General features: G+C 41.8%; 8 protein-coding genes across 24 annotated transcripts in view; 5 read left to right on the forward strand and 3 right to left on the reverse strand.

Moving 5' to 3' along the window:
• The window catches only part of LOC101487273 (ELKS/Rab6-interacting/CAST family member 1), a 21,001-nt gene extending 19,435 nt beyond the window's left edge, over positions 1-1,566 (forward strand). For all 8 annotated transcript variants that reach the window (XM_076885703.1, XM_076885702.1, XM_076885704.1 and 5 more), the window contains one exon: positions 1-1,566. This exon is cut by the window's left edge and continues 1,073 nt beyond it. The gene's annotated coding sequence lies outside the window, so the exon portion shown is untranslated.
• Positions 1,567-2,316: 750 nt separating this feature from the next.
• LOC101486990 (F-box/LRR-repeat protein 14) lies at positions 2,317-5,485 on the reverse strand. The gene has a single exon (XM_004553359.5). It carries the CDS (start codon positions 4,824-4,826, stop codon positions 3,615-3,617), a length of 1,212 nt encoding a protein of 403 aa, XP_004553416.1. The 5' UTR covers positions 4,827-5,485; the 3' UTR covers positions 2,317-3,614.
• Positions 5,486-31,450: 25,965 nt separating this feature from the next.
• LOC101486128 (genetic suppressor element 1) lies at positions 31,451-71,282 on the forward strand. Of its 7 annotated transcripts, none has more exons than XM_004553355.3 (16): positions 31,451-32,162; positions 52,968-53,147; positions 54,504-54,703; positions 57,975-58,141; positions 58,233-58,433; positions 59,150-59,305; positions 60,172-60,461; positions 61,266-61,569; positions 61,684-62,291; positions 62,413-62,525; positions 62,627-62,915; positions 64,722-64,835; positions 64,932-65,318; positions 65,532-65,831; positions 67,450-67,553; positions 67,690-71,282. In XM_004553355.3, exons 1-16 carry the CDS (start codon positions 32,126-32,128, stop codon positions 67,825-67,827), a joined length of 3,588 nt encoding a protein of 1,195 aa, XP_004553412.2. In that variant the 5' UTR covers positions 31,451-32,125; the 3' UTR covers positions 67,828-71,282. The 7 variants fall into 7 exon arrangements, with proteins under 7 accessions (XP_004553412.2, XP_023008225.2, XP_023008228.2 ...); XM_023152457.3 differs by having other exon boundaries at positions 31,452-32,162; positions 61,687-62,291; XM_023152460.3 differs by lacking the exon at positions 31,451-32,162 and adding an exon at positions 45,214-45,331.
• Positions 71,283-77,789: 6,507 nt separating this feature from the next.
• Positions 77,790-82,319, reverse strand: LOC105940937 (dynein light chain roadblock-type 2). 2 transcript variants are annotated; one of them, XM_076885707.1, is made up of 5 exons: positions 82,210-82,319; positions 81,368-81,446; positions 79,358-79,525; positions 79,168-79,232; positions 77,790-78,301 (listed from the first exon to the last, which is right to left on the reverse strand). In XM_076885707.1, exons 1-5 carry the CDS (start codon positions 82,210-82,212, stop codon positions 78,284-78,286), a joined length of 333 nt encoding a protein of 110 aa, XP_076741822.1. In that variant the 5' UTR covers positions 82,213-82,319; the 3' UTR covers positions 77,790-78,283. The 2 variants fall into 2 exon arrangements, with proteins under 2 accessions (XP_076741822.1, XP_076741821.1); XM_076885706.1 differs by having other exon boundaries at positions 77,790-78,305.
• Positions 82,293-86,951, forward strand: psmd7 (proteasome 26S subunit, non-ATPase 7). Its single transcript, XM_004553353.4, has 8 exons — positions 82,293-82,432; positions 82,830-82,921; positions 84,228-84,320; positions 84,403-84,500; positions 84,607-84,687; positions 84,800-84,891; positions 85,616-85,814; positions 86,314-86,951. The coding sequence occupies exons 1-8, from the start codon at positions 82,359-82,361 to the stop codon at positions 86,575-86,577; spliced, it is 993 nt and encodes a 330-aa protein (XP_004553410.1). The 5' UTR covers positions 82,293-82,358; the 3' UTR covers positions 86,578-86,951.
• A 753-nt stretch (positions 86,952-87,704) lies between these two features.
• On the forward strand, positions 87,705-93,903 carry hprt1l (hypoxanthine phosphoribosyltransferase 1, like). The gene is made up of 9 exons (XM_004553354.6): positions 87,705-88,152; positions 88,467-88,573; positions 88,943-89,126; positions 89,327-89,392; positions 89,480-89,497; positions 89,736-89,818; positions 90,624-90,670; positions 92,212-92,288; positions 93,334-93,903. Exons 1-9 carry the CDS (start codon positions 88,135-88,137, stop codon positions 93,379-93,381), a joined length of 648 nt encoding a protein of 215 aa, XP_004553411.1. The 5' UTR covers positions 87,705-88,134; the 3' UTR covers positions 93,382-93,903.
• A 110-nt stretch (positions 93,904-94,013) lies between these two features.
• Positions 94,014-96,473, forward strand: nudt7 (nudix (nucleoside diphosphate linked moiety X)-type motif 7). 2 transcript variants are annotated; one of them, XM_012919597.3, is made up of 4 exons: positions 94,014-94,345; positions 94,965-95,037; positions 95,726-95,884; positions 95,983-96,473. In XM_012919597.3, exons 1-4 carry the CDS (start codon positions 94,170-94,172, stop codon positions 96,334-96,336), a joined length of 762 nt encoding a protein of 253 aa, XP_012775051.2. In that variant the 5' UTR covers positions 94,014-94,169; the 3' UTR covers positions 96,337-96,473. The 2 variants fall into 2 exon arrangements, with proteins under 2 accessions (XP_012775051.2, XP_004553406.1); XM_004553349.5 differs by lacking the exon at positions 94,014-94,345 and having other exon boundaries at positions 94,501-95,037.
• A 2,771-nt stretch (positions 96,474-99,244) lies between these two features.
• nfat5a (nuclear factor of activated T cells 5a) lies at positions 99,245-121,695 on the reverse strand. Of its 2 annotated transcripts, XM_004553351.5 has the most exons (13): positions 121,613-121,690; positions 121,339-121,474; positions 111,452-111,580; positions 108,200-108,821; positions 107,862-108,045; positions 107,072-107,262; positions 106,772-106,944; positions 106,524-106,658; positions 106,370-106,422; positions 106,118-106,250; positions 104,415-104,599; positions 102,334-104,329; positions 99,245-101,055 (listed from the first exon to the last, which is right to left on the reverse strand). In XM_004553351.5, the coding sequence occupies exons 2-13, from the start codon at positions 121,409-121,411 to the stop codon at positions 100,673-100,675; spliced, it is 4,257 nt and encodes a 1,418-aa protein (XP_004553408.1). In that variant the 5' UTR covers positions 121,412-121,474; positions 121,613-121,690; the 3' UTR covers positions 99,245-100,672. The 2 variants fall into 2 exon arrangements, with proteins under 2 accessions (XP_004553408.1, XP_004553407.1); XM_004553350.4 differs by having other exon boundaries at positions 121,339-121,695.
• Between the last annotated feature and the right edge of the window lie 201 nt (positions 121,696-121,896).

A 121,896-nucleotide genomic window follows, 5' to 3' on the forward strand; every position in this document is an offset into this window, starting at 1 on the left:
GCTTTTTTTATTATTGGTGACGATTAATAAGTTTTAGATGGTTTTGCACACTTGTCCACTTGTTTATAGGGTATGCAATGTTTGTTTTGCGAACGTTTTAGTGGCCTTGGAGCATGCACAGAGATAAGTACTGGACCTAACGCAGGGATATTTATTCCTCTGTAATACTGGTGCTAAGGCATGATGTAAGAAATTACGATCTGAACATTCAGTCTTCATCCAAAGTTCCTTTAGATGGTACTCAAAGCCCACCTGATCCTAAGTTTGTCGACTGAATCGCTGACAAAAACGAGCGATGCCTCTGCTGTTGTGTTTTTTGAACTCTTCAGGGCTGTGGTTTTTAATTACTAAGTGCATCTACATTTCCAGAAAGGTCACTTTTCAGCAGATTTTGACTTTTTAGATAAGTTTGTAAATAACGTGATATTTAACATGTGCAGTGACTGAATAAAGGTACCTAGGTGGAAGGTGTTGTGCATTCTCTTAAAAAAAAAAAAAAATATATATATATATATATATATATATATATATATATATTGGAAAAGTTAAAGCAGTGCAGTTGTCATTGTGTCTTATTTTGTCTGCAGGACAAAATGTGCGTGTGTGTGTGTGCGCGCGCGTGTGACACAGTACTGCCACAATTTGCGGAAAGTCGCGTTCAATAGAGATATATAAATATAACACATATATAAATATATAAAATGTTTACTGTATCGATATGCATTGAATGTTTGCACAGAATCTTGAAGGGCAAGCTGCTCTGAACAACATGACTGTCGAGTTAACGTCCTCAGCAGAAATGGAGGAAAGAAGTGTCAAAAAAAAAAACTTGTGTCAAAATAATGTGTGAACTACAAATGTTTCAAACCGTGACTGTGTGATGGGAGAGTACTTTTCTTACTTTTATTTCTAATCGTTCACCAGAGGGTGATGTAAATGTATTATCTGAGATTCCAGTGTTGTCTTTTCTTATGTCAATGGTTTTGGCTGTTTGATGTCAAAGGCAGACCGAGCCTGACGGATAAAAATACGCCTGGCTCTTCTGCTGTCATAAGAGAAACACAATGTTACACAACAGTGTGAAACTGCGCCAGTATACGTCTGAAAATGGGTGATTTTTTTTATTTTTATTTCTATGTATGTTGTAAATTTACTGGTATATTTGAGAGGGAGGGTGTACTTCAAAAAAACAAAAACACCCCCCTGTGTTGGAAGATGTTATTTGGATGCTTGTTTTTTTTGCTCAGTAAATTCTCCTTAATATCTGTAACCTGTCATCACTACAGAAAAAGCATTTTTCAGAATCCCCCCCCCCCTTGCTTTGGCCTGTGTGTCCCTGCCCTTGCCTTAATGATTTCTTTTTCTCAATTCCTGTTTGTGGAACACAGAGCTGCTTAAGGGGCTTCTGTCAAAGTTCATGGTGTTAGTTTTTATTTTGCATTTGTATAACAGATGTACTGCCTTCTGTTTATTCATGTCAAGAATCAAACTGTGTAAAAAGAAAGCAACATGTTAGTGAGTTATTTGGATTTTGTATGTATGTAAATAAATAAATTATAAGCCTTGTTTTCTTGTTATGAGGGCTTTTTTTTTCTTTTTTCCCCTTTAATTTTAAATTCCTACTTTGATTCCTTTCCAATCGCTTCCTACCTTTGAAACAGAGGAGGGAAGTTGACTAACAGAAGAAAATAAAGACTTATAATGGACATGTAGTGTAGCTGTCACATCTGTCCTTTGTTTGACCTTAGCTGTAACTAGTGCGTATTATCCTGTTGCCATCCTATAATCTGTGACCTCTGACATAAACAAGGCATTTTCACCCATAGGGTATTTTGTTTTTTGGACCTTTCTGATTTTGTGGGGAGAATACCAGTATATCAGCAGTGCCTGAAAGACTCAGACCATCCCGTCTGGCACTAACAACCATCCCACATTCAAAGACACTTCTGATACTCAGGCTGAACTTCAGCAGGTCATCTTGACCATGTCTGAAGGCTGTGGTAGGTTTACTTCACCTTTGGTCCACAATAAAGTTAGGTTGCTTCAAAAAGGAATAAAATAAATATATTTTGTTGAAATACATCAAATGCATGTTCTGTGGTTCAGATTTTGACCATAGCAGTTAACAAATTTGACTATGCAGCATTTGTATTATGCCAACTTCAGATATAACTCAGCATTATACTATAGAAATATACCAAAAACTGATCGAACATACTGCACAGCCAATAGAAGCTGTACAAACCACAGAAATAAAAGCTTATAATCATACACCTAATCAAAGTTGGTACAGCTGTTACAAATAAGAGACAAGAATCAAACATATTTGTCCTCTTTATTCATAAATATCACTCCTGTATGAATATAAAACAATCTTAAATTACTGCTTTTTTTTCTTTTTTTTTTAAAGAAATACTCTGGTGTTATCATTGGAAGCGCCAGTTGAAAGTATTGCATATAGTCTTGGTAGTTGCTAATGACTACACCTCACTGTATATGTGATGATAAACCTTAGACGTGATACATAACTTACTTCCTCAGTAATATGAAAGGGAGGCCACTAAACATAGGTAAACAAAGACAGGAGTGATTCACCCACTTCAATTTGAAGTACAAATTTTAGTCATTCAATTACAAAAAAAAAATGTTACAGGTAAATAAAAAAAACAAGGAAAAAAAACAAACAAAATCTATTACGAAAACTTCAAGCACTCGAGCACTTCTGTTTAAAGTTAAATGCCTAGCTGTTACTCAGAAAACCAAAAAAAAAAAAGGATGAAAAAGAGAAATCAAAATCTCCATTGGTATGTGAGTCACAAAAATATAAACTCTAATCTAGTATTTAGCAACAGCAGGCACTCCTGTGTTCAATGAATGAGGTAGCTAGACAGTAGGAACTGTACACAGGCTGAGATTTAAAGTGCCCCTATTATGCTTTGGGTGGTTTCCCTCATCCTTTTTTTGTGTTGTCTATAACAAATACAGTTTCTCTTTTCCCACAGAAAACATTGCTGCTGGACCGAAATACCTCATTCTGGATTTTGTTGCCTCTGAAATTTACATCACATTTTAAAAATACTCATATCCTTACTCTGTGCACATATACACCATATTTTAATACAAATTCACAACCAAGCTTCTTTTGTTTCCAAATTTTTCTGGTTTTGATGTTAGCCAGCAGACTGAGCATAAAATAGTGGAGACTATTTAGACTAATCTAAAGCGGCTGTCACTCTAACAAAACAATCACTTAGAAAGTTGAAAAGCATGCGTTTCTACTGTGGCTAAAGCCTTTTCTTTCTTTTCTTTTTTTTAAAACAGGCAACAGATTGTGGAGGGCTAGGTCAATGCAACCTGAGCAGCAATGACAGCATGAAATAAATTCTGGTAGATCCCTAAAATAAAAAATTCAGACCCTCTAAATGAGCATAATTGGGGCACTTTAAGGAAGGAGAGGACAAGACTGAAATAAAGTCAGAGTATTGCAGCAGAGGTGAACAATATTCCAGTGATGAATGCCGAGTCCGGCTCCTCGTTTTTAGTCGCAGCATAGAAGGTAAATTTAAGAATGGAAGCAGAGTCTCCTCTGAAATGTGGACTGAACAGGAGAGCTTTCACCTCACCCTCTCACTCTCAGTCATCTGCCACAGTCCCAGGTTTAACACTTTAAGGCACGGGAGCTGTGTTATCCTCTCCAAGCCCCTCTTGGTGATCTTAGTACAACCATACAGATCGATCCCTGTCAGCTGGCTCAAGTGGTCAGCTATCAATTCCAAGCCTTTGTCTGTGATTCGCACACACTGTCCAATGTTTAGAGTCTTGAGTTCGTGCATCTGGCGTACCATCCTGTTAATGCCATCGTCACTGATGTGACAAGAGCACAGAGACAGAGACTTCAGTTGATATAGCCCCTGGGCAATGTAAGCCAGGCTCTGGTCAGCAATCTTATCACAGAAGGAGACGTCAAGCCCGGTGAGCCGGAGGGAGCCCGTGGCCAGATGCATTATCCCGGTGTCACTGATGTTATCACACGACCGCAGGTTCAGGCTGCACAGGTGGGTCATGTGTGACAGGTGGATCATCCCCGCATCAGATATCCCCCCACAGAAGCTGAGGTTGAGCACTTTGAGCTTGTTTAGGCCCTTTGAGATATGTTTGAGGGAGAGGTCGGTGAGCTTCTGGCAGTCCTGCAAAGTTAACTTCTCCAGGGTGAGGCAACCCTCCGCTGCACTGCGGGTCATACCAGACAGGTGGCCGATGCCCACGTCAGACACATGCCTGCAGCTACGCAGGTTAAGGCTCTTGAGTCTGTGCAAGCCCCAGGCAATGAGCAGCAGGCCCGTGTTGGTGATATTGCTGCATCCCCCGAGTTCAAGCACCTCCAGGTTTTTGAGGTACTGAGCGATCCTTCCCAGGCTGGAGTCAGTGATCTGTTTACAAAGGCTGAGGTTCAGCACTCGCAGGGATGAGATGTCCTGCACAAAGGCATGTCCGAGACCGTTGTCTGTGAGGTTGAAACACCCACACAGGTTAAGGCTTTCAATGTGCGGCATCCCCTGAATCACGTAACTCAGACTTCGCCTCAGGCTGAGAATCTGAACCTTCTTGATGCCCCGAGTCTGCAGGCTGGGGAACAGAGACGGGTTGGCTCGCCGCAGATGGAGCTTGGCTTCCACCCCCCTCCACACCGACTTGTGGTAGGACGCGTCTCTCCAGGCCGTGCACACTTGGGCTACTCTCCCTTTGTCCTTAACGTCCAGGTAACTGAAAATAATGGCCAAAATTTCCGGGAAAAGGCACGAGATATGCGTCTCCATTTCAAACATGTCTGCAGGCGGACTCCTTTTGGCAGCACAGGCTGCTTGTGAGCGACAATACTCCCCCGAAACTCTGCTGCCGAAGTTGCTGTCTGGCCCGGCAAACGTTAGCTAACGTCAGCTAGCATACAGACGAGCTACCGGACAGCTTCAAGTGTAGAATGACAAAAAGAAACATGCTCTATTAGAGTCAATAAAAAACAAGAGCACGCAAAATGACCACTAGCTGCACGGTACTGCTGACAAGGTGGAGACAGAGGCAGGAGACTCAGAGATGGAGACGTAGTAGTTACCTAGCAAAGCTAGGCTAACAGCAGCGGCGCAGCGTCAGCTAGCTGTCCAAACTTGAGAGCTTCAAAGTCGGACAGCCCGTTCGTCCAAGACGCCCGGAACAGCTTATTCTTTACTCCAGCTCATGGCGACGCTTAAACTCTCTTGTGTAGGAACTTTTATCTCTCGCGCTGTTTTCTCGTACAACGACAGCTGCCCGGCTCCTTTATCTTCTTTGGCATTTCCATCCCGGATCTCCCCCATGAATAAACCAACTGTTAGCGCACGGCGACTAGCGACTCCTACTGGATCCATGAACATTTTTTTCTTTTTAAAATAAGATTGTATGGTTAAAAAACAAACAAACAAACAAAAAAACCCCAACAAACTCAATAGTGCTTTGCGATACTACAAATTTAGGTAGATCCGATACCAAGTAACCACAGGGCCAGCATTGCCGATACCAATGCCGATACTTTTAACTTACAAAAGCAGCTTATGTAGGGGAGAGCAGTGTGTCATGATCGAAGTGATTAATCATAATCGATTTGCAAGTTCTGGTCACATTTCAATCACCATTAAAGAATTTGCTACTTTCCAAAAATACCATGTTGACACAACAAAACATTCCTTTCAGTTTTTCATGTATTCTGAAATGCATGGACTGTAAATGTGCCTGTCTCTAAAAGGACCAGGTCACCTTCTGTTGTTTTTATGTGCTATGGGCTGCAAATAAAATAGATGTGTCAGTCAGCAAAAAAACAGGGGTCAGAAATTATTCATAAACTATGTTTGAGTTAAATTTGTCCATTTCCAATTCAGTAATTAATTTATCACAATGAAGTGATAAAAACACTGAAAACATATCAAATGTTTAAACTGAGAAAATGCAACATTTAAAGAAAAAATAAGGTTATTTTGAAATTGATGGCAGCACCATGTCTCAAAACAGTTGGGATAGACATACAAGACCACTGATAATCTCCCTCGATCTGGGGCTCCACGCAAGATCTCATCCCGTGGGGTCAAAATGATCATGAGAACGGTGAGCAAAGATCCCAGAACCACACGGGGGGACCTGGTGAATGACCTGCAGAGAGCTGCGACCAAAGTAACAAAGGTCACCATCAGTAACACACTACAACGGCAGGGAATCAAATCCCGCAGTGCCAGACGTGTTCCGCTGCTGAAGCCAGTGCATGTCCAGGCCCGTCTGAAGTTTGCCAGAGAGCACATGGATGATACAGCAGAGGATTGGGAGAATGTCATGTGGTCAGATGAAACCAAAGTAGAACTTTTTGGTATAAACTCAACTCGTCGTGTTTGGAGGAAGAGGAATACTGAGTTGCATCCCAAGAACACCATACCTACTGTGAAGCATGGGGGTGGAAACATCATGCTATGGGGCTGTTTTTCTGCCAAGGGGACAGGACGACTGATCCGTGTTAAGGACAGAATGAATGGGGCCATGTATCGTGGGATTTTGAGCCAAAACCTCCTTCCATCAGTGAGAACTTTGAAGATGAAACGAGGCTGGGTCTTCCAACATGACAATGATCCAAAACACACCGCCCGGGCAACAAAGGAGTGGCTCCGTAAGAAGCATTTGAAAGTCCTGGAGTGGCCTAGCCAGTCTCCAGACCTCAACCCCATAGAAAATCTGTGGCGGGAGTTGAAAGTCCATGTTGCTCGGCAACAGCCCCAAAACATCACTGCTCTCGAGAAGATCTGCATGGAGGAATGGGCCAAAATACCAGCTACTGTGTGTGCAAACCTGGTAAAGACCTATAGTAAACGTTTGACCTCTGTTATTGCCAACAAAGGTTATGTTACAAAGTATTGAGTTGTATTTTTGTTATTGACCAAATACTTATTTTCCACCCTGATTTACGAATAAATTCTTTACAAATCCTACCATGTGGATTCATGGATTTTTTTTTTCACATTCTGTCTCTCACAGTTGAAGTGTACCTCTGGTGCAAATTACTGACCTCTGTCATCATTTTAGGTGGGGGAACTTGCACAATCGGTGGCTATTTAGTATACACATCCAGAAATGCATACACTATTATATATTGTACATATATTTATTAGTTTCAGGTTGGCCATTCTTGTATTTTGCTCGTTTGTGTTGTTGTGTTTGCACATCTCTGTTGCTTGTGGGGCTCGCACACAAGAATTTCACTCGCATGTGCTGTGCCAGTGTGCCTGCACATGTGATGTGACAATAAAAAGTGATTTGATTTGATTTGATTTGACTAAATACTTTTTTGCCCCACTGTATACTCGTTTTATACCCAGTCATGCCAATTAACCTAATTAACTACAACATGTTACTCCAGTTGTTGTTGTTGATTTTGTTGTTGTTTTGTCTTTTTTGTTTTTTAATATTTTTCCTCATAAATTAAAATATCTCAGTTTAAACCCTGGATGTTGAGTTTTCAGATTTGCAGATCACTGCATTGTGTTTTTATTCACAATTTAAACAGAATGGCAACTTTTTTGGAATTGGGATTGTACAATTAGGTAAAGTTAAATTACCTTATTGTTAAATAAAACACACCTAAATTGCCTTTCTACAGTTATAACTGTTAAAACTGGTATTCGTGATTCATCGACAGATCGGCTCATTTCCTATCAGGTTTCCAAGTGAGGCCTTTTAAAGACTGATATCTTCTGGTCTCAATACGTGAGGTGGAGAGGACAACGGATAAAAACCCTCTTCCATCTTAGTCATCATAATTTAACCACTTAATCTTACAGCAAGCCTTTGTACATATACGAACAAGCCTTTATACACCTCAGAATTTATCATACATGTGTAAATAAATAAAGACAAATCTAGACAAAACAGGGCTTTGTGTCTGAAGTTCTGTCATGCATATAATGACCACATGCACACAGACATGTGCAAAGTATACAAGTGTATGCTTTGTGAGTTGTATTTGAAGCGCTACCAAAACAACAGTAGGACTGTTAGTTGAAAATGCAACAAGTAGTTGTTGTTGTTTTTTACATGTATAATTAATAATGCTGACTCTGATGGCTCAATATTTGAATGGCAAGTTTACTGGGCAGACAAACTGACTCATAACTTTTATACACAGAAGAATAAGCATAAGCATACAGCTAAACAAAGATAGCAGGGCAAAGCCAAACATGAATAAACATATCTATACGGCTTCCGTGTACAGAGAAAGTTGATGCACAAATATAAATTTAACCTAGATACACAAACATTCTTGTTCTTTGGCAGCTACATTAAACATCACACAGGAGCAAAGCACTAAAGAGCAACAGCAATAACCTCGGCACAGTGGCCAATATGATTTCCTAATTATCTTAGTTCATTATTTAAACACCCTTAATCAGTTTAGAAAACAAAAAAGCTCTTCTGCAATACATTATCGACACATTCTACATCCATGTGGAAGGCAAATGCAAAGCTGGAAGTTCTGGTAGCCTATCACCACCACACAAAGACGACAGAAAGATGTAACCTGCTCCCATCTGTGACTCATGAAGGGATGCTCCAAGCTGCTGCTCAGTGAAAATAGTAAATATATATATATGTATATCTTATGACAACTTAGACTGAAACGAGTCAGTTTAAAAAATGTGTGTGTATCCAAATGCTTTGTGTTTTACCTCAAGTAATTATAGTATTATTATATTATAGTTAAGTAAAAGTAGTTGCCATGAATCATTGGTGTGTTACATACGCCATCTTCCTGAAATAGTCACACGTCCATCATCCTGTGTGGACTTGTTACTTTGCCTTAATGCCCTCAAACTGGCAGGAAGCCCAGAGTTACTGCAATGAGGCGTTCACTGACCTGGTCACCTCTGGCTGCCTGGAGGACACACAGCGGGTGCATTACACTGATTGCTCAGTGAGGAAAGGACGAGAGAGGGAAATCATTTTACTGATTTACACACTGACAGTGACCCAGTACAGCAGGATTAAAAAAAAATCTTTTAGCCTCCTGTCAGTTTCATGCTGTCTCACTTCCACTTGGCTCATGGAGCAATAGCAAAACAGCTGCTGCTAAAGGTCTACAGCTTTGTGTGAGAACTAGCAGAGCTTATAATATTCTCTTTTGATATGAGAGTTTCAGATGCTGTGATGAGCCTCATGTCTCTGTAAAGGCTTTCCTGCTTTGGAATGACTTTTCTGTTCTGTAGAATATTCTAATTATTCTTAGATGTTCATGCATGTGCTGTCCATGCAAATATATTTGTTGTTAATGATTCATTAAACTGACAATATCTCTTTTTTCTTTCTGCTGAAAAAGCTGAAAAAGGTCGATTGAAATCCAACACACACAAACTTCTGTGTATTTCTAATGAACTGGGTTTTGTGGTTTGTCAGACAAATGGAAGATCCTTTTTTGTATTTATTTATCTAAACAAATGTGGACAACAAGATTCCCAACTATCTCAGTATTAGGTTTGTACCGAAAGTCTCAAAGTGTAAGATTTCATGTCATGTGCTTGTGCAGCGGTGAGAATGTAGCGTCCCACCTTTGACCTTTACTGCTAGAAATGCAGGGTCCACTGACTGCAGTTCTCCCAAGACCCTGAAACAATAAATATCTGTAATTCCTGGCATATTTCTGGGCTCCTGACTGTCTCTGGGCCTCTAAGTCGCTCACAAGGCTACCCCTTCCCCAGCTTAACCTCCACAATGCACACAACATAGACTCTTACAGGTTATTTCAGAGCATTTCAAGGGACTGAAATACAGAAACTGCTCTTATACAAAGAAGGCTATAGTAGGTTTTAATGGGAAAAGCGTTGCAAGCCCGGTAATCAGGTACAAATGCAAAATGTTCTTCTGTAGTCGAACAGATAAGGTTACTCCTGTATGTGTGCAAAACGGTTTGGTACTGCTTTACATAGTTTATGTCATGATGTCAAGTATTGTTTACTTCCTTTCTGGTGGTGAAGAAAATGAACTGTTTATTTGAGTGATTAACTTTTTAAACTCCCCTCCGCAGTTTAAGGAAGTTTAACTGCACATTTAATCCCTGAGATATTTTAATATAAGAAAAAAAGAAGTGCAATTTGTATACAATAAAGAAATGTTGCTCTGTCAGCCGGACTCATAAATGTGTTACTTCGGTGTTGTATGAGTGGCCATTGGGGTCGTCTTTTTCAGCAGGAAAAGCTGTAAAACGTATGAAAACACAATTGGTTAAAAGACCAAAATTTATGCTCTTCTTCACATTTCTCAAAGTCTTCCACTGGGGCCGGTTTAGAGTCTTTGCTGGGTCGATTTCTCCCCCCCCCCCCCCCCCAACCCGGCCTCATGTTTGACACCCCCGCCTTAGAGCAAAGCTATAAACCCCCAAAATCACAGTACAAGCTATACATGCGTGCTCTGCACTGTTAGACTGATTTATGTATGTGTATATTCCTTAGGTTGTGGGCTACAGAGCAGCAGCCTGTGGTGAAAAGTCGGTAAATCAAAGAGGAGTGTCAGCATGAGTCATGACTGTATTCATAAACCTCCACACTGCATTTCTGTTTTCAAGTGGACAGATGAAAGACCCCTTTGAACATTTAAAATTATATATATATTTACATAAGAATGTATCACAACTTTAAAATGAAAAAGACGTGTACACCGACCTGTTTTGTTTTGGGAGATTATGATATGAAAAGGAAGAGAAGCTGACACTGCCTTTGAGTAAGAATACTCAACAGTCCTCTACACTGTCAAGCCAGCAACTATCCCTCTTACCTCCACACTCACTCATCTTCTTCTCCTTCCTCATCATTAATTAATCAAGACCATTTTTAAGATCATGTATGTTTCTATTTTTAATTCTATAAAACACACCAGTCATGTTCTCAGAGGGGTTTTTTTCTTTCCTCCCACAAAGCAGATAACGTTCTGAAGTGTATAGAAATAACTCTGTAAAGCCTGAACCATTAAACAATAGCCAGAAAATTAAATATGTTTTGAAACTGGAGTGTTATTTGAGTTTTAATTTGCAAAAATTTTGCTACAGCTGGCATTTTTTTGGTGCAAGTTATTTGAGTTTTCTTGGGAAAAAACATCACACTGATAATGTAGTGACATACACTTGCCTTTACAGGGTTAGGTACTCTATGAATACATGTATGAAAAGCTTATTGTGGGTTGCAGTGTAAAGTACTTTGAGGGGTCAGGGTACATAAAGAGGGACATAAAATCAACCAACCGAATCTGAACTACAGAGAACTGTTTAGCCACACAAATGAATAGACATCACTCAAAAAATGTAACTTAATTTTGTCTTACTGTATAATGTTGCACAGGCTGTCTGCATAATGTGAGTTGTAGCATCAACATTTAAAGTGCACTGTGTGGCATCTTCTTTAGCTGAAGGATATTTGTGTATTTATTTATTTTTCTTCTGTCTGAAGTCTCTGTGCTCAGCTGGGACAACCTCAGCCCAGCAGAGGGCAGTGCTGGACCGGGGAAACAAAAAAAAAGTGGCACCGTACCATCACGGTACACCAAATTAGATCATAAACATTTCAAAACAGAATCGGTAAGTCAAACAAACAATTCAGATGATTTTACTTTTCATCTTATTCTTTACAGAGGGACGAATGTTTTCACCAGGAGTGTACAGACGGTCCAGTCGTAACATAACAAGATAACAGTCATAAGTGCAGAGTGACATAACAAGACAGGAAGGAAAGGAGCACTAAAGGCAGCAGGAGAGCAAGTGAGGGATGGTGATTCCCCTCTCGGCCTCCCCTGTGGCTGGACTTGTCTCTGCTAATGACCCTGTGTGCTGGCTCACACAGACAGATGGTGAATTAACTCCAATTAGCCCACTCTCACCAGATCTTCTCTGACAGCTCTCCACGCACCCACTCATACACACGCTTTGTCTTTTTTCTATTATAGTCATTTCATGGAAACACTAGCACAAACCACAACTGATACCGAAGTCTAGTGCACCATAACCAAAAACCAAGGCTGATACACACTATGTGGACTTCTGCTTTTTGCTCAGAAGTCCTCATGAACAACATTATGATACCACAGCATAAGCAATGCAGCACAATTCTTTGCATTTATTTGTGTCACATGTTGTCCGAAAGAAACAGGCCAACATCTGATTTCTCAAAATAATATTTGCAATTCTGCATCTTAACTCACTCTATAGCAGTTGAAAGCATCGACAAGAATTATTAATCAAAAATATAAACCAAATCACTGGGTGCAGATAAAACAATTCAACAAACAGTAGAAACTGATGTGTTACACACTGTCACTGTGGTTAACATATGCACTGTTTCTCACACTATTTTAGCCACACACAGAAAACCAAGCAGACTCACCAACCGGTACTGTGTGACCACCAGTCATTGTGTTGAGACCCAGCAAGCATGCCTATGCAGGCCCACAGTGGGTAAAGTTTAAGGCTCTGTGGTTTTTCAATGAAAACCCATCTGGGACGGTTTGCAGTTTTGCCATTTTGGGTCCCAGGGAGCGTTTTCTGTGGGCAACAGACAGTGGGCTTGTCCGTGGAGTCCCAAAGCATGAAACTGCTATCGACCCTGTGTGGGTACACCAACTCGGGGCCCAAGTATAGGTTTGTCCAGCCCACGAAGCCCCAAAGTTCACCCACAGATACCCACTGTGGACCTTCCCAGTCACGTTTGCTGGCAAGGAAAACATCATACAGGGAAATTACATACATGCATTAATCTTTTGGGAGGTTGTATCAGGAAGGACATGTAGTATAAATACCTGCCAAATCAAATAAACTTAGCATAAAAAGTAACTAAATTTATGTTTGCTTGATTATTGCTTTGCTGTAGCATTGCTTCTTGGCAACAAATCTTATACCATTAAAAAGCCTTTTTATTTCCCTTTAAAAGGTCCCACGTTTGTAAGGAAAATGCATTTGTGGCTTGAGCAGCAGATTGTTACGCCAATAAAAACTTGCCAAATCTGGTCTAGGACAGAGTGGGGTTTATCAGAAACTTCCTCCAGAATTTAGAAGTGGAGAAGATGGAATGGCCTCAACCCCTCTGAACACTTGCGGGATTAGCTTGGGCGTGCCAGAGTGACCCACACAACCAGTCTGGCTGACTTGCAACAAATGCTGGTTGGAGAATGTGATGCCATCCCACAACAATGTGTGACCAATCAGGTGACCAGCATAAGGAAGAGGTACCAGGCTGTTGTGGGCTTGTATAGTTCTTCCAAATGCTTCTGAGACCCATGTTTGCTGAACAAATATATTGTTAAATTGACAATATGTCTTGTTTCTTCAGACTTCTGTTACGTCCCTCTGCAGCTTTTAATCGTCTCAGTGTTTTCAGCTGGTGCTAATTGGCCACACCTAGTCAGGTGTGGATACAAGCATACCTGAGGCAAGCTTTCCGGCAGTGCACTAGTCTTTGCCTTGGTGGCACCAGCCATTTTAGCCAACCTGGTTTTCCATTTTAGGATGAAACCTCTTCTCACCCACACTCTGTTATTCATCTCCTTTTTTTTATGTTGCGGCTTTTGAGCCGGGTCGTAACATAAGTGGGGGCTCGTCCGGGATCCCTCATAGGGGGTCTTTGTTCCTGGGAGTGGGGGTTAAACAAAAAACAAAAAAAAAAAAATCACTAGAGATTAAGCACTATGTCGGCTGCGTTTTGTTTACAGCACTTTATAGCTGCCCCATCTCTTGAGATTATTAATAGCTGTCGCAAAAATGATTTGCTGCAAATTGTGGATCACTTTCAGCTGCAGGTTTCAAAAACCCTCCGTAAGTGTGATATAAAAGCCTTAGTGGTGGACAAGTTGGTGGGAGCTGGTGTGCTTCAAGTGCCTGTTTCACCTGTGGTCTCTGGTGTGCCAAGCCAAGCTGCCGTAGTTGAAGAGGGCCAAAATGGTTCTAGTGGGGATGGTGAGGGGGATGAGCGGGGAAAAACGCCGCGCACGCTTCCTCGCTATGACCCACTCTCTTCTGGGAGTTCAGAAGGCAGAGAAGGAGCTCGGCTGAAGGTGCGGCTGGCACGTCTCCAATTGGAGGCTGAGGAGAAGGCTCAGAACAGGCGGGTTCAGCTCGAAATAAGAAGGCTGGAAATAGAGGCAGACAAAGCCGTTAGGCTCCGAAAGCTTGAGCTGGAGTCTCAGTCTCAAGCCTCATCTGTCTCTGCTGACAATTCCGGTCCCACCTCCTCGTCCGCTTCTGCTTTTAAAATTAATAAGTGCATTTCTTTAGTGCCCACTTTTAGAGAAACTGAGGTTGATACATACTTTGCAGCATTTGAACGTATCGCTGGCGCGCTGCAGTGGCCTAGTGAGATTTGGCCTCTTTTGCTACAGTGCAAACTGTCCGGCAAAGCCCAAGAGGTGGTGGCTGCACTTTCTTTAAAGGACAGTTTAGATTACGCGTGCGTTAAAACAGCTGTCTTGCAGGCATATGAGCTAGTTCCCGAGGCCTATAGGCAGAGGTTTCGCCAGCAAAAGAAATTGCCAACTCAAACTTATGTGGAGTTTGCAAGAGAAAAGGGGGTTCTCTTTGATAAGTGGTGTGTTGCTTCAAAAGTGAGTGACTATGACGCTCTGCGCGAATTAGTTTTGTTAGAGGATTTTAAGAAGTGCATTCCTGAGCGTATTGTGCTATATTTGAATGAACAGAAAGTGACGTCACTCGCATCTGCTGCTGTTCTTGCTGATGAGTTTGTACTCACTCATAAAGCCTCGTTTACTGACAGTGAGAAGCCACGGGTTAGCCCTGTGCAACAGCGCCACACAGCTAAAGTGTCTGGGTCTAGGGAAAACCGTGAATGTTTTTACTGTCATAAAACTGGACGTGATTGCTGACTGTTTAGCCTTAAAACGCAAAACATCAAATGCTCAGCAACCCAAAGGGGTGGGTTTTGTAAAAGCTGAGGCCCGTCATGAGGTCCATGGTTGTGGTGGTAGGGTGCCAGACCCCTGTTTCGAACCATTCATTTTTGATGGCTCAGTATCGCTAACAGACAATCCATCTGAGTTAAAACCTGTGCGTATTTTAAGGGACACTGGAGGTTCTCAAACTGTCATCCTCTCAAGTGTATTACCATTTTCTGCTGAAAGTGAATGTGGTTTTAATTCTGTTCTACGGGGGATAGAGATGGGTTACGCTCCCAGACCAGTTCACAGAATATTTATTAAATCAAACCTTGCTACAGGATTTTTCCCTGTTGCTGTTTGCCCGGCCTTGCCAATAGAGGGTGTGGCCATGCTGTTGGGCAATGATATCGCAGGAGGGGTAGTGCTCCCTCGTCTGGAGGTTTTAGACAACCCCCTGAATCAGAAAGCCTCTGATGTTTCTATGCACCCTGGGCTGTATCCAGCCTGTGCAATTACTCGAGCACAAGCTCGTAAAGATACTGATATTGCCCTCTCTGATTCTGTGTTGATGTCCTCATTTTCCGGGGAGAATGATGTGCCCACTAACAGAAACAATGTTCTGTCACCCCCAGACTCTGTGAAACCTGAGGAGCCTGATCCATTTCCTAAGGTCTCTTTGCTGCCCTTGACTAGAGACCAGCTATCAGCAGCTCAATTAGCTGATGAAACACTACAGAGCTGGTTCAAACGTACGGTAAGTGCTGAGCAAGTCGAGAAAGAGCAACAAGCCTATTTTGTAGAACATGATGTTCTAATGCGTCAGTGGTCTCCACCTGGTGCAGAAGGTGCAGATTGGAGTAAGGTCAAGCAGATTGTAGTTCCCTCTGTGTACCGGCAAAAGATCCTGGCCCTTGCCCATGAAAGCCAGTGGTCGGGACACTTGGGCATCACGAAAACATACCAGCTACTATTAAAACATTTCTTTTGGCCTGGTATGAAGCGTGATGTTTCTAAATTTTGCAACAGTTGCCATGTATGTCAGGTTGCAGGTAAACCTAATCAGGTCATACCCCTGGCTCCATTGTGTCCCATTCCTGTAGTGGATCAGCCATTTGACCATGTCATAGTAGACTGTGTGGGTCCACTACCTAGAACAAAATCAGGAAAGCAATACCTTCTCACAATCATGTGTGCAGCTACCCGTTTCCCCGAGGCTGTCCCTTTACATAAGGTTACAGCAAAAGCAGTCGTTAAGGCGTTGACAACATTCTTTTCAGTGTTTGGCTTGCCAAAGGTCATACAGACCGACCAGGGCTCAAACTTTCAGTCTAAGTTGTTCAACCAAGTGGCTAGCACTCTAGGTGTCAAGCATGTCGTGTCCTCTGCGTATCATCCTGAATCGCAGGGTGCATTAGAGCGGTGGCACCAGACCTTAAAGACGATGCTACGCAAATACTGCCTGGAGAGTGAAAAGAGCTGGGATGAGGGTGTTCCATTTGTGTTATTTGCTGCCCGTGACGCCGTTCAGGAGTCACTTGGTTTTAGTCCTTCTGAGCTGGTATTTGGCCATAGGCCACGGGGACCCCTCAAAGCTCTGAAAGAGGCGTTTTTAAGCCCACATGGGGTCTTCAAAGTGAATGTCAGCAGTTATGTAAAGCACTTCCGTGAGCGTTTGAATCAAGCCAACGCTCTGGCTAAACAGCACCTTGCCGCTTCACAGGGAAAGATGAAACGCCATTATGATAAGGCTTCTGTTAAAAGAACCTTTCAGGTGGGGGACCAGGTTCTTGTGTTCTTGCCTGTTCCAGGCTCAGCCTTGTCTGCGAGGTATAGTGGCCCCTTTAAAGTTTGTGAAAAGAGAGGGGAGACAGATTATGTAATTTGCACTCCCGACCGCAGACGCAAAACACGCGTCTGTCACATAAACATGTTGAAACTGTACCATCCTCGGTCAACGCCAGAGCCTGCTGGGTTCTGTGCTCCTATTGTAGCCTCAAGCCACCTAGAGGAAGGAGGGGTGGACGAGGTTGATGGGTTAAAACTACGTTATCCCACCTGTTCTAGACCCCGTCTGCCTAACTCTGAAATGCTAAAGGCATTGCCGAGTTTGCTTGAGCATCTGTTTTCAGAGCAGCAAGAAGACATAATTGCCTTGATTAGGGAACACCCCTGTTTATTCGGGGATGTGCCAACTTCCACTACGGTGCTGGAGCATGACATCGATGTCCAGGGAGCTAAACCTATTAAGCAGCATCCTTATCGAGCCAGCCCCCATAAGCGCTTGCTCATGAAACAGGAGGCTGACTATCTGCTGCAACATGGCTTAGCGAAGCCCAGTCAAAGCCCCTGGAGCTCGCCTTGTATAGTGGAATCTAAGCCAGATGGCTCGCCCCGTTTTATTACAGACTTCCGGAAGGTGAACTCTGTGACTGTGGCTGACTCACATCCTCTCCCAAGAGTTGAGGATTGTGTGGACAGTATTGGGACTGCTCAGTATGTCTCAAAGTTAGATCTTCTTAAAGGTTACTGGCAGGTCCCTTTAACTGAACGTGCCTCTAACATCTCTGCCTTTGTTACACCTGATGATTTTCTACAATACACAGTCATGGCGTTCGGCATGTGTAACGCTCCTGCCACCTTCCAGAGGCTAGTAAATAAAGTCCTCCGTGGCCTGTCCAACTGCAGTGCCTACCTAGATGATCTAGTAGTTTACACTGAAACATGGCAAGATCATTTGGAAACGTTACAGCAGGTATTTCACCGTTTGGCTCAAGCTACTCTAACTCTCAACTTAGCTAAGTGTGAGTTTGCCAAAGCTACAGTGACGTACTTAGGCCGGGAGGTGGGACGTGGACAGGTCCGGCCCATAGATGCCAAAGTGGCAGTGATTAAAGAGTTTCCCACACCTACCACCAGGCGTGAGTTGCGTAGGTTTCTAGGGATGGTGGGCTACTACAGAAACTTTTGTAAGAATTTCTCCTCTGTAGTCAAGCCATTGACTGACCTACTCAGCCCGAAGGTTGAGTTTGGCTGGTCAAGTGAGTGTCAGGATGCTTTTGAGAGTGCAAAAGCCCTCCTCTGCCATACTCCTGTGTTAGCTGCACCTGATTTGACGCGACCATTCAGACTTGAGGTTGATGCCAGTGCTGTCGGGGCTGGGGCAGTGCTGTTGCAAGAAGACTTGCAGGGTTTGAACCACCCCGTTTGTTACTTTTCCCGCAAGTTCAATAAAAATCAGCTAAACTACTCCACCATTGAAAAGGAGACCCTGGCTTTGTTGTTGGCTCTTCAGCACTTTCACGTGTACCTGGGGTCCAGCATGTTGCCTCTTGTTGTGTACACCGACCACAACCCACTTGTGTTCCTTGCTCGTATGTTTAATCATAACCAGCGCCTTATGCGCTGGGCTTTGTTGTTGCAGGAATACAACTTAAGTATTCGCCATAAAAGGGGGTCTGAAAATGTTTTAGCTGATGGTCTGTCCCGCTTGTAAACATGTTTTACTGTGTTTGTTCTTTGTTGTTGTTCACACTCTGCAACGTCCGCTTCTGCCCGACCTAGTTGGTGTTTTAAGGGGAGGGGTGTTACGGCCTCCGGCCTCAGGTGGCCCCGCCTTCCTCTAGGTAAATCAATGTGTTCCAGGACTCGTGTGTGATTGGTTACTGGGAGACCCGTGCCAACCCTCACTTATGCAGAATGAAGTGTGCCAGACCACACGGACGATTGGCTGCCCCGGGATCCCATGATGCTCCAAGAGGCAATCAGTGGCTGATCGTACCCACCTGTGGCTACAAAAGGCTGGAGGTCCTTCACTCAGTGGCGGCTGCTTAGGACTGAACATGCAGTTTGCCCTTCATGCCTCCCTCGTCGATCTTTGTTGAACTTATTCATATTGCTGACCTTTGTCGAACCTTGGTGCATGCTTTAAACCTAGCCTGATTAGAGTTTTGAGCTGCTAGCTGGCTGTGAGTAGGATTGCGTGAAGCTGGCTTGCCTTAGTTAAAACCCTAGCTTTTATTTTGTGTGCGGCCAGCCTGCCTTAGTTACCCTTTAACTTTTACTCGTGACTGTTCTTTCTTTATGTAATAATTGTCTGCCCAGTGGTCTGTTGCACAGCCCTGTCGGTTTTCTGTTTAAAGTTTGGAATTAAAACCACCCAATCCAATAAACAACAACAATAACACAGAGTCAGTAGCAGAATAAACGGTTTGGCCCTGGCCGAGAAGATTTGGCAAGTTTCTCAACCTAACTCTGGTGCTCAACCAACAAATGCCCTCGTAGGACAGCCCACCTAGATGACAAGCATACTGTGGGTACACTGCAACCATACAATAGCCCCCACTGTGGACTCTGTTCTGCTTAGTGTGGGCAACCCACAGTCTGCCCACATGGGCATTAAAGTAAGCATTCTTGCTATAGAGTATGTGCGGTCTGAATGGCCATCATTAATTCATTAATAAGTGACTGAAGTTGCATGTGTTTGCCAGTATTATTAACAAGGCTGCTCAGTTTATCACACTGATGAGAATATATCTCCAGTGTGTGTGTTTAACAGGTGTTGTCCCTGCCATAAAAAGAGCTCCATCAGGGGGTTTGACTGGGCAAGTCCTCTTTGACCTCTGAACCTTCCTGTAAACAGGGTCGACAGGTGCTGAGCGCAGGGCAGAGGTCGGGAGGCTAGCTAGTCTGTGGCCTGACACTATCGAACTCAAAGCAAACATTATGAAAAAATGCAGCAAAATTGCCGCCCATAACCTTTTATCTCTGTGCAGTGTGAGTATTGTGTACGGGCTGTATATGCTACTGCAGTAAAACTGTGTTAAAATATGTGTGTGAGAGAGAGAGAGTGAAGTAATCCCTTAATTCTCTTTAGCTGTTCTGATGCATACTTCAGAGCATGGAGGCAGTATGGACAGCAGCTGTCTGTGAGGGCTGTGTGACCCCGCCAGAACAGAGGGTACAAAAGAAATCGAAACACCACCTGACCCCTGACCTCAGCTCAGAGCGTGTCACACACACTGTTTGTTGTTGAGGATGGACTGGAGTAGACTTATCATTACTCTCCAAATCTCTCCCAACTCTCTCCTGTGTTTACGAGTGTGTAAGTGTGTGTGCTCCTCCTGTTGGCATAACACTGAAGCGAAAAGACAAGTGTCACTGAATCATTATGTCGAGAGAGTGAAAATATGAGGGAGGGAGGTAGCTGGGAAGAGAAAAATGAAACAAATGAGAAGCGATGAGTGAGATGTGGGTTGTAGTGTAGAGGTGTTGATGTGTGCATCTATGAGTGGCGGAGGCAAACCACAAGAAAAGCAGGGAGACGAGATACAAATGAGGAAAAATGGATAGGAAGATAGAACAGGGATAAATTAAGATGAAAGTTCAGGAATGCAAGCATTCATGCTCATTTCCAGAGCTACTTTATTAGAGTAGCTTTGCATGATTAACATGCCACAATGATCCATGTCTATCTTATATCTGGTCTTCAGCGTCTGTCTTAAACGTGCTGTTTAAACAACCTTAAGGAAGCTTATTGTGATTTGCTGCCCCTTGTTTACAGATGGTTTAAACTGTAGGTGGGAGGACAGCTGTTGAGTTGACCATATTAGGAATATCCCCTTTTTTATATCATACAGTTCCACAAATTGTCTAAAACTGAGGCCTTGTTGCAGAGTAATGTCTGAATTTATTCTGATGGATGTGTCTCTTTTAAAGGATAATTCTGTTTATTTTCTTTTAAGCTTATTGTATTATCCATTACCCACAATATGTCCAAATTGTCCATTACCCACAATATGATTGTAGTGCTTTGGCTCATGGTAACTTTACCACCTCTTTTAGACATTCAGGGAAATAAAGAGTAACATATATCACGGCAATTGCAACAGTCTGCAAGGATTCTGATCATTTTGTCTTGTTTTTATTTTTGAAATTACTCACCAGGGGATGCACTATGAAGCAAGATTAATCAGTTTGCGAGCCTCCTTTTCAAGCTTGAAGTCAGAGTTTTCTGTTTTACCCAAGTGACTCTTTGTTTTTTTGTTAGCTAGCTAAATTACCATGGTAACTTATGCAAAAAAAATTGACGTGGTTGGGAGCAGGTTATGTTCAGGGTTTCAGTTTAAAATTCCCCGGAAGTGCCATGTTTTCAATTATTCTTTTTTATTTCCAAGTGCAATCATGATCATCACCTGATGATGTCTCTGACTGGAGTAATGGGGGACACTCATAGGGATCGTTTTTTCACATGCACTATAAAATACCACTTGTTATGTGAGCATGCACAGAGCCTGAAGCAAAAAGCTCTGGTTAACAGAGGAAGTTCATAACTATTATCTCCAGCTGTGTTTTCAGGTTTTGTCAAGTCAGTTAACACAAAGGAAGCCACGATGTGTTGAGCTTCCCTCATAGTATCGTCCTCTAGCTCTAGTTCTACTTCCTCCCTTTGTTCTGTTTCCCACCAGTTTTCAGCTACACCTGTTTCCCACCAGCTAATTACCCATCCAGTATTTATACAGGTTCCTTCTGCTCTCTGTCCGATTGTCTCAGCATTTTGCTAAGCTTGCGACATTCTCTTGTGACCATGTGAATCTCTTGGTATTTTTTAACCACTGTTTTTGCCTTATCCTCACAAATTTAGCTTTTTGGAGTTTGGGGGTTTTTTGACTGCTTTTGGACCTTGACCTTTTAGTCAGTTTGCTTCCTGGCCCACCTACCCATCATATGAGCCAAGCTTTGAACTTTAAAGATGAGTTACAGACTTATACCTTGCTTGCGAGTCTGCTTTTGGTTCAGCCATTACAGCAACAAGCTTGAACACAATTTAACATAACTAGTGTAATGGGAGCAGAAGTGTGCTAAAAGATTGGAACCAAGGCAAAATATTTGTACGCTCAAAATCTAAAATGAAAATTACACACTATGAAGGGTGTAGCGTATGTCATATAATATATAACAATATAATAACAGAAAATTATGCACAGTTCTCCGCAGCTTTATTGTAAGTGGCTATTTTCAGTGTAAACCTGCTCAGTACGACCAGAAAAAGCTGGGAAATAGCTGGTGAGCAGCTAATTTAGCAGCTAATCAGCCTGACCTGGTGGAGATCCAAAATGGAGCTAAAAGAAGACTGAATGTTAGATTTATTTTTATAGGGTAAATATGCTGCATGTGCCATTAAATAATAATTTCCACCCAAGGGCAAAGTTGTTTAAACAGTTGAAACACAACCTATTTCCCCTAAATAGACTAAAAAGTAATTAATTAATTAATTCAAATTGTTATTGTAGGCTTATTGGTTCTTCACGCAGGCATTTCTCCATTTTAAAGCAGAAAGAACAAGAAGAGATTGAAAACAGAAATAACAGGTGAGGAGTAAAAGAGACTTTAACAACAACATGAACATGCAGACATAGTGTCTGGGAGAGAGAGCACAGGGGAGATATTTCATAGTGATATATGTGAGAATATGAGCAATATGAATATATTATATCTTTATGAAGAATATGGTACCATAGACATGAATGAAGAAAATAATGTTTTCGAAAGCTGTGGGGGAGAATAATCTCCTCTTTAGTCAACATTTCACAGTTCACAACCAAAAACTCGTTCAAAAAAATTATTTCAAAGCATTAACTGTGTCCTGCTCTTGCTTGGTCTTTCCTTGGTCCTTTCTTCCAGGAGAGAGCTGCGCATCATTGTGTACACCATGGTTACCAGCACACATGTAGGTTTTAAACGCTCTCATCAGTGATGCTTTTAATGCCTGCCCGGCAAATGTCTTTTAATGAGTTTTTGCAGATCACAGCAGTCACAAATAGATAATCGCTCGCTGCACGAGGAAACCCTGCAGTCGCCCAACCTAAATGTTTTTCACCTCTCTGAAATCACCAGCTCATTGCAGTCTGCTCTTTGTGAACATTTTCTATTGTTAGCAGTGTGACTTTAGTTTGAGTTAATCAGGTCCTTTCAAAAAAACATTGTGACCAATTGACTGATATGAGGATTATGGGGCCTATGGCTGAGGGTTTGGTGTATATAAATAGAAATTGTTTTCTTTTGAAAGTTGAACCAGGAATTTTTGGTGTAAACAATGATGGCATTTAAAGTGTTTTTATTTTACAATTTGAGGAAGCTAAGTTTAGAGAGTAATTTCCTAGTAATTTCCATTTCCTTTTTTTCTTTTGTAAAGGTGATAATAAAAGGCCAAAGGACAACCTTGAACTTTACTGTATAATCCATCTGACACTCTAACTGGGTGTGTTTCTTCTTCTTCTTAAATGATGTAGCTTGGTTAACCACTAGGTCTAAAATACAAGTCAAATAAACCTGATTTTGTGCCGCCGTTTGCTCAATTCAGGTGAGGTCTGTTTTTCCCAGTGTGCTCTGGATCATGTTGAGTTTTTCATGTTGTATACTTCAGCACTGTAATGTGCTGCTTTTTTATAAAGACAGAGAAAATGAGTCTGAAGACACGTATAGACACATATGCTCTTCTCTCCTCTGCTTGTGTGTTCCTCAGTGTGGGAACTCTCACTTAAAACACCAAGGATTATTTCTAAGCTGCATGAATTGATATGTTTTTGTAATTTTGCGTGTATTTTACCCATACGGCACTGTTGTAGTTGTTGTTGTTGTTGTTGTAAGAGGTAAGCTTCCCCCCCTCTCTTCCTCCTCCTCCTCGGTCTTCATTTGCTTCCCCTCGGGGCTGATGTGATTTAAGGCTGTGCTTGAAGACTGAGGACTCGGCTGTTATCTGCCTGTTATTGATGCGAGCTGTAAGTCTCACTGTCCACACTCCACAGGCAGGCAGAAAGAAAGAGGACTGCCGCCGCTGAAGGATGGGCGAATGGAGGAAAAAGAAACAGATAATGCTGGCAGACTGATGGCTATTCCCTGTAATACTGAGACCTCAAACAACATGGCATTCTTCATGGATGCGCGTTATTAAAAAAAAGTCCCTTGCAGCTCCCTCCTCTCCTTTCCTTTCCCCCTTTCCTTCCACTTCCCCCTGCTTTCACCCCACCCCCCTATGCCATCTGTACATTATGTAAATGTCAATAATTTAGCACAAGATTCAAGAATTCACTGCCTAACAACAGGTTATGATCTTTGCTATAAAAGCTATAAAATATGCGTTTGTGAATAAAATATGATTCAGTCTCTTTCAAAGCAGCTGAAACCTGTCAAGATTGCCATTTGTTTTCTGACAGTATCGCAGTGAAGTGACAGTTCAAAGGCGGGGGTTTGTCTTTATCTTGGCAGGTTTTCAATCTTTGCTCTATTTCTGCACACCGCTGAGCATTATTTTGTATCCATTGTTTTGTAGACTGTCTTTCATCTCCAGGGCTTTGTTGTTTTCTCACTCTCTTGCCGTCTCTAACTCTCCCCCTCTTGCATCGTGACTTCTTCTTCTTTTTCCCCCCCCCACACTTTTACAGTTTCATCTTGTATTGTACAGTTACAGTATCACTGGGCTTCGGGCACATAAACAGCTAACACTTCCCACTCTAATGGCCCCGACAACCTTCAATCACCTGCCTCAAATGCACCACCTAGATCTAAATGCACCGTGGCTTCTTTCTCCTGTTTTCTTTTTCTCCTGCTATCCCTCCTCCTTCTCCTTATCTTCCCCTTTTCCTCCCTTCCTCCTCCCTGCTTTACCCCACAGGGCTGGAGATCGTTCCTTTGTTCTTGACATCTGTTTTGTTTGGTGATTAATTGAGATGAGCATGTGGGGTGAAGGCCCATAGAGGGGGAGCTCAGACCCCCCAGGTAATGTGTCTGTCTGTGGACATGCGTGTGAAGGTGTAGAAGCGTGTGGGTGTTTGTGTTTGCCTTGATGTGGTTAGTTAGTGCAGACTGCCAGGATTTCCCTCAAGAGCCTTGGAATATGAGACATTTGAATAACTATTATTTTGATAAAAATGTTTAAAGAGCTGCTCTCCGTCAGCAGCAAATCTCACCAGTCTTTCCTCTGTGTTTTAATTCAGCAAGATGTTAAGTGACAGCTGACCGACAAGTGACAAGAACTGCACACACCAGCATGCCAGATATCCTGGAAGGCGCGGTGGTGACTTGCAGAAAATTTGGAAACAGTCTGCAGTTGAGTCCATAAGTATTTGATACAATTTTTCAAGCTATCTACAGTGGATTTGAAATTAAACAATTAAAAGTAGGCTCAAAACTAAATCAATAATTGACTGACAATCAGTTTCATGGCTACGTGAGCCCAGTTCCCTTATTATTTCATGACAGATAAAGAATAAAGAACATGGAGTATTTAATAAAAGTTCAGCTTTAAGTTTATTAGCTTTTCCCTGGAACTGTCTGTAAGAAATTCATAGAGATGTTCATACAAGCACAGGAGGTCATCATTAGACTGAAAATAAATAGGAGTAAATAGGAGAAAATGTTTAGAAAAGAAGCCATAGGTGTGCAAAAACCTGCTTTTTTATTCCCAGTATTGTCACATTTACTTATTGTCATGAAATTAGACATGCGACCCTCGGTACAGCTGACTAAACAACAACAACAGCTGGTTATAAACGTGAAAGCTAATTTTAGGCATGAGTATTCTGAAAAATCACACTTTGCCTCTGATACATTCTCACATTGTATGAGAGTTTATTCACCAAGCGTAAGAATTCTGCAAGCTCCGGTGCACTTCAAAGAAAGTTTCGTTAACATCAACGAACAGCAGCTAACACACATAAATAACAGCTAAAACACACTAACAGCAGCTAACAGGGGCTAACAGCGGCAAAAAAGGCGGACTTTAAATGTTCCACATATCCTCTAGCACTCACCTCAGCATAGCTGTCATTGGTCAGAAATGAGCTTCTGACTCTTCTGACTCACTGACCCATATCTGACTTGTTTAACAAAGTTTCACAGCCTCCTTCAAAGTAAATACAGATAGAATCTTCTAACCCGGGACTGACAGCTGAGGTAAACAGCAGACTGACAGCCTGCACAGAAAAGGAAAAGCTCTGGGGTGGATCCAGATCTAATCCACACAGTAGTAGAAACACGCTGGCCGACAGTTATGGGGTACAGCCTAAATTTAAGGTTTTGATCTTTCTTGGCTTGGAGGGTAGGAAAACAGAACTCACTCGACTGCAATCTGCAATTTACTGACATCTATCTTACCACTGTAACTTTAAAACACCTAACCTGCCAAGAACACTCTTCAGGAGATAAGTGTAACATTGTCAAAATCTACAATAAAAAGTGTAAAAATTTTGAGTATAAGGTTTTACAACAAGGTGTAATACGCTGGTTACACTCAAGACAAGAAATCCAGAGGAGACTTTGCCAGAAAGCATCTAAACGAGCCTGCAAAGTTATGGAAAAAAAAAATCTTTGGACAGATGAACCCAAGATTAACTTTTACCACAGTGATCGGAAGAGAAGAACATGGAACAGGGGAGAAACAGCTCATGATGTGAAGCAAACCACATCATCTGTCAAATATGGCGGAGACAGTGTTATGATGTGGGCATGCAGAGCTGCCAGTGGAAGCGGTTCACTCTGTGTTTATTTATGGTGTAAGTGCTGATAGCGGGATGAATTCTGGACTGCACAACAGTACAAAGTATAAAAATATTTTTCATTAGTGTTAGCACAGATTTAAAAAAAAACAAAAAAAAACTATTTAATTGATTAAAAAAACTTTCACCAGCACAGTGTCTAAAATATCAATCTTCACAACAACCTTCAGTAAAAAAAACAACAAAAAAACTACTGACAGTAACAGTCCTTTTCTAAGGACTTCAGGCAAAGGTGTGTACTCCCATCACAGAACAGTGGCTTTACAGAAAAAGGGGAAGAGGGACGATCTATGTAAGCATCCATCCCCTCAGCTGACAGCTTCATTAAATAACAACATAAACAGTGAAACGGTTTATGTTGGCCATCTGGGCAGCTTTTATCATTCTTGAAGAGAGTATTACATGCTAGTGTATAAAAATGAATGGATTTTGGCCATCCTTAAATGTTCAGCACTTGCAAAGTTTTAAAAATAAATGTCAAGTTGGATGGTTAAAATGGTCTTGGTAAAAAAGAGGGTAGGGAACCTTGAATATTGTATCACACCTTATGTGCAATGCTCCAAATATTCATCTATTATATTTTCAGCCAGTGGGACATGCTGTAATATTTATAGTATATTTCCCCCTTTGAGCTATGATTCATAACCTTTCATCCATACACTGTATGCGGCTTTAAAGTATGTTAAATTCATTCAAGTAAATAATGCATGCCACATAGACATCCCCATCACCACTTTTCGCCGCCTTCATACGCCACTTTGTTCCCTATCTTCCTTGTGAGGGATTAGAGTGGAAGATGTATCACTGAAGTAATTTAGAGGAATATATCAAGAGATCACATCTGATTTTCACAAAGGAAATTTTTCACAATTTGAGTGCAAGACGTCAGAGAGAACGGCTCCAGAGTCAGTATGCGCCTGAGGTGATGATTTACAATCCTCCGAGGTCAGAAGACATCAGCAGGGACAGACGCAGGTTTGGAGTTCACACGGCCAGGTCAGAGATCGCTTCAGTGGTTAGATCAGAGCAGGGAAATATGCTGAGAGGAGTTTAAATTCTCCTAGGGGAGCTGTGTGTGTCTGTCTGAGTTTCCTGGAGGAGCAAAATCGATGTAGTGCTGTGGTTGGTGGGACCTGACCGACCCAGAAGGGCTGCAGGATGGAGGAGGAGATACATACAGAGATAATCACCAGATATCACCATCTGTGTAAGCAGAGCCAGGCCAAACAGAGGCACGCACAGCAATACATGTATCTTACACACACACACACACAGAAGGGCAGTTTCTCACTGTGTGTGTGTGTCAGTGTGCTTCTACACTTGCAGATAGATAGATAGATAGATGCCCCAGTGTCGCAGCAGCAGGCTAATTTCACACTTAGTATGTGTGTCGTCACTGTGCAAATGGACAGATGGACAAGAGAGAGGGGGAGAGAGAGAAAAAGAGAGATTTTGGAGGTGGAGAAGTACAGTGAAGCCCTGTGGCTCAGGCCCACTAACAGTCTTGATTTATGCTGTGGTGGGAGATTGTCCGCCTAGTCTGTGTTGCGCTGATTCAGGGCTTCAGCAGGCCACGTTCTGATGTCTATGTAAGCATGCATGAGTGTCATGTTTGGGATATTTTCGTGGGCAGACAGGCACCAGACAGCCTGAGTCCAGAGTTTAACTTGGGGGTTGAAATGCGGGCCCAGAGAACACACAGCATACTTCCCTCCATCAACTCCATCAGCCTGACACCGTCACAAGTGTGCCAGCAGACAAAGATACACAGACCAAAGCTATCTAAATAATCCCAGACCTCAAAGAGACTGTAGTTTAGGGCTTATTACTGGTTGTCTGGGGCTGTGTCATAACTTTTAGGGGGGATAGGAGACAACCTGGGACTGTGCTGCTTTCTACTTCATTTGAAAATTTTACTACATTAGATTAATGCCAATAGTCATATGGATTCATTTTTACGTCCCAATAATTCCTATCCCAGCAATGCAAACGTACTTTTTTCTCTCTTGAGGTCACGGCAAACCCATCAGCGTCCAATTAAAATCCCTGATGGTGTGGAAGACCACGAGAGGCTGATTAAGAGGACAGAAGCGATGAGAGGGATTGTTTGAAAGAAGCGACTCCTCTATACAATATGTGCATAATGACTCCCTCTGACAATTATCTTTGATCCAATGCAAGCCACCCCCTCCAGCCCCTCCACCTCCAACCATCCATCCATCCCCTCATCTCTCCACCACTTCATCCTCCGCTCTGCCCATCCCTGTCTTTTAATCTTTTTTTTTTTTGCTTCTCTCTGTGATGACGCTCATCGTCTGTTGTCTTTTTAAACATTGTTCCAGAGTGACTCCAGGAATGACAAATATATTTACAATTCCTCTTGTCATTGCATACTTGTGTACACACAGATTTGTTTTTTCAGCAACAAGAGTAGATACAGAGTAATGAGGCTCACTCACTCGGGGTCAGCAACCTCACTGGGGCTGGGATGAGGAGGGATAGAGAAAACAAGAGAAGGGGGAGGGAAAGCAGGAACAATGGCATGATGAGGAGGGGGCTTATCTTTTTTTTTTCATCATTTTCCTCCATTTATTTGTCATGTTCTCTGTGCTCCTTGTCAGCAGTTGGAGTGCTGCATGGACACAGGGGAGCGAAGGGGGAGAAGCAGCAGAGAGAGAAAATGTTTAAGTGCTGATGGCAGCCCCTGGTTGCTGCTGGGACCGGGGTGTCAGCTCTTATTCTGCCACAGCATGCATCTGACAGGCAAATGATAGAGAAAGAAGCAGGGAGGAGAAGGGAAGAGGGTGTGTGTGTGTGGGTGTGTGTGTTTGTGTGATAGCGTCTGTTTTGAAGGCAGAACAAGAGCTCCAATAAGGGAAAAGGAGGGCTGTGACACGAGCGAGGCTGGTATTGCTTTGACCACATCATCATCTGTCTCCTTCCTCTTCACAGTCTTTTTTCTCTCTCTCTCGCACACACACAGATACACCCACCCACTCCAACCCCCCTCACCTTTTGTTGATAGATTGAGTTATACTGCTCCCTCTGTGACAGGCATTCCCTCACGTTTCCACAGCAATGAGGTCAGAGGTGGATGCTCGTTATTGGCTGTTGTCTGTAATCATCACAAACTGTGCTGGCTGGTTTATCGGCACTCCTCCTTCACCTCCTCCTCCCCTTCTTCTCTTGACCTCGTCGGCCCTGCATCACGCAGCAGAGCATGACCCCCCGGGGGGCAAAAGGTCTTGACTGTCTTGACCCTGAGGTCACTGGTGTTTGCAGAGCGATGATATATGATATATAAGTGTATATATGATATATAAGCTTGGGAAGATACAAAAAAGTGCAATAAACTGTAAAAAAATAAAAATAAAAATTCATGCCCATCACACCTCCCTCCCTCGTTCCTCCCCCTAGTCCCCACCATCTCTCCATCCTCTTCGCTGTTTCTTAAGTCTTCTTTATCTCTTCTCTCCAGTCTGCCCCCTCTGTCAGTTTGTGGTTAGCTGATGTTTCACAACTGCTCTCACAGCTGTTGATCACTGTGTGTGTGTGTGTGTGTGTGTGTGTGTGTGTGTGTGTGTGTGTAGTGTATACACGGTGTCCTACAGTCGTCTCTCTCCATTGATTCAGTGGTGGCAAACAGGGTTATAGATAGCTCTGTGAGACCCTCACAATCAATCTTATCACCAGCGTACTTCCTCCTCACAACTCCCAAAGAGGAAGGAGATAAGTGAAGGAAAAAAGAGAAGAAGAAATAAAGAGAAGAAAGATTAAGAAAAATGAAGAATGGGAAAAATAGATGTAGGGTAGAAAGGAGAAGATAGAGGTTAAATAACTGAGGTAGGAGGCTCAGGGGTCTGTGTGTCTGTGTCACAAATGTGTGTGTGAAATGAAGCAGAGCATGTGTGGCTGCATAGATGTCTGCACCATATGTGTGAGAGAGGAAGTGACAGAGAGAAATGAAGGCTACTGTGCATAGATGGAGACGATGATAGAGCAACCGGGTTCCTCTGGGCCGCCATGGACGCTGACATTACGGAGAAAACGCCAAAGAGCCATCTCAGATAATTGTTCCTAATTGTCACCCCTGGATGAGGTTCGGTTTGATGCCGTGTCTGCGTGCGTGTGTGTGTGTGTGTAGGCAGCGATTTCTGGCATCGTCACTAACGTGATAGAATTGGGTCTTGGTGACAGTAGAGGGGACGTTTGCTCACCGGGAGTGGACAGTAATTGATGGAAAGCTAGGCTAACGTGATGTGTCAGACATATGAGGCCTGTCTAATCAGTGGGAGCATGCGAGTGGTTTAGGGGGCTGTGTGTATGTGTTTGTGGTACAGCTATGCCGGTCACATCATGGTACGCACCAGCGTGCCTGCGGTCCAAAGAAGCAGACTGTTGATTTTCAAGTGTAGAAGAAGAGGAGAGGAAAAAAACTAGAAGAGAAGAAGAGGAGAGCTGAATGAAGCAGATGCTTAAGGGCAGGTTTTAACCCCCTCCCCTCCCTCCCTCCTCTACACACTCACACTCACATGCGCACACTCACACAAAAACACACTTTTCCTCCCCTTCACTCTCCCTTCCTCTCTCTCTCCCATGATGAATCAGCTGTCACTCAGGCACCAGTCCAATCTACTGATAATGAGAACTGCATCAACACCCTCTCGCCTCTCTTCCTCCCTCTTTCTCTCTCTCTCTCCTTTTACTCGCACCAGCTAAATCATCCTTCCTCCTCTCTTCACATTTCTCACACACACGCACACACACACAAACACGTGTGCGCACACTGCACTAACATAAACTCATTCATCTCTCCCTCACTCATCTGTCTTATGATTCTCCTCCTCCCCTCTTTTTTCTCTTCCTCCCTCCCCTTCACCCTCTTTTCTCTCTCTCTCTCTCTCTCTCTCTCTCTCCCTTCTCCTCCTCCTCCTCCTCCTCCTCTGTGCTCGCTGAGCTGAGCAGTCAGTGGTGGGACTGAGGCAAAGGAGGGAGGATAAAGCAAGAATAGAGACAGAAAGGAGAACAGAGGCACAGAAAAACAGATCATTATACAGCAAACGAGCAAGAGGCCGCTGAATGAATAACAAGGAAGGGATTACAAAGCGCAGGACTGAAAAAAAAAAGGAGAGGACACCGACTGAAGACTCTCTCTCTCTCTTTCCTTCACTCCCTCCTCCCTCTCTATCCTTCCTGTCACCCTCCCAACTCTCTCAGAGGCTCTCCCTCCCAGACGATCTCCTCAGTAAAAGATGGCATGAGCACACTGTCTCCCATCCTCAGCTTTTGGAGTATTTTTTTTTTTTGCTTCACCCTCCTCTCTGTCACTCTTTCTGCATCTTTCTCTACTTCCTCTTCTCTCTACACGGGTTGAGTTCAGAGGCTGAAGAGGAGGTGAGCGAGGTAGACAGAGGCTGACCCCTCTCCCTGCCTCCTTTCTCACACCCGCAGGGCCCAGAAAAGAGAAAGAGAGCGTGCGCGAGAGAGAGAGCTGGAGCAGGGAGTCGTCTGATGACTTACATTAACAACAAACTCCTTAACCCAGCCGACCGCAGCCCATTCCCTCTGCCCGACCCCCCCCTCCCTGCCTCCTTTAACCCAGAGTCTTACTCTCTGAGTCAGTGGAGGAGGGATCCAGGATCATGTTCGGATTAAAGACCCCACACTTCTACCTCCCAGGTAAGACCAATTATACTCAGTCTTTGATGTTCCCGCGGATGGCTCTGTGGTGGTATTTCTTGTTCTGTCACATTGTATCAGCACAGAGGGTGGTCACAAGCCGCAGAGAGTGAATCTCCCTTTTCATGCAGTCATTCTTTCAAGACGTAATTAATGGCTCGGGTGATGTCACATTGATTTACCGTTTTCTGCCAGGTAAGGAGGGCTACGCTGTGCTTCTGCAGGAGCCACTTCTCATGATGTTTTCGGTGTCACAACATCATTTTAGATTTTTCAGAAACAGAAAGACAGAGAGACAAAATTTAGTTTTCTTTCATGAAGAAGTAAATTTTCTGAGTCTTCTTGCTCAGTGCGTTGACCTACTGAAGCACTCCCCTGATACTTTAGTTGTGCTTTTTTTCTCTCTTGTTACTACTGTGTACAACTGGGAATGGGTCTTTTTGTTATTTTTAGGCTTGATCGACAGAGTGTAGTCAACCTCACAGCTAAATGACCTTAAATTATGGGTGACAATTAATTGTCACCTAGGTAACTGAATCACTGGTTACCCATTTAAGCATTTACTAGAGTATAAAAGGAAAATTTTAAAATCTAAAAATTTCCCCCTCCAAAAAACCTGAACATTTTCAGCTTTTAATTTAATTTAAGGATCAACTGATCATTAGAATCCATTATAAACAGTTACTAATAGTAGAAATGCAGTCTAAATAAACATAATCCTTTAATGTAATTCAAGGGATATTTTGTGCTTGGCATCTACAGTAGCTCTGTGGTTTATCACTCAGTTTCAGTTGGGGCTTTTGCTGCCAGTCAAACAGTTTTCATCTGCAGTCTTTCGAGCAGCTGTGTGAAATGCAGGAGAGTGCGGCCGGTGTCAGTGTGGAGACAGGTGTGAGGTTACCTCAGAAAGGTGCTTAAACATGCCTGAGAGCAGAGTGACGGGGACGGCACCAGGGAGGTCAGTGAAGAGGCGGCGGGAGGAGGAAGAGAATTAAGACTGACACACTGAGGTAGGAAAGGAAAGCCGAGTGTAAAGTAGGATTTTGTTCATTTAAACGGTAAGAGAAAGGATGTGAATGATAATGCTTGACACTGAGCGCTGTCTGTGTTTTCCCTCTGAAGTCGAACTCTGACCTTTTAGTTGTCTGGGCCAGGCGGCGGTCAGTGATTAAAAACCTGCTGTGGTAAAAGGTGAAATGTGGGAGAGAGAGAGGGGTGTGATAGAAGTGAGACGGAGGGAGAGGGGGAGGGAGTGATGGGGGAATTAGAGGGTGGAGGGCAGATTAAACAATGTTCTTTGCCTTGTGAATCTTTCATGCTGCTTTTTGAATTATACATCTGCTTTCATAAATGATTGAGTGATTATGTGGCGCTTTGTCATTGTTTGTATATTCCTGTGTGTGCGTGCGTAGGTGTGAGTCTGTGTGTGTTTGTATCTGCATGTGCATGTGACAAGAGAGAGGAAGAAGAAGAAAATCTCTCCAGGAAGCAACAGCCCCCCCCTCCATCCTCCCTCCCACCCTCCTTCCACACTTGCTTTCATCCTCCTTTTTTTCAGTTTCCTAGGTCTCGCTTAATGTCTGTGTAGTGTGTGTGCACTTGTCTGTGTGTTATTTGATTGTGGTTTTGTGCATGTGTGTGAATGGGTTTTTGTCATAGCTGCCACCTTTGTTTGTGTATGTGTGTGGTTGTGTGCACCTGTCTGTGCTGTATGTAGGTGTGTGTGTTCATTGTGTTTGTGTGTATATGTGTGTGTGTGTCCTCTCACCACTCACACATTGGAAGATGCCCCAGCCCCCCTCCTGGTCCTAACTGCCGTTGCTGTGGAGACTGTGTCAGCCACACACTCGCTCCTCAATGATCATTTGACAATGTAGGGGGTGAGGGGTAAAGGATGTGTGTGTGTGTGTGTGTGTGTGTGTGTGTGTGTGTGTGTGTGTGTGTGTGGCGACTGCCATGTGATTAGCCAAGGTAGAAGAAGTGGAGCGGGGTAAGGATGACAGAGGAATCTAGATTAGAGGTAACAATTGAAAATCAAGATGATGATACATGCAAAATACATGAAAATCTTTCCTAGATCCTGGAGCGGGGGAAAACATGTGACATAGGAGACATGAAGATGTGTGTGTGCATGAGAGCAAATCTACACCTTCTCACCCAGAGCACACCATGACCTTACCAAGGTATCATAAGGAAAAGAAAGTGACATCTTTTTCTAGCTTCCCACTCTCTGGACCTCCCCTGGTGAAATGTGTCACACACATTAAGGCAATTTACTGTTTTCCCTCCGTGACTTGTCAGCTGATCACAGTCCAGGTGTCTTTTCAAAAGTCGTATTTTTCTAAAATCAGAATGTGTTCCCAAGAGAAGGTGCATCTAAGCTGTAGGGAGGCGTGAAAAGAAAAAGAGGGGAAAAAACAAAAGGGAAAAAAGGCAGCTTTTATGTTTAAATTATAAAGAGGTTGAGTTTCTATGTTTTTCTTGCTGTCAAACAAATCCCCGTGAAAAGACCTAAACCGAGTGTTAGCCTGTCTCTCAACAATTTTCAACTTTCTTAGCCTGATGCTGGCTCTCAGGACAAAGTAAATTATACTTTTAAAAAAAGGCCAAATGCTTTTTAATTGTAGTTTTTAGAAGGTAGTAAATTTGCATTTACTGGGGGTTAATTTCAGAGACATTTGTTTGGCTTGAACTTTCTGCGCAGCAGGATCCGACTAAACTAGTGTGTCCATGTTTGTTATAATGAAAGAAAATTTCATCCAACCCAACACTGGGGCTCACTCATGTGTTATCTGGATGGCATTGGAGCTCCTTTGGATATCAACAACGTCAGGAATCAGAAACAAAAAGCTGCTTTAAAAAGAAAACAACAATTATTTATTTATTGAAAAAGGTCCATCAGTTTAAACCTGGTGCAAGTGTCTACATGATGAATGGACACATACTCTGTGACATTTGTGTTTCTGCCCATACATGCACTCGCTCACGTGTGCGCACACATTATCCGTGGTAAGTCGATAGGGTGAGAAAGCCAAGGTGTTGACGTGTGTATTAGCCTGCCACATTTATTGGCTGCTGTGGTATTTTCTGGGGTTGGGTAGCTCTGTTCAGCTTGACCTCAGCATTGATTTCCATGATATGTGTTAGAACTGCAAGGACACTGTGGCTTGATTTATGGCAGATGTCACATGAACACACAAACACACGCTCACATAGACAGTGCAAGGCACGCACTTCTCATTCAGCCTCCGGCGCTCACGCTGTGAGAACGGCATTTGGTAACTTCACTCTAAATATTTTCCCTTAATTGTGCGGCAGAAGCACACAAACAAATACTAATTTCTCAGGCTGCAGAAAAGTAATGACTTCAACGGCCTTGCAAAATGTTTGCAACAGCTGCAAAAAGAAGATTGTGGTTCATGCAAAAAGCTGCTGTGGCGTTGATGAGAAAGACACCCAAGACCGAGTTTGTTTCTCAGTTCAGTTATGTCCGTTAGTAGCCTGTATAGGCTATAATACGTACTCATCAGTGTAGTTCATTTTGACAGGGTGGTGTTGACTTAAAAGCAAACGGTATATATTGTGCACCTTCACAACTTGTTGAGCTTGCTGTAGCAGGCTAGCTAAAGTGGAGATACATTTCAGTGCTACTTGAATACTAAGTTACACATAAACACATTTAATTCTAAGTTATTTTACAGTGACGACAGGCAGCCATGAACAAAAAACAAGAATAAAGCACGTAACATCACCACCTGAAAAAACTGCAGCTGTTAGTAGACTAGAGCTGATGTAGCATTCATGTTGATGATGTATCTTCCTCCTTTCTGGCTTAAAACCTGCTGGCGATCACTCACCTTTTTCTCTGTTGCCAAGAATCTGACGACTGAGGGTGAGACTTTTTGACCATCCAGGGACTCGCAGTGCACTGGACTTCACCTTGTTGGTATTAACATGCTTATGCGCTCAAAATAACAAGTGAAGTGCATAAACGAGAAATCTGAGAACGGTGAAAAGCATCGCTCCAATTTACTGTGAATGTTTACAATATCCAGCGTGGTTACTAGTTCAGCAGTAAAGGCGCATTAAACTCAGTAATGATAGACTGTGGATGTCTTTGTAGTGAAGAAAAATCTTCTGTGTCCTTACTTTTGAGTTATTTTTCTCTTTTTCTCCAAGGAAATATAAAAACCCTCACTGTTTTCCAAATGAACACACAGGGTGCTACCCTCTGTTTGTTTTGAGATCAGCTACTGCACATAATATTATAATCTTTAAGGATTTGAGTGTCATGAAAAAGCGGGAGGAGTTAGGAACAGACATATAATACATGCATCATAATGGTACTAGGCTAGCATTTGTATAGCATTTTTCTAATCTTACTGACCACTGTTTATCTAACATCTGCCCCACTAATCCACTAAGGCTACGTTGCATTTTAGTCATGTGATGTAGTCATGTGACCAATTAAACAAAGATAGCGAGTGCTTATACAGCAGTTGTTTTGATTGCTCTCAATTTTGACAGCTCTAAAAAAAATTATATCACTTTGTACATGCTCCAGATAGCTTTTCTTCAAATTCTTTAATTTGCACTCGCTTTTGCGCATGCGCAGGACTGGAACGTAAGCGTTTTGGGCCTTTTCAACGTGGATGCACAACTAACGACTGAAAACGTTAGTGTGGACGTGGAGCGTTTTCAGACGAAAACGCCGTTTTCAATCCGGGCTATTCTGGACGTAGCCTAAGAATACAACACAGGTACACAGGGAAACCTGTCAGAATGTGTTTAATGTTTTTAAAACCAGTAAATCTATAAACTTCAAATCTATAACTGAAATAAATATTTGTATTTGCATTGGCCAGAACGTCTTCTCATAACAAACCTGAATAAGTCTGAAGATTTGCAACTTTTAGTGCTTGGGAACATACAGTATATGTAAAGTGCATGTATGTCCAAAAATTAGCCATAAGGTTTACTGTATATCTTTTTATGAGAGTATAAACTTGGCCTATATGTCTAGTCAACCACTGCTCTTGAGTCCTTACTTTAAATAGCACAGAAATAAGTGTTTACGAGAATGTACACGCACACATGCTGTTTGTTTGGCTATAATTCCTCTCAGTATGTGTGGAGAGTCTTTGTGTACTCACACGGAGGCTGAGATGGGTGCTGCCTCAAAGGAAGCTGCTGTCAGGGCCTCTTGCGCTTTTAATTGTGTGTGTGTGTGTGTGTGTGTGTGTGTGTGTGTGTGCAGGCTTGTGCTTACTAGTGTGTGCCGATGAAAACAGGGTCGCGGTGCTCCACCTCAAGGGCACTGTTATTAATGAGATGAATAAAAGACCATGACAACAGCTTGATAACACAGAGGAGATAAAAACCACACGCATGCACACACACGCACAGGGAAACATCATGTGGGAGCTGGATAAGTTTCTCTTGCCAAAAAAAATACAAAGAATAAAACCAAAAAAAAAAAAGAAAGAAAAAAGAAAAACAACATTAATCTATTTTTTATGATTTCTATCCTCCAGAGACAGTTGATATAAACTCAAGGAAGGAAGGGATGTAAAAGAAAAGGAATGAATAAAACAGCGTGTTTGGTAATGTCTCCACCAGAAAACAAACAAGTGAGCAAGTAAGCAATCCACCCTAATTGGTCAAAGAGCTGTTGTCACTAATGAGGTCTTAATTAACACAGGATTCACTTAAAACATGTGTGGACCCAGCAACGCACACACACGCACGCACACACACACACACACACACAAACATGCTCACACGAGCAAACATGTCTGCTCTGTGATGTTTACATTCATTTAGAACAAGCAGAACACTTTGATGTGAGATCTCACGCATTCACACAATGAAAACAAACGCATGCACACACGCACGCACGCACACACACACACACACACACACAGACACACATGCATGCAGCCTGTCTGCTCACTGAGCTGGGGAGATTGGGATAAATGCCAGCAGATTTTAACCTGAGGTGATAACAACAACTCCTAGTAGCGCACTCTCATTTTCACACACACAAACACACACACACACGCAAAAAGGAAATGCACAGACTCAGAGTACATGCAACACACACACACAGAGCGAGAGAGAGAGTAAAACTGTAATAAGCAGCTCGGTGTACGATAACGAGCAGATGGAGGGAGGATTAGCCAAATAAAAATACAGCAACTAAAATTTGCCAGCATTCATATCTTTTACAGGACGGTGAACTTCTTAACACAACCACACACACACACAGGCACGCACACACACACACACCTACACAACTGAGGCTAAGAGAGAGAGAGAGAGACATCCCCAGTCCTCTGCTCCTGCTGGTCCTGCACCATCTGCATGTTCATGAACCATGTCAAAACATAATTGATTGAATGTGCCAGTGTGTGTATATTGGTACATGTGTGTGTGCACGTGTGTGTGTGGAGTCTTTACAAAGAGCTGGTTAACTGCGGTTAGACTGGGCATGTATGCTCCATAATGCAGATATAGGTTTGGACATGTCTCCCTTTGTGCTCAAATCACACACACACACACACACACACACACACACACACACACACACACACACACACACACACACACACACAATCTATGATGTCACTTTACTGAAGAGCCTGTTGATTACCCATGGGCATTGCTCTGTCTGCCACCTGGCCGCACCGTGTTAGCAGGTTCCAGTGAACTTGCACATGTGACTGCACACACACACACACACACACGCGCACACACACACACACACACACACACACACGCGCACACACACACACACACTCACACACTCACACATGCATGCACACATACACAGGGTCACTTATAGCCCTCTCCTCTCCATCTCATTAGCCCTTCTCTGTCTCTGCACTTAATTGTGTTTCAGCTGGAGTTAACAAGCAGGTACCACAAATAAAATCCGATCTAAAGGGCAATTGAGCCAAATCGGACAGAGACACAGAGATAACGCTCGGCTCTTGAGAACCAACACCGCACTTATCCCAGACAGTCGTCACTTTGAAACACAAGTGGAGTGCAAACCAAACTTTTATTTTAATCCCAGCTAGATTACACGAGCACCAGATTCGTGAATATGAAAACTGATTCCTTTTATGAATTTATTAAAATCGTTAATTTAACATCGCGTGTAGAGGGAAGCCATATGTCATGATTTCAGTGCATCATTAACAGGCTGCGTTTAATTAGCTCCAAATGTCGAGGCAAACGCTTAAGCATTTCTCTTCTCTGTTCATCACTTCACTGCTTGAGTCTTGAAACAGAGAGATTTTAATGTTAACGAAAAGAAACAGAGAAATATTGAGCGCCTCCCAAGAAGCTAGTGTCCAAAACTTGATCTAGTGTGGAGGACAATTTATTTCCGGGGTACTAAGCATAACTGATGTAAGCATCAATAGACAAAGCAGATTTTGTGTTGGCTGCTTTAGCTATGATATACAAAACCCATTTGAATAAATAATGACTTCTTAGGGGCGGCACGATTCTCCCTCTACCTGTGTGGGTTTTCTCCAGGTGCTCTGGTTTCCTACCACAGTCCAAAACATGCATGTTAGGTTAACTGGAGACCGTGCTGAGCATGAATGGACGTGCGTCTCTCTGTTTACGCCCATCCACGGTGTAACCCATCTCTCGCCCTGACAGCTGGAACAGCCTGGCTGGTTGTGCTACTAAGGTCGAACAACATTTGAGTCTTAAAACTTAATTTTCTTTGTATGTTGACCTCTGTAAACCAAAAAAACCCTTCTTCTTCATTGTTTGAAGGCTGGTCACATAAAAATCTCAGCTCATAAAAGCAAAGCTGCATCAAGAACGAAAACTGAGCGCCACCTGTGAACATTTAGACAGTTTGTGGTCAACAAGTGGCACGAAAAAAAAAATACAATTAACAAATCAGAAAACTGACAAGTGTGTTCCCACATCCTGCTGCACACAGCTGACACATACCAACAGAGCACGCTCACGGTTACAGGGCATGTGTTTGCTCACATGAGCTATCGCCACCTTGTTCTGCTTATGACTGCATTTGCATAATCTGCATAATGACGGCGGCTTTAATTGCCCACGCCCAGGTAAGGGATCATGTGGTTAAGTGGGAGATCATAATTATGTAAATAATTGGCCTGACCACGGCAAGCTGCTGCTCTCTGCCATGCCAATCTGGAGAGAGAGAGTGAGGTAGAAAGAAAGAGAGAGGGTCAAGGGGGAGAGAGATGGACAAGAGAGAGAGAGAGGGAGAGAGAGAGAATGTGGGTGGTTTAAGATGAAGGTGGAGGAAAGTACAAGAGGTGGAATTGATGCCTAAAAGAGTGAAATAGAGGAAAATGTGATTACTTTGCTATGATGGTGCACCTACATGAAAAGAGCTCGGCTCACTCTGAAACCTTCGAGAATAACCATAAAAAGTCAAAAAATAACAACAACCAAACAATCATCTATCCTCTTTTCCAGCTCAGGGTCATAGAGGCCCTGGAGCCTATCCCAGCTGCCACAGGGGGAGAGGTGGGCTACATCCAGGACCAGTCGCCAATCTGTCACAGGGCTAACACACACAGACAGAAACCCATTCACAGCTATAGACAATTTAGAATCGCCAGTTAGCCTAACCTCACTAACTGCATGGGGAGAACATGCAGAAAGGCCTCCATCCAGATGATTCAAACCCAGGACCTTCTTGCTGTGAAGCAACAGTGCAAGCCACTGCTCCACCGTGCTGCCCAGAAAAAACAATATCAGTTTTTAAAAATTGTGCAAACATTTCAAGCAAGTGGAAGAGAAAGAAAGGTTTTTACATAAATTAGTTAGCAAAATCAAGCTGTGGAGTGCATTCCAAACGCACTTAGAAGCAATCTATGAAAAAAAAAAAAAGCAAAATAAATAATGATTTGTACCTAGAAAACCTAAACAGGATGTTTATTCAAGGAATAAAACTACTAAGAAAACTGAGAGAACTAAACTGAGGAAGTGACCATGCAAAAAGAATCAACTGAGCAACTCGGGCAGCCACCAGAAGGATGCTGACTGTTTTTTTTTTTCAGTTTCTGCCTCCAAGGTCAAAAAAAATAACATGAGAACGCTCTGAAAGCTCCCAAACAGCACTATTTTTTCAGCATTAATATCACACACATCAGATGAATGTGATGGCACTCATTCTGTGACCCTTACACACAATTCTTATCACAAAGCCTTAACTCCAAACACGCCCCTCCCTCTCTTTTAATACATCAGATTCTGCAAAAATGTCTTTATATTAAAGGATTACTCAACAGTCTTACAGAAACATGCACACACGCATGGAAACACATGCACATGCAAGGAGGCACACACACACATGCACACGCAGACACACACGCCTGCCACTGTATCCGCTGCACAGATGGTAAAGGCAGCAGCCCCTTCACACAGACAAAGGGAAGGTAATTCTCTCTGCAGGACGTGAACAGAGCTGGAGCTGGAAAAGAGCAGCACACATCAACACTCCCCTCCCTGTTTCCTCGTCTCAGCCCCAGGCCAACAAACATCACAGGAGTAAACTGACAACGTGTGTGTGAGTCTGTGTGTGCGCGCGACCGCTACTAAAATAGGCTTGAGGAGGAGAGACAGGAAAAATAAGAGAAGAGGGGAGCGAGGGAGAAAATGAGAGAGAGATAAAATGAAAAAGAGAGGGAGAGTGCAGAGAGGAGGGAGGTAATAAACAGGATTAGTGCTTATCTTTACAGCACTGTGCGTGTGTGTGTGTGTGCATGTGGCGTGCATGTGTGTGTGGGTTTGGTTTTTCCTTTGCCCGAGGACAGAGTGACTGACTCCAGCATTACCTTTGCCAATGTGTCTCCATCCCCAGGTATCTTTTCTCTCTGGACTCCCTTTGAATTGGGTGTGATAGTACATACAGTACATTGCATGACTTTGTGTGTGTGTGTGTGTGTGTGTGTGTGTGTGTGTGTGTGTGTGTGTGTGTGTGTGTGTGTGTGTGTGTGTGTGTGTGTGTGTGTGTGTCGATATGCATGTGCCCATATTTTTTTGCTTTGCCTATAGTCTGCATACTTTGAGGGTGTGAGTTTTGTGTGTGTGTGTGTGTGTGTGTGTGTGTATTCGTGGACGCTGTTTTGCATGGCAGTTATGAACATACCATTGTACAGGATGTGTGTGTGTCTGTGCAGCTGCCTGAGGATAAAGACTGTACTCATCTTATTGTTGTCTCTACAGTTTGTATCCACTGTTTGAATTGCCAGTAAATCTCCCTGCAGAGAGTGTGTATGCACACATACATCTATGTGTAAGAGAGAGAAGGCTCAGAAGGTGGATTTAGTTGCTATTATAATGCTTGTCCAGCCGCGTAGCTCCATTGTATGTGACAGTGTTTCTGTTTGTAATCTCCTACCTGACCGCGGCTAACAGGCTGCTACAGCATCTCACTTTCACTGGATGGGGAAGGAGGAATACATTTAAATAATCAGGGGTTTGGGTTCATGGCTGATATTATGCCTCGCTGCTTTTGTAAATGAGCATCTGTGTGTGTGCGTGCGTGCCACTGGTTTGTGTGCGTGTGTTTATGTGCGAGCGGGTGCATCTGTTTTCAAAGACATCTGTGGATGTCTTGGTGGATTGCTCTTGTAGCAGTATCCCCAGCACTATTCCCTCCTTCACCAGAGATGAATAGACAGAGAAAGGGAGCAGGAGACGGAGACAAACGGTGCATGTGCTTGCGTGTTTGCGTGTGGCTGCGTCTGCATACAAATGTGTGTATGCTTGCGTGTGTGATGGATAGAGGGCTTTATGAGAGAGGAATAGGCTAATGACCGGGTCTCCAGAGGCAGTAAGATTCCTGGAGCTATTACCGCTGGAGTTCATAATGGCCTCTGTGCTTGGCCTCTTTTACACGCTGCTTAATGGGGGATCCAACAGTCCAACCGGCAAGTGTAACCCACCCGGAGAATACACGCCGCTGTGTGCAGTGACCCCGACAAACACACACACACACACAAACAAGCAGAACGGGCAGCCCATTTTCAATCAGGTTTGGATTCCCTTTCATGCACCTGCACGTGTATATTTTACAGTGTGTCGTCCTCCCGCCTTCCTTTTTTTCTTTTTCCCTGTCTTTTTCCTGCACACACACAGACACAGCTATACAACCTGTATAGGTCACAAAGGATGGAGGTGAGACACCCACCTCAGAGAAAACTGAGAGTGTCTGCTTGCAGTGCACAGCCAAACCATAAATCATGTCAGGCTACACTAGTCTCTGCACACGCGCACACATACAGACACACTCACTCCCCCTCTTTTCTCTTGTGTAGGTTTGAGTACAAGAGAGGGGGATTTGAGGATTATAGGGGAGCCTCACTTTTTCTTTTCTTTTCCATTGCTTCCTTTAGTACTTGTTGTTTCCATAGAGAGAAAAGTAGGGAAGTAGGGGGTGGCTAATCTGTGTGCATATGCATATGTGTTTATGTGTGCGTGTGTGTGTGTGTGTACAAATGAGTGTCTTTTCTGCACTTATGCAGGCTAGTGTGTGTGAGAGTCTTTCATCAGTGAATGGAAAGGGAAAGACTTGAAGGAGAAAGTCTATTCATTGAGGAAAACATCAAGGCTGTTTGGTGCTACTGTGTGTCTGGCATCTTAGAAATGCAAGAGGAAGACGAGAAGGAAGGAGAGAGAGAGAGAGAGAGAAAGAGAAAAGTGAGAGGGAGGAGAAGGATGGACAAGGTAGAAATCTGCACTCTGAAGCGCAAATTGATGCAAAACAGCTGTTAAATAGCTGCAAAGTGGAGCAGCTGCTTGGGAGATGAGGAGAGAGGGATGAGGAAATGAAGGGATGAATGATCAAGAAAGACGGAGACAGAGAGGCCCATGGGAGATGTTGAAATATTAGACTAAATGAAGCTGGCTGAGCAAGCTTATAGCACATCATGATAGATGAATGGTATTAAACATGTTTAGGACTTGATACTTAACATAGCATATTTATAACTTCAGCAAATATTGTAGAAAACCAAAGTGAAGTGTATTAATGGTATTTTCGCTTCAAATAACCCATCTATCTATCTATCTATCTATCTATCTATCTATCTATCTATCTATCTATCTATCTATCTATCTATCTATCTATCTATCTATCTATCTATCTATCTATCTATCTATCTATCTATCTATCTATCTATCTATCTATCTATCTATCTATCTATCTATCTATCTATCTATCTATCTGTAAATAAGTAACTGATTTGCTACATTACCTGTTTAACGTAACCACAAAGTTGACACAAAGCTGGTGAAAAATTAACCCACAGAGCACTTCACAGAAAAATGTTATGGTGACAGCGATTCTACTAGAAACAAGCAGCACTTCCTCTGTTTTTTTCCACAAGCTGCTACAAGCCTCTTTGTCTCTGCTTTGTCACCTTTTGAAAAACAATCCTTGGCTGCATGGTTGAGGTCAGCGTACAGTCAGGTTGGAGCATCACTCAGAGTCCAGGGTGTCTTCCCAGACTTCCTTTGCAGATACTTGGAAACATTTGAATTTATGACACTTTGCATGTCTTTTGCTTAGCATTCATACATAACAAATCATAAAGTAGCCTTTAATATCCACTGCAATAAGACTTGTTGCAATTTAACTGCCTCCCTAAGCAGTATTTTTACATTATATCGGAATGGCTACTTTAAAGAAATAGTATACAAACGTAAATCAGTTAAAATGAGCCTGATAGTGATTCTCTGTATGGTGTGAGTGTGCAGTAACAGCAGGAGGAGCTGACTTGAACAGATCTGATTGTCTCCAGTGGACAGTAAACATGTCCGGGCTGTGAGGTATCAGCAGTCTGGGGCCACATCTTCCTTCCCTCCATCCCTCCATCTCTCCAGGGAGCATCAGAGGAGCAGGTGCTTGCCCTCCTCCTCCTCCTTACTTCCCCCTCCCATCTCATTCCCCGCCTCCCTCCCTCCTCCCCCCCCCCCCCCCCCCCCTCTCTCTCTCTCTCTGTGAGGACAGTTAATGAGTTGTCCTTCTCCTTCCTACATCTCCACATCGCTGAGTGTCGTACTGCTCTCTGTGAGATCAAGCCGTGCGGCAGAGCCGTCATTTATCCACACAAGGATGCGCGATAACCAAGGATTCTGTTTTCTTTAGAGTGGCGGTGAGTTGTGTGTTTTCTGCAGTTTCAGTACAAAAGTCTTTGTTTGCTCTGTTCTTACCTGGAGAAAGTGATGAGGTCTTTCATTTGAGCCTGTCTCTGTTGAGTTAACATTGCTTGGATGTTGTCTGCGGGGCTGAGCAGCTACTGACCCGACTTCTTTTACAGTATTTTATTTCTCTTTGTTGTAGCCATCAGTGCCTACACCGACTTCAAGGTGTTATATTTTCTCTTGCGTTAAAGCTTTGGTGTGTGTGTGTGTGTGTGTGTGTGTGTGTGTGTGTGCGTGCGTGCGTGCGTGCGTGCGTGCGTGTGTGTGTGTGTAGGTTAGGTTATATCCTGTTTGTTATTTTCCTTCGCCAACATAAGTCGGATAGTTAGAAGTGAAGAGTGAAACTGAAGTTATTTTTAGTCATACCGCACTCAAAGGCTGAATAAGTTGAAAATATGTGATAGGGAAAACTGGTCCATCTTGACAGACAGCAGGTGCGAGCCACTTCTGGTTTCCTCTGTTAAAATACAAGCTTATAAAATCTTAAACTCTAATGCTGGGACCAAATACTGGAACCAAATAATCCCTAGTGTCACAAAGACACGTTAAAGGCTCAAAATTCAAAGACATTTAAAAGCTACTTAATATACTGTCCTGTTGGGAATCTCTAAATGCTCTTATTTTGAAGCCAGACCGATCCACTTCCTGCTCCGTGCGGTGAACTTGGGCGCAGCTGCAGGGTGGGTATTTAAAGGTGTTTGTGGTTCCTTGTTATGCGTCTTTCTTGCCAAACTTGTCAGTGATCAAACACTTGTGCTGTTTGCGCTGAGCAAACTTCATAGACAGGAAGACAGAGGGAAGCGCTCACACAGCAACAGCGGCGGTGTGGGACAGTTTCCCTCTGATAGTTCATCTCACAGCACCCACGGGAGACAGAAGAGTCGCTCTTTAATCCGGGACCTTTAACAGCGACTGTATTGTTTGGCTGAGATAGATGCCGCCGGGCGCATTAGCAGCAGTCAAGCGGATCCCCTTCGCTTTTGTGTGTGTACACAGCCCGCAGGTGGAGTTCAACACACACACACACACACACACACACACACACACACACACACACACACACACACACACGCACATACGTGCACGCGTGCGCTTCATGCACCATGTGCTGCTCCTGACCTGCCGTAGACCAGCTGCTCAGCAGGGGTGTTACTGAGTAAACCTCCAATCTCTTTAATTACCTCCTTCTCATATAGATGCTGCTCATACTATGGCTTCCCATTCACATCAGTGTTTCTGTGTAATCAGATTACAAAACCTACTCTGGTATTTTGTTGACTTGTTATTGTCATCACTATTATTATTATTATTATTATTATTTTAGATTTAGACTAAGTGGTGTGTCCTCTGTGGGATGAGATGTTGTAATTTTGCAGGTTCAGCCTGTCGGTGCCAGCTGTGATTGGCTGCTTCTTCTGTGGCGTTCTTCGCCTTCAGTGCTGGTTAGTTGTGTTAGAATATTTTCTCATGATTGCACAAGCGTTTGAGTGCATAATCTGACCTGAGGGCTATCTGGTGTTGTTCTGTAGCTGAGCAAACAGTTGGCTACATGAGCTGATATGAAGGGCAGGTGCTGATGGTAATAAATAAAGTGCCCCAGCCGTGCAGCTTTGGCCTAATCTGTACAGTGATAATAAGCAAGGAAATAATCCATAAGATCCATTCAGCTTAATTTACTCCTGGGCCAACAAGTGTCGACTTTGCTCTGATTTGCTGAACATCTTCACAGTTTGAATAATACTCTCTGGGCACCAACATGATTGTTTACTACAGCAACAGTTGTTTAGCAGGTGTGTCTTTGTGCACCTTTGTGCAATGAGACTGCGTGTGTGTGTGTTCTCTTCAACCCATCCCCCCTCCATCCTCCTCGTGTTTGCTCAGATGGTCGACGTCTAACCACGACAGTGTCGGCACCTGGTAAAACAGAGCGGGCCTCGGGCCAGAGGAGGAGTAACTGAGGCTGTCAACCGTCTGACACGACCCTCTGTGTCTGCACCTCTGCCACTGACGCTTAGCACATGAACACCTGACACACGCCGAGTTTAAAAAAAAAAAAAAAAAAAAAAAGGCTGCAGGCAGGAGTCAGGCGCTCGCCAGGCGCCAAAATAAACTGAGACGGGAGTAAGATTGGTTTTCCTCAGATTGTTTTATTTTTTATTGTTTTTTTCCCATCATTTCTGTATCAGAGAGGTGAGACTGAGGCACAAGCTGTAGAAGAGATCGATGACACAGATGGGGGGGAAGGCAGAAACGCAGCAGACGTGATCGGAGAAGCTGTGGAGTGAGTGGTAGGAGGCTGAAGAAGAGATAGCGAGGGGGAAATGACAAGCAAAGAAACTATAGTATGGACAGATAGAGGAACGTGTGAGGCAGGAGAGCAGCCACTATTTATATCTTCTTTCTGTATGTGAAAGACAGTGACAAGAGGCTCGTAGACACACTGAGAAGAGGGGTTCACCCAAAGAGGAGCAATGCCTTGCAGCCAGAGGAAGGTGGAAGGGAAGGCCCTAGGTTCAAGAGGGAAAAGAAGAGGATATGTAACCATGAGGCTTTTTTTTACCCACTGGCAGCCCACATTTCAACTCTAAGCTGAGGCTGTGATAATTTATAGACCTTTCACTAACATCTTGACTCTGTTATTATTGCACAGTAAACATGGCTCTGCTCTGGCGGCCTCGCTGTAAAGCATAAAGCAGAGTAATGGCTGCTGCACTTCCCATGCTTTCGTTGTTATTCATATACCTCTACGTGCTTCTAACAATCTGCCCTGGCGTGTTTTTGGATGCACTTCCCCTTTTTTGTGTGTGTGTGTGTGTGTGTGTGTGCATGCATTTGTTTTTTGTTTGCTGGAGGTGTCGGTTATTATAGTACGTGGTTTTTCTGCTCCACTTATCCCAGGACCATAAATGCGTGCTGGCTGTTTGGTCCCTAGGGGTCACATGCATACGTTTTGTGACGCACAGCTCCCGACTCCTGAGTCAGCTAATTGTGAATGTGCCTTCCTTTTCATGTACTCGCACAGACGGCCTGCATGTGTTTGACACTGTTTTTTTTGTTTTTTGTTTTTTAGTTCCTTTTTTTTTTACATTCACGTTAACTTGTGACCCTTTCCTGTGTCGGGTGAGTGTGTGTGAGTTGCTGGAGTCGGGGAGAGTGTTCGTTGTTTATGGATTGTAAGGATGTGTTAAGTGTTTCTGTGCAAGCTGCAGAGTGACTGGAGCTAGTAAAGCCATTTAGCAGCCCCTGGAGTAACCCAGGAGACTGCTGTGTTGACGCCACTCTGACTGCTATTACAGACAAGTTTAAGAGGCTGTAAAACATTTGGCTACTTTTCCTCTCTCTCGTTCTCTCATTCTTCGTGTGTGTGTGTGTGTGTGTGTTGTGTCAGAGGAATTTGAACAAGTCTGCCAGCTATCGTAACAACGGCAGTAGCCACTGTTGTGATTACTATCAGCCGTAGGGGTCCAGATAATAACATCTTAGAGCTTAAATGTAGCATATTTAGTGTGTGTGTGTGTGTGTGTGTGTGTGTGTGTGTGTGTATATACACTTATTATTGGTCTGCTGTTGGGTAACAGTTTGTAAACAGCCAGTTTAATGTCTTAAATGTTAAAATAGTAGCTTGCACAAGAACACACACACATATGCGGTCATATACCAGTGTGATGGGAGTTAATAACTAGGTAGTATGTTACAACCCAACCTCTTCTTCCTCCTAATGACCAATCCCTGCTTGCACACACACTCTCTCTCACACACACACTGCTTTTTTTTTTTTTTTTAATGAGCTGACGGGGCAGAGCAGGACCTCCCCCGCTGTCCTCACAGTCCCCCCGAGTCGTGTGTGGTGTGTGTTTATATGTATATGTGTGTGTGTGAGAGAGAGAGAGAGAAAGAGTAAAAGTGGAAGAGAGGGGCAGGGTAAAGGTGTTAAAGACGCAGGCCTCAACATGTCTGATATCTCTTGCATCATGCTGAGCAGGGTGGGATTCTGTATGTAGGTGTGTTTGTGTGCAGATGAATTTCGTGCAGTTTCCATTTTGGCAGCTGTGGGGAAGTCCTGCTAGTTTCTGCTTTTCGACAGGGTTTCTTAGGAGCTGAGGCATCGCTGGTCACTTAGGTCAACGCTGAAAACTAAGTGCACTGCAAAGAAATGTTGTACAGAGGGTGCATTTATCTATCTCTAAAGCTCAAGAAAGGATTGAGTAAAAAAGTGCATTTTACAATCTGCGTGGTGCAACTTGCTGTTGTAAAATTGTGTAAATTACATGCTATCAGTAGCGTCATGTCTACTGTACTAAGCTCACAGTTGAGCCCAAATACACCGACTCTGAGCAAGTAGCAACTGTAACAACAGGATTTTTTTTTCAAGTTCACCTATTGTGCTTTTTCTTATTATTTGCCTATTATATGTTCCAGTGGTCGATTCTCATTTAAAACATAACCAAAGCTTCTAGTAATAACCGAAAGTTCAGGCCACCCTAAGTGCTTTGTTCAAGCTTTTTTTCTAGTTTTCCCTCAGTATGATGTCAATGAGAGCAGATATCCCTAATATGGTCATCTGCCAGTACAGTAGTCCCACCCACCTGCTGTTCAAACCTTCTGTTTATGAGGGGCAGCCAATGAGAAGAAAGTTGGCTTAATTAAAGAGAGGATGGTTTAAAGACCTGCATATTATCCCTATTATTTCACGACAGGCTTAACAGTGATCATTAGGAGTAGATATGCATAACTGTGGGGGGTGCTGTAGCCAAGCCCATTCACACATGCGGCCGACTCAGAATCACCAGTTAACCCAACATGCAGGTCTTTGGGCGTTGGAGGCACCTGGAGAAAACATGCAAACTCCACACAGAAAAGCTGACAGCCAGTGGATTTGAGCCTTGCTAATATGTTTATTTTTAATGTGATGTCAACATGTTTGCTTGATATCAGCGTGTGTGTCATAACTGTAATGATAATCTTGTTCGCAAACACACTCTATTCTTTTAAATGAATCTGCGTGGTTATCTGAAATGGACAGCGCACACAGGGTGAGGCCTATTGTTTGCTGATAATAATATGGTCTTTCGTATAGCACCATCCTCAGGCAAAAATTCCCATTTTCCTGCCTAAGGTTGTTTCTCCATTTCTTCTTCTTCCTCTTCTTACACCCAGCTGTTTTCTGATGCAGTGAGCAATAGAGCCTCACGGCGCCTTTTAGTCATGTTTACTCAATCTGTCCTGTTTTTTTAAAAAAAAAAAAAAGATTTCTAGAGGGAGTTAAAAAAAAAGCCTTAATTTGTATTTAGGGCTGTTGTGTGTTTCATATGTCAGCCCTCCCGCTGTCAGGAGCAGCAGTGGTCAGAGGTGAAGGGTTAAAGGTCACTGTAAACCCCACCACATAACCTCCTGCATCCCAGAGCAGACAGGACTGACTAACAGAGAGACAGAGTGATGGATGGAGGGTTAACACTACCCTGTACCTCACACACACACACAGAGCTCAAATCACACACCCTCCCCTTCATCACCCTGCACCCTCCCTCCCTCCTCGTACTCATCCCCTTCCAGTCACCACGCCACCCTCCCATGAGTGCTAGCCAAAAGGAGGAAGGCTGAAGAATGAAGAGAGGAAAGAAAACGACAGAAAGCGCTGTCTGAGGAGGAGAGAGGGTCGGGTTGGTTGGTGGGGGGGTGGAGGGTGCGTCTGAGGAGAGAAAATGGATACAAAAAGTGAGAGAAGAGAGGAGTAAAAGGTAGGCTGGAGAGGGAGGGGGGCAGTAGATGGCGAGAAGGAGGAGGAGGAAGAGGTGGAGGAGGTGGGAAGTGGATAGAAAAGAGGTCACGTGACCATGTAGCAGCTGCAAGGCTGAGAGGGGAGAGAGTGAAAGAGACTCTCATAGGAGCAGAAAGACGACAAGCAGGAGGAGAACAGTGAGCGGCAGGGTGAGTGCTTGCATGATTGAATTATGCGCATATGCACACGGCAGCCCGCGTGTCTCTGTGTTTGTGAACGACATGGATAAATATCAGAGGGTGTAAGAAAAGATTGTAGAAAGAAGGAAGAAAGAAAGCAAGAGACAGAGAGGAGATTATGTGTGTTGGCTTTTGTTAAATAAGCTCCAGTGTGCTGAGATAAACAGGAAAGAGTGGAGAGAAAGAGAGGGAGAGATGGGGAGGAAAGAGTGGAGAGAAAGAGGGGGAGGAAAGAGTGGACGAGTAGAGGGGAGAGGGAGGGAGAGAAGGAGTCGATAGAAACTGTCTTATCATCTCTCCCTTGACTGCTGGGCTCAGCAGGGACAGAGATGTAGACACACACACAGCCTGTCAGGATCTGAGCTTTTGCTCTCTTCATCTCTCTCGTTCCCTTTCTGTCTATCTGATTCACAGTTTCAAGTTCAATTTTCTTTAAGACGTGTAAATACATGTGTGACCGCAGACATGAAGAAATTAGGAGGAAGGACTGTATAGAAACAGGTTCTGTTAGATAAGAGCGTGGCATGTCAGAAGCTACATGCATGTCAGTTGTATGCATCACACACTGTCTAGCTTTTTGTCAGCTTGCAGGGTCATAAAACCTGAAACGGCACATTTCTCTCTAATCTAGGCTTCTATGTTTGGGAGCATGTGCAAAGGAAACCTACCTAGAGTTAACCTCTAACCAGCTCTCGTTTTTTTTTTTTTTTTTTTTTTTAATTATCTCTTTCAATCTTAACCGAGTTTAAATCTGTTTTAATGCTCCTACATACTTTTTTAATCACTCTGCTGTTTTCCCTGTTTTGGAATCTGTAAGTCTGAGATTTCCAAGCTCTGAAATCCACCGTTTACTTTATTCTTCCACTTTATCAAAGTTGTCAGTGTGACGAGCGGCGCGTTCAATAATGGTGTTCATTGTGTTCATATGAATTTTTCATGAGTGTGTTTACTGCTCTGGCCCTTTTGTTTGCTCTTTTTGTGGTTTTATGTGTCTGTGTGAGTGTTCTAAAGGTGTTCGTGTGATTGTGTGTTGTGGTGCTAATGAGGTCAGTGCTGTAGCAGCCAGGGTGGGTGGAGGGGTGCTGGCTAATTCCAGCTGTAATTAACATTAGTGGGTCAGTAAGAGGGTAGAGGGTGAAGACAAAGGTTACCTTACTTGTGTTTGTTCTCAGTGTGTTCTCTGTCCAGTAGATCGATGGACGCTCTGTGTGTGTTTCTGTTTTCTGCATGTATGTGTGTACATGATTGCATGCTCCACAAGGGTGTAAAAGCGCAGTGTGGTTTGTGTGTAGACGCCCCTGCGGTCTTAAGATGTGTTGGGTGGCTCCCTTGAGGAAACGGACATGTGTGCACTCATGTGTGTGATTTGCTATTAGGGTCACCGCTCTCCTGCCTCCACACTGTCTCTAGTGGAGCTGACCCCCACGTATGCACTCACTATCATCCCCAGACACACACAAACACACACTTGTCAGTTGAGTTTTGTTGATTCAGAATGACTCTGGTACCAGCTGTGTTCAGAAATCTTTTTTTAGGCAGGAAGTTAGCCGAGTGCAACGCTGAGCGAGGCCTTCGCTTAATCAAATCAATAATAAAGTTCCTCGCATCTTTTCTTTCCGCTCTCGCCAGGTATGAACCATGAGTCCAATAAGTCACCATCATTAGGAATGATCTCCACGGCGAGTCGCACCACGGCTACAGTCAGTCCCCTCAGTCCACTAACCAATGGGAACGCAGTTGCCCAGTCTGCAAACTCTGGATTTGCTGCTGCCCTTCGTAAACTGGCCAAACAGGCAGAGGACCCCAGAGGTGAGCACTGGTTTAACCACCCTGCACACACCCAAACACAGCTCCAGCTGCCTCAAGCCCTGGAGAGCTAACGTATTTTTGAGCACACACACACACAAACACACAAACAGACTCCTCTTTGTGTGTCACACCCAGTCCAACCTTTACTGCTGGTGTCAGGTTTGTACAAAATCCTGTTGACTTTCCTTGTTTCTCTCTCCTCTGTGGAATACTTCAGCTTTTGCATGGAGAAATGGGAATCTTTGTTTGCACACGGACACTTTAGCAGGGCGTAGGAGAGTGGGTAATCTTACGGTTGATGGTAGATTTTAATTTGTTGCCTCTGGACAGAGCTAGGAAAGCTCTGTCCTTATTCTTCCAGTTATTATGTTAAGCTAAGCTAACTGACTGCTATAGCTTCGTATTTAGACTACAGACACGACGGCGGTATCAATCTTTTATGTAATGGGGGAGAAAAAAGCGGTTTCTTGAAGACAGGAACACAATGTTAATGAATGAAAATTGGACAGCGTATTGAAACACAGTGCCAGTAAAAGTGAAAGTAGATCCTTTCAGAGTATGGTTGTATTTTGTGAATTATTGTGAAATGTTTGGCTGCCTGGTAGCTATTTGGTTGTGTGTGTGTGTGTGTGTGTGTGTGTGTCCTCACTCAGCTCACTGCTGTCCTAATGAAGGTGCTGCATAAGAGCTGACCTATCCTGACCTCTCCCTCTCTGTCTCTTCCTTCCTTCGTTTCCATTCATCTCCTAATAATGAGAATCTAATTACAGCCAATTATAACAAGCTCCCTCTCCCCTTCTCTCTCTCTTTCTGTGTCCCCGACTCTCCATCACTATCTCATTTTCTCTACCTGCAGCTCTACATGAACTCATTGGTTCCTACCTTCTCTGTCTCATTATTTCCTGCTTGTTTCCGAGTGTGTTTGTTTGTGTGCGTGTGTATGTGTTTCTCAGAAATATGGAGTAATGCCAGAGTGAATGTTACGGAGCACGCACACACTCCCTTTATCACACCTCCCCTTTGGTGTCACACCCCAGCCTCTTTTTAACACAGTCATTTATGACATGCTTCCTTCGCTCTTTTTACAGCAGTTTTTTTTTTTTGGTGCGTGTCACACACCTACTTTCATCTCGTACCCTTTTCCTTCTGGTATCATTATTACACTTTCCTTTGTTTCTGTCACATTTTTTTGAAAGCTTTTTTATCAAAAATGACTGAAACAGTGTTTAGTTCGTCACGTTGACAAAAAAATTGAAAAAGTTATGTGCCACGGGGAGATTATTTGATCGTGAAATCTTTTTAATCTGATCAGATGCTGTTTGCTGTCATTCATTCCTCTTTCTCTCCCTTCCTCAGGTTCTGCCCTCAGCGGTGAATCGTCTCCCGTCTCTTCCCCGGCCACCAGCCACAGCTCGCCGGTTACCACCCCTAAGCGGGGCTCTTTAGGGCCCCTCCTGGGCCAGAACAGGGGCCGCAGTGTCCCCAGCACACCTCCAGTAGTCACCATTGCCCCCACAAAGACAAGCAACGGCCTGTGGAGGGCCGACGGAAGACAGGTAAGACGTGTCATTCATCACGCTGTCACACCTCTGGGTGTTTCGCGCCAGTCTGAGACAAAATGTCTGCTGTTTTCTCTCTGTGCATCTGTACCTTTTGTTCCCCTGTCACGCCGGTCTCCTCTTTTCTCTCGGCCCTTCCTCGTCTCTCTCTCGTGTTCTCTCAGTACAGATGAGTGGTCTGTCGCTCTCAGTCTCCTTTATCTGTCCTGCTGCTGCTGCTGCTCCCTCCATTAAAGAAATAGTCCCAGTGCTTATCAACATCCAACTGTCAAAACCAGCCGTCCAAGCGTTGCTTTCTTCTCTGTGTTGTCTTACGCTTTCATTTTCATGCTTCCAGCCACCCTCTTCCTTGCTGTTCTGCGTCTTTTTCAGCAACACATTAAGTGTTTGTCTAAAAAATACACACACAGTGGAGGCTGCAGAGACTGGCACTTTTTGTCTTCAGCTTCCTGCAGATTGTGTGCGTGTGTGTACTTGACCCTTCACCACAAAAGGCTTAGGATGTGAAAGGGGACCTGCGTGTGTGCGTGTGTGTGTGTGTGTGTGTGTGTGAATTTAAGCTGTGGCAAGTAACCAGGCCCCTCAAACAATGCAGAGGTTAGCCCCCACAGTAGCCACTTCCCCCTGGATCAGAGCTGCCTTTCTCCCCCTTCACAAAGACCACTCTGTGGCCCAGCCTGCCTGGGGCTCTTATTCAGACATTCAGAGAGAATCGAGGAGGGAGGGAGGCAGGGAAAAAAATGGAGAATAGGATGTTAAGAAAGGAAGGGAGGGAGTGTAAGAATGAGCGGGAGAGCAGAGCTGTGTGTTAATTCAGTGTTTGTCCGTACTGTGCGGACAGAGCAAAGGACCGTTTAACCAAAGGAAGCAGACTGCGTGTGTTTTATTGCCGGGTCTGTGAAGGCCATTGGCTGTCTGCGAGGTCAGAGGTCAAGGAATGCGATGGCTGCTCTCCAGACCGTCCATGTGTTGCCTCCCTGTCTCGTTTTGACCTAGTGAGGATTTCTGGGAGATGGCAAAGGAAAGCTGCTTCATCCCTGGTTTGAATCTGCTTTCCATGAGTGGCATATACAAAACTATTCAAACGTATTCAAAACACGAGTATTATACTGCAAATCAAGTGTTGTACTAAACTAAGGTAGCAGATTGGGTGTTGCTGAGAGAGGTCATTTGTTTGTGGTTTGTCTGTGGTCAGCCTGACCTGTACTGCTGTCTGTTGCTGTAGCAACAAGATATGACACATTAGTGTAAATGTATGTCTTTTTCTCATTAACATACTTTGCTAAACGGTTCCAGGCAGCTGTTTCTTATTTAGAATCAGTGTCTGGTGGTCTGTTGGCTTCTTGGTTGGTTGGTTAGTGAGTCGGTGGCTCCGTCACACCAAAAAATATCGCAGCACTTTTTCATTTTCAATTCCTGGTTTTACTTTGTTTTAATATCTGTTAATCGCTAACTGCAAGCATGCAAACAAACGGTTAGATCAGCTTAATCACTGCTGTAGACTATGAGTCTTTTCATTTTCTTTTTTTGCCTTACAGTTTGGAGCATAGACTGTATATGAAAATGGGAATAAACGTAAAGTCATGGATTAATTCGCCAATATTAGTTTTGGAGTCTTCATTATAGAAGAGTTTCGTGATTTTTGGAGCTAGAAGTGATATTTGGCAGCTAATGTTTACAAGCTACAGTAGAAACTCTATAAGTGCAACACATATATTGATGCCTACTAGTAAGTGCTAAGCATAAAACATAAACATTAAAGTTTAGAACACAGAAGATCAGTTCAGCTCAGTACAGCTGGCTGCAGTGACCACACCTTTTTCTTATAGCAGGCTGCAAACACGTTTGCCTGCTGCATTTTAGTATGGAAATTATATAAAGACTGTAAAGACTGACTTCCTTTTGGAGCACAAACAGTATAAACCATGGATGCCACCAGATGGCGATAGCTGTGTTTGCAAAGAGACATCAGTCCTACAGAAATCAAAGGAAAAAACCAGTCCCTGTCTTGACCTCTGTAAACACTTTGCTGCTAAGATTATGAGCTTAACCACAAGTTTTGGGTCATGCTGAACAAAACATTAAGTTTGTTTTAAATTTATTTTAAAATTCAGGATTATCTGTTCCATATTACCTCAATGGAGCACTTTGCTTTTAGTCTGCAGGCTGACTTGTAGTTCCTAAGATATTTAAAAGTAGAATGGGAGGCAGAGCCGTCAGATTTCAGGCCTCTCTTCTATGGAGCCAGCTCCCAGTTTAGACGTGGGAGACAAATGCCCTCTTACTTTTGAGATTGGGCTTAAAACTTTCATTTTTTATAAAGCTTATAGTTACAGCTGGATCACTCACACTTTTGTCTCTCTGTGCTTATACACCACTCTGCATTTAATCATCCTTTATTATTAATCTCTGGATCTCTTCCACAGTGTCTTTTGTCTAGTCTCCTTCCCCTCACCACCACAGAGTCCTAGCAGATTGGGATAAGACTGCGCAATCATTCACTAACTAATTGTGAATCACAGGTCCTTAAACAAGGACCGTGCAGTTTCACAGTCAGACCCGCCCTGGTGAAGCAGAAACCCTCCACTCGAGGTTCTGAAACAGGACTTTAGAAACCAGTGGGCGACATCAGAGAAGCTACATCCATCTCTTACACTGTCTATGGTTTGGAGCCAACCTCAAGTGGCCATTTGGTGAATTGCAGCTACTAGACTACTTCAGTATTGGCTTCATTTCTCAGATCCTTGAGCGCTGCTTGGTTTGAACAGAATTAAGAACAATGCCGCATGACATACCAGACAAAGTGGGAGAGAGCCTTGGATACAGGCATGGGGTACTTGTTTCTTAATGCGTGTTTATATGCAGGTTTGGCAAAAAAAAGGCCTATTTGGTCATGGTGGTGATTTTGAGCAATCGAGGATCAAATGCAGTGTTGTGGTGGCCAAATCATCTGAGTGAGAAGCTCAGAGAGGGAGTGGGTGATGAAGGATGGAGCAGTTGGCTAGATATTGGGATCATCTTTCCACTTTGATCTTGACCTGTTATGACATATCAGACCCACTTTTCCACTCCGCTGAGCCTCTGGCTGCAGCTCAGAGGTTTTTACGCAATCACTCCATCTTATTTCTCACTCGTCTTTTTCCAGAACTCCTCTACTCTGTTTGAATGTAGCGCGTGCACACTCACACAGACACACACTGGAAAAATAAAAATCACACCAATAGACATAGTAAAGTCTGCTCTCACACTTTCTGTATGTCTTTGTCAGGTGGAGCCGAGTGTTCAGGGTCTCAGCAGGGAGCGGGTGGGAGCTGAGAACCCCCAGCCACAGCAGGATAAGAGGACTCCTCCCATCTCTTCACCTCACCCCCTGGCTCACTCCTTTGGCCTCACACCAAGCAGCATCATGCAAGACCCCCGAATGCAGAGCATTAGGTAAGTGTGGCACGTGCATACTGCGTAGCTGTGCAGAAAAGTCTGCGTGCAGAATTCATTCTTAAAATTATCCTCTGAATATGTTCTGCAGTTTGCCGGGGCAGATGCACCCCGTAGTGCCCTCAGGTGCCGTTCCAGAGGAGTACCTGAGAGCACTCCGGCCGTTCGCCACCTCAGATGACCTCCGTCTGAGCTCTCTGCCCCTGAGCCTCGACCCGGCCGCTGCAGCCCACGCCGCCGTCGCCGCTTACTATCATCCAGCCTACTTGCACCACCCTCTGTCCTTACCGAGGTAACAGAAACCCACACAGCTGCCATTTATCTTTTTTTAGGTTAATGCCTGTGTATAGCAGTAATCTGCATTCTTCTTTATAGCCACCAGGGGGCTCCTTGGGTTTCAATGAGAAATGTAGCTGGAGTCAGGGGCTCCCCAAATTGATGACTTCACTTAATCTTTTCTGATTAGTCTATAGCATAATCACTAGTCTTAATGGATACAACATGATGATCATTTTGTAAGTAATCTAAATAGCAGGGTGTGTGTTACAGTGCAATTGACAAGTTATCAATCTAGCTTTGGGACTGCAATATTCCTCGTTTTCTCAACCCAATCTTGTCCTCTGGTTTTAAAACACGATGCTGAATTCACTTTACTAACCAGTAGGCATTATCATTGTGGCTATTCCAATTTTTATTTACAGTCTTTTTATATAGCATGCTGGAATAAAGCAGGAAGTGTGCAGTGTCCACTATAGCTCACCGGGTTGAGGTGGCGCCCCATAACAAAAAGCTAAAGTCCTTGCTGCAGGGGCCTGGGTTCCGACCTCTATTCTCTCCATGCTTTTACTGCTTCTTCTGCACAGTCCTGTCAAATAAAAGTCAAAATGTTAAGAATTAAAAAAAAAACTACATCCTTTAATCTATTCTGCACTCACTTATCAGATAACCATCAGCTCCTCGGTGGCAGATATATTCTGACTCATTTTTTGATTTTTTTTTCTGCCACAGGATGGAGGAGTCTCTGTGTCTTTCTGCACTGCGATCACAGTTCTACTCTGTGCCTGCAGGGGGTGCCTTCCCTCCACTGCACCCCTCTGCCCTCCACTTACACCTGCCTGGAGGCCGCTACCCTGCAGACCTAAACCACACAGCCTTATCTGAGAGGTAGCACTTTGTTTGTTTCTTCCTTTCCTTCTTTCTTTCTTTCTTTCTTCACTGTCTGCAGAGCTGTGTAATCTCTCTGCAGGGTAGGCACAGGTTGCTGACTGTGTGATATTTTTAGCACACACCCCACAGTGCCTCCTATACACTTATCACACACACACTGCCCTTCACACACACTGTACGCCCACAGACATGCATATGCAAGCCAGCGCTTACATAAAATCGCACACACATAACAAAGTATTTTTTTATTTTTTAAGTCCCTCTGTGTGTCTCTATTTTCTTTCAGCGCTTTGAGCTGCTTTCTCAGTTTGACAATACTCATTGTTTTCCTGTGGCATAATGCACAGGGGAAATGTTTGTGTTTGAAATGGATGGCATTCATCATCTGGTTCTGTAATGGCTCCTGCATATCTTGTAGGTTTGTTTGTGTGCTATTGATTGCTTGTGTGTGTGTGTGTGTGTGTGTGTGTGTGTGTGTGTGTGTGTGTGTGTGTCATTTTCCTGTGGATACCTATTAAGTGTTCATCTGCTCTTGCTCAGTCATGCTGTGTATGGATTATTTTCCTCGTGGTAAATGGAGAGTGTGTGTGTGTGTGTGTGTGTGTGTGTGTGTGTGTGTGTGTGTGTGTGTGTGTGTGTGTGTGTGTGTGTGTGTGTGTGTGTGTGTGTGTGTGTGTGTGTGTGTGTGTGTTCTTCTGCAGCTGCGTGTGTGTGTGTATGTTTTAGTAGAAATGTTTGTGCGAGGTTCACCAGTGTGTGGTTAATATCTGCCTCATGTTGGGTGTTGCATCTCTCACCTTCTCCCTTTTTGTGTGTGTGTGTCTGTGTCTGTGTGTACGCATACTTGTCAACCTCCCCCACAGGCTACAGATGGAGAACGAGCTCCGCCAGCGAGAGAGAGAGCAAGAGCGTGAACGAGAGAAAGAGAGAGAGCGAGAGGCCGGGCTGGAACGAGAGCGGGAAAGAGAGAGGGAGCGAGAGGAGGAGAGGGAGCGTGAGAGAGAGCTGGAAAGACAGAAGGAGAGGCAGAGGGAGAGACAGCAGCAGATGGTCAGAGCGGCGGAGGGCCACTACCTGGCTGAGCTGCATGCTCGGAGGGCACCACCGGAGGACAGGGCCAGGCCAGGAGAAAGGCTGACCCCGAACAGACTGGGTACCTACACACAAACACGCGTGCACATGTATGTGCGCTCGCCTGCAGGTGCATGCTCAAGCATGTATACAGAGTTTTAGAAACTGATTTATTTATTTATTTATTTATTTTTTACTTAATTTCAGTTAAAATACCCAAATAGTCTGTTCTGAATATAGCTGACTCATTATGACTCATTATTATCGAGAAAGAAGACAGAAGCTCACAACACTGCTGGTTTTGATCTGCAGTAGTTTAAATTTTTAACACTTGTGTTGCTTAAATAAAGTGTCTGCCCAACACTTTGGACCTGAGCCACATATCCTGACAGCTACTGGCCAGATTGCAATGAAATCTGTTAGAAACATTTATACCCCAAAGGGGAATTTCTAATGACTTGCTGACTTCTCAAGTTGTTGAAATAAAACTATCAAAGGATGCGGTAAATTGTTTAAAGTACAAGCAGACTGACATATAAATTAGCACACTTGTGGTTGAAACCTTTACATTTTATTCTCTCTTCAAGCTCTCGCTCTTTGGCTAAAAATCTCAGCTCTGCACACAGTCTGTCTCATTTTTTTTAACCTCTGTGAACACATTCTGCACGTAATACTATAACTTAAAAGGGCAATGGGAGCAGATCCTAAAATAAGGCTTCCTGCAGTGGAAAATGGACTAATATGTCCAGTTATACTTATCAAACTGAAGGACTTAGAAATAAAGACTGCATCAAATAAAGGCCCGTTACTTTGTGCTGTTGAAGTAAATAAACATCCTGATATATCAGCGTAGCACATAACACATGCACTTTCCATAACTCCACAGTTTCTCCAGATAAATCCAAGGACTCCGAACACCCAGGTTTTTCAGCACCTAAGCCTCTGCAGCCTAGCATTCACTCCTCCAGGGGCTCTGTGCCATACCCAGTGCCCAGCTTGTTGCCTTCTCACCTGGGGAAACATCATGCTGGTGCTGTTGGTGGGATCCATGGAGCTCTTTCCGCCAGCATGATGAGTCAGAGAGCCAGCGAGGAGGCGTGGTTAACACAACAGCGAGCACAAGGACAGGACAGGGAGCTTGGCCTCAGGTCACCGGGGAAAGGGGTGGAACCGAGGAGAGACGGCAGCCGGTGAGAATTAGCTGCTTCTTCTTTTGAATACAATTTGTATCCCTTTTGAAACACCATGCACTCTTTATTAGGTCCAGAATTTGAATAAAAAAAGTTTCTTTCTGTTCCTCTAAGCAGTACCGGTTCAGTCTATCACAACCCAGGCAGCAAAGATGTCGCAGCCTGCCTCGGCGCTCCACCGCCGCTAATCTCCCCAAAAGCTCCTCATCAACCTCCTGCCCCTGCCACTACACTGTGGAACCCAGCTTCTCTTGTTGACGCACCTGCAGACTCCCGCAGAAAACTAAACGCCCCAACGCCACCGAGTCGACCGCCACCGGGATTGACCAGAGCCGAGAGACCGCCTGCGGCATGGGGGGAGAGGCTGGAAGAGGGCAACAGGAGGATGGCAAAAAGCCCAGAAAGGTTCGCCTCACTCAGGGGAGCAAGTTTACAGGAGTGCTGGAACAAGAGTGAGCAGGACAGAGCCATCCAGAGCCTCTACCACCGGCATCACATCAATAACCTCCACCAGCGATCCTTTATGCCTCCGTCTATCTCCAGTGGAGCCTGCACTGACCTAGGGGGACGGTGCCAGGCTGCTTCTCCGCCAGCGGTAAGGGAGCGACCGCATCAGGTGCCTGACAGCATGATGGTGTACGATGAGGTTCTCCAGCAGCATCGCAGGCTGCTCAGCAAACTCGACCTGGAAGAGAAGAGGAGGAAAGAGGCCAAAGAAGGAGGTGAGAGGAATAAAACAGAAAGCAGCAGGAGGTGGAGATGGAAGACTAAAGGGAACTGCAGATCAGGTCATTACTGATGCACAGGCCTGCAATTGTTTTAATAATGCTCTGCCTTTACCAGGTTATTACTATGACCTGGATGAGTCATATGATGAGAGCGATGAGGAGGAGGTGAAAGCTCATCTGAGAAGAGTGACAGAACAGCCCCCACTCAAGCTGGACACGTCTTCAGAGGTGCGAAAACACACACAGTCACATATGCATTCATCACAGGTACAGTATTACGTTTTTTGGGAGTTTTTTTCCCCTTTTGTCTGATTGATCTTTCTCCAAAGAAAGTGGATTTTCTGCGTGTGTGTGGTCTTACTACGCTGACCCATCGCGATGATCTTCTGGCTCAGAAGAGGAGGAAGAGGAGGAGGATGATGAAAGAGCGCAGCGTCTCTCCTCCGGCTGTGCAGGGCAAGAAAAAGGCCTGCTCATCTTCAACATCTTCAACACCCACAACTCCCTTAACTACTCCGTACTCTGCCGAGCAGATGGACTGCACCCCCGAACTGGAGAAGAAAAAAGACTTCCTCCTTATGTTCAACCTCTCGCACGTCAGCCCACAGCAGAGGAGAGGTAACAACCTTTTTGGTATCCACACACACATCCTACGTGCTACTCTGCTTTCTTCAGAGTTGCTCTGGTGATTCCCCGTGGAGGGGATAAAAAATGAAGCATGTGAGAAGAAAATAAAGTTAGGAAGAATCTGAAGGCTGGAGTGGGATTTTCTGATTTGTCCAGCAAGAGTAGATTTGAGCCCACATCCAGGAAAGACATGGTACTGCTTCAGAATGTGTGAAATCTGTTTAAAAGGTCATTATTTTATGAAACTGGATAAACTGCAGATGTATAATGGAAAAAAACTGGCAAAACTAAATATGTAGAAAAATATCTTCAAGTACACTTTTGGGTGGCTGCTATATCAGGTAAACCTATTAAACTACCTGTTAACGAAAATCAACCAATCGCGTGGCATTAGCTTAGAGCAGGGGTCCGCAATCCCAGTCCGCGAGGACCAGTGCCCCTGCAGGTTTTAGATCTCACCCTGGGTCAACACACTTGAATCACATGATTAGTTCATTACCAGCCCCCTGGAGAACTTTAAGACATGTTGAGGAGGTAATTTATCCATTTAAATCAGCTGTGATGGATCAAGGACACATCTAAAACCTGCAGGGACACCGGCCCTCGTGGACTGGGATTGGGGACCCCTGGCTTAGAGCATTTAGGCGTGTAGACATGGTCGTGATGACCTGCTGAAGTTTAAACTAAGCATCGGAAAGAGAAGAACGTTCATTTTAGTGACTTGAACAAGGCATGGTTGTCAGGGTACTCCAGAATCTGAGGATCGTCTGGGATTTTCCCACACAGCCATCTTTACGGTTTATAAACACTGGTCCAAAAAAGATAAGATATCAGTAAGCATTAGTTCTTTGGGTGAAAATGACCTGAAAATGAAGTGCTGATGTCAGGAACAACAAAAAGTGCAACTATAGTATGCAGAAGAGCAAAATGTATGAAATCGTGAAGCAGATTTGCTACAAAAGCAGTTATTAATCAGAAAAACTTGGTCCTAAGAAAGTGGCATTGGCATGTATAAGGTGTACAATGCAAAAATCTTAGGGGTTTAAAAATAACATGAAGGTGACCACAAGTCCATACCGTCTGCAGTAGTCATTGAAAACAGATGGTGACGCTGGCTGTACGTTTGGGGTTCTTGTCATGCTGCAGGATGAATGAGGACCAATAAGATGCCTCTCTGATGGCAGAATGCAATGAATGAGAAATTTTCCATTGCTCTCTCAAGTTTTTATATTAAAAGTTAGAAATATTATTATGCAAAGACTGCCTAAGAAGTGTTAAATATTCTTAGAGCTCTTTGTTTTTCACACTGGCTGTGTTTTTATTTTATTTTACCCCTCTGTTAAAAAGAATCTCATAACTACAATCTGAAAATTGGATTTTCAAATACCAGCGTAAACTCTCTGTTGTTAAATGATTATTACTTGCTTGCAGGGACACTGTTGTATAATCAGCAGCTCACTTGCACTCTCTTTTAAAGTTTTTCCTCTTCATTTTCTGAAGACTTTTCTGTAAGGCCAGTGCTTCAGTAAGATTTAGTTGTCGATGAAATGGGGCATAAAATCTAAACTCAGTGTACGCTATTCTGACCTTAAGAAAACATTTGGAGACTGTTGAGGGGGGGAAACTGGTAAGAACTTCATTAAATTGAATTTTTTTCCTCTCTGAATTGGGCATTACCCTCAGATCATCCATTTACTGACACTTCCCCATTAGTTCCCGGCCAAGTCATTTTTTTTTAACACATATTTTTTTAAAATATGAGTGATGGGTGTTCTCATTCTGTCTTTTTCTCTGTAGATAAAGAGAGAACAGAAGAGCTGCTGAAGGCCATTCAGAGGAAGACTGTGACGTTAGACACACTCAGATATAATCCTTTACCACTGTGCAGAAGTCCTCCGGCTCCCTCCACTGGTGAGGCACACGCAGACAAACGCAGGAAACATGAATGCATGCGCTCTCGATTAATCAGCAAACAACTCTTTAATAAAACTTCTGCTTTTCTTTTAGGTGACTCCTTCTCAGCACCTCTGCCGTGTCCGTCAAATGGACACCTGTACCCAGACTCTCCCAGCCCCTCCCCTCCCTATCTTAGCAAACATAAACACCTTCATAACGACGCGCACAAACCACCTGTAGACTCCACGGTGACTCGGCTCCCTCCTCCCTTGGCCCCACATCATGAAAAGGTTGAATTCGTGGAGACACAATCGAACAGGAAGCGCCAGGGCCTCCAGAACGGCGCTGGCACTGGCGCTGCTGCTGCTCAGAAAAAGGAGCCCAGTCAAGTGCAGAATGGGCGGAATCGACCCTTGGAGCGGTTCACCCCTGAGGCCTTCGCTCAGCACTTCCATCAGGCTGTGCTGCAGTCCACACACAGCACACTGCAGAACAAAGGTTAGCCACGCTCCCATAGGTGCATGACCTGATTGTTCTTTAATGTTAGGGGTTTGCCACCTAGTGGTGTCAGTGTGCACTGCACTGCCTTTAAAATGTAAACAAAAGTCCAGTTCCTATCACGTTAAGTGAAAATCACATCAAGCTGTTAAAAAGAGCTACAAGGACTGACTTTGCTTTTTGTTTGTTTTGTCTCACTCTCTTCTTCTTAAGGACTCTCAAATTGTGTCCCAGAGGCCGGCGTGAAGGCCGATCCCTCGCAGCCTCACAGCGTCTCTCAGCTGAAAAGTTCAAATCTCATCCATGTCTCTCAGCGTGCACATATCAATGGCCATCACTTCCCTTCTTCTGTAGCCAACCGGGACACTCTAGCCCCACAGGAGAACCTGTCTGAGGATGAGGAAGAGTCCGATCAGGAAGAGGACGAAGAGGAGGAGGAGGAGGAGGAGGATGTTCCAAGGAAGTGGCAGGGCATTGAAGCTATTTTTGAGGCCTACCAGGAGTATGTGGACGGTGAGTCAGTGACATAGCACATGCATTACCCCAATAGTCGCTTTTTCTGTGATATGATGAAAACAGAGAAAGTTATTTATATACATGATGTAAAAACATTTTGTTGCATACATAATTGTAAAAGTTGTGCACTGCAAATGCCTACATATACAACTTGCATGTAAATAGTTTTCAGCAAGAGTGTGAGATTAATCTCAGAAGTCGGGTCAAAAATCAGTGAACAGTAAAAGAATTAGCCGGAGATGCAGGGACTCAAATTTGAAATTCTTGACTTTTAAAACTTAAGAGTTCTCAACCACCTATAACCTGCATGTTAATTTTTTGTAGGTTGTTAATTTAATATATGAACAAAATGTTGATGTGAATTGAGACATGAAAAACATCAAATGTCTTGGCAGATGTGCAGCACTATGGATTTCTTGGAGAGCTTTATGTCTTCTGGATAAATATAGATCCGTTCAGTTTTATTTATATAGTGCTAAATCTGCTTTATATTGTAACCCTATTGTAAGACCATACATTAATAAATTTAACCCCAAACAGTTCAATTCTTTATTACATGATTTATAGTTACAAAAATGACTGCATATATGTAACATTTACTCTTGATGTTCATATATTTTGCTAAAAAACATTCAGAATTTTTTTTATTTCTTTGTTAATTGGTCAGAGCAGTGGGCTATAGGGGTTGGACCCCCATTTTCCTTTAGCAAAAATTCAATGAGGTGCTGGAAACATTCCTCAGAGATTTTGCTCCACATTGACATGATGGCATCACTCAGTTGCTGCAGATACTCCCCGACATCCCAAAGGTGCTTTATTGGATTGAGATCTGAGTACTGCGGAGGCCATTTGAGTACAGTGAAATTACTGTCACATTTAAGAAACCAGTTTGAAATCATCTGAGATGTTTGACATGGTGCGTTGTCCTACTGAAAGCAGCCACCAAAAGATGGTACACTGTGGTCATAAAGGGATGGACATGGTCAGCAATGATACAATATCTTGTATCTTGGGTAGTGGGTGAAAGGAGGCCCTGTAGTTAGCTGACAGTATTGGCACCTGCTGTTGTACCTCATCTGCTTCATGGTCTGATGTGTTACCTTTACCTTGTTTGTAATGAGTTACTGCTGCTCTCCTGTCAGCGTGAAGTATTCTGGCCATTGTCCTGTGACCTCTGACAACCCAGAGACAACTGCCACTCACTGATATTTTCTCTTTTTTGGGCCTTTCTTTGTAGACCATAGAGATGGTTGTGTGGGGAAATCCCAGTAGATCAGCAGGTTCTGAAATAATGTCCCTGTGATAACAGTGCAAAGGTTGCATGGACTAATTGTACATGCAGAAGGAAAAGGCATTGAAATGACACTGAAACAATGGACGAACATGATTTAGAGAGACTCAAGTTGTTTTTTGTTTTGTTTTTTTAAATCTAAATTTAAACCCTGAGTTAGCGTCATCTGCTACATACAATTTAGACATCTTTTAGACCTCTAATCAAAAGTAAATAGCTCAGCGGGTACACTGGTGTGTGTGAGCTCAGGGGGGCTAAAATTGGAGTAAAAGACAAGTTAAAATGCAATATAATTAACTGAAACTGCCTGTTTTCTCTTCACAGAATGGAGTATAGAGAGGCAAGTCCTTCACAGTCAGTGTAAAAGACTCGAAGCACAGAACTACAATCTGACCAGAACTGCAGAGCAGCTCTCTATCACTATGGGGGTAAGCATCATTTTGTGTCTTCCACGTATGTGCACTCTTTGGTGCCAGTGTTGCCATCTCCTGTTGTAGCAATGTAGCTTGGTGCATAAAGCCTTGGTTTCTGTAATAACAGCCGTGTCTATCCTTCGTTTATTAGGAGCTGGTGACTCAGAGGCAGAAAGTAAGAGAGGAGAGGGAGAGACTGCAGGCCCAGCTCGAGCACTTCAGGAGGTGTTTGACTCTACCGAACATTCACTGGGGCAGGGGCCAAGTGAACGGGCACACGCCGAGGTGACCTCTGACACAGACTCTCCAAAGCCTCTGACAGCGGAGGAACAGTAACAAGAACGGGCTGGAGCCGGGCCACTCTCCTCACTCGAAGCACTCGACGGAGCCAACAGTTGTCTTGTTACCCTTTTTGGACAGTCAATTCTGTCACATGACTGGTCCCAGATACACCTTACTACCTGCTATATTTGTATCACAGTAACTGTAATCCATGGTGTCCATGTAGAGCTTAAACGGTCTGATTCTTCCCATGGATTTCAACAACACTGCGTAGCTACGGCAGCATCGTTGTTAGAGTAACGCTAACCACTCCTACTTGAGTTGGCTTTCATGTACAGCAATGTGAAAAAGAGAGTACAACCTCTTTCAGTTCTAAGGTTTTACTTATCAGGACATAATCACAAAAATCATCTGGTCCTTAACAGTTCAAATGCAATATCAGTTGGACAATAACAGCAGTGTGTCAGAACTAAGTACACCTCACAGTTCAGTGCTTGAAGAACCACCTTTAGGAGCAATAACTTGAAGTAAACATTTTCTGTATGACTGCAGCAGTCTCTTACATCATTGTGGAAGAATTTTGGCTCAGTCTACTTTACAGCGTTGCTTCAGTTCACTGGGGTTTTCTTGCATTTGTTTATGCATGGCTCTCTCGAGGTCCTGCCACAGATTTTTAGACAGGCTGAGGTCTGGACATTGTCAGGGCCATTGGGCCTCATTCACTAGTATTTATGTAAATTTTTGTTACACAAGCGTGTATGAAAAAATGTTGTTGGAATCATAAATTGCGCCCAGCGCCCTTTTTTGTTTTACCAACACACGTTTGTTACTGAATCTGAATCCAACAGGATTCTGCAATCTTCATACTGCCACAGCCCGATTTCTCTATATATGTAAATGCATTGCCTCAAAGCGAAGTAGAGACAGCTGTGGTGATGTTGTTAAGACCTGCAGTGCTAAGGAAGAAAGCAGGAAAAAGTCTGACTGAAGAAACTGAAACAAGTTTGAACAACAGACTATAAAATAAAATAAAAAGAAAACAGCTGAAGAATGAGGAGCAGCTGATCTGTCCAAGATGAGAAACTCAATCCTTTCTTTTTCTAATATCTGTGGAGAAGTGCCAAGACACTGGATTTTAAGGAATCATATCCAGCGATACGACAGAAGTCATTTTAATGAAAAAAGAACATTTAATGTAAGATGAGATAAAGGGATATTGGAATACATTTAAATTAAAAGACCTCCACCTTTTCAATTTTTTATTTATTTAATTGTAATTCTGATAATCCTGATTTTATTATTCGTAGTAGTAGCAGGAGCAGTAATAATATTAGTATTTAAAGACAGGTGTTTACATTTTCTGAGACATTTCTCTGTACACTTGGCCAGGGGCACTTCTAAATTTCTTTATAGACTACAAACAAGTTTGCATATTAAAATATCGATGAATCACAGATTTGTGTATAACCACTGTTTGTGAATGAGGCCCACTGTCTTGCTGCACGACCTAATTTCTGCAAGTTGTTCCACTAAAATCGTGTAATTTGTTCAGATGCAACTTTGCAAACCTAAGCCATGCTGCCATGAGAGAAGAGGCTTTCTCCTGGCAACCCTTCCAAACAAGCCATACTAGTTCAGTCTCTTTCTAACTGTACTGTCATTAACTTTAACATTTAACATGCTGAATGAGGCCTGAGATGCAGCTCTTGGGTTTTTGCAGTTCCTCTGAGCAGTGCAGCGTTTGACCTTGGGGTAAATTTACTGGGGCGTCCACTCCAGGGAATGTTGGCAACTGGTTTGCATGTATTCCACTTGTTAATAATCTTTCACTTAAAAAAAATTGAAAATGGCCTCATAACTCTTTTAAAACAATTGCTTCTCAGATCACTGCTGATGTCTTATCTCCTTGGCACTTTGTTAAAACACACCTGAATGCTCCTGAGCTGCAAACTTCCAAAACTGCTTTTATAGAGGTTCTCACACTTGCTGATGGTCAATCAATCAGCCAGCACCTAGCTGCTCTTAATTGCTATAGAGGCAGTGAGGGTGTGCTTAGTTTTTCATGCACTGCTTGGAAATTCTGTTATAGTTTTTGGTGAAATTAATAATGACACGGTGTAATGCAGCATGCTTATCTGAGGTTATAGTTAAATAATGTTAGAACCCAGTAAGGACCAGATCATTTATTATGTGCTAATATGTTCATTCTTAGATTCGAAAGAGAGTGTGCTTTTTTTTTTTCCTTCACAAGACTGTATGCCCAGTGTACAGTCATATTTTCATATGGATTTAAAATGTTTCAGTCTACACTAAATAAATGTATCAGCAGGCACATATCTGTAGCTTCTCTGGGCAGCAATGAGGTAATCCGGGTGTGCAATGATCACCCAGTTGGACCTCAGAAAATAAAAATTGAGTCAAGGAATCAAGCACACCTCAGGCCTTAAACTTGACAGGATGCACTTGAAATGTAAGCAGAGGGAAACTTGACCGTCCTCTGTATTGTATGTTGTTGCTTAGTTATATATATCTGACAGATGAAGCGGTGTGTGTCGCTGGTAAAAGCTCTACGGAGCGTAGGGAACGTCTAAAATATCTATATAACAGCAAATGGTATCAATGGCATTTTTTAGGTCAGATTTTTTTAATGGGTAATGTCACTTGTGATAGATGAAGAGTTTTGTATGCTTTATCGGTTTAACCATTTGTCGTGGGAAGCCATATGCTTTGTTTAAACTGCTGCTGGTCAGAATGAAAAGGTTTAGAAATTTAAGGAGACTGGCACAGTCGGTGTTAGGTGACGCTCAAATGATTGAGAGGTGCACTGTGGATGGAGAAACGTCAGTCATGTACCTTTTTTTTTTTTTTTTTTGGATGGTACACCCGGGAGTCTGTGTCTCAAAGCCCTTAACATGACCATAAATGTTAGAGAGATAAATAAGTCATTGAAATGCAGATTCTGCATCACTTGAGCGAGGATTTCTCGCAGTTTTTGTCCAATTTCAACTGAAAACTACTTTCAGGAAGAGAAAAGCCAAACTATTTAGTTCACTATTCCAATTCATGTCAAAACTAATTTAAAAAAAGACACCTGTAATAATTATTTATTGTTTTATGCATAACCTAAGCGACAGAATAACAAACTATACCTTTCACTGGTATTTTGATGAGACTTCTTTTTGTTTAAGACAAAAAATAATGTCACTTGTTCAGTTTCTATCTACAAGCACAAGCACCGTAGCAATCCCGCCCTCCCCTCCAGTTCACCTGACCGTCCTGCGTCACTTTTTCCGTCTCCTCTGCAAACCTGCTGTGAAATCTTGCCTATTTGCTTCAATCCGTTGTTATGTAATTTATTATTTGGGCTGTATAATGGCAATGAATTATTTATTAACATACGGTATATTGCTGTAAATTCGGGTGTAAATTTACATTAAAATACTTGTAAAAACTCCTCACTGTTATTGTTGCATATCTGAGTTTTTACTTCTCTGAAATATTTATCAGAGGTCTGTGTTTGCATTTATTCAGCAAGTGGTCTTACACAGAATAGCTGATTAAAATGTACAAAATGTCATTATGTCTGACCCTCCATAGCTCAAAAAACAAAACAAAACAAACTGAGAGCAGCAACAAAAACTCCCAAGCCTTTGGAGGTCTTCAAAGTTTGCACACAAATTGTGTCCTCCATAATTATTATGAATGGATTTAATCATTGTAATTCTCAGACAGCGAGCATCTCCTGTGGACCTGGTGGTTATATTTGAAAGGATAGCATTACCAAGTTTTAATAACAGACTTTAACATGCACTTAAGGAGGCACTCTCAGTTGCTGTGATTGCTAGGTTTAAAAATAGTCCGCATCAATGTGCTGCTGACAGCATGCCCTCCCTTAGTCATTTCTTCACCTGATATTTTATTGCCTCAGTGTATGGGATTTAAACGACAGAAGTGGATACCGTTTGGATTTTTCTTTTTAATCATTAGTGTAAGGCATGTCTGCACAGGGGAAAAAAAGCCCTGATATCTAGTACAGTGTAAAAGTCTTGATACTCCCCTCATTTATTCATATTTTGCTTCCAAAGAGCTGGACTTTGTTTTAATGCTTTTAAAGTACTCTCAAGCAACAATTCACTAGACTTTCTAAAGGTGTTTCAAAGTTTTGCTTTAATTACTGGCTACTTTTTCACTCACTTTTAATTTAGTCCTTGTACCAACCACTTAACACTGGCCCATGAGTTATTACACCAGTCACCTAACTCAAGGGATGAATCAGTGTTATGTTTACACATAACTAATCAAGGAACCAATTTTAAATGTATGGACTTTGGCATTTTTTGTGACAGGCTGCTAGTAACAAAGATAAGTTTGATCAACAAGGTGATTTCCAGAGCGCTATTAGCCAAAACCGTGACATATCTTATCAGGGTCTGTAGTGTGCCATTAACAAATCTGAAGTACGCAAATGAAACTGAAACAAATGAAGGAGAAAAGAACGGTATCTGTAAGTCATGTCCATAGAAAACAAAATCCAGCAATGACCTGACACAGAACCTGAGATTCGACTCGATCTACTATCTACTGTTCACGGACCATCTGAAATGGTCTCACTGTAAAGGTGGGTGTCAAGAAGGCAGCCTCAAGGAAGGGAAATCATGAGAAAAGGCTGAGATGCCAAATTACACAAGAACTAGACTGAAAATCAGGGGCAACAGGTTTTATGAAGTGATGAATCCAAATTTGAAATTGTTGGCTCAAATCGTCAATATGTATGAAGTAGATCAGGAAATGTGTACAACTGTGAGTGTGACCCATTTGTACAACACGGTGGAACATCAGTCATGGATTGGCCTCCCCATAGCCCAGACCTCAGTATTAATAAAGCAGTATGGCGTCATTGCAACAGAGAATGCAACAAAACGCAGCCAACATCCAAAGAAGACCTTTAAATGTCCTTCAAGAAGCCCAGAGAGCTATTCCTGAACATCGGTTCAAGAAATTACAAAAGAAACACAGGCTGTGCTGGAGAATAAAGGTGGTCCTACCAAATATTAACTTTCAAGGTTTTTAGAATTGTATGTTTCTGCCTATTTCCATTTATTGCACCTATTTCCCATTCTGTACTCAGTAATGTACTTGTCATATATATATATATATTTTAGTCCCAGAATTAAAGGGACATCAGTTTTTGAAAAATGAGTTCTGGTCTCTGTTTTTTTGTTTTTGTTTTTAAAGGGTCTACGTGGTCTCCAGCTCAGATAAGATGGTATGGAATAAATACTATACCGTGGATAAGCATTAAGTCAACAAACCCTATCTCAGTTCATTTAAAAAAAAAAAAAAATAACACGAGATTTTCCTGAAAAGATTTTTCACGATTGGGAGGTTTTGATGACCACATTTGAAGCTGCTGTATGACCTGATGCTCCAAAATCAGCAAAAGATTATTTAACTGCATTCCGTGCAGTGACTGTGAAGACCATAACATGCGATTCAATTTCACATCCATAAAAACAGAAACATTTTCTGTGTTCTGCAGCGCAGTGTGATCCTAAACCGATTCTTCTCTCTTATCTCGAAAAAAAATGTTTCAACTTCAAAACACAAGCACAAAGTAATTGTTATGTTATATGTCGCTTTATATTTCTTGCCTGAAGGAAAACTTCTGCCTTGACATTTATTTGACAGGTTTAGCCAAACTAAAAGCTGTGCACATAAGATAGAAATGATTACTTTTAGTTTTGCTATCATCAGGCATGATTTAATGCAAGTTCACACTTAGAGTTTGCACCACTCCTATATCACATGCATTTTTTGAGAACACCTAAGCAATTTTAGTCAAGTAGGTAGCTGGACTTTGATTATACTACAATATTTCCCCACTGCAAATGACTGCTTTTACTTTTATAAAACTTATGAACACTTTTTTGAACTTCTGGCTAAAATAGATCACTCTCTTTAAGATGAGAAGGGGATTCAAACTATTGCCCACAAAACATCAGACTTAGATTGTTTTTCTCTACATAACATCTCATCCTATTGAGAACAAACATCACGGAGAGATGTGTTTCAGTCTCTTTGTCATTGTGATGAATCGTTACCATGTTTTTAATGACCGCAGGTTGGAAAATGATTTGGTTGAGAATACTGATACACAGAGGGACAATTCCAGGAGTTTGCGGCCTCCATTAGCATGACTATGGAGATCATCAATCTGCTGCTCGTTCTTTCAAAAAATAGATTTGTTTGAGTGCAATTTTTAATTTCTAACCAACTGCATCTAAGATATGTAACATTATTTGACCGTGATGCTTGGCTATTAAGAGCAAAGACATATTAAGTATTATTACTTATTTATTAAAACTTCCTAGATTAATAATAATGGGAATATTATTTAAAACATTTTAACACGTTTATTTATTTATGCACTAAGGAAGGGGTGCTGCAACACACCCAACACCCCTACCTCCCTGCTCATGGAAACATCTGGCTCAGAAAGCTTCTGGAAGCTTATCACCAGATAGTTGTTCTCTGCAGAGACATAAAAGATAAGATGAACCATGGAAATGCAGGCAAACAACTGAGCCAAAAGTCAACATCCATATCACAGATAATCATTAAGTCAACAAACCCTAACTAATTTACACTCACCTGTTACAACAATGATCTCATTGCTCTTGGAGCGGACTCGGAGGGTGCTGAGATCATTCTGAGGGTCAGTATCTCTGATCACGCTCCGGGCTAATGCCACAAGGTTTTGAAGTTGCTCTGCATACTATACAGTCATGGACTGATCCAAAGTTGATCTGATGGGGATGCCTTAAAACTAATTAATTTATTCAGAAATTCATCAGACATTCAGACTTCATTTTAAGATTTTCCTGGATAAATATTCTTTTTGGCAGAGGTGTAGTGCTTCCGGTGTGGTAACCTAGTCATTACCACACAGACAAGGGCCGTCAGTCATGAGGGATGCTCTCTACAACATCTGGACATAGCCAGTGGCCGTTTGACCCCCCTGCACCTCCTGAAGCTCCATTGTTCCACTGAAGGAAAAAGCACCCCAGACCATTATGCCGCCTCCTACACTGTGGAGCGTTGAAAACATCTCAGGTGGGATCTGCTTGTCCTGCCAGTAATGTTGGAAACCATCAGGACCCTCAAGGTTCAATTTTTTCTCACCAGAGAATAAAACTTTCTTCCAACTTTCAATGACCCGTGTTTGGTGCACTCTTGCAAAGTCCAAACGGTCAGTTCTGTGGTGTTCAAGGAGACGAGGATGGTGAAATTTTTGGGGGTCTTCCACTTGACTTTTTTGTTCCATAACCCTCAGGACCTTTTAAGAAATTCCAAATGACTGTCTTACTGCTCCCACCTCAGCAGTGATGGCACACTGCGAGAGACCCTGCTTTTGCAGTTCAACAACTTGACCACGTTCCAAAAGGGAAACTTTTTTTGCCTTTGCCATCAGAACGTCATGACAGTGTGAATACCTGACAGAAAATGACAATGAATCCACATTTTTGCACAGATTTGGCCTTTTAAAGGCATGTGATCCTAAACTTGCGATCAGCTATAAAACAGCCTGTTTCAGTTTAAGCGTTGTTTTCAATAAACTGCATGCTCAAAAGAATGTTTTGTCTCACTCACATTTCTTCTTGCTGCATATTGAAGCTCTACTTGGAACCTTGTTAAGCTCCAACCATGCAAAATATGATTTTTTGCCATTTTTCAAGTGTTCTTAAACTTTTGATTGTATATAACGTTGGTATTGGTATTACGATTGATATACTTTGTTTCTATCCTCTAAGTTTAGTTTGAGCTCACTTAACTGTGTAACAAATTATTTTTTGGAAATGAAAAACATGTACTATGAATAATGTCTGAACCTTTTTGGTTTGACTATTTTATTTATTGTCTGTAATACATTTAAACAACAGAAGCTGACCCAAAATGCTTTAGACTCAGGACGATCTATATTCCAGGTCTCCAGAAAGTGATATTTTAAAATAAATAAAAAGCTGAAAGGTGTTTTACTTTATTAAGTAATTATTGTGCAATCACTGTGATTTAGTGGTTGTCAAAATGTTGTCATGAACAGTAACTTGAAAAAATCCTAAAACCTGACATGACATGAAGCAGGACAGACAAACCGACACTGAACTGAAGGAAACAGAGGACTTAAATACACAGAAGGGTAATGAGAGAAGTGGACACACCTGGGGAAACACAGCTAACGCAAATAAACAAGATGCCACAGGGGAAGTAAAACTAAACAAATGGAACATGAAAACACAAGACTTTCAAAATAAAACAGGAAACATGGAAAGACATGAACTGGGACACGCAAGCTTACACAAGAGACAGCGAGAGGGAGCGAGAGAGGGAGAGGGACACAGAGGAGAGAGACACAAAGGGAACCTACATAGACAAGGAGATAACACGTGACAAACAGAAAAAGACTAATAAACAAGGAGACACGGGTGAATCACAAAGACTAAAACTCACCCAGAGCATCCTGACCAAATGTGTCACAGTCTGGTACATAAATTGCTCTATTGCTGACCGCAAGGCACTGCAGCAGGTGGTGAAAACCGCTCAGCGCATCACAGGGACTCCACCTCCTGCCACTGAGGATGTCCACAAGAATAGATGTCTACGCCGAGCAAACATCATTCTCAGGGACTCCTCATCCTGCCAAGACACTCTTCCAGCTCCTCCCCTCCAGAAGGCGCTACAGGACCCTTCAGACTAAAACCAGCAGGTTTAGGAACAGCTTCTGTCCCACAGCTGTCACCCTACTGACCTCAGTCCCCTGCTGAACCTTTTCATCCACACTCACTCAATCCTTCTACACTCCTAGTGACCACGATCATTGCTGTCATTCATTCTCAGTATTCACCATATTCTCACATTGGTTACGGCTATAGATTTTAGGACACTGACATACATAGTCTCTGTTATAATGCGTACACTGTTCACTGTTATAGTCAGTTCAGAGCGCTACGCTTCCACTACTGTAGATATATTCATAGCACTCTGTAGATCTGTTTGCCACACACTGGTACATCTATGTATGTATTTATGTAGCACATCTGTGTATTTGTTCATAGTACATCTGTATATTTGCCCATCTGTATAGCAATGTAGAACATCTGTATGCTATACAGGCCATCTGTATATCTGTACATATGTATACAACAGTATACATATGTATACACAATGTACATTTGTCTGTAGCTCATCTGTATATTTGGTCTCTCTGTACATAATTCTGTTCATAACTATTACACCATTTATCCTGCCCTTATCTGTATATATCTGTATATTTGTTCTCCACTTAACTTATCTGTATATAATCTGCTCTTATTGCACTTACTGCTCTTTCACTTCTGGTTAGATGCAAACTGTATTTCGTTACCCTGTATTTATACATGTGTAATGGCAATAAAGTTGAATCCTAAACCCTAACTAATAATAACAATACAGGAACTTAACATAAGAAATCAAAAATACAAAATAAACTTAAAATATATTTTGCATTTTGACACTTTATAGGTTAAAAGTATCAGTATTGGTATTGTATTAGCAATAATGGACCTGTATTTACTTGGTATTGTTTTTTTCTGTTTGTTTGTTTGTTTGTTTTTTCATTTTAAAGCATGACATTATTATGTAGTTGTAGGAGTAATTTCTTGAACTAAGCAATCATTGTGGTGTACCAGTTTAAGATGAAAAAATATACATAAAATCAGGCCTTTACTCATGTGTTATTACTGCTCCAGCACAGTATTGACCTAAATGATCAAAAGTGAATACATACTTTAACTCACTGTGCCAGCACCTTCTTTCCTCAGTCTCATTTCTTGAGGATGATAAGAAACAGTGTGGTTCTTGGACAATGACAACTTTGAGAACCTGTTCTTGAAAAATATCAGTGAGCTCATCAAGCGGTACTGTACCAACCTGGACTGTAACTGATTTGCTTTTCCCTTTTATTAATTTGCATGTTTATGGACATCAGCTCGCTTTAATTCTATTCATTCTGACATAAACGTTTCTTCTGCACTTCCAGGTGTTGATCATACACGTGAAGCCCAAAGATCTCAGTCAGGCATACAGAAGTGTACATCTCCCTGGATGAAATCCAAGATGTCAGTGAATGTTAAGTTGCACCAAAACATTTCGAGACGAGTATTAGTTTATTTATCCAAGACATTGAAACGTGTCACCAGTGAACTGAAAAAATAACGCTGTCTTGCCATCTAGTGGTGACAGTGTGCACAGCCTCACAATGTATGTGGTCTTCTTATGATGTGATTAAAAATGGCTTCAAGGACAGACATTGTTATTTTGCCTCCTTCTTTTCTTCTCTCAGCTGAAACATTCATCTCATCCATGTCTTTCAGCGTGCACACATCAATAGCCATCACTTCACTCCTTCTGTAGCCAACCAGGATACTCTAGTCCCAAGGGAGAACCTGTCTGAGGATAAGGAAGAGTCTGATCAGCAGGAGGAAAAAGAGGACGAGGAACAAGATGAATAAAGTATCAGGGCAATGAAGCTGTTTCTGAGACCTACCGGGAGTATGTGGATAGTGAGTCAATGTCAAGATAGTGGAATGTGTGTACATACGTTACCTCAAGGGTAATTTGGATTTGATATGACGGAAACAGTTAAAAAGTGACCCATATAGTGGATATAAAAACAAATTTTTTCATGTAATTGGTTCTCAAAATATTTGATACTGATATGCAATGCTAGGCATACACCGTATTTGACATTTATTGGATTATATAATGATCCAGAGGTGACTTGCATCCAGAGGTTAAGGTGATAAATTCCCTGATTCTGGGAACTAATGTCTAATGAGTTCAAAGAGTCCATTAGAACATTCATCTGGGACAGATGTGTGATACTCTTTGGCATCATTGTTGACCATAACCATGACCGGAAGTTGGAAAATTATGATTTGGAAGAAGACGCTGATACACACGGAGACAATTCAAAGAGTTTGCAGCCTCCATGAGTATGAGGATGGAGCTCATCAATCTGCTGCTCTTCCTTTATGACCTTTTTACAAGCTAATCATTCAAAAAACAAACAAACAAACTGAAAAATAAATCTAAAATTTGCTTTCGTACAATTGTGTGTTGAAAGATGCATTTGTAGCACCTGGTGACAAGGCTATGTGACATAATTTGACCATGGTGCCTGGTTATTTAAAGGCAGAAAAGATAAATAACAACAGAAATATTATTTAAAACATTTTAAAACTTTTCTGTCTTTCTTTCTTTTTCTTTTTGCACTTAGCAGGTGGTGCTGCAACACACCCAACACCCCTACCTCCATGCCCATGGAAACGTCTGGCTCAGGAAGCTTCTGGATGCCTATCACCAGATAGTTGTTCTCTGCAGAGACATAAAAGACAAGCTGAACCATGGAAATGCAGGCAAACAACTGAGCCAAAAGTCAACAACTACATCACAACAACTAAAATCATTAAGTCAACAAACCCTAACTAATTTACACTCACCTGTTACAACAATGATCTCATTGCTCTTGGAGCGGACTCGGAGGGCACTGAGATCATTCTGAGGATCAATATCTCTGACTGCGCTTCTGGCCAATACCACAAGTTGTCGAAGTTGCCCTGCATATTGTAGAGTCATGGACTGATCCAAAGTTGATCTGATGGGAACACCTTAAAAGAAATTCATTCATTCAGAAATTCATCAGACATTCAGACTGTATTTTTAATATTTTCCTGGATAAATATTATTTTTGGCAGAGGTTTAGTGCTTCCTATTTGAATAGCTGAGAGCATCAGTCATGCACATGTTTGAGCTGTTACTTGTTTACACACACTGATCAGGAATAACTGAGCAAAAGTGGTCAAACAGATTAAATTTACAAACATAAAGTCATCTGTCTGACCATTTTCATCAGTTCTTACATGGTGCTTTCAGTTCCCTCCTCCCTGGATATGTCTTCTCTCTCTGTTTCACACTATCCTGTGGGACTCTTGCCCACACACTCTAACTTTGAGGCCCTCTCACTCCCTCTCTTATTCTCTAGTGAATTTTGAATGTCACAGTTACAGATGTATGTGACAGCTCAGGTGGAGCGCAGGATTCATCCAGAGGAGAGCTGCTTTATTATTATTTATTATTATTATTCCACGGTGTAAACCTGGACTCTAACACTTGATCTAAGCACACATTTTTTCTTCTTCTGTATGCCATGTGAGGTTATGTATTTTTTTAAATTACTACTAAATACTGTAACATTCAGACATTAATCTGCTCTCATTTTTTTAGTCATTTTTTCTCTCAACTGTTGCATTTTCACAGATATTTAAATGTTCTATATTACAGATCTGAGAGAAGGAGAAAAACAAACTACATAAAAATGATCTTTGGTGTTGCAGAGCTTTATGACTGCATAATTTGACAAAAAATCTTAAACACTGCAAATCTATTATTTAAAAAAAATATCTCAGTTGCCTAATGCATCTTGTACCGTGGCTTCGCTGTAGTTCTCTGAAAGGGAAACCAAATACAAATGAACTACAATAATAACTGTGTCCATGGGCCAGATTTATTAATGCTCTCCTCTAGAGCACAACTATCTTTTGGCATTAAAAAGCAGCTGTTGGGATTTAATGAAGAGGCACGGTATCGGTTATGGTACTGAAAGCAGTTTAACAGTAAATTTAACATAGTAAAAGGTGACATTATATTGTTTTGGGGGTTTGTGACAGTTAGAGTGCTCAGTTATTTGAAATGAGAAGGCTAAATGTTATCAGAGAGTGTGTAATTTTAAATGGAAATAGACTGGTACTTACACGGCATTTTTCTACTTTAACTGAGCACTGAAAGTGCTTTGTGGCGAGTGGATGACTCAAAGCTGTGAGCACAGCACTCTGTCCTATAACACTTCATTCTGTCCTCATGTAGAATGTTTAGAGCTGAGTCCCTTTCTGGTCCTCTGTAGTAATAGTATTTTACTGAAACTGAGCAAAACTGAGCTGCATTTCAGCTTTTTAACTGCATTTCTGCACAGAGATCAATACAAAATGAAAACATCTCTTCACACCTTTTTTCAGCAGTGTGTACACAGAGCGATTTGGATCGTTCTTCACGCACATGCTCACGTTCTAATGGCAAACAGTGCTGGTGTAAGAAAACGTGTTAACCATGCAGTTACACTGTGTTGTTTTTGTTAGGCAATAACTTGCTCCTTTGTAATCCTTCATGGAGCCACTAATCTGTGCTGCTCTTGCTAGTTATTTACTGAAATGAACTGTCGATAGCTATCAGCTACAAAACTAACACCGTGCCTCTTCGGAAAACCCCAACAGTAACTTTTTGACACCAAAAGAGGGTTTTAAGCTGCCGCAGACCATTATTTTTGTCTTTTACCTTAATTAACTTTCTTCCATTTCAACTAATTATAACATCCATGAATATTTTATTTCCTCTGTGAAAAAAAGCGACAGAGCATCATTCTGAGCAGTACTGCTCTGCTTTTTGGTGTTGCTTACCATCTGGATCGACGACTAGCGTTCCAATAACACCTTTAGTGGCTTCAATCCTCTTCATTTGTGCCTCAACTTCCTCACCCTGCTCAACCAAAAACACGATCAGGCGCACGTTTACATAAAAAATGTGGCTTTTCCAGAACTGATAAAACTGTAATCAACCTGATGGTTGAGGGATTTCGTGTCCCATTTAAAGTTAGAAAATGTTAAATATATTCTAAAAGAAAAAAAAAGGCATTTTTATTAATGTATGTGGCCTATTTACACCCTGCTTCTCGACTGTTAGTGCGATAACAAATTGGAATGATTTATAACAATGTCTTACAAGTATAAGTGGCAGCAGGCATACTCAAGTAATGGGAGTAAAGTCACCCCCATTTGACTTTACTTACTTATCGGAAGTGTCATTCATTTTCAGATACTAAGTGTAGCTTGCTAGAATCAAATGACAGAACAAATACTAAGGCTTTCTGTCTTATATAGTTCATAATCCATCGTGATTGTGTGATTAGTTTCGTATAATATTACTGAAATGTAGTAAAGAGAAAATAAAAATATAACATAATAAATGAACACAAAATTAAATATAAAGCCAAGACTCCTACTTTGAGTGGTTATTTGATAGTGGTTTGTATCATTTCGGGTTGTAAACCTGTTATAATACTTGTATCCCCTTAAAAAGAACGGTAGCTGATAAGTACTGGCAGGTTGATGTATTGTTCACCTTGTTTGGTAAACATAAACATAATTAAAGTTATCATTATGTAGGCTTCTGCTGTTGTGATTTGACGCTATATAAATAAAACTGAATTGAATTGAATTAAAAGTTGTTCATAAAGTCGTACCATTTCGTCGGCCTTCTTGCTCTTTTTGTGCGTCTCTACGGTCTCTCTGTTGCCAAGAGAAACGGAAGAGACGTCAGGAGCGAGCGGAAGTGTAGCGTAGCCGTCATTGTGTGGAGGTGTGTTGTGTTCTGTTTATCCTGCCTGCGAAAATGCCGGAGTTAGCGGTGGAAAATGTGGTCGTTCACCCCCTTGTGTTGCTCAGCGTGGTGGATCATTTCAACAGGTCAGTGAGATCTGTATTTAAGTTCCGTCTTATTATCAATATTGGACTCCAAAGTGTCCTGAAGTGTGACGCCGCAGCTAGGCTAAGCTAAGGTTAGCCATGCTGAGTCAGAGTGCCGTTAGCTAGTTAGCTTCTTAAAGTGTCAATGTACTGTATGAGCTGTTAATGAATCCTTAAAACAATGTTATTCATTAGCATTTCTACAAACTAATCCACGTACCCGAACAGTTTGATCTGGTGTCATTAAACATGACGGAGCTGTGCACTGACTCTAGCTTAGCTTACAGGTTAGCTAACGAGTCAGACTGTATGGGCTCCATTGATTACATTTTTACAGAAATCTGTGACGATAACAGCTTCCTCTGCTCGTTTCTTTTTTAAATTCTTGAATCTACAGGATAGGAAAAGTGGGAAATCAGAAACGAGTGGTCGGTGTCCTCCTGGGGTCATGGCAGAAAAAAGTTCTGGACGTCTCAAATAGTTTTGCAGGTAAAGTACATCCTCAGACATCTTTTCACCTTAAAATACTTAAGCCAAGCATTTACACTGTCCATTTCCACTGTAATATGTTTATATCTTTAGAAAATATATGTTCACGGAATGTGTTTTAGTTAGAACAGTCAGAAACGGACACGTTATGACTCCAGTGCCTGTGTTAGGTTCTTGATTATCTTATTCCCACATATCTTTTAACTTTGTCTACCAAGTCCAGCAGCATCTCACAGTCTGTGATTTCTGCTTTATTTTATTTTCTTGCATTTAATAACCATTAAACATCTTTGTCATTTGAAGTAAAGAAATCTCTGGTATTCTGTTTCTGACCTTTGCTTTTCAACCTCTTTTTGACACAAGCATGTCCACTAAACATATGGGTGACCAACCTGATTCATTTTCTGCCATGTTAATATAGACAAATGCTGTTTCTAAAGCAGTGATAAAACATTTGTTCAAACACTTATGTTTGTTTTCATTTTAAAGCTTGGAATCATTTTTATGAAGTTGTATGTGCCTGGACATGGCGCAGTGCGTTCATAACAGCCAGTTTTTACCCAGATTGTCCTGACAACACATCATCACTACCTTTAAGGGCTCAGTACACTGGTCACGTTGGTGACTTCATGTGCTATCGGTAGCGTCAGCACACAGCCGGTGTATAATTTAGCCGGTGCAGTGTTCTTCTGAATAATTGATCAGACAAAATCTCCACATCAGCGCTGATATAGGAGGAAGAGAAGTCAAAAGCAAAAATAAAGCATTTTTCCACAAAGTCTCATCTTTTCAGACTAATGCAACATCTTTGTATAAGCTGTGAATCTCTTTTGTAGTGATATAGCATTAAAACAGTGGTCAAAACTGACAGTTACACACTTGTGTCTTCAACACAAGTCTGCAGTGGCACAACACACCAGATTACAAAAATTGAGAGGTGCACAGCTGGCAGAAACAGACTTGCGACAGCAGATGTGACGTCAGTTTATATTCAGCTTTGCTATACAGTGGATATAATGGGGTCTTCACACCTACAAATCCCTATATGCTCTTGCTCCCCAGTATTTATCTGACATTCTCCTCCCCTGCGCCATATCCTTATTCATTTAATTATTATTTTTCTTTGTTCTAACTATTAAGCGATTACAGGACACCAGTGTAAAAATAAGTGATGTACCAGTTTAAGAAGATCTATTAAGTCAGGGTTGTCTCATGTCTCATTACTTCCTGCTACAGCACAGAATATGTATTCTGAGCCAGTTTTTAAACACACTCTCAAGTTGTTTTTGTTTTTTTTCCTCCCCAGTGCCATTTGATGAGGATGACAGGGATGACTCAGTTTGGTTCCTGGACCATGACTACTTGGAGAACATGTATGGCATGTTCAAGAAAGTTAATGGTAAAAGCAGTGCTTCTGTCTCTTAAATTAGTATGTTTTTAATGTTAGTGTGTCATTCATACATTTGCGTTCACTTTTTCAGCCAGAGAACGAATAGTTGGCTGGTACCACACAGGACCCAAATTACACAAGAATGACATTGCCATCAATGAGCTCATCAAGCGGTACTGTACCAATTCGGTAAGTAACTGATTTGCTTTTTCCTTGTATTAATGTGCATGTTTGTGGACATCAGCTCGCTTTAATTCTAATCATTCTGACATAAACGTTTGTTCTACACTTCCAGGTGTTGGTCATCATAGACGTAAAGCCCAAAGATCTCGGTCTGCCCACAGAAGCATACATCTCTGTGGAGGAAATCCATGATGTAAGTGATCGCTAAGGGGCAACAAAAGTTGGAACAAGTACTTTGTTTAGTTGTTTTTCCTCAGATCAGATTAAAAAAATCTTAATTCATATGGATAATTCCTTCTTTCTAGGATGGCACTCCTACGTCCAAGACATTTGAACATGTCACCAGTGAGATTGGAGCTGAGGAAGCAGAAGAAGTGGGAGTGGAGCACCTGCTGAGGTACTGAACAAACATTTGAATTTAAACACATTAATGCTACACTGTTAGTGGAATAGAAATTTCAATAAACAAACAATAAGTGGTATAACAGTACACAGCATCAACTGTGCATTGCTAGGGCTGCATGATTATGGCAAATTTTATCACAATTATTTTGATTGGTGTTGAGATAAAAATTGATTTTAGTGACAAAAATGTTTTAATTAGACTTTGATATAAACATAACTATGCTTTAATGTTCCTGCTGATGTAAAAATCTCTGTATCAACATAACATTCATCCTCGTTCGCCTAAATTGCACCTCTCAGAAGAAGAAAAATAGAAATAAAGAAATTGGACCAAAATTTAACACACAATTAAATTAACCGGGCACTGCGTTCACTTTTACACTGTGCTTCATTTCTTTTAATTAAAACGTTTTTGCCAACATATAAAATTTTTATTCAGCTGGCTTAAATGCATAAAAGGCAAAATATAAAATCCTTTGTAACTGCATGGATGTGAAGTGACAAAGTTCTCATGAGTTGTGATATACCTCTTCATGTCCCATGCAATATTTAGTTGTTCTTGTCAGAGGGAATAACATATCTTTTGTCCACTGTGCTGATCAATTTCTTGCAGTCTTTGTTACTCACTGTCTTTAGTGAACATGCGCCTCTGACCAAGTGTAATGTGGTTGTGCTGAGGATACATCACATTAGCAACCACTGCATTGTCTCTACAGAGACATCAAAGATACAACGGTGGGCACACTATCACAACGCATCACAAACCAGGTTCACGGCCTAAAGGGACTCAACTCTAAGCTGTTGGACATCCGCTCTTACCTAGAGAGGGTGGCTGCTGGCAAACTTCCCATCAACCACCAGATCATCTACCAGCTGCAGGATGTTTTCAACCTGCTGCCTGATGTAAATCTACTGGTAAGTTGTTTATGTTTGAGGTCTGTTTACTTTATTTTTAATCTGGCAGCTTTTTAAGTGCAAGAGATTATAAAACACGTATAGCTGTATGCTACTTTGGGAATTTCATGTTTGCACTAAATTAAAGACGTGGCTGTTACCTTTTTTTTTCTTTTCTTTTCATTAAATTTTTACAAATACTTTAATAATCAATGCAGAAACGTAATAAGGAAAACTGTGTTTAGTGTGATAGTGTTTTTAAACAAAACTCAAAAATGAACTGGCATTTTCAATATCGTGATAAAATATTCATATGCCTTACTAATGTGTTTTTAATTGCTGTGATAAACAAAACCTTTGGTGTGAATATGAGCTCTGTGTGTGTTTGGGGGGGGGGTCTTATCGTAAAAATCTGTGGTCAAATACTGCATCAAATAGCAATATTAAATGTCTTTTATTATACATAATAAACTACTAAGATGTTTGCTGGGATAATATGTAAGTTTTTTTTATTTTGCAGGAGTTCACAAAAGCCTTTTACCTAAAGACCAATGACCAGATGTTGGTGGTCTACTTGGCCTCGCTCATACGCTCTGTGGTGGCTCTGCACAACCTGATCAACAACAAGATTTCCAACCGAGATGCAGAAAAGAAGGAAGGACAGGAAAAGGAGGAAGGCAAGAAAGAGAAGAAGGATGACAAAGAGAAAAAAGATGACAAGGAGAAAGAAAAAGAGAAGGAGAAAGCAGACGGTGCCAAGAAAGATGAGAAGAAGAAAAAATAGTGAGCATTCTTCCTCTGCGGTCCTCTCTCAAATCACACCGCCATCTTCTGGATGGTGCTCTACTTTGTGTCCACAGGCACAGCTCTGTATGTGGGTCTCGGGCTAAAAGTAGGACTCTATATGGGGAACGGTGTCATTTGAGATTTGGTCTCATGGTCACAAACGGCACTCTCAAAGACTTGTTATCCTACAGAGATGATGTTGTTTGCTCGTCGGTGTTGGCCAGTGTGAGAACATGCTGTGTCCTGTTTTCATAGTTGCCATAGCCTCGATGTTGCAAACACCCGGTGTTGCTTTTTTTCTTTTCTTTTTTTTTTTTTGTATGTTCGAGGAAATGTTTCTGTATCACTCATTAAACTTGGATCATATTATAAGATGATTGTTCTGATTCTGTCTTTACATTTTTACACATTGTTTATCCTTAATATTTAAAAGCAGACATGTGGTAAAGTCACTGTTATAATTTTAGAATTGTGACTCCACTTATTATTATGGAAGGGGAAGTTGAGTTGGAGAAAAACAAATGTGCAAGTGCTTACGCTGTGTGTGTTTGTGTAAACTGGTAGGGCAGTTTTAACTTGACAAATTGCCAACTGTCAACTGATATAGCTGACTTGTTTTAAAGCGATACTACATAAATACAGCAAAACTAAGCTTTAATTTAAATACTTAAGGCAAGAAAGCCAGGGGAATAATGTTCCCCTGTAGAGAAACTGTTATTAATAGAGCATAATGGGAAAAGAAAATACTTCAGATCTTTTAGAAATTGCACACAATTTGTTTTCACATTTGAAGCTCATCAAGCAGATGATGCAAAGCAATGTCCTCAGCAAAGGTTCTGACTAGTCTGAAAGACACAGCTAGCACCTTAATGAGTAATAACCCAGTGAATTGCCTGTTTCAGTATAACTTTTTCACACTTATTCTTTCATACACAAGTTTTGCATTAGTAAAGAATAAAAACACTTTAATTACAACTGTGATAATCATTTAACATTTCTGATTTTTTAAATTTGAATTAAGCTACAGGAAACATTTCTAGCACATATTGTCAAATTAAAAGCGGTTTAATTAATGTATTGGGCTTGTCTGTGAAATCATTGCGGAGCACAGATGCGTGATAAACGCTCGCGCACAGCTCTTTGACGAGGAGGAGCCGTCACCTGGCATGTTTTTGTTTTTTTTAAACTGCGTCATCTGCAGCCTCTCCCCAGCGCTGGAAGTTTCTCGCTCTTTCACTTACCAAAATATACGAGTAGGAGTAACACCACCATAGCGCGTTTAAGCCCTGGTTGTGTGGGACAAATCAGATTATCGGAAAGACAAACTGGATTCTGACGTAAAGGGCTTAAAACCCGGCGGAGGAGCGTCGCGTGTGCCGCTCCAGCTCACAAGCAGTCCGTAAAAAAAAAAAAAGGAAAAGAGGAGAGCCGCTCGTGCAGCCTCCTGTCATCAAACCTCCACACACCCCTCCTCTTCCCCGTCTCTCAGGACCTGAGCATGACTGTTCAGATTTTTCGCTGCGACTGAACGGATCGGACGGCCGCCGGGGGTGTCATGGCTTCCTATCTGCAGGTGAGGCTGCCAGCTGCCGTCCTCTCTCCGGGCTGGGGTGTTTCGTACTTGTCGGGGTGTGGTTGTGCGCGGGGCACGGTAGGCCCTTTTAAATAGAAGGGAGGAGGCACGAGCTTTTCCCTCGCAATCTAAGCTGTCATGCCTTTTTACCTTACCGCCACCCTACCACTAATTCGCCCAGTAAATTGGGTAAACAGGTGGTTGAGAGGCTCGGTGTTGCCGGGGGTGGGGGGCTTCACTTTGATTTAACGCATCTTTGGCGCACATTATCTGTCACTGCCAAATAGTTTGCGCATTTCAATTTATGGTTCCAGATAGCTGATGATGAGAAAGGCCACGACCTGGACCTTTTCTGTGTTCCCAGACATTATGAGAACGATTTGGACAAGGTGATTATCCCACATGGACTCATCATGGACAGGTAAAGTGATTTGTCACCTCTCTGGCTGGGTTTTTTGTTTTGTTTGTTTTGTTTTGGGGGGGTTGGGGTTCACAGCAGACATCTTTGTTGCACAGGTGTACTGGTGATGGGAAACTGCTGCAATCGTGAGGTACTTAGTGGAGCGGACTCGTGTTTTCAGAATGTGTGCTATGAAAAACAGGTGTGCACTATACAAAATACTGCTAGCCACAACCAGGGGTGGGTTTGAGGGCATATGAAGACTCAATGCCAGTAGTGCTAAAGTGCAAAATCACTTAAAGGATATTCTCCCCATCATTTAAGAACTAGGCGTCATTATGATTTACAGTGCTGTCACTGTTTCTCTCTCCCACCTCCTCTTTGATGCAGGACAGAGCGCCTGGCCCGCGACATCATTCGAGACATGGGGGGACACCACATTGTAGCTCTGTGTGTGCTGAAAGGCGGCTACAAGTTTTTTGCAGACCTCCTCGACTACATTAAATCACTGAACCAGAACAGTGATAAATCAGTCCCGCTGACAGTGGATTTCATTAGGGTGAAGAGCTACTGCGTAAGCCGCCTTTCTCATTTCATGGATGTGAGCGGAGGGAAATGGAGTTGGCAGAAGTACAAATGAGAGCATTCTTGTTAAAAATTGCTGCAGTGCAGAGGCATTTTGGAAAAGTAGACTTTTTTTTTTTTTTTGATAAAAACTTTCATTATGAGGGAGTTTGAGCTTATGGATACTGTCTCATTTTTGTGCCCCCCCAGAATGATAAGTCAACTAACAATGTTAAAGTCATTGGAGGGGATGAGCTGTCCAATCTCGCAGGCAAGGTTAGTCTTTCTGTCACAGAGAAATGCTGCTGTCTTCTTCATAGAGGTTTAAATTATTAACTTTGCTTCTGTTTTTTTGCTCCGCAGAATGTTTTGATTGTTGAGGTAAGCTCTTGTTATTATCATTCAGGTGGCTGAATGATGAATGAATCATCTAAAACATGATCTCTATTATTAGGGTTAAATAAAACATTAAATACTCATATTTTATTACTGCTACTGTAGTGGTTTTAAATTACAGTTATGTTTGCTTGCTTTTAACATTAAATATCAGACATGATATCTGATAGATGCTTATTTGTGCTTACATCTCTAATTCGACCACTTCCGGCCTTGTTGAAAGGATATTGTGGAGACGGGAAGGACGATGGAAACACTACTTTCTCTACTGAGTGAATGTAATCCTAAGATGGTTAAAGTTGTAAGGTAGGCACCCTCAGATGCTGTTTATAGTGCATGAGACTGAATTACAGACCTCCACAGTAACTGGCTGGTATGTCTTCAGAGAGACAAAATGCATCTAACTAACGGGTACTCTCCTTTAGGACTGTATTAGAGATGTGATGTGACGGAAGGATGGAGCAGCTTAAGAGTTAATCTGCAGTTCTATTAACTGCACTGTGGAGGCAGAGGCCATTTCTCTGATGTATTCCTGATAGCAGGTTAAAACAGGAAAAGTGCTCAGCCGATACAGTTCCCCTCTGTTTGCACCACTTACAGTAGTTTGGGAGGGACATCTCTGTGGCTTTGATGTGTGCCGTGTAATAGTCTCCTATCAGTTTTTTGTCATACCCATTTAAATAGAATTATAGACTTTTAAGGGGTAGTTTACCACAGGAAAAAGTAAAACTCCTCCCACTTGAGTGTGATTTCGAACCATGTGATTATTTTCTGTTCCCCCTGAGGTTTTGCAATATCTACCACTGAAATGTCTTTCGAGCACACTGCAGCTGAACAGACACTTTTACAATCCACAAGCGTCTATTTTTTTCAGTTAGAATTGTCATTTTCTAGAATCTACCACAGTAAAAAATTTATTTTGTGAAATAGGATTCCCCAGTTTTGTCTGTACATGGGTCCATAAGCTAAAAAAAAAAAAAAGTTTAATCTTGGACTGCGTGGATGTAACAGGGCAGTGAAAGATGTAAAACGTGACCTGAACAGTCTTTGTTTTGATGACAGCTTTTTGTCTTTGACTTCCTCATAAAGCTTTCCGCATTTATCATTCTAGTCTCCTGGTGAAGAGGACCCCAAGAAGTTCAGGATATAGACCAGACTGTGAGAACCTCTTATTTTTCTTCTACATTCTCTGTGTAGTGACGAATGGTATGGCTCAATTTGTGACTTTCAGTCATTTGCGACTCTTCGAAGACCCAGTGAAAATTTTAATAAAGCAGGATTATAATTAATCTCAGGGAAATCTACTCTAAATGTAGCCGAGCCTGGCACTTATGTACTAATGCAAGCCTTATAACCCCCTGCTCACACCATCTATGATTATGTAATGCTTTTAGGTTTGAGTTGGGTAATCTCTTTAAGATCGTCCCTCAAGGACAGCTGTTACTGTAAGTGTTTTGACTTTCCGCTGAGACCATAAAAGAGCAGTGACTGCTTGTTTATGTCAGAGCCAGTTTGTTGCTTGTTTTCTTCCAGTGGTCTTAAAAGTAGCTTCTGGTTTCTCTTATTTATAACCCCTTGTATCAGTGATATTACATAGGGAGATTTCCTCTTCTCACAGCTCCTAATGCTCCTATCACTGCAGCCACTTTAGACTTTACCTTTCCCATCTGCTCCAGTTGTTTCTTCTGCCCTTGCTAGTTCTCTATTTTTTGTGTTTCTTCTTAGTTGCTGTCGGCTGAGATCCCCACATCTATCACAGATGCACTTTGTTAACCACCACTATGTCTGGTTGGTTAGTCAGCAGCTGCTTGTCTGTCTAGAAGTCAAGCTCTGATAGGACCTTGTTGTTATACTGCTATGATCAGAACTCTCCTCTAAGCCATCCTTTTCTATCCACTGGTAGTATTTCTTAATGCCAGCTCCTTCCTCTATCCGTTGATGGTACATTCCAGGAACAGATTCCCATAGGGGTTTGGTCATCCATGATAGTTCCTCGTCCTGTTCCCCAAGTATCCTCAGTTGTCTGAGGTATTCTTGGCACTCACTAATCCTCTCCGTTCCTTTTTTCTGTTGCTCATAAACCCTCAGGGTGCTAGACTTCAGGTAGAGAGCTCCGTGCATTGTGAGGAGTTTTGGTGTCTTGACATGAGTGCCATCTCTCTCCTCCTGTGGTCAGCTTATTATTCAAACTGGGTATCTGATGATCGATAGGGCACAGACATTGATGGCTTGGATCTTATTCCTTCTGTTCAGCTAGCTTCTTAGAACCTACAATACCTTTTGGAGGTATATGGCTGTGGCTGATCTTTGTGCGACTTTGTCATGGTTCTCGTTGGCCTGTGGGATATACAGGTACTTATAGTTGTTCTATATATCTGCTATTTTATCTTCTGGCAACTGCACCCCTTCATATCCATCGTATCAGCTCTTAATGATGAGCTGGCTTAGAGGGTTGAGGCCTATGCAGAACAGCAGCGGGGACACTTTGGTATATTCTGCATTTGATGGCAACTTAAGTGATTGCCTTCGATTTTGTTTCCTGTGTTGTGTTCCACAGACCCACTGACTTCCTGATGAAGGTTATTAGTATACTATTAGCTTTGTACAGTGCCAACCACTCCAGTATCCATGTGATTTTACTTATATAATATAAATACATATTATAATGTTTGTTTGTTTGTTTGTTTGTTTTCCCCCAGACATCGGTTTTGAGGTACCGGATGCCTTTCTGGTTGGCTATGCTTTGGATTACAACGAGTACTTCAGAGATCTCAGTGTAAGTGTTTTTTGGAAGTTGATTACTCAAGGTCTCCTATTATAAAGGTGATTTTTAACACAGATTTAGCTGGTTTGGATCACTGCAACATTCACTGGAGATAGCTGTGGTTCTAATAATCGCTGGCAAGCTGGTATAATACTGGACCCTGATTTGCCCCCATGCATCCATTGGCATGCAAGTTTGTGAATGTGTGTGATAGGGTGAATGGTGCGTGTAGTTAAAAAGTGCTTTGAGTGCTCAGAGTAGAAAACCAAAGTGCACAAGTGCCAAACCATTCTATTTACAGAGGTGTGGAAAATGTTAGATGTTTTTACATGCTCACAAGAACAAGTGCACCTGAGATACTGAATGAGTAATTGGCTTGATATTTCACAAATTATCTGTCTGCCCTAAGATGAAATTATTTTAGATATTATTGCTTTTACATGGTTGTTTTGAGGACCCATCTAATATGAATTATCAGGATTTATCCTGCATTAAAAACTGATTTTGACCTTCACTGAAAGGAAAAATTTTTTTTTTCTCTAAATGGTCTAAGTGGGATTACATTTTCTTTAGCTTAGTTTGAGTGCACTAGTTGTGCCATAACAATATGTGGACCAGTTATGCTTACATACATAGTCACCCACCAGAGTCCCAATTTTAACCTAATCATGACATTATTTAGGCAGACTGTTGATGTTAATTTTAGTCACTTTATCCTCAAATCTTCAAAGTGGAAAAGTATATTTATAGTGTTTTGTATAGTTACAGGATTGGGCAACAAATGATTTTTTTTTTTTTTTTTTTTTTTTTTTATATGGTTGTGTAGTGTTGTATTAAAATGTTAAGGTATTTCTGAAAATAACTTGGCCTTAAATATTTGCTGCAGTAGGAATAAAAGAGGTGTAAAAAAAAAAAAAAGGCAACTGCAGTTTCAGGGTCCTGATGTTCTGCCTGCTTACGCACCATGAGGCTGCCATGTTTGGTGTCACTGGTTTTTAGTGAAACCAGTGTTATAATATTCAGCATTTCTGTTGATGTTTTTTCCTCTTTTCCTCAGCACATCTGTATACTGAATGACCAAGCAAAGGAGAAGTACAAAGTGTGAGCAGATGAAGTGCTGCAGAGGCCGATGTCTGAATCGCTGAAGACTTGGACCACTGTGACGAGCCTCGTTAGCTTTGCTGTGTTTTGAAACTTATTTATTTTTCTATATGCGAATCCACAAAAAGTGACTTGTGGGTTGTAACTAACTTTAAGAACATTTCTTTCCCCCCTTATAAGTGGGATTAATTCTGTATATTATCAATATTTTGGTTGTCAATTTATTGAATTTATGTTAAGACTGAAGGTGTAAATAACAGTTTTGAATAGAAGTGGAGATTAAAAAAATGTAATTAATTTGCTCTTATGGAAGTACACACATCTCAGGCTACTGCTTTATTTTCAGTGAGCTGTCAGATTATTTGTAGCCTTCGAATGTTTGAATGTTTCAGTTTGGATTTATACTGAAGACATATCCTCTCATTATGCCATAAAATGACTTGTCATGTACTGTATGTTTTGATTCATGTCCAATGTTTTCACCAAGGATCTCTTTACAGCAATACAAATCCCAGTGAAACCTCGAGTCTGTTTTCTATTTTCCCAGAAGAGGGAGTAACACTGCATTTATGCATGTTTTTACAAAAGTAATAGGCCTACTTTAAACTAATTACCAAAACACACTTGACTGTGGTACTATGTGAAATAGGAGTGGCAAGAAAAAAGGATGTGAGGGGGGGTGTAGGACATGTTTCAGGGCAGCAAGACTGTGGTTAAGAATGACAAGTACAGTTGGGATTGTATCAGGAAGGAGGCTGAGCTGGAGGTAACCAGGATATACAGGATTAGCAAATGAGTACATCAGATGGACAGGTTGGAGAGACGAGGCTGAGATGGTTTGGATGTGTGCAGATGATAGATCGCGGATATACTGGAGAAAGGATGTTGAAGATTGAGGAAAAGAGGAAGGAGTATGTACAGTGGGTTAGTGAGACAGAGGAGAAAGCTACGGATAGGGTGATGTGGAGGTAAATGATACACTATGGCGACCTCTAAAGGAGGCAGCAGAGAGGAGACTAACGCGACAAAAATACCCTCTCTCGAGTTTCTCCGCAGTCATGATAATCTCCGTGATCCTATTAGAGAATGTTTTAAATTATCAAACACTCTCAAAATACACTTGTACTCTTTTTGAGGCTCAAGCATCAACACCAAATGCTTTAGCTAATTGAATAACGTGTCTAAAGCGGAAGTTGTCGCAATTCGACATCACATCCGTTTCTGGTGTTAGCTTAAACTCGGGCAGGAAGTAGCTGTCAAAGAAGGGCGAATGGTATTGGGAAAGTTTACCATTATATACACATTAGCTTTCCTACAACGCAGGTGTTTTCTGAACTACCATGGACTGATTAGACTTAGCTCTGCTGCTAACGTTAGTTTCACTGTAAGCATAACAGTATTGTTTTTAGCTGTCAACGTTTGTTTTCCAAGATTTTGTGTTTATTTAATAATAAGTCGTACCAGATTGTTCAAGACTTGGACTTTAACCAGGTCACTCACTATCATGCACGTTAAAGAAGAGATTATAGGCATTTTAAAGCAGTTTGACATAGGAGATAAGTTTTCCTATCTGCCATTGCTGCCCAGAGCTTCTGTGCTGATCCCGCTGTTCGTGAGGAGTGGGCGGCTGTACACCTTGCTGACGCTGCGTTCAAAAGAGGTAACTTGAGTGGGTAAATGCGGTTTCTTCTCACTTCTCTATCTGGGGTTCGCCACAGCATTTCATCTACCTTTATCTGACCGCTATCCCCAGCTTCCTTTTCTGTCACACCAACTCCGTGCATGTCCTCAACATCCTTCTCCAATGCAGGCACCCTCTCTTCTCTGCACTTCCAAACCGTCCCAGCCTTGCCTCTAACCCGAACTATCCCTATGATGTACTCATTCCTAATCCTGTCCATCCCACTAACTTCCCCCAAAATGTCAAAAAGTCATCTCCAAAACATACATAAATGCATATAGGTCGATTCACTAACATCTTACCAACTTTCAGTCTTGCTACTGTCTTTCCACGGGCAGTATTGTGGCAAGCACTGTTTCCTCACAGCAAGGTGGTCCAGGGCCTGAACCCACCATCTGGCTGGGGTCTTTATGTCTGACGTTTTGCATGGCTACTTCCCATAGACGGCAGTTAGTGGGGTTACGTTAATGGATGATTCTAAATGGCTGATAGGTGTGAAGGTGAATGCATATGATTGTGTCTGTGTAGCCCTGTAACAGACCTGTCCAAGATGTACCCTTCCTGTCACCCTGTAGCAGCTGAGATAACACTGAGATGGATGCTATCTCTCAGTCACTGTCTTCATCTATCCTGTAAATCCATCTTATTTATGTTTCTTTCTTTGTAGCTGAGGACCAGTGCTGGTGAGGTGTGTTTCCCAGGTGGAAAGAGAGACCCCAGTGACCATGACGATGTGGACACAGCTCTGAGAGAAGCGGAGGAGGAGATAGGTCTATCACCTGATGACGTTCAGGTGGTCTGTACGCTGTTTCCAATCATTAATAAGGTAGAATAAAACATGATTTTCTTTAAGAGTATTGACTGACTTGAGTCTTATTCATTTTCTCAAATCACCCCCTCCTAATTGTCATTCTTTGTCAACAGACCGGTCTGTTGGTGACCCCAGTTGTTGGCTTCATAGAGGAGTCATTTTGTCCCAGTCCAAACCCAGCTGAGGTCAGTGCTGTGTTCACAGTCCCATTGGACTTCTTCACCAGCAAGGAGGACCACCACTCTACATATGGTGTCGTTGGGATGTCGGGGCTGCTGCACTCATTTTATTTTGTGGACACTGATTTGGGAAGCCAATATCACATATGGGGATTGACTGCCTTGCTGGCCATCCTGGTTGCTGTCCTTGCTCTTAAAAAGAAACCCGAGTTTGAAGTTGGCTTTGACTCTGAGGACCCACTAGCATTCTTCCAACAGATCCTACACAGAAGAATCAGTAAACTATGAACAGATTTTCCCCAATACCTGAAGCCCCATTGAATTTACTGTATAATTTCTATGAATGTGTGTAATAATTGTTTGAAAGGATGTATATAAACTTTTCAGTGTGGTGAAAAGATGCAAATAAAAAGATATTTTCAGTTTTTCAAAATTCATTTAATGTAGCAGCAGGATTACAGATATAAACAAAGAGTATACAAATGTCCAGACAAAGGCAAAATTACATGTTAATAATAGTTCAGATGTATGATAACACACCAGGTTTGACCTTTATCCCTACTGCAGGGTCGTAAGGCTAGATACTAAAGCTCAAGCTACACAGAACGGATACAACAGAACTGTTGGAGAATGTGAAATAGAAGCGAACTAGGAAAAGTGAGCAAACTGATTACACACAAGATACAGCTCACACTATTGGCAATTTAATTTATCATGGTTGCCCCTTTTGATCAAGCGTTTCACAGCAACAATAGTAATGTTGACAAGCACATCAACACAAAGTTCTCGCTAAAAACAATCTCCACTGTCTCGTCCCTTTTACCTCACATGTACAAATCTCATGAGGCATGAAAAGCATTTTCAATAGAAAACAACAAGGTGACAATTCACTGGTGAAGCTGCACAATATTATGTTGATATCTTGCAACGGATTGAGAACATGTTAAAGTATAACAGTTACGGTTATGTCCGTGTCAGGGGGAGGAGAGAGTAACGGAAAAGCTTTCGGATGTTAAACAGTCTTAGAGAATAAAAAGGAGCAATGAGACAAAAGGGACACCAGTAAACACAGCAGAGCAACGTTTAAGTTATCAAGGCACACAAAGTTCTGTTGAAAGCGTCACAATTGAAATTCAAAATACCCCTGCAGTATATTTCACATTTAAATATACATGGATATTCATTTACATGACTGAAGGACAAAAATATTATGCAAAGATTTGTGTGCTCTTTTCAACGCCTTTAAATCAACAGTTTCTTTTTTTTTTTTTTTTCCCTCCCCCCCGGTGAAGTGGCTATTCGACAAAGTCGGACTGAAATGAATAATAATAATAAAACTAATGGTCGGTTTTGAAATTACACCACAATCAAAAACAATTTGACCAATGTGCAGTGACACAAATGACAGCTGGTGTCGCCCTGCCCATCCCCTTCCCTCCGCCTCAAAATATATCTTCTCTAAGCCTAGTATTGGTCCGATGTCAGATGTAGAGCAAGCTCCATTCCACACACCATGAGGTAAAATTTACATTCATGAAACCGAAGTCACGGGTTGGCTTTCTGTGTTGGTATGGCTTTAAGAGGCATTACTGTTCCGCACTTCTTCCACAACATCATGTGCTCTTTAGCTCCCCTAACTGAGAGGGATGGAATGCTTGGAAACATCACTACTGCACTCTAACTTGATCTACAGTTAATGGACGAGTCAAAGTGCCATTTGAGATGCATGATGTTAAAAACAAAAACAAAAGAGGAGTTTAAAATACAAAACGCCCACACAAAACACACAGAGCACAAAAAAGAGGAGTAAACTTCACGTTATGTTCTACAGTTTGCGTAAAGTCAATATCATGACAGTAGATTTAAGTCTAACATAATCGCTTGATGTCCACTTACATTTCTAGTTTCAGTCATAGACTTAATAAACCTGCGCTTCATTTCAGGGGAAAAACCAACAAAACACTAGCAATGATAGTTCTTTGCTATGAGCAAAAAAGAAAAAAAGTTTAGTTTTACAAAAATACTCTACATTTTGATACATGGATTACAAAATTCTAAAAAAGATAAGTTACTTTTAAAATGGATCACTAACAGCTGCAAAGATAAAAGAGTATGACCATGAAAATGTAAACAATGCATGTGAGCAATGTGATACTAATGTCTGAAGTCTCCAAGAAAAAAAAACACATGTCCTTTTTTGGGGGGGGATAACGCCAAATTGGCTAATATTAGATTTGGAAAGTTCAACAATGTCAACTCTTCATTGAAAAATAGAGTGATGTATCAAATTGGTGGAAATGTTAATGAGATAAACTGATCCATGAAGCAAAGTACCTTCGCAAAACTATCAGAAATCTTGTAAAAGCGCAAAACAAAACAACCCCCCCAGCATGCTGAATTGTTAGCCATGTGAGAGCTGCATTATGTGAACAAACAAATGCAAATGAGTAAACGTTACGATGGCGAGGACAAAATGGCGACCATTCACAATCAGGAGCTTTGGTATGCCTGGGTGGGTTGCACTCCAGTCTGATCCCTCAACAACAGCCAGCACTGTAGACTCGATTTTTCTTCCAAACTAAAAACGAATGCAAGTGCTATTGATAGTACAAACTGTACTAACATGACGACAGAAGTGTCCATTACTCCTCTACATAGCACCAAGGATGGAATCAAAAATGGCAACCTCTATGTAACAGATTTCATCTACCAGTGAGCCCCTGTTCACAACACAAAGAACAGGAGCCAGCTTCATGCGGCGCCAACCTGCACGGGCTACAAACAGAAACAGAAACTTAATATCGAAACACAACACGAACAACAGTAAAAACATTCCAACGAGAAAAACCGAGACTTAGTACAAAAGAAAAAAAACAAAACAATGAAGATCCTTCATGTAAATGTACAAACTAAATGAATCAGTATTTCAGATGTGTTGTCAGTGTCTAAAACACAAAAGGCCTAGTTACTACTCAAACACTGACAAGTGACAATGCCGTTTGTAGGAATGGCTGTTTTTGGATAGACTTGACTGGACCACTGGGACTGAATACAAAGAGGGACTCAACAGTGAGCAGACGTTCTATACAAAGTTGTCTAGACCTCAAAAATACTCTGACATGAGAGAAAATGTAAAAATGATGTATCTATTTGTACAAAGATGACTGCTTTCAGCTTTTCCCCCCTCTTCTTCTTCTTCTTTTTTTTTTTAACCCCACCCACTGGACGTTTCAGAGTACAAATTCATCTTAGATCAGTAGAGAGCTGTGGATGGATATAAGGAGTAGCAGGTTACACAAAAGAGGTTATAAAGTGCTTTAGATAAAATGTTTATAAAACCACACAACACTCCATTTTCACTAGTGGAAAGGTTTTTTTTTCTATCCACATTTAACTGATAAAGAGTTAACTTTTTCAAAAGCAACAAAAGGAGAAAAAAAACAAAACACACCCTAAATAGTTGAATGCTATTTAAAATTTCACCAAGAAAGGCCTGCACATAAGAGAACACTGGGAAGTGCCAACAAAGGCCATGTCACATGGATGAATCTCATTTATGAGTGTGCAATATTCCCTCAACTCACCAGGGTGCTTTCAGTAACACAATGTCTTTACCGGACTTTTTGTGATAAAAATTCATTTCATACTTGTGGTGCCGACACTAATATTAAACTGTGCTGCCTCTAATAACAAACCGCTTGAGTGCAGACTCCACCCATGCCAGTAAATGTTATTAAAAGAAAACATGAAACATTATCCTACAAAGAACTGTACAGTCTAATATTCTGTACTCTTGGAGCAAATTTAATGGCATTTTTGACATATGCAAATGTAAGCTGTGTATTAACAGCATGATTGTTCATATTCTCCACAGCAAAAGAAGTTTAAATCGAATTACTGTGACGTGATTTTATCCCTGTTTTTACATCAGCTAATCTCCCAAACTGACAAAATAAAAAAAATAAAAAATAAAAACACCCACTGTCTCAAAGTGAAATGAAATCTTGGGGAGTTTACACACTCAAAATGAGATTCTGCCTTTATCTGACAGTTATGTGCAATCTGATATTCCATAACTGACTGTTTTTTATTTTTAAATCTGCTTTCACAACACTCTCCCATCACGGCACCATTCCTCTGTCACCGTTCCTCTGTTGCTGACATTCTTTATCCCTTTCCTGTTTTTTCCCACAAATATTTTTATCCTCATCATCATAATCATTACCACCACCGTCATCATCTCTTAGGCTCACATTATTTTAAAAAGAAACAGGAAAAAAAAACAACAACTGGCAACAAAACACTGCATTTGTGCGGCTGGATAAAGCAGTTATTACAGGCCTCTCTGATCCTGCAAGAGGAGTAATAACAAAGGTGGGTTCATTAATTCAAGAACAATGGATAAATGGAGGCTACAGTTAATGATAAATATTTCTTAAAAACAGGTCACATGAACTCATGATTTGGGTTTTCAGTAAAAAGGGCAAGTAATTCTTAAATATTTAAATGACTTTTTTTTAAGCATTGGCACAAACCCCTACACACGGCTATTTTTAGGGTGTATAACTCTGAGCTACATACACATCACTCACCCCCTAAGTGCTGACAATGGTCCAAACAATAATCACTGCTTCTGTAGGCTTTCCAGTAGGTCCTCAATTTTATCCATGCTGGACGATGTTGATATGGATGCCTGCAGTTGATTCTGTAAGCTGCTCTGTATCTGTGTCTGTAGACTGGTCTGCATTGGTGTTGGTAGACTCGCTTCTATGTTTCCTTGTAAACTGGACTGAAGGGCTGTTTGTGTGTTTGCCTGCATTGCGTTCTCCAAGGTGGTCTGCATTTGTGCCTGAAGGGTGTTCTGCAAGCTGCCATGCATGGTAGCTGGGATTGGGGAGGCAGCCTGGGCCATGGGCTGATCCAGCAGAGTCTGCATGTGACCGGAGTTCGGGATTTGGTTCTGCGCAGGTTGGCTGGGTCCAGAAGAAGTGAGCAGCTGGGATGAGTCTAAAAGAAAAAGAAAATAATTTTATCCATCATTAAACAGTAAATGTAGCATATAACTGTAGCAATGGAGTAACACAAAAAGCATATGGATTAGAGCTGTGCCTGACTAGATGACCAATTATCACTACTGTCACTAGTGGGTATCAGACATACTAGCCGTTTAATCTAATTCTTTCAAATTTTAATTGATGCCAAATGCCGGTATATTGTGTCCTGGATGCTATGCAGCCATCTATCACCAGATGGAGCAATGTTGTTGACAAATGCCATAAATCTGTTAATCAGGCTTGATTTTTTTTGTTAAGACTATTAGGGTTAGGTCTTTTAAAGGCGAAAGAATGAGTTTGCGGATACGAGCGGTACCCTTCCTCTGAAGGGTGGATGGACTCTCCCTGAGTGATAGGGTGAGGAGTTCAGTCATTCAGGACGGGCTCAGAGTAGAGCCGCTCAACATCAAAAGGGGTCATTTGAGGTGGTTGTCTCCTGAGTAAGATGTTCCAGATGGGCATGTCCCACTTGGGATACACAGGAGAGATTAGACCTTTCGGCTGGCTGTGAACAACTCAATGTTTCTTCTGAGAAGTTGGAGGTGGTGGCTGGCAAGAGGGATGTCTGGGATTCTCTGCTTAGGCTGCTGACCCGTGACCCAACTTTAGATAAGCAGAAGCAAATGGCTAGATTATTTACTGATTTGTTCTTTTAGATTTTAACTTTTAATTAAGTGGTTGTCAAGAGTTTTCGAACAAGGTGCATCATTCGCAATGCACAGCCCAATACGCAACACTTTTCAGTTGCAATTTATTCATTTCTCGGATGTCAATTTGTCATATTTTAATAATATGTGAAAATCTTTTTTAGTACCATGTTTTCTTATTATATTTAATATTGGATTATTTTAAGTGTTTTGCCTTTTCTTCATTGTCTGGAGTAAAACGTGAAATATTCATAACGCAACATGTGAGGTACCGCACAGTTAGGAGGCATGATTTATTGTTAATAAATGTGATTAATGGTTTCAAATGCCTTTGTTTAGAGATTTTGACATTGTCCAATATTCTTAATATCAGAGTGTTTCTTAGTTTTAGACTAATCAGACTCATTTTTTTTATCCCTCTCATTTAGCCGACTAAGAGAATAGTCACCAGGAACCGGATATGGATATATACAAGTTAATAGGTCGAGCATGATAGTACCATATTCTTCAGAAAATAAGAATTTAACATGGGTAACTTTGATTTACTCTACATTAAAAGGTGTAGAGGATCAAAATTGTCTTACCATTCTGAATGCCAAAAACAAACAGACTGGCCTGTCCTTGAGAAGCCACATTGCCACCCACAGATGTCTGGAAAAGCTGCTCTGGGGGCTGCTGACCAGGGCTGGCTACCACACCCACACCACCCTGCACCACAAAGATGGTTGTGGCGGGGGCTGGAGCCTGGTTGTTGAGCTCCTGTGAGGCAATAGTACTCTGCAAGCTGGACAGATTTGTCTGTGGTATGAACAGCTCCACAGGTTGATTGTTTTGGACGGAGCTTGAACTTGGGCCCACTTGCATTGGCTGCTGTTCCTGGAACAAGCTCTGTTGTTGGTTCTCAGTGGTTGTTGAGTTGCTGCCCGAAGAGCTCTGGTCTTGGAAGGACATGGGCTCTGCTGTATCTGACTGGGTGATTCCAACGCTAATGGTCCCCATAGGGGAAGGGCCTTGGGTCTGGGTGCTAAAGAGAATAGTAGGGGCGATAGCCTGTGGGTTCAGATCTGTGGTGCAGAGAAGCAGACCTGTTTGCTGTGGTGCAGGGTTGCCCTGTGAGTGATTGGGAATACTTTGAAATAAGGAACCCTGCTGGCCCATTGGAAGCTGTGCTGGTTGTTGTTGGTTCTGCTGTGGGGACTGCTGCTGATCCATTGGGGTGCTCTGTTGCTGCATTTGAGACTGCGGTTGATTTTGAAACATTGAAACAGACTGATGTTGGCTGGCTGATGTCTCCATGGAGGAGATGAATGCCAGCTGCTGCTGTTGCTGGGGCTGATGGTTCGGCGTCAGGTATAGGGTTGATCCTGTGGACTGCTGCTCTGAGTTGAGACTGCCACTAGTCAGTACGGTCAGGGTATTCTGGATGAGGGCAGCCTGGACCTGCTGTTGGGACCCCTGGGTTTCGGCCATGGGCCTAGGCGACTGGAAGAGTTGCTGTGGGGGGGAAGTGTGTGAAGGAGGTTGTGTTGGGAAGCTAGTCTGGATAGTAAGCAGTTCTCCAGCCTGTTGAAGGAGAGAGCTGGCCTGAAGGTGTTGCTGTAAATTTTCCAAAACCTGCTGCTCTTGAAGTTGCTGCTGTTGCTGTTGTAGGTTGCTCAACGCTTGATTTTGCTGCTGCTGCTGTTGTTGCAGCTGATGTTGCTGTAAATTGGTAAGAATATGATTTTGTTGTTGCTGATCCTGAAGCTGAATATTGTTTAGAACTTGCTGTTGCTGATTTTGTTGCAATTGCTGTTGTTGAATATTCTCCATAATTTGCTGTTGCTCTTGTGGCTGTAATATAAGTTGCTGTTGCATCTGTATGTTGTTGATGACTTGCTGCTGTTGCTGCTGAAGGTTTCCAAGTATTTGTTGCTGTTGTTGAAACTGCTGTTGTATTTGTTGTTGCTGCTCCTGTTGTTGTATCTGTAGCTGTTGCTGTGCTGACAGTGAATTATCTGTACTCCCCAGTCTAAGGCTGTTCATGTTCTCCTGGACATGCTGCTGAAGGGATTCTGCAGAAGGTGTGGGGCTATACAGCACAGAATTTAGCTGCTGCTGAGCTACAGCTGCTTCTAACACCTGCTGGAGCGTGGTGTTACTTCCCCCCTGGAGTTCTCTAACTGCCCTTTCCAGCTGGGCCACCTCTTCCTGGGGAAAGAGGGAGACCTGGGACTGCTGTGGCTGTGCCTGAGAGGAAGGTGCTATCTGTGGCATGGCCACAACCACCACCCCTGCACTACTACTGGAACTCTCAGGTGACAAGCTTTCCTGGGGGTCTCTAAGGAACTGCTGGGGGACTTCTGGTGTCACAGGTGGTATTGTGGTGTCTCCTGACACAGAGAAGGAGGTTGTTGGGGCAATTTCTTGCTTTTGTATCGTGCTGAGGGACTCTAAGCTAGGGAAGACCGGGGGTGCCTGGGGAAGGTCCACATCTTCTGATGGTAAAGGCATTGTTCTCTGAAAGGACTCTCCACCTGGATGAGAACTAGAGCCAAGGTCCAGAGTCTGCTGCACTGCGATGAGTGGATCAGGGGATGACTGAGAAAGAAAAACAGTGTTACAGACCGTATTTCTCAAGTAAATATTTTAAAATCTCTTCCTCAAAAAGCAGGGGGTATCTTACTTTGAAGACCTCTGTGGATGGTGGATTGCTAGACACTTCCATAGGTGTGTCCTCTTGCCGTTTGGATGTCTGGTCAGAGATTTCTGTTTGTTCAGAGGGCATAGATTTGATCGGGGTATCAAATAAGCAGGTCTTGACCATGGATATCCCCTCCGTTTTTACTGTCAGGACATTTGAGTTATCAGCTGGAGGTAAGAGTGGAGAAAAGGACTGTTAGAATGTGAGATGGCAACGATTAGGCACTTGAAATCTACATGAGGAGCTTAGCACAAATGACAATACATGACAAGCTGCATGTTCCATGTTTTTAATGGATGATGTGGAGAACAAAACCCATCCAACACCAAGCACAAGGCAGTTTGCAACAATCATACAAACCAGGAGGGTATTATCTACTTTTACCATGACCACTTGCCATCAAAACGCTTTTTGTAATCCAACTACAAATATTACTTGTTAGACTGCGCACATGGCAAACAGCCACTTTGTGTTCCTGTTTTAAACTTAAATTGAATCAACTAAAACTACTAAGCTTCAACATCCAGCTTAAAAAGGAAGGAGTTTCCAAAGTTCAACCAGGAATTTTAAAACCAAGAAATAGATGTTTCTGATGACGGGCCTGACAGCAGCAAAGCATTCTGACACATTTTGTTAGTAAACCTTTCTATCCAGCGGATTAGATAGCGTTCTGTGTCTTAAATATGGAGGCTGTTTTTGACACCCTGCACCTTCACCATTTCCCTCTCACTCTCCCACTTTTACCTGTGATCCACCTCCTCTTTATTTTCTGTGCAGTTTCTTCTTTTCCCCTTGTCACTCAGACTCAGGCTACCAGCTTCACCGTGCCTAAAATTACTTGAACCCACGCAAAAGTCCCCTTTCATCTTCCAACATTACGCTGATATGAACTTATAGATCCACTTAAACAGGATTTTCAGTGAGTTAAACAATTCCCGTTTTTATCTCAGCTGGTGGGGGGCTTTGACAGTTCTGTGCCATTGTGAGCTTTAATTTTTTAAATGAAACACAAGAAGAAAAAACAATTAAATAACCTTGTAAAGTAAAAGCCATAAGTGTCTGTTTTATTAAATGTATTTGACATTTGCAGATTTCAAGTAAATCAATACGATATTCCAAGAGTTTTTAGTAGAGATCACTTACAATAAATCAACTGCTGAGACTTATAATTATACATTTCTTAAATGCTATATCTCCTAAAATAACAATAAAACAAATAATTCAGATTATTTAAATAAACTACCATCCTGCTACTACAATCCCTTGTTAATAATAAGATCGCTGAATGCTATGCCACCTGTTCCAGACATGCTCCAATGTCAGGACCAATTATATCTGCTACACATTTACATATTAAACCTTCATCTATTAGTGGAAACACAAAGGACTGCCAGTGATCCCTACATCTCTTTTTGCCATTAGGGTAAATGTGTCTGTGACAGCAATAATTGCGGCATTGCTTAATCAGCCATTAGATTTGTCTATATGATTGATTATAATGGTGTAGTGCTATTAAAACTTGTTATAACTATCTGAAAACAGTACTATGTTAGCTCTATTCACTCTCTTCAAAACAGAAATAGCCCATAAGTGTCACACTTAGCAATAAGTGTCAACATTTAAAAGCCATCAATGCCACGACGGCTGAAAATCGTGAACTATGTAACTTTCATGCTTGCTGTTACCCGAGTCTGGAGTGTAGGTGAAGGGTTGGGCTTCATGTGATCTACCGGCATTGGTCATCACAAAAATACCCACAGAAACAGGAGAAGTGATTGACTGGTTGTGAAACGGAGGGACTGTCACTATCAAGTGATTCTGGAAAAAAAGATCACATTTTTGTGTCAAGTGTATGCCAAAAAACAGGTTTGATACAGCAGCTTAGATTATTCAGTGAAAAACTCAAGGGGATCACCATCATCCCCACTTGCATATACCTGATGGAAAAGATCCATGTCAATCTTTGCTTCGGCTTGCCAGGAATTATCATCTGAGAATTCAAAAAGATTTGAGAGGGTTTATATGCAGAAAACCATTAACACACATGACATCGAGCTACAATGCTACTGACAAAAGAAATTGCTACAACACCTGTAATGTTCTCCTGAAAAATAACTTTGGTTCCTTTAAGGAAGTTCTTTCCGATTATAAAAACTTCCTCGCCTCCTTTCACTGAGCAGCTGTGGAGACTCTTTCTCAGGATCTCTGGCACTCCTGCTGGCTGAGCTGAAGAGTAAAAGAAGATTCAAACTATCATTAATAACATAACATAAAACTAAAACATATTATAAATATTAGCCATCAAATTGTTTCAGGAATCCTAGTTGGCTGTTACTCACTGCAGAGGATCGGCGATGAGGGAACCTGTAAAGTCAGGGTTGATCCATCAGGCTGGGGGATGCTGACTCTGAAGGCCAACCTGGCTCGTGTACTCTTCTTCTTGGATCCTGCAACACCAATGCGGGCTTCGACATCTGCATTACGGAGCTTCAAAATTCCTACACAGTCCACCCTGTAGAAACAACACAGGAAGGAGAAGGAAGGGATAACTAAATATACAAAAGCACATACCAAATACTTTTTAAATATCAACACTGCAAGTAATAACTAGTCTTTAATTATCTGTAAGAACTCCTTACGCAAGTGTCATGTCATTGCTGGGCTCCAGAGGAATCTCAATAACTATGGTGCCTTCTATGTCCACCTCTTTGCAAGCAGTGGTGTTGCGTCCTGTCACTCTGCATGCCTGGTAGAAACCGTGAGGCTTCACTCTGCCTGCATCATTTGCTACAAACACCTGCAGCACAACTAATTCACTCACACCTTCCAACTGCAGACAAAAAAATAAAAAATAAAATTAGTTTTCCAGATTCTAATAAAAACCCCAAAACAAACAAAAAAAACCAAAACCCCTCAGCCCTGAAAGATTTTCAGTTAAATATAAAAGTTTTAATCATTTGCCAATCAACTCAATCATTTATCTGTGAGCATTATTCATGGTACAAAAGAAGCATGTGATCTGTTCATAACCACTGAGCCATTCAAGAGCGATGTCAAGAATTTATTACTTTAATAATGAATACAAGGCAATCACTATTCATTCACTATCCCTACTCTGATTTACCATCAAGAGGTAAAGGTACTTGTTTGGTTGTTTGCAGTGTGAGTACTGGATTTACTGTTGATTTAATAAAAAAAAATTTTTTTAAAAAGAAATGAAATCAAAGAGACAAGTAGGTTATCCATGTTAAATGCCAGCTATTGAAATAGGAGAAAGGAAACAAGCACGTGGGCAGTGCTAGTACAATCTTTCTCGTGCAGTACTCCTCACTCAGTGTATTGGTTATATTCGATCTTATTCGGCAGCTTCTTCCTTTGGTGGTAATATTTCGTTTGTTAAGAAGCTGCTGGAAGCTTTTGTACTCCAACCTTGACAGTGGGGAATCCTTGTTGTGTACGATCTTTGACAGAACCTCTGCTGCCCTCAGTCAGATAGCGAGCTCTGTGCTGGGTCTCTGGCTGCACTAGGATCTTTAGCTCCTTCCCATCACTCCTCTGAGGGAACTGAGCAGACAGTGACCCACCTTTCACTGCAGTTCCTGACTCGAGAGAGCTGCAGAGGACAAAAAATGATGATGACATTAGTGTGACATCCAAGAATCCAATTACCCCAAGCAAAACTTTAATCGACCTTAATGTATTCCTACAAAGGGGAGAGGCACTCTGACCTAAAGAGACAGAATGTACTCTAGTAAGTGTCACCATACCTGGATATGGAACTGGTCTTATCTGTGCCCAGCTGGGATAGCACATAGTGAGGGGCTTTGGCGCTGTCAGCATCAAACACATCCATGCTGTCTTCTGGAGGAGCAGGCTTGGGACCGGGCCGCTGGCGAGGAGTGCGTTTTCTAGACTTGCGTGGCACCTCCGTGTTGTCATTGTAGGAGATTGAGCTGATCAAACTGAAGTTCGAGACAGACTCATCGGCCCACATGCTGCTGCTTTGCTCTGAGTCGGGACCTGGTGCACCAGATATGGTAGGTTCCTCTTGGCAAGACATCTGGCTGTCATCAAACAGATCCTCGGGTGGTGGGGATATGCTCAACACAGTCCTTCGCTTTGATGGAGTGTTCTGGGGCTGCTGGACTCCTAGCCCCGGCAACCCTCCCGGCCCTACATCCCCTACTGTAGCGTTTGCTCCACTGCTGCCTCTGTTGGGGGCACCCTCCGCACCTTGCATCTCTGAAACACCAGCGCCATCTCCTCCGCTGGAGTGGAGATGCTGGGCAACCTTGAGATGGTCTGACGATGAGGTAGAGGGGCCAGAGGATGTAACGCCTATGGCGAGGGAGGAAGAGGCAGAAGGGCTGGAGGTGGAAGAGGTGGCATCTGTAGTAGTGCATATAGATATAAAAGTTAGGACAGATGTTCACCACAGAGCAGGCTAGCAGTCCCATTCAAGCAGCTGAATTTGTGCATGATTTGTATAGATTTCCCCTCTTCCCAACTCTAATTTCAACAAACTGTTGTGGGTTACGTGCTCTCACTGTGCATGCGAGAGCTGTCAAGCACTGACCAAATGTTCTGAAGTTAAAGTTGAGAAGGGTACTATAGGTCCCACAATGTTTTGATTTCCTACAAAACCTCTGATTAAAAATCAATGTGACAAAACTGACATGCCTTGTTTACAAAAACAAAAGCAAGCTACAAATTGTTACATACACATTGCCAGAAAGAAAAATAACAAAATCTGGTCAAACTTTCTTGTACAGCCAAATTTGCAAGCTGATAATGTGGCGCCAAATTAAATTTGCCAGGTTTACAGTAGAGTTTGTGCAATGTGCATTCAATAGTAAACAGTAGTTTGCGCATGCCAATTGGAATATTTGGTTGGGACTGAGCGTAGCCATGGAGACAGAATAAACAAGCCTCTGACCTATGGAGCAGTGAACTGCAGACCATTTTATATGCAGACACTCCCTGCCTCAGAGGGCACTTCCTGCAATAAAAATGAGACAGCCAATGAGCAACAAGAGAGCTGATCATTCAAGACTTAACTTCTGTCAATGAGTAAACTGGATGAGTTAATATACTGAAGGAAGGAGTATCTTTTGAAGTTTATCATTTATAGACACTCGGAAGCACGTTTGTTTGGTTAATGATGATCTAAAAGACATCACATGAGTCATGCTTTTGATCAGCACTGCTTAGGGCCAGCTGGGTCAGACATGATAGTAAAAAGGCAGCGTTAAAAAAAAAAAGAAAAAGCGCGCTCTCTCCAACATGATTGTTCACCGGTTAGTTTGCTTTTTAGATGAAAACCATGACTAGAATCCTTCACAGTTTTAACTGATGTCAAGAACATCAAAATGCACCATGATCCAAGATCAGGCCATTTTCTTTGCTTTTGATAAGTGATATTGAAAAATACAGTCCAACGTTTGCTGGGGCAACTTCACTGTTTCATGAGTAGACAAAACCATTGTAATTAGTGAAAATGTTAGCAACTCTGTAACATGAGAGTCAAACACTTGTGCACGGTTCACGGTGCAACAGATGCATCTCTTTTACTTTTGTTAAAGGCATTTAAAACTCAAACTATAGAGAGGGCAATACTCAAATAAAGCGAAAGAAATTGAAAACGTGAAATGCAATATGCCAACTCTAAAACACTATATAACGTCATAACATGAGGGATGTTGTAGGAGATGATTTGGATCTGTAAAGCTGAGACAATCTGATGGGGTTTTTTTTATTTACATTAAGAGCCAAGGGAAAAATAAAATTTAGTACAAGCGTCAAAAAGTTATAAAAAAAAAAAAGAAACCCAAATCATAGGTGAAACAATAAATAAGAGGCCATGTCAGCATGCAAACGCTGCATTCTGAATTTAAAATTTTGATGTAGCTGTACATGTAGCTGGTGTTTGTTGTCAAAGATGCAAAGGCGAAAACAGGGGAATTCAAATTGGTATTTATCTGCTCAGCTATAATACATACAATAAATGATCAGAACTGTCATTGAATAACATGAACGGCAGAACACTTTTTCCTGGTCACACTCAAAAGATGCATAAAATTACCGTCCCTGGCCTGTGGGCCACGCTTTCAGGAACCTGGCCACAAAGAGTGTTAAATGACCAGTTAAGACATTAGTCTAAAACACTACATAAATTTTTTTTTTTTTTTAGAGATTTAGATTTATACTGTGAACTGGTTAGGTGAGGTGGTGGAGGTGTGTTTGCAGAGTGGGTGAATATAAAAGGTAAAACGCTGTCATGGTGCTTGATATGTTTTGAAATGTTTTTATTAACACTCTAAAAAAATCAAAACATTGAGTGGTTAAAGTGTTGCCACTGTAGAGTTGGTTCAGAGCAGCTTCTACTCCATTGTTTAAAATACTCTCAACACTGCCTCCAGCCTCTGTACCAAAGTACACAACACTACTGAGCACACAGCTGTGTGGAGTTAAATGATATCTTCACATCAGGTGCTAAGGGTGTTGAAATTTTTCACTAGGCCCGCAAACAGCGAGTGTCAAGTCAGGCTTCATAAGCAACGTCACTTTCCATGCTGCTGCTAGTTAACAGGATCGCCCACCACTAACAGTAAAAGATGCTGACAGACAACAACACAACAGACATCAATACGGTATAATATTGGAAAATTTTAAAGTTACAACATATATTTGAATAAATCCTGTGTTTAGCTGCACAGAAGGGCTTTAGAACTGACCCCCGACTGACTTGTTGGTGCTGTACCCTTGTATAACATGGGGCCCAGCTAACACGTAATAACCATGTATCGTCATGTCAGCAGTTTTGAAATACTTAATACATACTAGCCTATATAAATCCCATTTAGTCACAAATCTTGCCTCGGAAACTGATGAAAGGGTGAAGTTGCCCCCAGTCACTCACACAAGGCCACATTTCTTTACCCCTGCTGACTTGGGTAATAGTTTGTAACAGAGAAACTGATCCCAGATCATGGTTTTCATGGACTGAACAGGTAGCTCACCTGACGCCAAGGCTGCAGAGGGGGGAGGTCCCGCCTCTCCCCCACTATTCTGGCTCATGGTGGGTGGGTCTGTCTGGGTGGACGATGGCTGGAGCTGGAGTTCTTTGGGGAGGAGGTCATATACCGACTCTGCCATAAAGGATGAGCAGGAGAATACAAATTAGTTTCTGAAAAATAAATGAGATTATTGGTAATTAGAGGACAATGCAACTAAAAAAAAGATCCATACCCGCTCTTCTTAGATGAAAATATTCTGTTTTTAAATACCCATTTTCAGCAGGTTTCCTTTTAACCTGTTAGGAACGGTGGACCATGATGAAAATAGCAACCTTCAAGTCACAACTGCTTCCAACTTTTTAAAAATAGAACAAAAAAACTATCTGCCTTTATTGCCAGTTAACTCAAATAGGTGTCGTCACAATTTAACCCTGGAAACATGAAGCACACAATGTTCTAACTTATTCTACTGAAAACAAGGCCTCAAGGGTTGCATAAGACAGCCATCTTAGCCTCAAACTGAAGCTAATGCAGAACTGCTCGCAAGCACAGTCCAAGTCATAATACAACTGCTGGAGCTTAGTTCTAGAAATCGTCACAATTCTTCGCAAAATAGAACCTTGCCAACAGTCAATTTCACTTCCACTAATGCAAGCTTCATGGCAAAAACAAAACTCCTACAGTATCTCACCAAAACTGGTTGTTTCCTTATTTGCTTTCCGAAGACAAGTGGAAGCAATACTGCAATCCTCTAAAAATTCTGCAGTCAACACTAGCACAACACAGGGTATCTTATGATGAACTAAATTAGCCTCCCGTGGGGTTTGGTGTAATAAAACCCACAGAGTCATGAAGATATTTAATGGCAACATGATTCCTTGTAGACATAACGACCACTGCAGCCACACTGGAATAAATCAGATCTGATGCTAGATAAACACATGATTAGGTAGTGCGGTTGCTAAGAAACAGGCACCTATCAACACCTTGATATGGATATTTCAGCTTTGCATCGACAGCACCAAGGATGCGTAGTAGTCATCTAACACTTGCCTATGATTTTGTTCCCAACAGAGCGATGACGCTGACAAGACACATGATCTTGCACTTCTGTGATGTCAGTGATGGTGCTGAGCTGGTGGCAATGCATCACCAAAGTTCACACAACGAACAAATAAAATCTGCTATTGTTTGCATCAAATCCCCTTACAGCACTGCTGAATGAATAGCACAATCTAAATGTCAAAAGGCCAGAGAAAGTTTCATTTCTTTTTCTTAACAAATATAGAAAGAGCTGTGATATTTCACAGATCTCGGTGAGATCAGTTTCCTGTGCAGCTAGAAAAATAAAACGTGGATTTCAGTGAACCTGTTCACAGCGAGCTTCAGAGACTATAGAGAACTGCCAGCAACCGTCTGATTGTGTGCACGAATATCACAACAGCCCTCAATCTTTGCCTGTGGTGTGTGGCATGAAGAAAGTGAGTCTTTGTTGCTGATTGCATTACAGATTGACTGACAACGAGACATGACCTCAGCTTTAACTAGTATCCCTATGAACAATAGAAGCATGCATAGTGGGTACACTGAACATGTGCTGTCACCTGCTTTGAACCCATGTATTAGGGCTGTTCGATATACCGATATATATCGGATGACGATATAAAAACATCTATCGTTTCATTTTACGCTATTGCTTGTTTCGTGGTGTTGCAAAATAAACTGTTTACGGCAATATTTTTTCATCGTTTTGATGGTCACTGTAGTGGCTATATTAATTTCTTAAAGTTCTGTCTTTCTCTTATATTTAATATAACCACACTACAGACAGACAAGCGTTTGTTTTTATGCGTTGTCGTTAGCAACAACGACGGTAAAACCACAGCGTGTCGGCTTGTTCCACATAAACCTTTCACAATAAAGCTCAAGATCCTGTTGAGACTTTTCAAAATAAACTCAATCACGTGAAAGATGCATATTGTTTACGGATGAGAAGCAAAAAAAGAGCCGTCAGGTGCTAAAAAAACAAAAAAAACAAAACAAAAACCGTTAGAACTCAAACGTTAGAACAGGCTTTTCCCCGCAGCATGCGGTGTAATAAATACTCAAAGAAAACGGCGGCCGTTACAACTTATGTCTAAAAATGTATAGTTTCCTGTATCAGTTAAAACACTCCACTCCAGGTACGCAATCCCCTTGCTGAAAACACTTCACGCAAGTCGAGCTGCCCGAGATTCACAGAATTTATAGAAAATGTTACATTTTTGTGATTTATATCGTTATCGGACGATAGATATCTTAATATCGGGATATGAGATTTTGGTCATATCGCACAGCCCTACCATGTATATGCTTCAGTATTCAATCACATGCAAACAAATGTTCTCTTCATAGACTCCCAACACATGTGCAGGAGTAGCATGGCACTTCTGCTAAAAAAAGAGCAGCACATAATAAAAAAAACAAAGGACAGAAATTGCTGTTCACTAAGCTGGGTACCCTCTTGCCAAGGTTGGCAAAAGGCTTACATGTACTGGACAGATCAAAAGGAGTCCACACTGTGTTAAAGAATGTCACTGTTGGCCTGAAAGGGGTATAAATCACCCGTTCTCTCTGGGTGCTTGCTGGTCACACAGCAACACAAAACAACCACAGAAAGTCAAACTGTAAAAGGGTTCATTGTTCATAGGATTTTTTCTTTAAAAAAAAAAAAAAAAAAAAACAGCACACATGCACTACAAATGGTTGTTTATTAGAAATAAACTTTACAGAATCTTATAATCTTCTTGACTACAACTCAGAGCTCTACTAAATTACCCCTCTAAAAGTTCACCACAGTGCAGTTTAAGCCTAAAGGATTTGCTCGTGGTGGGAAACCTACCCAAGAAATGTTTTCAAATCAGAGGCATTTTAAGGAGTCTTTTATGAATCATAAAAGCCAAAAATAATGATTAGCATGTTTACCTGCAGCACAAATTTGTTTAAATGTGCACAAATATTAGGTTGAGACACACACAAGATTCAATTACCTTGTGACACAGGCCAATAACCACACATTGTTATTGAGTCAATCACTTCAGGTTCATAAATGCACAGATTGGATTGCTGTCAGCGATTTAATTTTTACTTTTGAAGCACACTTTCCAGTTTAGGATGTGCAGTATATGCAAAAGAGTGTGTCTATATTCAAACCGTGCTGTGACTTGTGCTCGTGGAGACTTGAAATAAAAATGATTAATTGGAGCCCTATTGTTATTTTCTCCCATTTATTCTCTATTTTCTTTGAATTTAAAATTCCATCTAAAGCAAAAAAAAAAAAAAAAGCTCATAATAATCCATCAACTAAACAGCAGCATTTCCAAATGCTTTGTTGAGAGTCCAACAGCCATAATGTTAAGTAGGGCTTTTATTTTCATGTACAATTTTGGCTTCTGGCGATTATTAAATTAAAATGAATGTGGTAAAACAAATATTCTTCTGGAATCAATTTCATTTGAATGTTCCTGTTTAAATTTAAATCCAGCAGAAGTTGTGCGTCCACACCCCTGCATAAACCTGCACCTCACCTATTTAATCTATCCAAAAGTATAACTTTCAAAACCAAACAAGCTTTCTGTAGGTGAAAATGTCACTTTCCCCAAGAGTGCAGCTCTGTGGCTACCTGGGCTTCTTTTTTAAGCTTCCCATTTGTATATAAACCTCCAGTGGCGGAACCACTCTGTATACCTTTACAAAGATAACAACATCAAACGAGTAGCGCCGATTAAAGCTAGGTGATAGATTCACTTTTTCAGGAAAACCAGAAAATGTTATTTTTACTTTTTTAAACAGACTCTGTGGGCTTAGAAGCCGTTTTGCAGCATATACAAAAAATCCTGAAGTTTGAAAACAAATGTTATCTCAATTTTAAATGTGTGTGAGAAACAGTATACTAAGTGCTTCAATTAGTGGAAACACCATACTAAGAAACTGCTGCAGTGTCAACAGCTGCTGTTTGGATTTTGTTGCACACCTTCTTCCGCACGTACAGCAAAGTCCTTGAAGCCAGTCTCGTCAGTCATCACTGTCCTGAAATGCCTCCAGGAAAATTATCTTTAATTTTATTCGTCACCTGTGCTTAACCCTAGAACACTAACGTCGGATGATTTTCACCCACGTGCTTGTAGTCAAATGCCATCTTTTGTTTATTTCTCCCACAGTTGTCAGCGATGCAAAGAGATTGTGCCTTCTCTGGACAAGGCTCACACGACAAGGAAGAGGTGGGCAGAAGAAAAAGTTATGTCTATTATTTAATTTTTAAACAATATTTTCGTTTACGATTCTCAGTTTATTTATTTTTTACTCATTTTGAAGCGTTTATATAGGGTCCCCCAATGATACTGTTTTCATTTCATGAGACGTTGTTTAAGGGGAAATGTAACAAGAGTACTTCAATTTGCCACATATTAGGTTACTTATTCAGATGGGAAGTATGTTTTATCAGCCATATGATATCAGGTAAAAAATACCTGACATTAGTGACAGTGTTATAAAACTGCACATAAGTGTTCTAAGAACTGCCCTCTGTCAAAACAGATAAAAACCTCTTTAAAGGTTTTCTGACCAATCCTTAAAATAGGTTTTAAAATGTAGGTTAACTCTCCAGTTCACAAAATACACTTCCTGCACTACATTTTGGTCTTATTTTGCTTTACAGTAGCAAGTTTGACAAGTCTGTTTGGACAAATCTATAAGCTTGTCCAAACAGTAGCCTACAGCACACTAACCTACCAGGAGGTGGACTGACTTTAACCTAGACTTAGAACAATTAACTTATTAGACAAGCACATGTTTGGTTTGTTTTTTCCATGTTAAAAAAAAAAGGGGGGGGGGGGGATGCATCACAACCTACAGTGTTGCTTTAATTATGGTTTTGAACACATAACAATATGGTCAAGCCAGAGTAGTGACATAAAAGCTACTTGCCACATTTAAACCACAAAGAATGCCATTTTGGCTTTTAAAGCTAACGGTTTATCTTAAATTTTAAATTACTGCAAGAAATGGCCCAATACAATTTTTATTTGCTTTCAGCCTGCTAGTGCAAATCAGATGGATAAACAAGGTTTAACAAAATTACTTAAATGACATTTCTACAGTGTAAATTGATTGTACTGTACTCCTAATCATAATTTTATGGATTCTGCTTGTGGCTGTAGCTATAGAGGTGAGCATGCATGGGGATGTGGATGCTAGCAGAGGGAAACCACAAGGCCACATTAATTATTAAACAATACCATACAAAAGATGGTCCTCTGCTAATATATGTAGGCAACTTTGTGACAACTACATATCTGAGCAACAATCAGCTGCTTCTAAAAGTAGTCTCTGGTCTCTACAGTGTACAAACTGAGTCTACATGTAATACATGCCATACGCATTTCGACTTTTAAAAACAGAAGCTCTGTGGCCTTTAACTTGTGCCCTGTCCCCACTGAACCAACCATTTGTCCACTTAGAGAAACTGTATAACTTTTTGGAAGTGAGGCTGAATTTCACTGGTCCTTGAGGATAAAACAAAACAAAAAAACAAAAATGGAAACCTGTGTCATGTGGGGAGATTTCAACACTCTACACCAAGCAACAGCTAGCACTGTCTGATGTCCAAAAACAACTCTAAGGACATTGTATTAAAAGAAAACATATGGAGATGATTGACTTTTCTACTCCTGCACAAGACAATCTGCATTTATGAACAAGCCGCCAAAGGTGCACCGAAAAGGCAAACACAAACTTGATTGTGATTTAAAGTTATGAGGCAGCATGCTTTAAAAGAATATTTCAAAGAGGAAATGTCTCAGGTAATTATGAATACACAGATATGTGCACATGCACGTCACGCACATAACAGAATGAAAAATTAACTCCAGTTTCATTAATAGTTCACCATTTATTGCAAGCTCAGCAGTCCTTGGGGCCACAGATACCACCTGGTGTGTGTAGGCGTTATTATTTATCAATTTCTGCATGTAAGAAACACAAAGGCAAAATTCCCCCCCCCCCCAAAAAAAAAGAAAAGGAAATCAATAATGGCAACATTAAATGAAGGAGTCTTAAGGCAAATGACTGTTCTTTCAATCGATTCAAATGCAATTTGTTTCAAAAGCCGACTATGCAGTGGTGTACATCAGAAAATTGGCACAATGTACGCTAATTTAAATGATGATAAAGCACTTTGGATGTAGTTTCCAGTATGTAGCCCTTTGCTTACTTTGTCTAAGTAGGTACGGCCTGTTGAAAAAAAAACAAAAATACGCTGTCCACCCCTGAGACTTTTTTTCTTGGAAGCCATCATTTAGCTAATGTATCCTAATGTAAACCACTTTTACACAGATGAAAGAAGCAGATGAAACTTGTTACTAAAGTTATTACTTGTAACTTTAGTAACAAGTTAACTGACATCCATCTTACTTAGTCACCAGGATACATCATATATTGTGGCACGTGAATAACACTGAATTGGATTCTGTGCCTTCATTCAACATAGCCAGAGTAAGTAGCAAGAGCTGCACCTTCACACTGTTGTCCCATTGCTATAGGTTGTTGCAAGCTTTTTTGTTGTCCAACACTTAACGGCATCGTTACTTTCGAATAATCATGGTTTCATTGAGTGTCTTGTAATAAATTAAATATTTCAAAAGGTTTCACTGGAAAGTACTGCTGTCTTTAGACTGTAGTGAAGTCAGCCCATGCTTTACCTTTAAAGGACGGCCAAAAATTACCCACAAGACTGCAGTCAATAAAGTGGAAGGCAGGGCTATTAACATTAAAGCAAGGGAGAGTTTACTATTGGCCTACATTTATACCTGAGAGATATAACAATGGGAGAAGGGCCTGCTTTCTTTAAAAAGAAACAAGTGAATGTCTGTACTGAGTGTAAACATATTACACAAAGCAAAGGCAGCCAGGGACAAGTGGTTAATGTATCCTGTATGTAACCTGTGGGAGAAATGTGTTGTGGAAGTAAATCTCCCTTGTGTATATGCTACAAACAAAACATGCTTCTTTTTTTTTTTTTAATCCCAGTAATGAGAGTAACGTAAAATCTGTGTCCTGACATAAGGTAACAATGAGGAGAAAACCAATATCCCACCCACACCAATCACAACCACTTACTAGAATATCTATTGCTTTTACCATTGGTTAGTAACGATTGTAGTAGAATTACACATTCTCCAATACCCAATTCAATAAGTGTTTTCACTTAAACATTGTGCTACTTTCCTGTGAATTAAAAAATCTTTGCAGTGAATTGTTGTTCACCTAGCCTAACTGGATTTCCTAAAAGCAAAATACTCAATTCACTGTACATGCATGATGGGTATGAACAAAACTTTTGTTAAGTATGTTGACAATTTTTCTGGACCTCTCTTTATGTCCTGTGATTACTGGACACTTATCTTTGGCCAAACAGACATGATCGAGTATGTAAGTAAGTAATTTTTAGGAAGGTACAGGTGCATTTTTATGAGCGTCTGAGTTGGTGTTGGATGATCTTGTTAGCAACCACTGCACCGTTTTTCTCATCCTTCGTGCATTCATTATACGCCAGTCTGTGGTGTGTTTTCATGCGGCTCAATCACCAGGTTGTAATGCTTTGCAATGCAGACACAACTCTACAGCACTCTTTGCATATAATTTCTTCTAGGATTACGTCATTTCGACTAAATTCGAGTCATTTCCAAACAACGACTCATGCTCCACTTCGGGGGACAAGCTCTACACATTTCGCTGTGCTAGACATTTAATTTCAGTCATTGGCTGTCTTCTAATGCACTGTTAGTCATCCAGGTAGTCCATAAAAGTTCAGTGGCTTTAATGCACTGCACTGTGTGGGAAAGCAAACATTTTTAATATTCCTTGAACACGTTTATTTAACTGTAGGGGGTCAAAGCATGTTCATGATTAATCAATTAACTGGGCAGCCCTAATCTCTATATCTGTTGGGTAGGTATTTGGTTTTCAATTTTGGGATTTCAGCACTTGGATTTGGAAATAGCATCCCAGTTTGTCTGTCTGTTCATCACGTTTCAATTCACCTTGCTGTTGCTAACTCATTTTTTGCGAGGTTGAAGCCACTTTTCATTTCCCTCTAGCAGATTGTTTTTCAAATCAGCCAAAAGGGGGGAAAATAAACAAAAAACAAAACACCGTTACAGTTTTGCTCGAGGGCTTGCTCTCCTCACACAGGAACAACAGTCTCTCTGCTGTGAGAAAGAGGAAGAGACTTTGTTTCTCTCCCAGTAAGCATAATTTTTATGTAAATATAGCCAAAAATCACTATCTTGATCATTAGTTATATGTTTATGATGTATTGTCGCAGTAATAAAATCAGGCACAAGTTCTTGAGCTGTCCAGGTTCCAGTAGGACCCTGCTTGCTTCTCAGTAAACCCTGCGTTACTATTTCTATTTGTAACTTCTGAGATTTCACATTTTCCTCAAAACAAACAAACAAAAAAACAGAACCCACTAAATAATGCAATATATTCTGGCAGCTTGGTCAGTTGTCTCTACTCACCCACATCGTCTGACATACATGAGCTCTCCCAATAGATCGTTGATGAGCATGTCTGTTACCTTGACCCCAACGTGAGAGCGCACACCCAATTACAGAGATATAAATAAACAGTCATCATGTGATACGGTATGACCATATGGCAGTCTCAACTGAGAATTTCAGGGTCACAGAGCAAAGCTTTCTGCTGGCTCATGAGCACCCTATACATAGCAGCCAGACAGATGTGGGACCAGCAGGCAAGTTAAGGCCCAGTCGGGTACAAATAATATTTGAAAAAAATAAAAAAGGAAAGAATAATATTTGTTAATGTGATTAAAATGTAAGGGGAAAAACCCAAAGGGGTGAAATAGCACCATTGTTTTTAGAAAAAGTAATATGCATAAATTCTTGTGTCTCAGGTTACATTTGCACTTTAGGATCAATAGTTTATATACAAGCCTCCCTCATAAACAAGCAAATGCATGGTAGCTGCCTGAGTAGAGTAAGCATATTCAGTGACAGTTGCTTTGCACATGAGGCGATGTTTAAAAAGTGAAAAGACAGACTTACAGGCAAAGTGCTGCTCTAACCAAGCTAAATGCAACATTAGTTAACGGTTCTGCACTCCAGAGATGCAGCAACACCCACCTAATAATAACATAACAGTTGGCTGACAAGTGTGCAGCGATATTAGAGGCAAAATATATTTTGGCACTAGAGGGCCCCTTATCCTGATAGGCAGAATAGCACTCTCTAGGCTTTGAAGGGCCAATAACTGCATTCTTTCAGTGAAACCAGAGAATGTGAGGAGGATACCCTGGCTCGATTCCACCAAACAAACCAAAACAACAGAGGGACTGTCACTCGCTAAAACCAAACAAGGAGAAAACACAGGACAGCCATGCACTACTTTTCCATCCATGCGATATGCGCACACACAAATACACACCTCTGCAGAACCCGAGCACTACTTAAGTACCTTAAACCACGGAACAATGTGGTGGGTAGGCAGCGACCTCACAAAGCTGTGTTAGCTCATATAGGCAACTAAAATGATGCTAGTCATCAATCTGCATGACAAGTGTAACCAAAAAACACACATAATTGTTGTTATATTTACTTTACTATTCTAACATACCATGCTTTTCCACGCATGTGACATGGACAACTAACCAGCAAGGGTAGTCGAGCTGACTAACTATGCTAGCTAGTCTTGCTACTAGCAGAAAAGAGGCTAACCATTGCTAGCTAGCAGCTTAACATGAGCTATCAAGACAATCATATTAGTTCCCATTAGACAAGGACAAAACGGATTAGCGACCTCACAGTAACCTTCCTTTAGATAAATCTTACCTTTAGAGTATAGAGATTTGGGGGAATTGAGGTCGATATCCGAGCTAAGGAGGGATATAAAATCAGAGGGCATCGCAGCGCTTCATCGAGGGGAGGAGAAGCGGACACTCTTTAGTAGAAACGAAGTCGGCTGCTCCTGGCGGATAAATATTACGTTTTACAAGCGGAATGTTTTAATATACATAGTATAAAATCGCAACAATCTTAAGGCGGCAAAAAGAAAACTTTCAAAACCAAGAAAAAAAACCCAAAAACGTTATCTAGCACGTCTCACGTTTGTGTGTCTTTGCTGAGAGGAGACACGTTTCGTGCTACGTTGAGACGAACACACACACCGACACACAAACACTCGACTACAGCGGGTCGACCCACCTCCTCCTAGCCCGCCTCTCTTTGCTTAGAGCATGCGCAGTGGCCCGAGTGAGAATAGAGGATTTCCAGCCATCAGAAGAAAAGGAGTATTGGATCGTTCTTATTTTAGGATAAATGACATCAGGTTGAACCAGCTCGTGTGACCTAGATAGATTTATCCTGATTTCACTTACACCGTAAAAGTAA

The sequence above is a fragment of the Maylandia zebra genome, linkage group LG7, assembly GCF_041146795.1.
Source record: "Maylandia zebra isolate NMK-2024a linkage group LG7, Mzebra_GT3a, whole genome shotgun sequence".
Classification (NCBI taxonomy): Eukaryota; Metazoa; Chordata; class Actinopteri; order Cichliformes; family Cichlidae; genus Maylandia; species Maylandia zebra.

Coding starts and splice junctions, on each gene's coding strand:
- nfat5a (XM_004553350.4), bottom strand. CDS start 121,411: ATGCCCTCTGATTTTATATCCCTCCTTAGCTCGGATATCGACCTCAAT. Junction 108,046..108,199: donor AAGACCAGTTCCATATCCAG/GTATGGTGACAC, acceptor TGTCCTCTGCAG/CTCTCTCGAGTCAGGAACTG. Junction 106,251..106,369: donor ACATGGATCTTTTCCATCAG/GTATATGCAAGT, acceptor CTTTTTTTCCAG/AATCACTTGATAGTGACAGT.
- LOC105940937 (XM_076885706.1), bottom strand. Junction 79,233..79,357: donor TGAGATCATTGTTGTAACAG/GTGAGTGTAAAT, acceptor ATGTCTCTGCAG/AGAACAACTATCTGGTGATA. Junction 78,306..79,167: donor ACGTTTCCATGGGCATGGAG/GTAGGGGTGTTG, acceptor CCTTATCCTCAG/ACAGGTTCTCCCTTGGGACT.
- LOC101486990 (XM_004553359.5), bottom strand. CDS start 4,826: ATGTTTGAAATGGAGACGCATATCTCGTGCCTTTTCCCGGAAATTTTG.
- psmd7 (XM_004553353.4), top strand. CDS start 82,359: ATGCCGGAGTTAGCGGTGGAAAATGTGGTCGTTCACCCCCTTGTGTTG. Junction 82,922..84,227: donor CGTCTCAAATAGTTTTGCAG/GTAAAGTACATC, acceptor TTTCCTCCCCAG/TGCCATTTGATGAGGATGAC. Junction 85,815..86,313: donor TGCCTGATGTAAATCTACTG/GTAAGTTGTTTA, acceptor TTTATTTTGCAG/GAGTTCACAAAAGCCTTTTA.
- nudt7 (XM_004553349.5), top strand. CDS start 94,648: ATGGTATTGGGAAAGTTTACCATTATATACACATTAGCTTTCCTACAA. Junction 95,038..95,725: donor TGACGCTGCGTTCAAAAGAG/GTAACTTGAGTG, acceptor CTTTCTTTGTAG/CTGAGGACCAGTGCTGGTGA. Junction 95,885..95,982: donor TGTTTCCAATCATTAATAAG/GTAGAATAAAAC, acceptor CTTTGTCAACAG/ACCGGTCTGTTGGTGACCCC.
- LOC101486128 (XM_004553355.3), top strand. CDS start 32,126: ATGTTCGGATTAAAGACCCCACACTTCTACCTCCCAG. Junction 54,704..57,974: donor GGAGGGCCGACGGAAGACAG/GTAAGACGTGTC, acceptor TGTCTTTGTCAG/GTGGAGCCGAGTGTTCAGGG. Junction 60,462..61,265: donor GCTGACCCCGAACAGACTGG/GTACCTACACAC, acceptor ATAACTCCACAG/TTTCTCCAGATAAATCCAAG.
- hprt1l (XM_004553354.6), top strand. Junction 89,127..89,326: donor TTAGGGTGAAGAGCTACTGC/GTAAGCCGCCTT, acceptor GTGCCCCCCCAG/AATGATAAGTCAACTAACAA. Junction 92,289..93,333: donor AGTACTTCAGAGATCTCAGT/GTAAGTGTTTTT, acceptor TCTTTTCCTCAG/CACATCTGTATACTGAATGA.